Below are 121,412 nucleotides of genomic sequence, written 5' to 3' on the forward strand. Positions count from 1 at the left end.
CAAACAGTTTCCCTTTGCTAGCACTATGCTATAAACATTATATTGTAAAATGATTTTGCCATTTACTGCATTTGCCAAAATCCAAGACGATGTCCCAATTAGATTTTATACATTTGTTAGAATTTCCCATATCTAAAATCTAATTTTTAGCGGGTTGCCCTAAATTCATCCATTCCTCCCCCACCCTCTCGTGACTGCAGTGGGAAAGCAGTGGCAAGGGGGCAAGCAGTGGGGAAGGCAGTGAGGAAGCAGATGTTGGTTAGGTAAGCAGTGTAGGAGCAGGTGGCCTGACCCCTGTCCCTTCCTTCCCCTGCCCCCCTCCCATCCTCTGTCTCTCCCCAACTTGCTGCCCAGCCTGTCCCCTCTCCTATTACTGTTCCTCACTGATCTGGGTGCAGGGGGAGCTCCGCCGGTATGTGCAGATAAAGGAAAATTAGATTTAGGAGCTATGCATTTATTTTCTGTTTTGCATGTCTGCTGCTCATACAGGGATTCTGAAACACATTTCCCAAACAGTGCTGGAATGATACAGTTTGCATTGATGACCTCTACCACACAAAGTAAACTATTTCCCAAGCATCAGCTATCTATGGAGCTAACTCAGGAAGAACATGAAAGCAAATGTCATAGCTTCAACAGGAACGTCCCTTGGGGACCTTCTTTGTTAGGTAATTCAACTCATATCCTAATAGGGAAAAACATAAGAAAAAAATGGAGATGGCAGCAGTTTTAATGCTTGAAAATTACAAATCTTGTATCAGAGAAAAACAGTAGCAGATATCCATTTCTCCTTTCTATCAGTATGGACAGTGCAGGTACTTCTCCTAGCACTCAGTCTCCAAAAATCAATACACGTTTGTAGAACTTCAGAAAATAAAATCCTAACCCAGGGAAAATAAACTGTCACACTGACAATCTGTAGTTTCTCACAACTACACTTTCAAAATTGAACTTATTTGTGAACTGGTCACTATACCCATTTTCTGCCAACAAAATAATAGCCACAGAGAGGTTAAAAACATTTACATATTAATGATTCTTTTCTTTCATCCCATTATATCATAGCTAGAGTAAATACTAATTTTATTTTCATACGTAATTCTAATCTTAATCAGCAGCCCCACCAACTGGCTGGTTACGGCTAGGACCTCTAAAGAGTAGCTATTCTTGATCTTTCCTTTAAATATACTTATTTTCAAGCTTTTTTGTATTTATCTTCAAATTTCCCTTGTATGTTAAGAAAAGAGACATCACTTTCTAAGAGCAGGCTTTCTTTAAGGTGTGTGAACCATTTATAAATCTTCACTGTGGGTGAGTGACTATATGGGCATGATATTTTCTGCTTTAGCAGTTCCTGCCCCTCCTCATACTCCACGCCACGGTCAGAAAGGGCAGTGCACACTCCCTGCCCTACAGTTCTCTCTCACAAACAGATACTCATATCACGTAACTCCAAGGAACAGGAAGAGGACAGCAGCTTGTGAAAGACAGCAGACCTCAAAGACCTCCAGTTACTGATGCAGCTTTTTTTTTAAACTACAATTATTTCTGCACACATTTTTACTGCAAGTGACCCCAAAGCTGTGTCTGCATACCTGGAGGCAGGTCTTGGGCTTCCGAAGTCACCCAGTGATTGAAAAACGACCTTACCAAAGCACAGCATCTGCCCTTGAGTCTTCTGCACTTGCATAGTGGTTGCTGGCATAGTCTGAATTGAGCTCTGGCCAGCCATTTTGCTCATCAGCTAAGGAGACATTGGGCATCTCCACACATCACCATATGGCGACATTCCTTTCGGAAGTACTAAAGCACGGCAGTATGGGTGGTTACTGTGCCGTGTGCATGGCGCATGGTTAGATTTTGCCACTACATTGCTGTAGTGGTGCACTATACTGGGGGAGCACACCACTATGGCAATGTATTTGGTGATCACATGTAAATCCATATGATTGCTACGTCACCATAGCACATCACTACATCACCATAGGTGATGTGCAGATGTGCCCACTGAGAAGGGAAAGCAAGGAAGCTGCCTGGGCTCTGGTGGAGTGACTACAGAAAGTGGCTCCATGTTGGCAGTCTCATAATGCAGTGTGATGATCTGGTATCATAGTTTCATAGTTCGTAGGATCAGAAGCGACCTGAGCAAATCATTAAGTCTGACCCTCTGCCATGGCAGGAAAGAATGCTGGGGTCAAACGACCCCGGCTAGGTGATTATCTAGCCTCCTTTTGAAGACTCCCAGGGTAGGGGGAAGCAACACTTCCCTTGGAAGTTGGTTCCAGCTCCTAGCCACCCTGACTGTGAAGTAGCGCCTCCCGATATCTAGCCTGAATCTACTCTCAGTCAACTTATGGCCGTTATTCCTTGTTACTCCCAGCAGTGCTTGGGGGAACAAGGACTCTCTCATTGCCTACTGGTCAGCCTTGGCCAGTTTCTGGATGGCCACCAGATCCCCTCTCAGCCTTCTCTAGTGGAGGCTGAACAGGTTAAAGTCCCATAGCCTCTCCTTGTAGGCCCTGCCCTGCTGCCTCCTGACCATGTGAGCGGCCCGCCTCTGGACCCTCTCGATGCTGTCCACATACCTCCTGAAGTGCGGCGCCCAGAACTGGATGCAGTACTCCAACTGCGGCCTGACCAGTGTCGCATAGAGGGGGAGGATCACCTCCTTGGACCTGCTTGTGATGCATCTGTGGATGAATGACAAGGTACGGTTAGCCTTCCTGTGTCCCCACATTGGCGGCCCATGTTCATCCTGGAATTAATGATTCCAAGATCCTTTTCTGCCTCTGTGCTGATGAGAAGGGAGTTCCCCAGCCTGTAGGTATGCTGCAGGTACTTCCTCCCCAAGTGCAGTGCCTTGCACTTGTCAGTATTGAATCCCATCCTATTTGTCTCTAGTGGGTTATGGAATAGAGAAAATCCCACACAACTTACTGATTCGTTTGATGCACTGGTTGGGGAAATTTTTAGCTACTTGCACGATTTCACAATGATTACACTCTTAATTCATACAACACAATTTTATTTTAAAATTCTTTGCTACTCATATAACACTGTTTAGCCTTAAGAAATACCACAAACATTAAGAACACAATAACTACATATATTAGAAACAATGCTCCAAATGCACTTCTTTCCCAAACAATTACAATTACAACTAAAAGTTAAATTTGAATCAATACTATTATTTTCATAATATACTTACAATCCTAGAATCCCGAGAAGCCAAACACCTAAATACGGTTTCATTCCTCAGTAGTACAATTTAATGAGTGGGCTCACCTCAGCAGTACAGTTCAATGGGCTGGCCTAAATACTGATAGGACTAAGTCCCCTTCCTTCAGTCCCTTTCGGGCGCTCCGCGGCTTCAGCGTGAACTAAGAGATTCGTGTTCATGGAGAGGGTGGTTCAGGTGATCAGTCTGATCCGGCCTACACTTGCGATTCTTCCTTTGTTGTTCTGCAAGTGAGGTTACCTCCAAATTGGGACAGTAGGTTACCGTTCTTATTGAGTGAGTTGCCGTCTTGGGCCCCTCCTACCCAAACCTGTCACTACTCCCAAATTTGGGCTCAGATCTTACTCAACAGATTTTTGCTGGGTTGTTTCTTTGTTGATCATTTAATTACTTTGGGGAATTTCCATATCACTGAACTAACTTTTATTTCCAATCTTGTCAAAGGCCCTAGGGTTTGATCTCTTGGAATGTGGGATTTTTGCTTAAGGGTCATTTTTATGTTAACTTTGTTAAAGGCCTCTAAAGATAAAATTCAAGAGTTAAGACTTTGAGCAAAGTCAAGACCTTCCGCACGTAGACCAAAACAATGGCCTAGATAAAAAGATGAATCTTGTCTTCTTCCTAAAATGGCTAATGGGCAACTATTACAAACATTCAAACTATTTCATTCAATATGACACTATTCTCATCCGCCCACCCTTGTAACCTATCCAGGTCTAGTTGTAGCCTGTCCCTCCCTTCTAGCATGCCAACTTCTCCTCACATCTTAGTGTCATCCGCAAATTTGAACAAGGAGCTTTTCACTCCCTTGTCCCAGTTGCCGATGAAGATGTTGAACACTGTGGGCCCGAGGACCGAGCCCTGGTGGACCCCACTGCCCACATCCCTCCAGGTCGAAAATGACCCATCCACCACCACTCTCTGGGTGCGGCCCTCCAGCCAATTTGTGACCCATCTTACTGTGTAGGCGTCGACACCACTGTTGCCTAATTTTTTAATGAGGTGAGAGACAGTGTTGAAGGCCTTCCTAAAGTCCAGAAAGACTACGTGCACTGTGACACCTGTGTCCAAGGATTTTGTGACCTGCACCGTTAGATCCCCCGGCTAAGGAGAAACAGTAGTTGCAGAGACTTTCTGGAAAAACTTAGTACTGAGCAACTGTAGCTACCATGGAGCTGAGGATGGCATCCCAAGTAAAGGATAACAAAAAATTGTTTTTTTAGATATGTAGGGAGCAAAAGGAAGGCCCAGGGTGGAATAGGACCCCTACTAAATGGGCAGAAGCAATTGGTGACGGACAGGGGGGACAAGGCTGAACTCCTCAATGAGTTCTTTGCCTCAGTGTTCCTAAGTGAGGGGCAGGACAAGTCTCTCACTGGGATTGTAGAGAGGTAGCAGCAAGGCACCAGACTACCAAGCGTAGACCCTGAGATGGTGCAGGGTCACTTGGAGGAACTGGATGCCTTTAAGTCGGCAGGCCTGGATGAGCTCCATCCGAGGGTACTCAAGGCACTGGCTGACGTCATTGCGCAACCACTGGCGGTAATATTTGAGCAGTCATGGCACACGGGCCAGGTCCTGGAGGACTGGAAAAGGGCCAATGTGGTCCCCATTTTCAAGAAGGGGAGGAAGGAGGACCCAGGCAACTATAGACCAGTCAGTCTCACCTCCATCCTAGGCAAAGTCTTTGAAAAAATTATCAAGGCTCACATTTGCGAGAGCCCAGCAGGACAAATTATGCTGAGGGGAAACCAGCACGGGTTTGTAGCAGGTAGATCATGTCTGACTAATCTAGTCTCTTTTTATGACCAGGTTACAAAACGCCTGGATGCAGGAGTAGGGGTTGATGTTGTATACTTAGACTTCAGGAAGGCCTTCGATATGGTATCCCACACCATACTGGTAAACAAGTTAAGAGGCTGTGACTTGGATGACTACACAGTCCGGTGGGTGGTGAATTGGCTAGAGGGTCGCAACCAGAGTCGTAGTGGATGTGTCGGTATCGACCTGGAAGGGTGTGGGCAGTGGGGTCCCGCAGGGCTCGGTCCTTGGACCGATACTCTTCAATATCTTCATCAGCGACTTGGAGAGTACACTTCACTCCCTCGTCCAAGTTTGCGGATGACACAAAACTGTGGGGAGAAGTGGACACGCCGGAGGGCAGGGAACAACTACAAGCAGACCTGGACAGGTTGGACATATGGGCAGAAAACAACAGAATGCAATTCAACAAGGAGAAATGCAAAATGCTGTACCTAGGGAGGAAAAATGTCCAGCACACCTACAGCCTAGGTAATGACCTGCTTGGTGACACGGAAGCGGAAAGGGATCTTGGAGTCCTAGTGGTCTCCAAGATGAACATGAGTTGGCAGTGTGACAAAGCCATCAGAAAAGCTAATGGCACTTTATCGTGCATCAGCAGATGCATGACAAACAGATACAAGGAGGTGATACTTCCCCTCTATCGGGCGCTGGTCAGACCGCGGTTGGAATACTGCGTGCGGTTTTGGGCGCCGCACTTCAAGAGAGATGTGGATAACCTGGAGAGGGTCCAGAGAAGGGCCACTCATATGGTTAAGGACTTGCAGGCCAAGCCCTATGAAGAGAGACTAAGGCAACTGGACCTCTTCAGTCTCCGCAAGAGAAGGTTGAGAGGCGACCTTGTGGCTGCTTATAAATTCATCATGGGGGCGCAGAAGGGAATTGATGAGGCTCTACTCACCAAGGCGCCCCCAGGGGTCACAAGAAATAATGGCCACAAGCTAGCAGAGAGCAGATTTAGACTAGACATTAGGAAGAACTTCTTCACAGTTAGAGTGGCCAAGGTCTGGAATGGGCTCTCAAGGGAGGTGGTGCTCTCCCCTACCCCGGGGGTCTTCAAGAGGAGGTTAGATAAGCATCTAGCTGGGGTCATCTGAACCCAGCACTCTTTGCTGCCTATGCAGGGGGTCGGACTTGATGCTCTATTGAGGTCCCTTCCGACCCTAGCATCTATGAACTGATTGTGCTCTTCTCAATGATCTCCTCATATTGAGTGCGTGCAATAACCTCAGCTGCCTAAGGTGAGGTTTGGGGAAATGGTCCAGCAAGTTCATTTGTTAGGTGAGGTGAAACTCCACCTTGGGCAGAAACACAGATTGGCCCGAAGGATATTTTCTTTCAGGGCTGTCCAGCTTCAAAGCAGCCAGAGGCCACATGCCCCACAGCTCACACCAGTAGAGGCAGGGCTATCAGGGGCCACAGGCCTCCCCTGGATGCATGCCCTGAGCATGTGTGTGTAGGTGGACACCCCCATGTTATGGCACTGCATGCACATGGGAAGATGCTCCCTGCGTGGTGCAGTACCCCTCACCTTCAGTTCCCTGTGGTCTCCCCTGTGGCATTACACCACACAGGGCAGCTGGTTCCTCTGGCACCATGGGCTGCACTGGGCTGTAATGTCCCATCTCTGGGGCAGAGGTATGCAGTAGATGCTGAGGGTAGGGCAGTAGAAGGATCCCCGAGACCCCACCTGCTGCTCCAGGTGAGGCAGCAGCAGCCAGGTTGTGGAAGCCTAGGAACTGTACGCTATACAGCTTGTGGGCCACCAGCTGGATGGACAGCCATTTTATCTGGATAGAGGGTGCACACACACCCTTTACTGAGCTAATGGATGCCAGAAAAGCTCTCTTCATGGAGCAGGGGATATCTCCTTTTCCTCGCAGTGTTTATTCTTCCAGAATACTCAATCTCTCTGGGAAACCAGAACTCTGTACCTATGAAAAATGCTTCTGAACCACAGCCCTGGCTATTCAAAAGATGGTATTAGCTGCATTTCAGAGCTACTTGCAGCATTACCAAAAATGCAGGCCCATTCAGCCTTTAGAGAGATGAGACTACAGTCTATGATCAGGACCTCTTTTGCAAGCTTAGACTCTGAATTAAGGTACAGCTGTAATTCCCTCAATGATTTTACCCTTCAAACACAAAATTAAGTACAGTTACAATTTTGTTAATTATCACCACCCAGTCAGAAAAAAAAAGAGGCAAGAGCGAAACCTACAATGTAACTTTTCATTGTCACATCCCAAAAGCACATGAACAAACCATTATTGCAATGTCTATCTAGCAACACACAACCAGCATGTTACAGGTTCTTACCTATTCCAGCTGGGAGGTTTAGGAGGGAGGTAGCACATGGATAGCAGATCTTTTTCAATTTTCCTGCTAGTCTATAACCTATATTTTATATGGCTTTATTTAATATTCTAAAGATACATTCTCTGATTGGTTTTATCCAAATGTCTGTTTTATTAAAACTTATGGACTTGAACTGATCCAGTCCTGTTATGGCCTTTTGAAAATTACAATTTTGAAGGGAAGATTTCTTCTTCCCCTCCCCACTGTCATGGAATGCTGCTTGCTACTATCCTGAGTTTTTTTCCATCTTGATCTATAGTTTGCACTGAGAAGTCTGCTTTGTTTTATAACTTACCAAAGAAACTTTAAAACTAGCCAATGCCCATGATTACATCAATCATTTCTACTAATATTCTCAATTAAAATTATAAGGTACTTAAAGGCTCTCTTATAATGCCTTCTGTTAAGTCTTTCACTGGGTGTATTGTTTTCTTTCCTTTGCTGAACAACCTAGCTATAACATCTACAAAGGTTCATTCTAAGCCACCCAGAAACAGGCTTTTGATGCCCCCTTCTTTTGCCACACTTCTGTAGCTTAGCACAGACTGCTTGAAAATAGTCAAGCCTGGTAGTAATGGTATGCCTTACCATATTCAGGTCACAAAGATGCATTATTTCAACAAGTTTCTAGCTGACTACATACAATTCAATTCTTGTAACCAAAAGGCAAACCTTTAGTTGTTTCTTTTAACAACTGTCAAAAACTCCAAAAAACCAATAGTTTACATTTGGCATAGCCTAATGTTAGTCGCCTTGATTTAATGGATTCTTATTCTTTCCCAGGCTATTGCTTGCAACTAAAATGCAAACTTAAGCACATACTATCATACTTTAGTCTTATATTAGATCCAACATCTGCACCTATTATCGTGGTGTTTCAGTTACTGACCACATCTGCAGCCTACAGCCAGGCTGTTTTATCCAATGTGCCCCTCAGACATAGGGTTAATAGGGCTTCTTTTGATTCCTTTGAGTCCTCTGTATAAGTAACCTATTCATATGGAAGTCGTATCTTGTTAGAAGGGCTTGGCAATTAGCTATTCAGAACTGAAGGCTAACCATCAATTTTGTGATCAAAGGTATGAACATGCTTGGCCTATTTTCTCTAGGAGTAGAGAGTAGCTGCCTGACTGTCTGCCACAGCTGCCACCAGGAAGAAGGATACTGAATGGGTATAAAGTGCTCAGTCTACTACAGGGGACTCAATATTTTCTGCCTACTCCCTCCAGAAGCAAAACAAGAGGGAGAAGTCTTCCCAGCCAACTTGGGTGAGTCCATCAGTGCCTTGTTGATAGGCAAGTTTTCTGCATTATAACTAGAATGGTGCAGTACATCAATCAGGACCAGCAGACTCACTGTTTTCACCGAGATCTGAAAGGCCTGGACCAAATGAACCAGTCAGATGCTGAAAACCCAGGAAACTGTCCATTTGATAAGATTGAGCGGTGAAGACTGCATTAGGCTAGGAGGATTGTGGACTACTTTCCTTGGAAAGTGCCCAATATGGAACCAAGTTTAACAGAATTACTTGGATAGAAGGGAAACAACTGACCTGGAAGAATCTGTGAAGTGGAAATTGAGGAAGAGGAGGCCAGACAGCTCAAGCTGTCCCCCTCTCAGGACCTAACTTGAAAGTCAGCTTGACTGTGGACAAAATCCAGTATTGGCAGACCTGCAATTAATAGGATTAACATAGGTCCTACTATCAATTAGCTATTTCCCCCCTCTTTCCTCAGGAATATTGAAAAGAACTATATTTCAAAGGGGGTAAATTAAATGAGATACTCTGTAAGTACTGTATCCCGATAAAGGACAGCCAATAGGAATTCCACGGCAAGTCAGGGGAGCAGTACATATTTTGGCATATGTAGGCTCAGTGGTTCTATGTTTTTTTAAAGAATGGTAATAGCTGGATTTTAGTATCCTAGTTAGATATACCTTCAAAAGAGTATTTTCAACACTTTTTAAAATAAAGGTTTAAAATATGCTTGTAAAGGAAGCTACAACAGCAAAACTGAGATTTAGAATGTCAGAACTTTCATTTCTACCACAAGTTAAAAAACAAAACAAAGAAGTCAAACCTGGAGATCTTGCTTCTTTTTCTGTAGCAAAAATTGTTACTAGCTATAAAATATATTTAGTATACTAATCAAATGTAGGTAAAAGGCTAGAAATGACAAGTTACAGAAATAAATCGCTCTTAAAAAGCCCACTCCCTTCTGTGGAAGTAGCATACCTTCAAAAATTTTTCATAAGGTGTGCCAGATCAAGGAAGATTCAACAAGCACATCTGTTGAATATATCTTACGTCAGATGTGATCAAGATCACTGGCATCTAAGTATTTGGATAGTTGCATAACATATTACTGTATTATGACATTTTCTCTGAAAATAGAAATTAATGGTGTAACAGTGTCCCACTCCAGGGGTGGCTATGATGCCCCTGGAGCCCCCTCCACACCTGTCAACCTGACTCTCTTCAGGCAATCTCCCCTTCTCCACATCTTGATGACTGCCCCAAGGCTTCCCAAGCCTGGTCTCACACTACTGAACACAGATGTCCATGCTAATCGCTGTAAAGGCTAATTATGTGGGCTCTGTCTTCCCCAATACCCACACACATTCCTTGCAGATGTCACACACGCTAGCTGCCCCTGCAGGCTACAGGCTCCTGGATCTGTTTGTCCTTACATCAGGCCCTCTCTGAGCTACAGGCACTCTGGCCCTCTTGGTCTCCTGGCCTTCAGTCCTTCTCTTTAGACCCTGGCTCTGTTCCTAGGTCAGTCGAGACCCATGGGCTCTCCAGCCCTGCAAGTCTCTAGCTGTGGCCCTCTTGGCCTTTCCTGAGCCCTGGCCCAGCTCCTAGGCCAGCAAGACCTATGGGCACCCTGGCCCTATCTGCTCCCCAGGCCCTCCTCACTCTCTCTGGCCTTTTAGCCTCCTGGGCCATCTCTCCCTGGTCCGGCTGAGATCTCCCCATCTATCCTTAGTCCCTTCCACAAACTACCAGAGCTGTTCACCCTACTCATGCTATTCCAGTTCAGATGTTAACTAGAAACCCTGCTACCCAGCTCTGCTCTCTGTAGCTCTCCAGGCTAGACTGCCTAACCAGTTTAGACCTTGGGCTTATATGCTTCAAGTCCAGCCCCCTTCTGATCAGGTGACTGTCTAATTGGCCCCTGCTACACCTGCAAGCTGCTTCTCATGCTGCCTGCCTTCTCTTAAAGTAGCAGGAGCACCACGAATCCTGCTACAAATGGTATTAAAAATCCCTTTATACTGTCTTGAGAATACAATATCGAATGTTGGAGATCATGGCAATAGTGTTTATGGAAGGAAAACAGTATAGTCATAAATGGGACTCCAGTGTGTGTCAATTGTATGCCAGGGGTTGCATATTTTTGGTAGTGTTTTCATTCCAAACTCTAGTGCCAAGTGTTCAGAATATGCTATTAGTTGTAACTATGTCAGCTTAGCAATACACGGTCTTGTGACCTCATGTAAAACAATATTATAGGAACTGTGGAAAGGTATTTAAGACAAAAATTTTGCATAAAGTGTAATTTGCCTCATGTATGATGTTCTAATTGTTTTTGAACCTAAGTCTGAGCCTTTCAGATAGAGGAAGGGGACTGTCTACCCACACATCGCAGTTACTGATTTTGCTTTGCTGCAGAGGACAGGAGCCAAGCCTTGTAAAAGTTTGTACGGGACCCTGGAAACTGTTATCTTCAGTTACAAGCTCAGGTTTTAGAGACGTTTCTGTTGATAAATTATTGTCAGTTATTTTTAAATTGGTTTCTTCTTTTAACCATTCAGTTGTAAGATCTGAGTCTCTGTCACTGTTTTCACTGCTGGCAGAAGCACTCTCTTGCTTATCCCTTGCATTTTCCTTCAGATTAACTGGCTTCCGTTGTCTTCTCCATTTTTTAGAGATTTGTTTTTTAACTTTTGTGTTCCCATCGTCACTGTCCTCACTCAAAGAGGATTCCACCTGGCACACACTCTTTTTAACAGCTTTCCGAGATGCTTGCGTACAAAGCTTGCTAACCTGAGAGTAATTTGTGGGCTTTGTTTGTGTAAAAGAGATCTTCAGTGTTTTGCTCTCAAAGTGTGAAGTTTTATTTTCATGGCTTTTCATATCCATAGACTTCAAACTGCTTAGATTGGGATATTTTTGCACTAAATTTTCAGGAGTTCTGTACCATTCCTGATAATTTTGTGATAGGGATCCCCCATGCTGTTTTTCTGAAAACACAATTTGAGTTTCCTGTGATGTATTGTTTAACTGATCTGAAGGAGAACTAGAATCACTCTCAGAAAACAAGGTCTCTTTCATTTGTTGCAAAGGTTTAAATTGTACTATGTTCTGAGAAAATGAAGTGTTTGATTGAACAGAAGTCTTCAGAAGTATTCGCTCTCTTAAAGGCAGTGGTTGAAGATGTCTTACCAGATCAGTACAATTTGAAACCAAACAATCTGTGCTTCTGCAAGGATCTTGGTCAGGTTGTAGAGAATCAGAATATTTTGAGGTGTTTTCAACTATTTTATTCTGTAATGAATGTAAGTGGCTTATGCCATTATTAGATGCACCAATCTCAGTCATTGAGCAGGTACCATCAACATAGACTGGTGAAGTGCTGAAAGATGTTCCTTCCCAATCAATGCCACTTAATTGTAGATCAGCTATTACAGAGGAAACACAAGATGATGGTGACAATAATATAAGAGAATCATCTAAAACACTCTGATGTAGACAGCTGGATGTAGAAGTTGGAGAAAGCATAGATGCTGGTTTTGATATCTGAACGTTTGTAATGGAAGGCTTTGTAGCTAACAATAGGTCTTCAGATCTGGAGGTATTTTTCTGTTGTAAATAACTATCAGAAAGCATTTTACTATCCAACTTGAAATCCTGTTTAGAAGATTGCAAATTCATCTGAGACACAAGATCAATAATTTCACCATCCACAGTTGAGAGTCCTTTCTCCTTTAGTTTATGTTTCTTACCTGCAAAAACAAAAACCATACATGAAAACAGGCACTTTTTGTAATTAAACAGGGCCCAGCAGTAACTGACCTTGTTCAGAATTTGGTGGGCACATATACACACGTGCTCTACTGAGGAATTGACTAATTAGCTCTGCAGTAAAGTGTCACTGTCTACATGTAAACCAGTATTAAGGTGTAGTAAATTAATTAACTGTGCTGTAAGATAGTACTGTTATTAAGTGCAATGAAACTCACGCATAAACAGTGACGGGCTGGCTAGAGCACAAGGGTGTTAAAATGTGGAGGTTAACTGCTGCCTAACCACACAGCTCTGCAGATTCTCCACCCTTGTGCCCAGCCAGCCCCTCTGCCACCTGACACCACTGCCCCTGAGCCTGCTGCCAGATCAGGGCTACTCTGCCTTGGATCAAAGTGCTGCTGTCCCAGGCACATGTGCCCAGGAGCAATCGACTCCGGCATGAACTGCTCCAGAGTTTATTGCATTACATTAATTTCACATGTAGATGCATACAGTTTTAAGTAATAATGATAAGAAGCATGGTAAAGGAAAGAGAGGGAACCCTGCTGGGATATAAATCCTCCAGTAATTATAAAGCATAAACAACTACTGAAGTGGCCCTAAAATTCTCTCCCTCATTTATGTTATGATAGACATTGTTATGCTTTCAAAAACATACTTTTCTGTTTCTTTTCCAGGACTTCTAATTTTTCCATTTTATAATGAGCAACAACATCAGCATAAGCAGCCTGAAACAAAGATTCTTCCTCTACTGTAACCACAAAGGACTCCATGGGCTGATCATCCTCAGTAACATAATACTCTAAAAAAAATAAGCAAAGGAACATTAGTGAATAAAAGTAATCATAAATTTCAAATGATGCTGGGGGAAACTAAGGGACCAAAGCAAACAACAACCCCCCACAATCAACCAACCAAAAATATCCAATTCCCCTGTACCTACTGCTATAATTTCCAAATAATTTTAAAAGAAAGATCAAATCTCAAGCCAGAATCTCTGCTCTTTGTACCAAAAGACAGGCACAGAGGCATTAAAAAAAAACTTTCTTCAATTGGCCAACTGAAGACTCTTCCAGGATGGGGAAGATTCCTCAGCAGAGTTATCAAAATGTAGGAGACAGGCTGGAACCAGGAATAGGAAAAAATTGCAGTCCAATACACTATGATGATGTTAGGCCAATGTAATAGAATTAGAAACACTTTGCTCTGTTACTGACATGCATCAATGTCTGCTCTCACGCACCAGAAACTGAGCCCTTGGGCAGGTTGAGGAGGAGGGAAGGTTCTTTGAGATGGTTTTTATTTTAAGTTTGAGAAGTATGTGTTCTCCAATGTGTAAAACAGGCCAACCCTGTGCACTGTGAGCTGCACATCTTTTTTAAAGGAGATTTTTGTCCATTGATTTAATTGCATTATAAAATAACTTAATTTGTACAAGAGGGCACCAACCTGGTTTTTGCCATTCAATTTCAAAACAAGGAATCCCATTTTTAATACGGGTTCTGGCTATCCTGTCAAATAAAAAAAAAAGGGATACGGTATCAGCTTCATTGCATGGATTTAATTTAAGCAAAAATAAAATGAAGTCCACTGTAAAAATTTTGATTTTGTAATGCATACAAATTAGAGTGGAAAAAAATACAAATCCTTGCAACAGTCAATTTTGTACAGATTCCAAAAAAGCAAAATACTTATTTTTAAAACAAGAGGAAAGGATTTTTGGTAGTATCTTTTATTGGACCAACTTTCAGGCATCAAGTGCCCTTCCTTCAGCTATGAAAGAGGCAGAGGCAGGGTGAGCTAAATATCAGAGAAAAGCTTCCATGGAAATGCATGCAGATGGTTTTAAAGACTATTTTTCTTTACTGGTTTTCATGGATAAAACTTAAGTTTTTGATTCTGAACATTTAAACAAATTGTAAATTGGAAAATGAAGCACTCTCCCTACCATAAAAAAGCAGTCCTGCAAAACTTTTTATACTATTCCGCCTGGTCTCTCAACCTCACCATGGAAGAACAAGCCTCAAAGGCATAAAAAGGGTGTTATTCTTTCATTTTAATTCACTCCTTTGCCTCCTTTGGAGAGTTTTAAGGAAAAAAGATGCATAAGGTAGTGATATTCGAACAAAATGAGAAATATTGTCTTTAATTCTATTTGAGCTGTTCAGTTTAGACATTGTAACATGTGGCAGGGCCGATTGTGATTCTGCCTGTGACTGCATTATTAAATAAGAGTAATCAAAAACATTTAGAGCTTAGAAGGTGTTTTTTAATTGTTTGCATAAATTAAAAAAACAAAAACACAAACAGAGGACACCACTTCCATAGCAAGACAATCTGTTATTTTTAGCCATTACTTGAAAAAAACTAGTAAGTTGGACCAGAAAACCCAGGACTTAGATTTTAGTATGCTGGGTCTGATTCCACAAATACTCTTTCCTTTATATAAATAAAGGAAAGAATAAGACTAAGTATAAGGATAAAAAAGGACATTTTCCCTTATCCTCTTCCTTATGTATATAAGGAAAAGAGTATCCTGTTCCATGAAAATGAATGGAAACTTTGCCATGGACCTCACTGAACATAGAACCCAACTCAAAATGCTAGGGATGCACTGATAAAGATTTTTTTGGCCAATACTGATGGCTGATTATTAACCAGACATATCAGCCAATGCCGATCCGATTGCTGATATGCAGCCTGGGGAGCAGAGTCTAGCCAGTAAGTCGGGGGGGAACGACAGATCAAGGACCACGCAATGAGGGAGGGAGGGAGGGAGGGAGGGAGGGAGGGACAGACAGATGGAGTGAGGAAGTGGGGCAGGGGCAAGCACTGCCCAGCTGGGGCAGGGCGCAGGATGGAGCTGCAGGCAGCTTGTCCAGAGAGCATGGAGGTGGCGGGGTGGGGAGGGGGGCAGCTCCTCATGCTGGGCACCCTCTAGAGGCGGCACAGGGGGCATGCGCCCCTCGGATTTGTGTGCAGGGCGAGAGCTGGATGCCTGCTGCACCCTCTTCCTGGTGGGAGGGCCTGGGCCGGGGCTGCGCTCAGGGCAGGTGGTGGCAGCAGCACTGGGAGGGACGGTTACAGGTGGGATTGCAGCCATCCCAAAATTCGCTGTAGCCACCCTGTAGGCCCCCTCCCAGAGCTCAGCTCCAGCCCAGGAAGAGGCTGGTGCATCCCTAACCCATTCTCACCCCATGCACAAATCTGGGGGGCACATGCCCCCCACGCCTCCCCCAGGGATGTGCACAGCAGCGGAAGCTGTCCCTCCCCACCCCCCCGGCAAGCTATCTGCGGCTCCATCCTGGGCCGGGCCCTGGCTGAGCAGTGCCTACTCTTGCCCCATCTTCACCATGGAGGCCTCGATCTGCCCCCCACCCCCACAGACTTACTGGCCAGGCACTGCTTTCCATGCTGCTGGGCTGTACTCCTGGCTACGTGCATGCTGCAGCTGCACACGTGCATGTGGCATTTATCTGTGACATTATTGCCCGCATCAGCCAAAATAGCCAATTGCCAATAATTTCAATTTTCCTTTTATCGGTGCAGATACCATATGGGCCAATGTATGTGAACCTCTACAAAATGCTAAATCTCGAATGTAGTCTCACCAAAATAGATGGGGCTATTGTAGAGGAACGGTGCAAAAAAGGTCAGGACCTTTTAACTAGCACTGAAGGGAATGTACACATGTTCCTGTGGAGCAGTAGTTAGATATTCAGCTCTTGATTTAAACTCTTTCCTTTATCTAGGAGGTAATATATGGTTGAGAGCAGGGGTGAAAAAGATCTATTAATTTTCATTAATAATAGAATAGGGAGAGAGAGAAAAAAAAAGAGTGAATTCAAGAAGCTTACCGTATTGCTTGCAGCTGATTTAAATCTGTTTGTCCAGACTTTCTTTTGACCATATCATAGTGTGTCAACAGTGCTAACAGTTTCTTACAAGCATAATGTCTGGTCCATTCCATCTTTTCAAAAGCAAATGTCTATTAAATGTAAAAATATACTTTTAGTATGCTTTAATTTTTATTCATTGCTATTGGTCTTCTCTGCATACAACTGTCAAAAAGCGACTTACTAAATACCATATCTTACATTTTATACATCAGTATAACTTCCATCTTATGGTAAGATACTAATGACCTGCCATTGCAAAAAAAAAAAAAAAAGATAGATACAACAATGATAGAACAATGGACATCTATCTTGGGGCAGATTTAGCAGACCCATCAATTGTGAACTACAGGAGCAGCTGTGAGATGGCAGCAGCTGGATTGAAAGACTACTAAACATTTTCTCATCAGATTCAGGTCAATGCCATTAGGGAGCTTGAGAACTGCATATTATTCTTCCCTACTTCTCACGCATATGTTTGTGTCATACCATGCTGTTTCTGAAGTACTTCATCAGCTATATACCAGTCTCATAAACAATGTCATTAGTCTCAGAATGTGGATCATCAAAACAAATTATTGCCTGCCTGGAGAAGGTACACCCTAAACTTCTTCCTCAGGACGTGATCTTATCTCCACACCAAAACAGAATCCATGTGACCTGAGTTTTTAAGGAAGCAGAACCTACATAGTCACATCATTGCTCTGGGTGATTTTGGTAATTAGAATTCTACATCAGGCTGGAGAAGATCAAGATCTGCTTGAGGCAGAAAGGGCTAATCTATTCAGAGATTAGCATCCTACATTTTTCTACAAAAATGATTCCTTTCAAGTGTGTTAGCCAGAGTTTTCAAAGAAATACACTTTAAAGTAACCTTTTTCCAGCTAATAATGTTGCCTTTTGTTTCACTAGAAACGAGTTAACATGTCCTTGAGTTAGATTAATGTATAGATGAGGAGTAATTAGTAGGCTGTGAGTATTCAGGCTAGCTCAACAGTTCAAAGGTATGGATTTAAGAATCAGAGAAGTGACACAACATCAAGAATCATAGGGCATGAACAGACATAACACTTGAGCCATTCCAATCTCACTAACTAAAAGGCTGTTCACAGTTTTCCTAGGTCAGAGGTGTCCACATGTACACTGCTAAGCATCTGAAATAGGTTGGTCACCCTTTAGGTACTGCAGTGTCATCAAACCACCACTCGGGGCTGCGACTGTGCAATATTCTGCTTGCCCTTCTAACTAACATTGAGTTCAATGAAGACCTATTTTTGCCCCCTACAAAATCTGTCATGGTACCCTGGCTGGGAATGCCTAGGTGTATGCATTTTACAGGGGGCTGAGTGAGAAAAGAGGGGGAGGCATCAATTGATTTCAATTCCTGGAAACTGACCAGTGTTGTATTCAGTACATCCCAGACTGATTTGGGGGTGGAAGTGTTGCTTCAACCCTTGCTTCTGTGTGCCTGGGGGAAGGATGTTTACCACTTTTAAAGATATGGTTCTGAATCCTGTTTCTGTGTGCCTGGGGACTCTGGTGGCTTTCCCAAAGACTCTGCCACCACCAAAGTTGACCAGCTCTTTAAAAGCAGCAAAGAGTTGTCCCTAAGCCCTCAGCACCTAGAAGTAAGGGTCCAGGAAAACCTTCAACCTGACTACTCCTACATGCCACCCCAAATAAGCTTGGGATATGTAGAACGTTGGTCAATTGCCACCAACAGAAGGAAACTGACCAGCTTTTTAAAAGTGATAGAGAGGGACACTGTGGTCAAGTGCAGGAAATAGAGGCGGAAGCACCAGAGATCTGGCTGTGTACCAGAGCAGTCAGCTTCCATGCAGGGTTTGGGATGCCTGGAGGACCATTCAGACACCAGACACAGAAAGTGTGATCCCCGTGTGTAATACTGAATCTGTTCACAGAATACTGGTTCAAAATAATACTGGATTATTCAGGTCTACTTTTGAAACCGTTCAGAAGATTTGAACCATTCTCAACTGGCTTGTACATTTGGACACCTAAGTTTTAAACTGCATTTAACTGTTCTGTTGTGTCTGTCCACACCCATACAGGTTTATTGAAAGTCAAGTGGTTTCTAGCATCTTAACACCCATTGCAATGGATTAACACATTAACGTTACAACACTTTCCCCCTGGTGGCAGCTTTATCCCTGCAATGCCTGAAAGGTAAGGGTTTTCAGTAGAATAGTTAACAGCATACAAGGTGGACGCCTCTGACCCAGGGCAATTGTACCACACTACTGCAGTTGCCATCAAATCCTTATCTTTTTTTCCTGAGAAGTCTCATGTCTTCTGCCTGTTATCCCTACTTTTTCTTTACTTGCATATTTTTTCTATTACTTTATGACTTCCAGCAAAATTCTCATTCCTCCCCATCATGTTCTTGTTCCATGAATCTTTCTGCCTCCATTCCTATTTAGCAGAATGCTACATGCTGCTCAGTACTAAGATCTTACAAATTGCCCATGTGGGATGCTATCAAATTAGGGCATATAAGCAAATTCTACCTTTGATTCCTAACAACATTAGCTTAATAATACTGACATATTAAAAATCAAATTACTTTATTTAAACTTTTTATTGCGATTAGAAATTCTGAACCTGAAAATGAAATGTGTCTAGACAGTTTTATTTTTACTTACAGTCAATTTCACTTAGGGCAGTTCCTGAATGTTGTCAGAGGGGAGTGGCGAGCGCTGACCAAGGGTCGTGACCACCCACAGCCACTCCCAGCAGTGTCGGCCAGCAGGGATTGCAGACCACTTGCAGACACGTGGCAAGCAGCACCTGCCCGCACGCTTTTTTGTAGGGGGGGGCACTGCCACACTCAGGGAGTGTGCATGCACCCATGTGCACCTCCTATGCGTCGCCTGTGCATGCACATGGTGCCCCCTGCGTCCCATTCCCCCTAGCCTCTTGCAGGCTGGAACTCTCCCAGCCTGCAAGGGGAAACCTGCTGTTTCCAATGTTTTTCCACAGTGAATGGAAAACCTGGGTCCCTTCATGATACCAGGAATCTGGGACAAATGCTGTTCCGGAGTCATGTAGCCCAGGACCGGAACTTGATGTTCCCATTTCAAGGCCTCATCCCAAGGGGGGCCAGGGCCTGTGGGCCACCCACATACTCAGTTCCTATGATCTCATGTATATTTAAGGTTGTAACCAGCTTCCTTTATTCTTACTTTCAATAAAAGCTAATTAAAATCTATATTGTCAAGTGTGTTGCTTACTACTAAATTAAAAATAAGAGTGTTAAATTTTCAGTATTTTGTTCTGTACCTGAAAAGTTAATAAATTCGGCCTTTGCCACTCCATTATCTTACTCAATTTATTCTTGTTGACAAGAAATTCTTGGATAACCTTGAAAGAAAGCAAAAGAAAAAGAGGGTATTTTAAAGAAAATCAGAGGAAATTTCAATTTAGTGCTTCAAAATGAACATTTAGCAGGCTTATTAGTTACCTCATAAAATGGAAAGTCTTCACAACTTCTCGCTTTTCTACAAGTGAAATATATGCATTAGAAACAGGACAGAAAAGGGCATGATGCAGGACTTACATGCTTACCCTGCACCTGAAAACAATATGGATTAACTGTTTTTTTAAGATATTCCTACTTTTTGATATTGTCCTCCACCATGTTTGCCTTCTTCTCTTGCTCTGAATGATGCCATTCACAGGGGCAGCAGAACTCAACATCATGGGGTTCGCAGTACATAACGCTTCCACAGAGTTTACATCCACTGCGCTCATGTTCCTTATGTGATCCTAATAATAATGAAGAGTGAAATAAAGCATGTTTCAGAAACTGAATGTGTGTGGATATATAGACACAAGCACATTAGTTATATTTAAAAATACACTGACCTGGATGACGACACACAGAACAATGAGTCACCTTTTTAACAGCTAAAGATGGAGTATCATCACACTGAAACTGCTCTTTCCACTGATTAAACCTAAAATAAAGATATTCTAAATGTGCAAGTGTTATACTGTACAGAACATGTACACAAAAATTACATATTCAATGTCCCTGCCCTTCTCCTCACCCAGAAACAAAATTATCACAACATGTATTCATTCACTTTTAGAAGTAAACAGTTTTCCATTACAGTTTGCTTGCTATAAAATGTTCTTTTTGGTATCGTGTCAGGTTACTGGCATTTCTAGCTTGACACACATTAAGACAATATTCATACAAGAAAATATTAATATCCAAGGTCTTGATAAAAAAGGACTTTCTGATATTTTTCATATGTTGGATCCCACACACATTTACAACTTTTTGCAGGATCAGTGACTAGGAAGTAATACAGTTTTAAGCAATTAAAAAAATTACATGGCAGAATGCATCATTTGTACACATACATTTATTCATATTACATTTTTGATACTTTTTTTTGGAAACTAAAGTGTGGGTAAGAGTGTCAAACTCGAAATGTATGATAACTCCTACATTCCAATAAAATTAAAATATTTCAAGATATAAGGTAAACTTCACCTTTGCAGTAAACTTTGACCTTGTAAAGTCTCAAGTAACTTTAATGCCTGCTCTTTTCCAACTCCTGGAACTCCCTTTTAGAGAGAGGAAAACATGACATGTTTTAAAATTTAAAGAAATGTAAAATATTGTTATGCATTAGATTTAATTATATAACAATGCAACTTTAAATGCTGATGACCCTGCCCCACCCCCAACCCCATCTGATCTGATTCACACTTTCTCAGTCCTTATCCAATGCCCCACCACGAAGTAGGTGAACCAAATGAAGCTGAATTTATACAAGACAAAAGTGATGGCTGTTTGGCAAACCTCATGACTTGTTGGGGGACAGGGACATATATCACGGATGGGGTTTAGCCTTTCCTTTTCACTCAGGATCACAGCCTTGGGGTTCTCCTGGATCCTCTTGCTGCTCCTGAATCTTCAGGTCATAGTGATGGCCAGAAACATCACCTGGTTAAAGGCTGCAACCCTTTCCTTCAGTCAGATTTTGCCAGTCAGATTTTGCCACCTTTGTCCACACTTTCATAACCTCAAGGCTAGGCTACTGCAATGCACTCTATGTGGGAATGGTGCTGATGACCTTTCACACGCTATATCTGGTGCAGAATGCGATGGCCTGCTTTCAGACAGGGATAGGTGACAGGAGACAATTACTCCAGTGCTCCAGAGTCGGCACCGGCTCCTGATAGCTTTCTATGCCCTATTCAAGGTGCTGGCTTTGACCTATAAGGTTTGAATGATCTAGGACCTATGTACTTAAGGGACTGTCTTCTACCTTATGTCCCACTTTAATCCATGAGGTCAGCTGAGAACAACCTCCTACAAGTATCATCAGTGCAACAAGATCACTTGGCAAAATATATGGTAGGTCATTCTCAAACCTCCTCCCCCTTGTTGTCAGAGCCTGAGCATCTTCTAGGAGCACTGCAGGGCCTTTTTATTTGGATAAGCATTTAGGAAGCAAAGTTAAGTTCTTTGGGAAGTTTCTATTGTACCATATATATCTTATTTAATATTTTATCTAATTTATAAAAATTATTTTGTCTTCTATTGTAAGCCATCCTGAACCTTCTGTTGGGAAGGGTAGCATATTAAGCCACCAAAGGCAACAATTTCAATGACTGATAGTGTAAAATGAGGGGACACAATCAATTTTAATTTTTTCAATGTCTTTTACAGTTAGCTGAAAGCACATTCATACACCATTGTTGTGACAGTTTACAGGAATGTTCCCCCCTGCCAATAGCAAGAGTGTCACTAGTAAAACTAGCAGAAAAACAAATAGAAACTAATGAGGAAGCAGTCAGATATTTACACAGACAGTAGAGAGAAAAAGCAAATAAGATTCTGGAGAACCACCAAAAGCTTCCAAACATCATCTTGAGAACAAAACCAACCTTCCTTCCTATTTTCCGTTGTTTTGATGGCACACTTGTCTTAAAAGGGTGAATTGGGTTTCTTAGTTTCAGATTATTCATACAGACAGTGTTCCTTTAAAAACCCCTATATCTGGCAGTAGTCACTGTCCTAAGTATCAGTATAAGTATTTAACACTTTTCAGAGATGTACTGCCTATTGCTCCCCTCTATTTTAAGAATGTGTCTCTGCATTGCTCCTGAGTACACTCTCAACATCAGGATTTCAGCAGCTTAAAAGGAGAGACAAAAATTTAAAATAATTCAAGTGCATGGGAGTGGCAGAGACTTAATTTTAATGTGGTAAACTGAATTACAAATTAATCCAGTTCCAGGAAGACTTAACTACTTCATAGTGAAGTGATTGACAAAGTATGCAGAAATGCATAAAGAAAGCCGAGCTGAAGTTAAAGCTTTTGCTATATTGAGACAAGTAAATATTTTCAGTTCGCTTAACTTCCTTTGCAGCTGACAGACAATACATGTATTTTAGCAACACAAAGAAACACGAGAATGTACACTACACACAAATCCAGTGCACCAATTAGGCTTTTCCATAGCTCTTCACAGTGAAACAACTGACTCTCTATTTTCCATATAAAGACATGTTTTTTAAGACAATCCCATTATAACTGGGTCTTGGCCAAACTGCATTTAGAACTATGCCATCAACTATAGAGATGCGCTGATACACTGGTCCATATCGGATTGGCACCAATAAAAGGACAAATAACATTACTGGCAATCGGCTTTGTTTGGCTGATGTGGCCAATGTCACCCAGAAATGCCGCATGCATGTGCGCAGCCACAGCATGCACACGGCCAGGAGTGCAGCCCAGCAGCTTGGAGAGCAGCATCCAGCTGATAAGTTTGTGGAGGGAAGGGGCATGGGGGAGAGCAGATGAAGGCCCCCACGGTGAGGGAGGGAGAGGGCGTGGGGCTAGGACTGGGGCATATGATGCACAGTGGGGGCAGGACGTGGGACAGAACTGCAACTTGTCCAGGGAGTGGGTCCCTCTGCTGTATGCATCCTGGGGAAGGTATGGGGGGCATGTGACCCTCAGATCTTTCAACAGGGCAAGGGTGGGTTGCTGCTGCAGGCTCAGGGCCAGGGCAGTGTCAGCCTCTTGCTGGCAGAGGGCTGGGCTAGAAAGAGCTATAGGGGGGAGCTACCCCCCAAAAAAATCACCCTAGCCCCCTTCCCAGTGCAACCACTACCCTCTCCACCCCCCACCAGCCCTGAGTGCAGACCAGGCCCAGCACCCCCACTGGAAACAGGCTGAAAGAGCCTCCAGCCCTGAAAGCACCAAAATAATCCACCTTTGCCACATGCACAGATCAAGCAGGGATATGCCCCCATGCCTCCCCCAGCCAGGGTGCACACAGCAGCAGGAGCCATCCCCCTTTTCTTCCCGCCCCACCCTTGGATGGAGCCATGGCTCCATCCTGCACCCTGCTCTGGCTGTGCAGCGCCTGCCTCTGCCCCAGCCCCACTTCCTCCCTCCCTCACCAGGGGGGTCTTGATCTGCCCCTCCCCACCCCTTTCCTTCCCCACACCCCTTTCCCCCCAACAGACTTACCAGCTGGACACTGCTCTCTAAGTTACCAGACTGCATATCAGCAAACGGACTGGTACTGGCTTATATGGCTGGTTAATAATCAGCCATCGGTATTGGCCCAGAAAATCTTTATTGGTGCACCCCTAATCAAGAACTATGGTCAGAAACACGTATTACAGATTTCTCCAAAAAGTGTGGATGAGGAACTTCTCATATCAATTGTGCCTGCCAAAACCATATAACAGTATTCCAAAATTTTAAACAAGCTTGGTACTAGCATGATTTCAGACATAGCATGGACTAACAATGTGATCTAATATATTAAGCATGAGCTTTGAAGATTTAATATGCTTTGGAGAACATATGCCAGCTCTCCTACATCCGCCTCTGAGGCACCAGGCTTTTGTCATGTAGGCAGGGAGGCAGATCCCCCGCCCTGAGGAATTCAACACCAGCCTCTCACGCTGGCAGAGACAGATTTCTGGAGAGGGACACAAACAGTAGCATTTCTGCCACAGGGGGTACGTGCCCTGTTGGTTTGTGTGCAGGGAGGGGATGGACACGGGCTGCCCACTATGGACTTGTGCTTCCCTCCCGGCTGCCTTTCCCCCAGTGCCTCTGCAGCACAGTGAGCGGGACCCAGCATGTCAGGGTACAGCGGGGCAGGGTGGGGAAGCTCCTTGTTGCTGGGAGTCCCATATCACCCTGGTGAAACACCCCTTGCCCTTCCAGCAGTAGTGGGGGTGGCAGCAGAGTTGTGCCCCCTGCTGCTGCTAGGCAGGCAAGGGGTGCCTCACCACAGCAGCATGGGGCTCCCAGCAGTGGCAATGAGTTTCCTCACCTGGCCACGCTCTGCCCTGCTGTGCCGGGTCCTGCCCACTGGGCCCTGGAGGTCTTGAGGGGATGGCAGCAGGGGGGGAGCCCGAGCCAGCATCCGCTCCCAACCCCACCATGGGCTCCGCTCCAGCTCTGCCGCCCTTGTGGGAGGGGGAGCCAGACTTCGTACTCTGCTCCACTGCACCAGCTGCTGCATCTCACTGTCGGTTGCCAGGGCTCAGGCACTGCTGCAGGGGGTAGGGGGTGTGGATCCAGGTCCCTGGCCCTGTAGCCCTGGAAGTTGGGGTCCCCCCACCGGCAGGGCTGTGGGTGGGGAATTAGGGGCACCAACAGGGGTGGGGGGCAAGAGACACCAGCAGAGATAGAGGGATATGGTTTGGGACTGAGAGGCCTGGACCTCTGTCCTGGGGAGCAAAGGGGGCAGGGGGATTTTCCATGATAAAAGACACAAAAACAAATATCAAAATTCATAGATACTTAGAATTTATTTTATTATAGTGATCAAGGCACTAGTAGGCTTCCAAATTCCTTTAAAATTGTAAATACATCATAACCTCATAAATCCAGCATGCTCAGGACTGAGAACCTGCCAGAAATTCAAAAATCCAGAATTTTCAAAACTGGAACGGTGGCTGGTCATGGAGCAGTGGGGAAGGGGTAGCAGCAGCTGGTCCTAGAGCAGCACCTGCACACAGAGCAGCGGTGTGGGGTGGTGGATGGTGGCAGTAGCCTTATGCAAGCTTCCCCCTGTGTCCAGGAGGCACTGGGGGGGGGGGGGGGGGGTGGCGACTGGTCCCGGAGTAGCAGCCACATATGGAGCAGGGTGGTGGATGGCGGTGGCCACCACTGTGTGCAAGCTTCCTCTACCGTGTCCACAGGGGGAAGCTTGAACGTGTTAGCTGCTGCTACCAGCCACCACTCTGGTCCCAGAGCAGCACCACAACAAATCGCCACTACTCTCCGATGTAGTGTATTTTTAAAAAGGGCCGGATTTTCAAGAATTCCGGATTTATGAGGTTATACTGTATATCTATAAAACGTGGTGTTCAATTGATATTTGCATACGCATACACACACACACACACACACACACACACACACACACACACATATATTTCATTTTAATTGCGGATTTTATTTTTTTAAATGAGAGAATTTACAATTTTTAAACAAAGAAAACCATGATCCCTGGTAATCATTCATGCTCAAGTCTTTCTTACTATACCATCCAGAAAAATAAGCCACTGGCTTATGGTGAACAGCAATTGATCTGCAGCTTCCTTACCTTGGGAAGATAATCACAACCAAGAAGAACTGCTAGTCCAATAAGAGACTCCCTGTCATAACCTAGCTTCTTCTTAATAGAGGACATCGTGTAACAGTCAACATAGGGGTCCTATAAAAAGGAAAAAGATGATAGCTGGTTTTCTAGTAATCTCTGTAGTTCTGTTTATCCTGGTTCATTGGTATGTTGCTGGCATGGGTTAGTTCTGTCCTATCTTAAACTATGTGTCCATAATCCTTTCTCTTCCTGCAATCCAGCACTTTATTCACTATGCATCTTCCAACTTCTGTAACATATGGGACAGGGGTGGCCCTATACACAATAGATTCCTAAAAAAATAGACAACCATAATTCATCCCCAGAACTGCTCCATCTTCTGCCATGAATAAGGCAGTGGCTCAGTAGAAGCAGCATTCAATTGTTTAACAGGAGATTATATCATAAAGTATGTAGTCAAGGTGGCAAATCAAGGTTGCACAGGGAGTCCTAATCCTGAAGTTGGGGTTGTCAACAATGGGCCACAGTGTTCAACTGTTGCCAGAAGAGCCCAAACCATTTTTGTCACTAATACAAAAAGCATGACTGATGCTAATACTATCTACTACTAGGGACTGGACACATCATTCAAGGACTGCTGCTTTTAGAATCCACACTGACCTGACATATCAGGGTTACGGCTGACAGAACTCTTTGAAGCTCAAAGTACAGAGAATCAAAACATAATACGGGGGGGAAAAAAAAAATCAGGGATAATATGTACCAAAGGTTTTCAACTTTTTGCCCAATAACCTATTTTTCAAGACACCTGAATAGACAGACAACTGCAAGAAACATCCCTTTCAATACCTTGAGTGGCTAAGTTTGAAAATAGGGTTCTTAATAAGTCATTTGTATGGAAAGAAAACTAATGGGTAAAAAATGAACAGAGACACATTGTCCTACATGAGTTCTTTTTTTAAAAGGTATGAAGTGCTCCTAGCTGTCCTCTGTTCCGTTAATTCTTTTAACCATTTATGTGTTTTCTTAGCTCAAAACTGAGACTTCTTATACCAAGAAACAGTTGAAATGCCAAAATTTTCTCCATTTGCTTGATACACTAAACAAACTAAAAGAACTCTCTGCGTATACTAAAGAAATAATGGATTCAGGAATTGTATTTTACCTTTCCCACCAGTCATAAAAACCTATATTTCTAGTGTATGTAGGTTTCAATTTGAGATCTTAAATTTATAGTTTGTATAGTTCATATATTTGATTCTCCAGGGTAGTCAGATCATTGCTTATTATTTAGACACAGAAGATGTTGTCCCATCAGTATTCAATCTGAGGAGCAAGTCATCATCAACTGTAAATTTGTTTATATTAAAGTGTCATATGCAAATGAGTAAGCCCTAGTATTTAAACAATAAGACTGATGTTCTCATATGCCTTTATTCTGTCTCAAACAACAAGAAGTGATACATTTTTTGCTATTCAATTCAGCTATTTTCCTTGTACATCCAGCACTTGGACACTAATGAATCAAGTTAGGCAGGTTATTTTAAGCAAATCCAAATACTGGAGGATAAAAGAATGATACCTAATTCATTGCTCAAGATCTTCATGGCATTTCCCATTTATTTAATCAGAGAATGAGTGTTTGAGGAAGCTTGAAGGAAAAAAAAAATTTAAACATTTTACCTTAGCATTCATAGTAAAGTTGCGATAAACTGTTTGAGCTCCATACAAGAAAACATCACCATCGTTAGTGATGCAGCCGTCAACATATCCATTTGCATTCAGGTAAGCACACATGGCCTCTGCTTCACCAGCTGCTTGAACCCAAGGAACTCCTAAACACTCCAACATTTCAAGGCACTAAATCAAAACAAAAACGTCAAGATAGAGACACTAATCTTTCAATTATCCCATTTGCTCTAAATGCTCATCCAATTGAGTATGGTTGTGTATACCTGCAATGGCCATTATTATATAATGCTATTAGCCTAAGAGAGATTTTAAGATGATTAACATGATGAACATAAATGTGATTTTTGCCTGGAAATCTTATATTTAAAATGACAGCACAGCAAAATTAGAATCACCAGTACTGAATGGTAACTGGTCATTTCTGCTAGAAAACTGCATAAACCAAATGGACTTTCAGAATACCTTTGAAGATGGGAGGCTGAGGAATTGGCATCCATTACTGTTAAGACTAGGCCAGAACTGACACAGAAGTGGGGAGTGAAAGAGGCATAAAAGAGGCAGGATAGCTTCTTAAACTTCCATTGTGCATCATGTTTTAATGAAGTAACTCATGGTTCCACATCCCCTCCCACTCAGTCGTGTAGGCCATGTCCAGATGTGGGTAGATGTTTGGTTCCCCGAAGACAACTAGTGGCAACGCACCTTGTGCTGCTGCTAGTTTGTAGTATGAATTATTGCATATTAGTTGATTTTATATATATTAGTTTAAAAGTTTAGGTTATGCTTAAATAATAGTATTGAATCGATAAACCTCTATGATTATATTAGCTTTATTTTTGTCTTTTATGAACTAAAGCTCAATTTTGTGCTTGTTCCCTGCTTGACATGAGTAAATGAGTATGCCCTGTGTACATGAGAGTCTGTGTGAGAGGGTGAATGGTGCAAGAATGGGAATTTTTGCATGAAAGCAAAAGAAGAAAATTTAACTGTTTGTGTAAGCAACAAGGCACCAATGCATGAGTTACCAGACAGCAAACTAATTAATGGATGGCTGAAGAACTTGTCTGTGATCAGGTGCAAAAGGAAACAGTGAGAAGAAGGAATTCTGCATATCCTGCCATTTGAGCTACACAATGCCTCAAGGTTGAGATACCAACTCTGAGATACCAACTTTACTGGAATGACCTCAGTAACCAGGTCTGGATGAGATAACCAGAAGATGGATAAGAAACAACCTCTCATTAAAAACTGAGCATGGAAAAAACTCAATGCTGAACAAAGACTTGAAATCCCTATAAAAAGTGAGATGCAGCCAAAGACATGTTGGGGAATCAGCTCTCTGCAACCTCCTGGAGCACAGGCATGTCTTGTTCACCCTCACTCCCATCACCCTCAATGAGCCTGGGCTGGCCACCCAATGCTAACACTGAGCAACATCTGCTGGTAACTATAACATCTTACTGGAGTGGTTTTGTCTTCATGTTGGTCTAGGTCTGTTTGTCTGTATACTTGTGTGCGTCTGTATGACTGGTGTGTCCAAGCTTATGCATCTGCTTCATGTAATCAATAAATACAACATTTTGCCTTCATAAGGTCTCGCTCTTGATTTGATTAATTGGTAATTTAAAGTAATAAGTTATCCCCAGGAAACGTCTGTGCCACCTGCACTCTGGTACATAGCAAGTTACCCTGGGTGGGGTAGGGGAGGCTGGGGCCTCCAGCAGCCTTATCTGAGGGCCTCCTAGGACTGTAGCAGTGGCAATCTTGCTGCATAGAGCCAACCAGCAGTGAAGCATGGCTCTGGCTGGCCAGGTTCCAGCTTTGGGCGGTGCACACTGCCGCTGTGTGTGCTGCCCCACTTCTTTTTTCCAGATGTCAAAAAAACCTGGAGCAGTGTGGAGAACAACTGAATGTGAAGTATGTGGCACCGCAGATGTCTCTGTGGTGCCACATACTGCACGGCCACGCTCATGTGGACATGGCCATAATATCTTTGGTAAATACACAGCATTGCTTAAGCAAGAAAAGGATTGAAGGAGTCAAAGTAATGATGTGAGAAAGTTGAATGCATGTGCTACAGTGCAGGTCTAGCCAGTAGGCAGCCCCCATACTGTAGCACCCTTGTGCCCCACCCAGCCCTGGTCACCATCTACACATGTGTTTCAGCTCATGCAATTACTCTGCTGTAGGATAGTACTTGTCCTGGACAGTACTATTCTACAGCAGAGTTAATCAATTTACTGCACCCCAATACAGGCACACATGCAAATGGTAACACTTACTGCACAGCTAATTAGTCAGCTCCATAGTAAAGCCCATGTGAAGATGCACCAGAATAGACCAAAATGATTACAGATGAGAAAAGGAACGAAAGTAAATATATCATTAGTCAAAGAATAATAATAATGAAATATCTTTGTATACACCCCTTGATATGGAGTGACAAAACAACTACCAATGTAATCTTATTCTTATCAACCTAGTTAAAATGTATTGCCCCTCCCCCTCAAATGCTGTTAATATGACTATCTTAACTTCTCCCCAGCTGGGAAATAAACTAACACTCAGGTTACAAAGGTGACATAACTCGTGTTAGGATATGTAAAAATAATCCTTGACTGCCATCATTGTACTCAGCACTGTGCAGTACACACAAAATACTATATTCCCTGGAATTTTACATGGACCAACACAAGCAGTTCATTAGACTTAACAGATAAAATGGCAAAGCCTAATACCCAGTCTCAGAGTGGTATAGATTTTCTCCCCTCAGTGTATTATAGAAATACCTCCACAAAGATTTTCAGTGTGTTCAATTTTGTTTAAATACTTTCCCATAATTTATCTAGTTGAGGTTTCTTTCCCTCCATGCCATTCTGTTAATACTATGAATATCAAAATACTCCTAATTACTCACTTCTTTTAAGAATGATTTAAAATAGGATCTCCCTGCTTTTGCTGCTCCAGATTTCTTAGGAGGTCCATAACGCAGTTCATTCCTCTTACTCATTGTGTCTGCTTTCAGTTTTGGGGCATCCCCCTCCATGACAAACACCAGTTTGATTCTCATTTTAGTTAAGGAAGACACTCGAAAAAATAGGTTCCTGTAATAATTGGAAAAACAAAACATTTTTACTAAAAAGTTTAGCTATAAATTAAGCCATAACAACTGAATTGTAAATTCCAAATGGAAACTTTTTGCTAGTCAGTGCTTCAAAATAAAACAAAACTTTAAACTATAAAACAAAATGCAAAAACGTATGTATGAACTGGTTATACTTATAAGATACCATAACCTGCATCTCTTCCCACACAGTCTCATAACTGCCATTTGGAAAACATACACAGACACACATCCCTTCCCCTTCTTTTGTTGCAAAACAACCCAGAAAGACCACAAAGGTAAAAATGCTTTTGACATTATAGATTCCTACTTGAAAACTCTATTTGGTGAATTATGAGTAGGTACTTGTACAACGAAGGGTATGTAGCATCTTGAAAATGGTTTAATGCAAGGGAGGGCAATTATTTTGGGCAGAGGGCCACTTATTGAGTTTTGGCAAGCCATCAAGGGCCACATGACAGGCAGCCTAGGGCACATAAATATTTTCTAAATTTTTTAGGGGCCCTGCAGGCCAGACAGAATGGCCTGGTGGGCTGCATCTGGTCCCGGGCTGCATTTTGCCAACCCCTAGTTTAACGGCATCCCATGGCACCCTGGTTAAGAATCACTGCTGTAACAGTAATATTGATATTGTAATTTATTTAGCAGACTTTCAAAAGCAGATTTGAAAATTAATTCTACTGTTAGAATGGCTTGGAAAGATGACCAATTTAAAAATATTTATTATTTATTGTTGATAAGAGATGACCAATGACATCTCAGGCTGCTGAAGCAAAAAGGTTGAATATGACCAGTGCCCATGAAGTTTCCCTAAAATGACTTAGTAATATACTTCAAACCGAACTTCATGAAAGCACTTCGGTAGTGGGAAAAGATCTATTCAGTCCTTGATCTTACTACTGAGAGCATATATGTCAGAATACTGCAAATATAAAAAAAAAAAATGATAGGAACACACATCTGCTAGAAAACAAAGACATTTCTATTAATTACTAGCTAATTGCTCATCAAGAATGATGGATTTTGGGGAGTGTTTACATGACCCCTACCCCCCATTCACCCTTCGGGGCTGGCCATGTAAAGACTCCCTCTGCCACTGCCACCGCCACCTCCAGCACAGGGGCTCCCTACCACCGTCCACCTCCACCTCGCAGTGGGGCTTCCTCTACGTCTCCTCTCTGCTTCCCTCTCTCCTCCCTACTGGCTGTTGTCAGGGCTGGGTGGCAGGGGGGTGCCCCCTACTCCTCTCCCTTCTCTGCCACCTGGGTCCGCGTAGTCCCCTCCCTCCCCACTGCCTCCCCCTCCCTGCCGGGTGTTGTCGTGGCCCCCTCAGGCAGGGAGACGTGGGGAAGTCTTGAGGCTTGGGCAGCTGAGGCACGTTCACTGCCACCACAAACTTCCCTGGCAGCAGCTCAAACTTGGGGCCATGCAGCTAAACACTGCCCGCCCTCTCGGTGGCACGTGCACAGTTGACCAAAAGTGTTACAGACAGACAGACAGACAAAGCCCTTTTATACACAGAGAATTTTCAGTAGCCATTAGAAAGTAATGATTTAGTTATTACCAAGCCAGTAACTAAAACAATTTAATGCAAGGGTATTTTTAATTAATTTCTGCTCAACTGAAAATGATGAGCCATTTTGGGTGTTGAATATGGGACATTTTAGGGACTGGTTAACAAAAAATGCTGAACACCCACAACTACAGCTGAAGTCAGCTGGAACCAGGAGTGCTCAAAAGCTCTAAAAGTTATCTACAATTTAAATGGGTATTTAAGATCTGAGAACTGGTAAGTCTCCAATCATTCTTGAAAGCTCAAGTCTAGCTGTCTGCTACTGCATTTGTCTTCTTTTTAATCCTGTTTGCAGAAGTCAGTGCTTTGATAGTATTACAACTTTAATTAGTTCATTCTTTGAGAAGCATCAGACTAAAAATCAACTAAAAAATACACATATTCATCAAGGTACTCCATAATGCCTCATACAGAATAATGTAAAAATGGTCTACGTAACAGTTCTTGTGAGAGGACTTTGTCTTAACTTGGGGGGGGGGGGGGGGAGAGTTCATGCTAACACATGAAATCATGCATCAGGAATGAAATCATGCATAGAGGTTAAAACACTATATTCAAAGATACTGTACCTAAGATGAGGCTTTGTGACTACACCAATCATCTTTTTAACAGTCTGTGCCTCACATACCCACAGACTTAAATCAACAGCAATGGTTTTCCCCTTGAGACTGCTCAGGTTGATGGGCTGTTTCACTGGGTCAAGGATCTGCCACAGGTTAGTCACTCCCATTCTTTAATTCTTCGTTTGCAGTGTAAAGGTGTCAGCTGTAAAGATTGATCAAAGCAAAATGTTCACAGCTTGTGACATGAAAAGGGCTATTTTTGGAAAGGAAAAAGTCAATGATTTATTTCATTAAAATTTTACTTTTATAGCCAAGCACACAGACAATTAAGCCAACTAATATTTAGCAATTTCAGCTTATAAGTCCTCCATTTAATGGATGGGGTTCTTTGGAGGATGAACTTTTACTACAAACAGTTTATGGTACTTCCTGAAAAACTGTTTTCACTTTCATCTCGACGTACCAGGCTTTAACTGATTCTTTGTTGGCTTCCATTTCTACATCCCAATGCAATCTGTTGCTGTTTCCATAAGAGGTGGCATACATCTTTTTGCTTACTTCTTTACAATTAAATGTAAAAATGATTTTTTCAAACAAATACAACTACTTCATGATTTATGAATTTGAATTTATTTTAAGAGCTCAGGTGAAATACATCTTTGCTCAGAGAACTTATACAATGACTGAACCAGCTGCTTTGTCACATTAAAAGAAAAGGTTGGCTGTGGCCACTGAATCTTGCGCTAAATTTGAGCAAAAAATCAGGATCCATATATTATAATGTAAGAAAGCTCCAGACATCTGAATGCAGATGAGCAACTGTGCCATCTAATGGACTCTTAAGGTTAAAGCACTGTCATCAGAGAGGTATTTCTCTACGGGTGTTTGTACACGTGCTCTGGGAATGGGGGGAGAGGTAGGCGCTTTAATTAGAGCCACTTTAATTAAAGCGTCTGGAGCATCTTGTGTATCAGCATCCCTGCGCTTCAAAATGGCAGCAGGGGGCACTTTATTTAAAAGTGCAGGGATTTATTGAAGTGCAGGGATGCTGATACATGAGACGCAGAGGCTGGCTGGAGCATGGTAATTATCATGCTCCAGCAGACTCAGTTAATCAAGTCTTCTTCAACACACTGTAATTACAGTGCCTTGGAGCAGCCCCCAGGCTCGTGTGTAGGCACCCTAAGATTCTTCAATACAACCTAAGAGTATATGTCTGAACCTCCGCATAACTGGCATTTAGCTAACAGACAAATCACTCCCACTGCAAGAATTAAAAGCTCTTCTTACTGTAGATGTTGTACCTGATATTAACTCTCAGTGGTTATATTTATGAACTCATCCAAAGGCCCGTGTCTCTTGAATTTGCTCCCTGTCAACAGTACAACACAACTTAACGGTTCAGAGCAAGTGTAATGCCAATCTTTTCAACCTCAGATGTTAAAAGCAAAGAGCACTGAGACCTTAAAAAAAAGGACTTAAACACTTATATGTGCCTGATCCCCAGAGCTGAAACCAAAATCCAGAATTACATACCTAGAAAACAGATACAGTGCATGGGAATAGTTCGATACCTTAGAAGGATGATCCAAAAAACCTGTATGCTGAGCAGGGATCTGCCTAGGACAATAGCAAATACCAAGCACAGGAATAGGGTTTCCAAATTCTGCTACTCTCCAGAGTTTTGGGACCTGAATCAGGAGTGCAGGTGAGGCACAGCTGTTCATTTGGAATCCAGAGCCTGGACTCCTCTGTGGTGGGTGGGTGCATGCAAGTATTCTTTCAAACAGTTGCACAGGAGTCATTCTTGACTTTATTGAGGCTTCTGAAATAGCCCCACGTACCAGTCTCATCAGCAAATGGAAGAAATGTGGGTCTGACAGAGATACCATTAGCTGGATACACAATAGGCTGAATTACAGCAAGCAGAGTCAATATATATGGGTCAATATCAGACTAGCAGCTGGTCGCAAGTGGAGTTCCACAGCGGTCTCTTCTGGGCCCAATGCCATTTAATATTTTTATTATGAGTAGCGGTGTACCGATAAAGATTTTTTGGGCTAATACCATTGGCTGATTATTAACAAGCCATATCGACCGATACTGATCCCATTGCCGATACGCAGCCCGGCAGCTTGGAGAGCAGCATCCGGCAGTAAGTCTGTTGGGGGGGGGGGGTCAGAGGGAAGGAAGTGGCGTGGGGGTCAGATCAAGGCCCCCACAGTGACGGAGGGAGTGGGGCTGGGGCAGGTGCTGACAAGCCAGAGCAGAGCACAGGACACAGGCATGAGGAGCTCTTCAGGAGGGCAAGGGGGGAGGGGAGGGGCAGCTCCCACCACTGTGCACACCCCCAGGGGAGGTACGGGGGGGGCATGTACCCCCCAGATCTGTGCGAGGGGTAAGGATGGGTTGCCATTGTGAACTGGGGCCAGGGGTGGTACCAAGCTCTTCCCAGCGTGGGGGTTGGACTGGGGTTGTGCTCAGGGCAAGTGGCAGCAGTGCTGTGGGGGAGGTTTTGGGGGGGCTATGGCAAATTTTAGGGTGGCTGCAGCCCCCCCACCCCGTAGCCCCTCCTCCGAATACTGCTGTTGCCACACGCCCCAAGCGCAACCACAGTCTAACCCCCATGCTGGGAAGAGCCCAGCGCCACCCCTGGCCCCAGCCCAGAGCAGCAGCTCGCCCTTGTCCCATGTACAGATCCAAGGGGCACACACCCCCAGTGCCTCCTTTGGGGGTGTGCGCAGCAGTGGGAGTTCCCCCCTGAATGAGCTGCTTGCAGCTCTGTACCACTCTCTGCCCCGCCACAACTGTACAGCACCTGCCCTTGCCCTAGCCCCACTCCCTCCCTCACCACGGAAGCCTCAATCTGCCTCCACCATGCCCCTTCCCTCCTTAACACTTACCAGCTAGATGCTGCTCTCCAAGCTGCAGGGCTGACCGTGTGCATGCTGCGGTTGCACGCATGCACGTGACATTTATCAGCAGCATTATAGGCCACATTAGCCAAAAAAAAGCTGATTATGTCAAATTTCCCTTTTTATTGGTGCTGGTATGCTATGAACCGATGCATCAGTGCAACTCTAATTATGGGGGAACAGAGAGAGTACTGATGAACTAGCAAAAGGTACAAAACTGTTCAATTACTTTAGAGGCCAGGATTAAAATTCAAAAGAACTTGGATAAAATGAAGAACTGAATTACAGAAAACAAATGAAATTCAATGAAGACAGATGCTACTCATAGGTAAGAAAAATCAAATGGAGGTTTAGAATAAGCAGATAACACTTTTGGGACTAGCAGTGCTAAGAAGGGGAGGTTTATGGTGGACCACAAACTCAAGATGAGTTACCAATGCAATATGGTCTTAAAAAAGAACTGGCTTGCATTAACAGAAGCATGGTATTCAAGACTTTACTTAGCATATGTTAAAACCCAACTGGACTAGTGTCTATTTTGGAGATATTTAAATAAGGAGGTACAGAAACTAGAGAAGATCCAGAGATGAAGAACAAAGGTGAAGAGGGGACTAGAAAGCAAACCATACGAAGAGAGACTGAAGAAGATAGGTATGTTTAGTTTGGAGAAAAGGAGACAACACAGGGGGTGTCAAGTATAAGGCCTTTAGGTTGGATCTGGTTTACGGAGGTCGGTAATCTGGTCCATGGGGTTTTTCAAGGGCTGGACTCCTTACCTCTGAAGGCCAGATTCAACCCATAGGACTCATCTTCATAGCTGCTGAAACCTCTGCAGTGGCAATCCCCACTATTTTAGAGCAGCTTTAAAACTCAGAGAATTAAAGCTGCTTGTCTCTTCCCCACTTTACTCACTAAATAAAATCAGAGATTTTACTCACCCCTTTGAAAAAAAATCAGGCAGACGGCAAGGCAGGGTGGAACCATATAGACCAGTAGTCACCAATCAATAGATCACAATCAACTGGTCAATCGTGATGCCTTCGACAGACTATTTCAGTCTCAGTCCATCATCTCATTTTTTTCCTAAAGTTAGGCATAAATAAAGCTGTGTCCATGATCGCATCAGACTAGACCCTTTCAAAGCAATCATATTGCTAGCTAGTCATGAGTTGACACCCTCAAGGGACCAGGAGGAAGAACTGCACACACCCAGAGCCCAGCAGAAGCCTGCTGCACACAGCCAGGAACATAGCACTGTGTGCAGAGCAGCACCTAGCAGATAAGTGTGTTGGAGGGGAAGACGGGGTCAGATCAAGGCCCCTATAGTGAGGGAAGTAGGAGGGCATAGGCAGGGGTGAATGGGCCCTGGGGCGGGTGATGGGATGGTCAGAGCCCAGGAGGCTCATCCAGGGGTAAGGAGGGGGGCTTCCCACCATTGTGTGCACCCCAGGGGAGGCACGTGTCACACGTGCCTCCCAGATCCATGTGTGAGGTAAAGGCAGGCTGCCACTGCATGCTGCACCATGGTGCCGCTGGCCTGGGAGCCTCATGCAACTCCACGTGCCTGATGCATGCTGGCAGCAGGCACATGGCATCCCGTGTGGCTCTGGAGGGAGCTGTAGTGCCGTGCAGAGTGCAGGAGCAGCCTGCTGCTCCCCGGGGGTTTTCTTCCCTCAGGCCAGCTTGCCCCATCTCTGCAACAGGTCTGGCACATAGGTGGCCTAGTCCTTTCCAGGGATGTGGGGGCGGGGGGGGGGGGAGGGGGACTCCCCCCGCTAGGTGAACCCTGGGGCAGGCATGGGGAACACGTGCCCTCAGATCTGCGCTTGGGGCAGAGGCCGACTGCACGCTGGGCTGTGCACCATGGGGTGCTGCCTCCAGTCCTGCACGGAGACTCCATGTGCCTCCCACCGCCAGGCAGGCAGAGGCACTCGGCCAGTGCACAGAAGGCAAATTTTCTTTGAGGTAGGTCCTGGGTTGCATTTTAATTAAAAAAGTGATCTTGAGCTTAAAAAGGTTGGAGACCACTGATATAGATTATTTTGTTTAGATTTAAAAGGTGCCCCTGCTTTGCCTTCTGCTCAGTTTCAATTAAGCACTGGGGCTGTGCAAAACTTCGGGATGGACAGAAGATGGAACTTTCAAGTCAAAAAGGGAAAATGTGATGAGGTTTGGAGGTTGCTGAGCAGCGTTTTTTCCATTTTAACCAAAAAGTTTTTAAATCGATAAGTCACTTATTTGATCTGCCCCCCTAATCTGCATTATAGCATTCAAACAAGTTGCCTGGTCTTCAGAAGTGCAGAGTACACACCATTTCCTTAAAGTCAAGGCTTCTCATTTAACTGCAGCTGCAGTTCACAAGTACCTTTGAAAAAATCAACCAGAAGGCAAGGCTGAGTGGAACTTGTTTAGAGTTAAAAGGTGCCACCTTGCCTCTCCCTTCTGTTCAGTCTCACACTAAGACAGCTAGCTACCCCTCTACTTTTGAAAAATCAGGTGATTTCATTTGGCTCTCATCTTTAAATTTGCAAGTATTGCAATATGCACCTAAAATTGCAAGTATTGTCCAGTCTGGCTATTGAAAGATTTTTGCCTTAGTTTAGTTCGTTGCTGGATATTGATGCTTTTGCTGTTGATTGAAGCATTCTACTAGTAGCTTTTGAAGCCCCAAAACTTATATTTTCCTGATGTGCTTCAGAATAGAAACAATATAATTTTTTTAACAGATAAATTTGACAAGGAAAAGACTACAATGCAACTAAATTAAAATAATGCATTTGGCAAGCTGAGCCTTTTGAGAAAAGAAACTTAAGGACCATAAGAGATAATCATCTTAGCAAATCAGATGTCCTTTTAAATGCTTATGAACTCCAGAAGCTAATTAACTGATTGGTATGGAATTGATCACTCACTTCCCAGATGTCCAAGGGGTACAAACGTGGCTAATGCATCTCAGAAGTATGGCAATATATAGGAGTTTCAAGCTCCTGAAATTTTTATGCTAGAAAAAGCATGTCAGGAAATTATGAGAGTCTAGCTGAGTACATAACTGGAAAGACCCTTTATGTTAGGGTATAAACCTTTCTTTATATAACCAGCAATCCCAAATAAGGATCAGAAAGAAGGAAAAAGGTGATGTTAGGATACAGCTTGCGCTTCAGGAAAATCGAATACTGTGAACAGCACTGGCATGAAAATGTCAATAAGGAGCAAAGAGATTCTACCACGTTTATGAAAAGAGCAGTCAATCTCTAAGTGAGTGACACCCATGGTTTTAGCCTCAATGGGATATAGCAATTTAGATCAGAGATATTTTCTTACTGCATAGAAGTATTCTTTTTCTGCTACCTATTACAATTTCTAATCTATGTCCTTACAAGACAAAATAAAAGCCTTGAAGGTTTTACAAAGGAGGAATATTAAAACTGTGCACCAGTTAATTAGAATTTTCAACATTTTGGGTGTTGAATGACAACACTTCACAGAAGTTCACTACCCTTTTGATGTTACCATTTGGTGCCTGTAAATCAGTTCACATTCCCCATATAGCTTCCTATAAAGTTTGTGTTAATTGGTTTATTAATATCACGATGGAATGGTACATGACACTTAACAGTGCATGGAGGACATATGCATAAAAAATACTCAACACTGTAAAAATATGCAAAAGGAGCTGCATTGGCCAAAAATAAATAAATAAATAAATAAATAAAAAAGATGAGAGAAATAAGGGTTTCTGGATAATATCTTTTATTTGATCAGCAGAATAGTTGGGAGAAAACGTTAGACAAGCTTTCAGGCACAGAGTACTCTTCCTCAGGTCTGGGAAAGGAGTAGATAAAACAATAACTTTTGTTTAAATCCAATATGCCACTTAAAGTGGAAGAGGGCTGTAAACATGTAGTAAAGAGAGCAAGTAAACTGTAATGAACCATAAAACCATTGCCTATGTTTAAGTTCAGGGTTATTTGTGCCCAGTAATGTTGTGAATTTTTATGGCCAGACCTATCTTCTGGAGGTATTTTATAGGTTTCCTCTGAGTATAAGGACTGAGAAGTGATAAACAGAAAAGATGTTGTATGAATTATGATTGGGTGCTTATCATTTTTCTGTGACAGTTCACTCTGGATTTAATATTTAACAACATACTGGATTTAAGCAAGTGGCCTAAATGTTTTACCTGCTATTTAGCTCAGCTATAACTAAGCAACTTTTTCAAACCTGAGGAATAGCACTGCAGGCCAGAAAGCTTCTCTCTCATTTTTTTCATCTACACAGTTGGTCAAATAAAGTATATTACCAAAAAACCCCTTTGTTCCTCACATATTTCCTGGACCAGAGGTGCTCAACCTCTGGCCTGTGGGACAAAAGTGGCCTGCAGAGCCATGAGATCTGGCCTGCGGGACTCTACATGGGTCAGAAAATCTGGTGGCAGGGGAGCAGTGGCAAGTAATACTGCTACCCACCCCCTTACCACGAAATTCCCATGTCCTATGGGGCCGAATTGCATCCCCTTTCCTCACCCATGAACATCTGGGTGAGGGTGGGCCACTCCTTAAGCCACTGCTCTCTCTCCTCCATCTCCCGTGGCCCAAGCAGGAAAAAGGTTCAGCACCACTGCCCTAGACCAGTGGTTTTCAACCGTTTTTGTACCAGGACCCATCTGTAAACATCGATGGCCAGTCCCAACCCATTAAATAGAAAACAGCCCCCTGGCCCTGCTGGTGCCTCTCACTCCCAACCCAGTGCCCTCTGGCTCCAGCCCCTCAGTGTGTGTGGAGCAGAAGGTGGGTATGTGGGGTAGGGAAGGCCCTTGAGAGGGCACATGCCTCCCAGATTTGTTTGCCCACAGTGGGCAAGAGGCTGCAGCCTGGAAGGACTGGCACAGGCAGGAGCTACCTCCATGGCATAATAGGTGGGACCCAGCGTGGGAGGGCAGAGCAGGGTTGAGACTTGTTGTCGCTGCTGCCACTGCAAGCAGTAGGACCCCTGTGCCAGCTACGTGCAGAATAACCCATGGGGTGAGAGAGGCCATGCAGCCCTCACCTCCCCCTGCTGCCAGCTGCTCATGCACTGGCTCTATCCTGCCACCATAGCCTGACTGCTGCCACTGCTTTGCTCAGGCTGCCCACATTGCCTGCCATCCCAACTCTCCTCTGAGGTAGAAGCATGACCTGAGGGGAATGGCAATGGCAGCCAGGCTATGGTGGCGGGGTACACATATGACCAGTTGGCAATGGAAGAAGGAGGTGAGGGCAGCACACCCCCTCCTCCACCCATCCATTACTCCTCATGCTGCTGGTGGCACAGCTGGTGCAGGGGGCCCAGGGACAGCAGCAATGAGTCTTGCTTTCCTGGTTTGCTGGGTCCTGCCCGCTCAGCTGTGGAGGTGACTCCTACCCAGTCCAGTCTGGCCAGGCTCCAGCCCCATGCCTGCTGTGGGCACACAAGTCTGGGGGGAGCACGTTCCCCCCCATACCTGCCCAACATGTCACCTGTCCCCAACCCCCCCCCCCATGCATTGTCTATGCCCCCACCCCACAGACTTGCCTGCAAGGAGCTGCTCTGCAGTGCCTAGCAGTCATGTGCATGTGTGCCCCCACAAATGCATGTAACAGCCCCCCCTCTTCCCACCCCCACCAACGCTAAGCAGCCCCTTGCAGGCTGGAACTCTGCCAGCCTGCAAGGGGAAACCTACCATTTCCCACTTTTTTTCCTTTAAAGGAGAATCCATTTTTAAAGTTTGTTTGTGACCCTTTCATGTATTCTTGCATCCCACTTTTGGGCTGTGACCCATGGGTTGAGAAACACTGCCCTAGACTATCATAGCTACAACAACACTTCAATCCTACTAAGAATGCAAAAGACGATTAAAAACATGAGAAAAAAACACAAGTGTTTTCCCTTAATGTCACTGCAAAATATTCATGTGCGATTTGGGAAGAAACTTTTTCGCGCCCCCTTCAAATTATACTGGTGCTTGAGTAGAGATTCATATAACCTACCAATCTCTTAAAATGATGTAAACCTTGATCCTGCTCCTTGCAATGAGATCCACCTAAAGATTTTGGAGCACAAAGGCCTTATTCATCCCAGATCTTCCACCCAACCTTCCTTATCCCAGAGAAGATATAAAAACTTCACAGCAGCTACCTAGACCTTATTTGCGCACACACCTCCAGTCCCCTAAGAGATTTGGTGCTCTAACAGCAAACAAAGAACGCACACATACAGGCTCCCAACATCTCACCTTAGGTTCTCAATCTGTCTTCTGCTGAAGTTAGCTATATTTTAAAGCAGTGGTGTTCAACCTTTTGGCTCTGGGGCCCGATGAGGGACACAGGGCTGTTCTGTGGGGTGAATCAAATCATGCATCCCAGGACCAAGCCCTAGAGCCCCACACTGCCCTTCCCAGGTCCTGCCTGCCAGGATTGGGCCCCAGGCCACTCTGCAAGCCCAGTCTAGCATACAGGGCCATAGCCTGTGGGGAGATCCATGGGCTGAAAGATACAGTGCAGGGGGGCCAGATCTGGCCTGTGAGCTGGGGGTTGAGCACCTCATTTTATAGTAGAGACAGAAGAGTCTGGTGTGGTGCTCTCAAAATAGAGATTTTACACTCTTACTCTACAGAATCTTCCTTTCATTGGTTTCCACGCATTAAGTACAAACAGCTTCTGAAAGGAAAGGGGCAGTGAGATTTAAAGCCAGGAGGTAAGGATACGCATCAGAGCAGGACACAACCAGCTGGCTCCAGGCAAGTTTATCTACGAAGCCTTGAGATGCAACTAGTCTGAAGTTAAGTAGAAGGCAGGGTAGATTTGCACCTCATCCTTCTTATACTGTGCTTTCTGTGTGTCCTTTCACAGCATCTGAAAAAATGAGCTTCAGGTCATGAAAGCTTGAGCTGTGTGTAAGTGTACACACACACACACGTGTAGATCCAGCAGGGCTGCACTGCTGCACTTGCATCCCTCCTGCTCCATGCAAAGTTTAAAACCAAATGCCAGGCAGACAGCAGCATTTCTAATCAGGCAGTGCTGAAGGAGTCACCAGACTTCATGGCTCCTTATAATCAGGGATCCTGGTATTCTCGGATAAAAAAAATGGCAAATTTTCTTATTAACGCCCCCCCCGGCCCCAATTCTGATAAAAAATATCCAAAATCTGTGATTAAAATGAAACTCCTTTCTCTATGTATAGGTATCAATTGAACACAATGTTTTACTGATATATTTACAATTTAGAAGCAATTTGGAAGCCTACCAATGCCTCAATCACTATAATAAAATAAATTTTAAGTACCTATACATTTTTGTATTTGAATTTGGGTTTTCTTTCATGGAAAAATCAGAGCTCCCCTTGCCCGCTTCTCTCACCAGGACACAGGTCCAGGCTCCTCACTCCACCCCCACAGCCCCCTGGACCTGCCAGTACCCCTCACTCCCCCCGCTCCCCCCTCCGGCTCTGTTGGTGCCCCTCACTCCCCGCCACAGCTTCCTGGCCCTGCTGGTGCCCCTCACTCCTCCGTGTTGCTCCCCTGGCATAACCCCACGTTGCTGCCTCCGCTACCACTGGGCGGGCATGTGGCACTTCACCAGGGCAACATGGGGCTCACAGTGGCAAGGAGCTTCCCTGCCCAATACTGCTCTGCCCTGACATGCTGGGTCCTACCTGCTGGGCTGTGGAGGCCCCAGGTGTGGGCAAGCAGAGCGAGGAGCTTGAGCCTGCAGCAGGCAGCCCACCCCTGCCCCATGCACAGATCTGAGGGGCACAGGACCCCATGGCCCCCCGGAAGCATGTGTAGCAGCAGGGAACCAGCCCCACTTTCACCCCCCGGATGAACTACCCCCAGCCCCGTTGTGTTCCCATTCTAGCCCCAGGCCTCAAGCACCACCCAGCTGGGCAGCAGACTCAGCCCCATCCTTGCCCAACTCCCTCCCTTCCTCCCTATATGGGCCTCAATCCCCCCCCTCCCCCCCGACTTATCTGCAAGAGCTGCTCTTCAGGCTGCCTGGCACAACATGCATATATGGTGCCCACGCTGCCTGATCACCCTCCTCCCGCTCCCCTCAGCCTCCTGCTGGCTGGAACCCTGCCAACCTGCAAAGAGCTCTTTGCAAAAGTGCAAAATCTGCAGGTTTCTTTGTTAAAATGAGAAATCTGCATTTTTCTCAGGTAAAGGGGGAATCCATGTTGTTCTGTTTTCCCATGGGAAATGGAAAAACCAGATCCCTGCTTATAACCTACCCGATCCCTTCTAAACCCTTTGTTCCATCTGTCAATGACCCTCTCTTCTTTTTCATGGTCTCAATGTCCCACCAATCGAGCTGTCTGTTGTTCTGTAATTCTGGAGTCTGTTAGCTGCTCCTGGTAATGAAGCTCCTATTCCACAGCCCTGCAAATTGTTTTGAACTAATTCCAATAAAGTGAGGATAGCTTTTTCTCTTCAGTACAGTGCTACGATCCTAGCACAGGGGTGTCCAACCTTTTCGCCTTGCAAGCTACACAGCCAGTAGCATGTCTCTCTGTAGGCTGGATCAGGCCATGGGGGGGGTGGTACAGCCTGACCCTGATCCGTTTGTTGTGGCCAGAGGTAGAGAGCAGCCCCAATTTGGATGCGGGTGGTGGGGGGGGAAGAGAAGGACAGAGTAGCCCAAATCCAGACATAAAAGTGGAGGGGAGTGGCCCAGCCCCAATCCAGAGGCATGCAGGTAGGGGGAGGGGTGTGGGGGGCAAAGCAACTCCAACCCAGACATGTGAACTGGGGAGCAGACTGGCCCCGATCCAGATGTGCAAGCAGGGGACAAGGCAGAGTAGCCTGATCTAGATACAGAGGGAGCATGGGCGGGAGGGGGACACAAATGTAGCCCTGATCCAGACACATGGGGGTGGGGGGGAGATGGGAGCATTTTGGCTCTGATCTGGCCATGTGGGGGGTAGGTCTGGGCCCTGATCCTGCCACGCAGGCAATGGCCTGTTCAGTGAGGCTGGATCCAGCCATCTGGACCTTCCATCACTTCCTAGTGCCAAGTTCCCTGACCTGTGAAGGACCCCCGCAGGCTGGATGTCCTGGCTCCACCGGCCAGACTAGGGCAGAGGTTGAGCACCCCAGGCCAAGCCCACTCAGAAAGCTTCAAGTTCCTTTTTTTAACTGGGGAAAAACAGGTGCCGCTTCCTATGGGCTGCCCTAGCTCCGCCTGCCACACCCCCCTGGCCAAATCCTAGATTTTCCCGCATACACTCATGTGCACATGTACCGGTGCTGCCAGCTCTTAAATATGAAATGACCATATTGGAAGCTCAAAATCATCGTATTTGCTGACCTTCAACTTAAAAAACACGCAAATACAGGCAGTCCTCCACTTAAGAAGTTTTGAGTTGCAACAAACGACACTTACAATGTTTATAAACCGACACCCCGTTTCGACTTTACAAAGCTTGATCCGACGCGACACCAGCGAACAAGTTCACTGCGTTGCTCATCTCCCTGGAGAATGCCTGCCCAAACCTCCTTGGACACTTCCTTTAAGAAAGCAGACGAGACTCCAGGAAAACCTGCAGCCGAGACTCCTGAGAAGACTTCAGCCAAGAGCCCTTCAAAATGTCCAGCAAAATCACCTCAAAAAAATCCTTCCGAATCAATATGATTGCTACTTACAATAGAAATACATTAATGTAGCTGTGTTACTCATCTGTAATTGACCGAGTACAAAATTCTGGGTTATTTTAGGTGAAAAGAGGGCATCCGCCCTTGGTTCAGGGCATGAACGGAGGATGGGGGGGGGACATGGAGACCGCCAGGGAGCCACTGAGAACTGGGTGGGCCAAGCCAAGCCCTGCTTCTTCACGTGGAGGCAGCCGCGCTAGGTAGGACAGGCGGCTCGGGCTGGGCTTTGCACAGGCTGCCGCACAAACCATTGTGCATCGTGAGCCCACATGGCTGACTGCACGGACGAAAATCTGGCCCGAGCGCCCCGAGACCGGGACCGCCGCCCCCGCCCCGCGCGCTCACCTCGGCGGGATCCGGCAGCGACACAAGCCCGCACGCTGCGGGGAGCCGAGCTCAGCGTTCAAATGTGGCGCCTCACTCTACCCGTCGCAGCCGCGCAGGCGCAGAGGAGAAGGCGCTGCTCGCCACCCTCTTCCTTCCCCTGCCCCCTGGATCGACTTCCGGGTTCTGCTGCCCGGGCGGGACCGTTCGAACCGCAACGGGCGGCGGCGGCGGCGCGCGGTCTCGGCCGGGAGGTAAGTGCGGCTCGGGGCGGCTGCTGCGGGGCCGTGCGGGGGAGGGCGCGGGACAGCCGGGCCGTGCCCCAGCCGCGCCGCGACACCGGAGTGTCCTGCCAGGCAGGAGCTGGCGTGGAGGCACTCACCAGACCTACAATGGAGAGCGCAAATCGCGCCGTAAATACCGCCGTGGCGCGGCTGCGCTGCGCGGTCCCCCGCAACTGGGCCCGAGTCTTGCTTTTTTGCGGGGGGGCGTTGTGCTTAAAGTCTAGGCTTGGGGGAAGTGAAAAACTCAGCTCTTTTTTTTATCGATATTTATCTTTAAATAAGATAGTCATTCTATATTTAGCTATTTCTGTTCCTTAATTTGAGACATGATTGAATATTTATATTTAGATCAGTGGCTCTCAAACTTTTTTGTTTTTTTTTCCCCACTTGAAAATTGGTGAGGGTCTTGGCAGACCGCTCGCTACACGTTTTTTGCTGTTTGACAAATCAAAGTGCACCGCTCGTGTTTTAATGTTGGGGGGGTCTTACCTTACACAGACTGTCTTGGTTGTTTTGCCACGTTTCTGCAGGCTGCGGGAATGAAGCTCGCGGCACGGCGGTGGTTCGCGGACCATGGCTTGGGAACTTATGGTGTAGATTAGAGACTTTAAGAGCAACGCCAAAAATCACGAGAACTGGCAACGCCACAACTGGTACGTGCCTGCTGGCCGCGGCGCACAGCCCTGATCCGTGCAGGTCGTTACAATAAATATCGTTCTGGACCCAGGCCGTTGTTTTTCTGGGATGTAGAGTTAGACTGATTCAGGGAGGCAGCAGCTTCAGTAGGTGGCAGCCCTGAAGAAATGTCTCCCAATGTTTGTGGTTTGAACGAAGGGCATTTGTGCTCAAAAAGTTGCTAAAAATCTTCTGTCCAACTATTTAATTAGTATAATAAAAGATATTGCATCTGCCCAAACTGCCTTGCTAGCCCTGAAGGGTGCTTTGTGCCCATATGCTTTCTGTCTCTGCCATCTATGTAGCTGGTCCAATAACTTAATTAAAAAAAAAAATAACAAAAAACCCATTGCCTCTAGTGGGTCTAGATCTTTTATTCCCATGTTGTTTCCAACTAAACAGCACTTAGCTTGAAACAGTAATTCTTGTTCTTGGTCTATGCAAGCATGGCCTTTCATTTTGTACCTGTGAATTTTACCTAATTTCTGTTACTCTGGTCCTCATGTTCAGTGTAGTATGAACATGAGAGGCCAAATCTGATAGCCATAAAAATGTTTAATGGGCACAGGGCACTGACAGACACAAGGCAGGGGAAATACTCTAATTGGAAGCAGCAGCATGTTACACTTTGACCTGCAGTGCCTCTATAGATTGGGCACTTCAGTGAGGCTTTATGGTACTTTCAGCTGCTTGAATCAGCGTTATTTACTAGATGAGAGCACCCTCCCCCCCCACCCCCCCCCCCAAAAAAAAAAAATATCACCAAAGCACCCAGTCTCTACAAACATTGGGAAAGCCAGGTGCACCTAACACACTGCCTCTTCAGGGCATGTGCTGGGCTTGGCCCAGGAGTGCACCAAGTTTAGAGTGAAGTGCTCATTTTTTTTTTTTTTTTCCTTTCCATGTCTCAAGAGTCAGAATGATTCAAAGGACTGTGCTTTAGTTTTAAGACCTTAATTTTACTGATGTGTTACAAGAAATTAAGAAGGATAAGCTTCATGTTGTGTGTGTAAAGAAAACATCAACAAAGTATTTGTAATCATTTTATTTTATTGTGCTTTGTGTTGCAATAACAGGATTAAGTAATAAAAACAAGAGGCTTTTCACGCTACAAAAACTTCCTAAGCGAAGAGCTAGTAATATATACGTTCTAGTGTCAGATATGCTTGGTAATTACAAGTCTGACCTTAAAACACTCATTGAGATTCCTGTATCCTAAGTGAGAGCAAATTAAGTTCAATAGTTACTTGAAAGAATCATAGAAAAGCAGGGCTAGAAGGGACCTTTGGAGGTCATCTAGTCCAACTCCTTGCCCAAGAGAGGAACATCCCTTACAAGTGCTCATCTAACCTATTCCTCAAACTACACAGTCAAATTTATTGCACAGTTACAAGGCATCTTGCCCCAAAACATGAAAAAGCACCCTTACCTGCCACAGGTAAAGTAGGGGGAGCAAGAGCAGTCAGTATCCTGCCACTAAAACATTTTGAAAAATGCACTTGAGAGATCCATGGAAGAGGGCCATGCCCCTGCTATAGAGGAAGGCAACCCTTCAGTCATCCATACCAGTCTGACCCTGGTCAAACTTCCTTATCCCAAGTGGGGCAATCAGTCTTACCCTGCAGGGAGAGGCAAGAACCAAGAACACTCCAATGAGGAACTTCTGGGTTTTAGTTCCAGCAGGATTTATCTGAAATACTTTTGAGTGAAATTTTCCTTCTAGTTATCTAAATTTATGGGCTTTTTTTTTTTTTTTTTTTAAATCTGTACCCATGCTGTATCAATTTTGAGCATGTCAGCTTTTTGGTCATTCTGTAATTATCTAACATTATTTAAGATGCCTGAGAGAGAACATTTCCCCACTTAGTATCACAAGAGGTTTTTTCACAGCTTATTATCATTCATATTTTTTAACTGATAGTCACAAGTTTATTATTATTGTCCGATATTTTTTAAATCAGCTGATTTAAAAAAAAAACAAAACTTGAGTTTTTATTACTATTTTCCAGTACGTATGGCTAAGAGAAGAGAGGAGATCATTTCAAAAACTAGAGACCACAAAAGGCCAAGACAAGAAAACACAGATGAGTCTGGTCATGAGCCTGATGAAGTAACACGTTCACATTTGCAGTCTGGCAGCAGTTCCTGTTCAGAGTTGGTGAGCTGTAAACTTCAGTGTTTCCTTAAAAGGAAAGAAAGAAAGGAGGCTTTTAACAAAAAGAAAAAAAAAAAAGTTTTTTTATTTAGCTAGGCATTTCTGGTGAAAAATAAAACAAGTGTATATGGAGGCTGCTGAAACAGCAATATGGAAATGAAGGTCTTCTACAGGAGCAATTATTTATAGCTACCTTTTTGAAGAATATTCTCCTGGAACAGTTTTTCAGGGAGCTTTTAGTCATAATAATGATAAATTTTAATCATTCTCTATGTTCTAAATGGCCTGCTTTCAAGTCAATTTTGAATTTTTTTTAATACATTTTTTAAATATTGTAAACACAAACATGGATACCATTCTTTGTTTAAAGCTTGGCAAAGATTTCATGCATTCAAAACCATGTGCCAGCTACATAAATTGGTCCAATAAAAGATAATCACCCTAATAATAGTTGCTTCTTGCATAATTTTTGGACCATCCTGGCTACAATATCACTGGTATGCTACCATACATTTTACGGTCAGCCACTCATCGGTTGCTGCTAAAGAAGCCAAGTACAGTCAGTGCAATTAAGGAAGTAAGTATTTGGGTAATAATCCAAAACTAAATCGGGTAACTTATGTTGTGGCTTAGTGGTGCAAAGAATGGGGCAAGATATTGGAAAGAAAAATGACCAACTGGAAAGGCATGCTTCTAACTATTCAAGTGGCAGCATTAAAATAGTTGCATACATTATTGATGCAAGTAGAAATTCTGAATATAATGAAGAAGGTTCTCATTTTTATCATTTACTACATTTGGGTTGTATATTACATTGTTACAACAGGGAGCCAAAGGCCCATGCTAATAAAAAAAAAAAAGAAAAGAAAAGAAAAAGACACAAGCAGATAGCCTGGTTGTGTAGCTAGGCAGGCAGATGAGATGGGGCTAGGTGCACAGCAATAAGCAGGATGAATAGGGCAGATTCCCAGGCAGCCAAAGGAGCCCCACTACTTGCAGCCTTTATAAGCTGCAGGAGCAAGAGGCAGGCTGCCCATTGGATGCAAAGAGAAACCCCTGTGCCTGACTAGGGAGTCATCTGATCCAAGGGGGCCAGTCAGTCAAGCCTAGTGCATTGCAGAGAACAGAGCTTCCAGGAGAGGGGCTGCAGGGGTTACCCTGGCAGGGACCTAGATACCATGAGAGTAGAGAAGTAAGAGCTTAAGGGTAGGAGGGCTGGCCAAATGTTTTTCCCCTCAGTAGAGGAGGCTTTATTTCGAAGTATTGCTTGCCTTTTTGTTCTAGTTAGAACTAGAGGATCAGGTATGACTGGCGGGGTTGGAAAGGAGGCCATAGGGGTGCCTGAAGGGCATGTAAGGTTTTTTGCTCCATTGTGGGCAGGGATGCAATTTGGTGACAGGTTGAGAGGGCCAGAGCCTGAGCCCACCAGGGGCAAGAGGTACTATGAGGCCAAGGGGCCCTGTGACTGGGGGGGGGGGGGGGGGGGGGGGGGCGGTCTTCTCTGGGGACATTTCAAAAATGTCAACCCGCCCACCTGTGTAGGGCAGTCCACCCACATGACTCACATGCCATGCCTTTGTGATAATATGTTAACAAGGTGGGAAGCTGCCCACTTTAATGCCCAATGCCAAGGGCATAATACACAGCTCCAGCTTCTACACCATGCCTCGCAGATGGCATCCAGATTATTCCCAACTCCCCCAGCCCCATTGCTAGGCCATATTCAGACCCAACTTGGCTTCAGGCATCTGGAGACTTACCTGGGCCATGTGCCTCCTTCATTGGGGCCTCAACTCATGCACTGTCAATAGGGCCTCTCACAATTTCCTTGCTGGGGTAAGTACTCTGCCCCCTTACTGGGGCTTGCTCTATCAAACTACTGGGGCTGGCCTATGCACAGTCCTTCAGGCCCTTCTCGCAGACCCTGGTCTTCAGGCCTGCCTGCATGGACCTTACTCTACACCATCTATGTGCAGTCCTTCAGGCCCATTTATGGACCCTACTCTATACAGCCTACTGCTAGACTATTCCCTCACATATCCCCCTACTGGGACCACTACACTGCCCCCTCACTGGGGCTTCTGGGCCTTATGCCCCTTGGGCCTCAGGAGTCTGTCAACCTACCTGGGCCCCCACCTCAGCCTATGGCCCACTCAGGCATCTATCAACATGCCTGGACCCTGCCTGCGCCTGCTACAGGGTTACCCACCAGGCCATGGGGGCTGAGGGTATACAGCACCCCATACTCACCTTTCAGTAGGCAGGCATCTGTAGTGGTATGTCCTGGGGACCACCCTGCCCAGGCAGCCCCACCACACCATCCATCCGTAACAGAGTGTAGTTTTAGGTCATTCTCCAGGACCAGGAACCTCCTCCATCCCCATAGTTCCTGCCCTTGACCACCAGGTATTATGGGAGCAGCAGCTCCAACTGAATGATGTTGTCTCTATAGCTCCCTAAATGTAAGTAACAACTCACCCTTGGGGGCCTGGGTTTATATTGAGGCTGCTCAGTCCCATACTCCAATCCAGGAGCCCTCCTGTGGACATGTGACCACCTCATTAGGCTGCATTGCACCTGCCAGCTGCTGCACAGCCTCCTTATGCCTCTTAAAGTGGCAGGCACCAAAGGTGCCTGGCCACAGCCCCAGAGCCCAGGAAGTGCAAGGCCAAGGTCCAGCTCAGTGGACCAAAGCTGAGGGGGCCCAGCCAGAGAAAAGGGGCCAGAGCTGGGAAGGCTGAAGCCCCAACAAAGGTTTTGAGGCCTGAGGAGGCCAAACATTGTGGTGGGGCTGGGCAGCTCCTCTCACATGTTATCAGATCCCATCTGTGAGGTATGGCTATGGAGTCAGATGGAGGTTGTGAACAACCCTGAAGGCGCCTGGTGTCCTAGGGTACTAATAGGGTTGGAAGGGCCACATTGGATTATCTGAGGGTAAATTTGCAGTGGACTGGACCCAGAGCGGGTCCTTGGGGCAGCCTCCCAACTCTTTTAAACAACATCAAGGCATGGAACGAAAAATAATAGGGAAAGGTACCCGGAGGCACCCTGAGCAGGAGCTGTGTGTCTACCAGGTGGCACCACAGCGCCTCTGGGCACAGGTCCTGTCACAATAGTATAACTTGCTTATACTGATAGCTGTAACAGTGCTTTCCAAACATTTCCTCAGCATGGCCCCTCCCAACCCACAGTCCCCCACCCCTCCCAGGTGCCCCTCACTCCTGACCTACAGCCTCCTGGCCCTGTCAGTGCCCCTTACTTCCCACCCACAGCCCCCTGGCTCTGCCGGTGCCCCACACTCCTGACCCATAGCACCTCCCCCCAGCCCTGATAGTGCCCCTTGCTCCTGAGCCACAGCCCCCTAGACCCGCCAGTGCCCCTCCCAACCCACAGCCCCCAACTCCTACATGGCTTGTGTTTTCCCTACCCCCTATAAACAGCACAGCTGGAGTGGTGCCATGGGGGACAGGGGAGAGGCGCAGATGTGAACTGCCTGCTGTGGGCTTGGAGCGCCCCTCCATGGTTCAGTGGGCAGGATGTGGTGCAAGAGGGTAGGAAGGCTCTGCTGCTGCTGGGAGCCCTACTGGGCAGGCAGGGGACACCTCGCCATGGTGGCATGGCTGGCATGGGGCTCCCAATGGCAGCACTGACCCTACCCATCCCGCTCTGCTGTGGAGGCCCCGGGAGGAGGCAGCAGGGTGGGGAGCCCCAAACCGGCAGTGGGCAGCCTGTATCCACCCTCACCTGCACACAGTTCTGAGGGGCACATGCCTGTCCCATGACTCCCTCCCTGGGAGTGTGCCATTTTTTATCATTGTGACCCTGACTTGGAGAACAGCTGCAAGATTGGGAATTGCAGAACTAAAAATTTTCATAGCATTCAATGAACTTTAATATCAGGTACTCTGTTAAATGTTCTGTTTTGTTTACAGATACTTTGATTTTATTTACATACTATCCAGTTGTTATCATGTTACTTCTTTACTTGTCTTTCTTTAAAGTTCACTTTCGATATGTTTTTCCTGATTTTTGTTTTTTTACTATTATTCATATGTGCAATTTTATCATATCTCTGTAGACTTCAGGGGAGGTTGGAATAATTGAAAGTATCCAACTAAAGAACTTTATGTGCCATTCGATGCTAGGACCCTTTCCATTTGGACCTAATGTCACTTTTGTGGTTGGAAACAATGGAAGTAAGTATTAGATTTCTCCTTTGTCAGAAACACTGTTAACTTGTAAGTATTAAGAGACTAGCGTCTAGTTCCATAAGAGACCTGGGCATTGTGATGCTGAGCAGAATCGAAGATTCTGGAATGAGAGCAAGAAAGCAAGGCTGTCTAGGCAACTGAGCAGATCTCACCTGGGAAGGATTGTCTTGGGATTTTGCCCCTGCCCAGGGACTGTTTACATGTGCAATATTTTGTTTTAACAGTTCTTGTGACAGGGCCTGGAACCCAGAGCCTTCTATGAGTGATGAATGCATAACTGTAAGACTAGAATCTTACTTTCCCTTTCAGATCCTATGAATCTTGAATAATTAAGAGAATTCAATTTGGGTCTCCTCCCTCTTGGTGCTAGGATAGAATTTACTACCCCTTAGAGTGGACCAAGGTGGTTATATGTATTGACCATGGCACCCCTGTCTGACTGAAAGATCAAACAAAGCTTTATTGATCCCTCTCTCTCTCTCTCTCTCTCTCTCCCCCTCTCTCTTTGAGCTTTATTGATCTCACACACACACTCTCTCTCTCTCTCTCTCTCTCTCTGAGCAGCAATGCCATGTGTTAAATTGAGTCTCAGCATGCTGCAACAAACTTGGGTGGATGTAAGAAGAGTCCTCGATCAGCCAGCTGTGCTGGGTTGAAGGTCTCAGGTCACCATATGTGTTGGTCATGTGATGTTCTGCAGATGCAGTTGAAATGCAGACAACTTGCTGTTTTTCATTGTCTTTCATTGTCACTGTTGCTAGGTGGTTGCCACCTTATTTTATCTTCTTGAGCACTATTTGCAGCTGGACTATATTCTGCACTGATTCAGACACCACAAACCTGTTTGCCCTTTATTTCCAAAGATAGATTCCTTGTTTTACTGGGTCTTCCTGATCTGATTTCCTTACTCTCTGTTGTTGTTTTGCTAAGTCGCCAGTCCATGTGCAAAACTGAACATCAGCTATTTGTAGCGATGCGCAGCAGTCCATATCGTATCGGCACCAGTAAGAGGAAAATTTACATAATCAGCAATTTTCTTTATATCAATGCCAATCCGATATCGGACCAATGTATCAGTGCACCTCTACTCTACACTGGTTGAGTGCTCCAACCATTAGGACTTGTATATGAGCAACACCACTTTCTTCTTCTTAGGTTATGTTTTTGAATGAAGGTGATAGTTGTATTTCTCTCTTAAGTTTATAGACAAGCTTTGATGAAGCCCTTCAGTGGACATAGGCAGAATGTCACTGAGTCAATGTCACCTCCTGTGGTAGGTTAGTAAGTCTCGATGACCAGGTTATTCCAAGCCTTTGATCGGGTGACCTGGCTCATTCCCTCCTCCAGGGGAGGCTTTTCCTGTCCACACTTAGTCTCGCCTGCCATGACTTTGATGGAGAAATTACAGGAGGGATGTTCTGTCTGAGAACAGCCACCCCCAAACGGGGAAGAGTACCAGGAAATACCACCAGTCCTGTTCAACACTGCACCAACTGGCTGGCCTTAAGTGCCAGGTAATTTGGGAGCTCCTCTGACTCCTACACTCCTGCCTCATACCTCCAGTCTTATAATTACTCAGAGTCTTCTCTGCACCCAGCCTCATAGCTGAAGGCACCAGATTTGGCTCTCAATATACCCAAGAGTCCGTTCCTTATAGGAGTAATGAAAGGTGAGCAACTCGGCTGCTCCTCAGCCATCTGGTGTTCAGCTTGTTCTGTCGCCTGTTCACCACTGCACCTCAGTTCCCGCAGCTTCTTAGGGCTTCCTGACAGCTCTTTGCGTTGCCTCTGCCACACAACTGGGCCTTGAGTTCCCTGCTGGGAGAATGACTGGCTCTTGATTAACCAGCTCACTGCTCAACAGTAGAGCCAGTATGGGGCTCTGGTCCCGCCTCCCACCAGAAAGCCTGCTCGTGCTGGCGCATGCCTCCAGAATCAGTCTCTGGCCCCATGAATCATCCCTGTGCAGTCGGGGTTGATTAAGAATCTCGCCCTGGCTCTCCCGGCTTTGTGCTGGTTTTGGTGTCCAGGTATGTCTTGGGCACTCAAAGAGCTGGGACAGGGGTGTGAGCAGGGCATTTCTTCCCTTTGCCTTTCTAGCTCTGCCACATAGAAGAATTCCTGGTTTGTGGATCGTGATTGGAAATAATTCCTAAGACGTGCTGAGTCAAGATTGCCATGCTCTGGTCATGTGTAGAAACAGAAAGTAGGCACTTTACTGACAAACAATTTGGTTTCCATCTAAGACTGTTGGCACCTAGTTGGGGTTTGCAGTTTTGGACTTGAACACCTAAAGTTCTCCAGAGTCCCTTTCTGAATCTAGCACTTAGTCCTCTTAAAAAACTTCAATTTCAACTTGCCCACCCTCACCACCAAACATTGTTTGTCAAAACGTCTGCTGTTTTAGAGGATTTGAAAACAATACGGTTGCATTTCTGGGTGTAAAGAGGATGGTGATAGACTGTTCTCTCTGGAAGCAAGAGACAGGACAAGGAGAAACCTTCTTAAATTGCAGGAAGGGAAATTTAGGTTGGATGTTAGGAAGAAATTTCTCACTATGACAGTAGGTAAACATTGGATCAAAGAGATTCATCTTTGAAAGATTTTAAGAGCAGGTTGGACAAACACCTGAGCATGGGTTAGACAGGGAGGATCCTATCTTGACCAGGGGACTGGACCTCCTGAGGTCCCTTTTAGCCCTATATTTTCAGAAATTTTTTATTACTTTATTTAGAATGGAGGCATACTTTGGAAAAATGAATTGTTATTGTGATATTTGTTTTACTCTAATTTGTAAACAGTGACTTGTTATATATAGTGGTATCACAAAAAGGCTCAAATGTTAATTTTTTAAAGTACAAGCAAAGCTTTTTTCTGGGTATTTAAGAATTGTCTTAAGTAGGTGTCAGCAACAGTTTTGCATATCACTGCTGTGGGCTGTGTAGCTCTGCACCTGCTCCGTGCCATGTGAAGCTGCTTGCACTTCCCTTGCTGCACGTGCCCTCTCTACAATGAGGGTAAGCACAGGCATGAAAGAGCAGCAGGGAGGCCTCCTGGGAAAGTAACATGTGACTCAACACAGCTGGCCTCCCAATTCTCCTTGCTGCCCCTAGCAAGGTCAGACCTTCCCAAACTGGGTCCAGTCTGGGCATGATAAGTTGTCAACACCTTGTCTTAAGTAACGTACCATAAAATGACTGGAACTGAAACCACATTTTTACAGAAGTTTGTAAAATATGTCAAACTCCTCCTCCTTAATGTGCATGTTATTTGTATTTGTTTTCTGGTTGGCACTTGATTTTTCCATCTTAAGTGCAACATTTTGCTCTTGTTCATGCTAAATTACATTTGATTCATTTTTCCATTTATCAAGAACATTCTAAATCAGTTTGCTTCTCCAAAATGTTTGTATTCAGCTTGCTGTCACCTGCATATTTACTTAATGTTCACTCAGTTCCATGTTCCGAGCCATTAATAAAAATCTTAGACAGCACAGGACCCAAAAGGAGGCTTGCTTTCTACTACTTGCCAGTTATATGTTGTACAATCAGTGTTTACTCTTTGGACACAACGCTTCAACCAGTTAGGCTTCCACCTTGCAGTATTTTCATTTAGAGCAGTGGTGGGCAAAATATGGTCAATAGCAGACTCCATTTCTCGGCAGCCCCTGTGGTAGCAGCTCCTGGCTGCCACTGCTGGACCTATCTGTGCTGCCCAGGCACTCCAGCCCATCCACCCTGCACCCCTTGCTGGGGGTAGGTCCTATGTGGGCAGGGTACATGACTGGGCAGCTGGAATGGGACTATGGCTGGGAGTGAGATTATCAAGCCCCGCTCCCTGTCTCATTCTTTCCACCCATATTGGAAAAACAGACTCCTGATACACCTGTCCTACCAGTCACCCCCAGTACTTGTCAAAGCCCCCCCACCCATTTTCCCAAAGTGCACCAGGAGGAGGCAACCCCTCACCCACTCTCCCAGATAGTCACCCTCCCTTTCTTATGCTGAGGGGAGCGCCAGGTGACGTGGGTACATTGTGACCTGGTCCCTGGCATGCCCTGGATCAAACCTGATGTGTAGGCACTGGTATGAGTTGTAGGGGTCTCTCAAAATTATGGAAGTCTCTAAGGCAGGAACGGGCAATTATTTGGGCCTGGGGGCCACATAGAGTGTTTTGATGAGTTGTTGCTGGCCAGGTTAGCATCCACCCCCTACCCCTCTACAACAATGCACCTAAACTCCCTACGTGGGGTGGGATGGTGGGTGGGCAGGGATCAGTGTTCAGGAGTGGGACAGGCAGGCGAGGCTGCAATCACAGGGCCAGGGCAGAGCTGTGACCTGATTGCCTTCTATGATGAGATGACTGGCTCTGTGGATGCAGGGAAAGCAGTGGATGTGACGTACCTTGGCTTGAGCAAAGCTTTTGATATAGTCTCCAAAAATATTCTCACAAGCAAGCTAGGGAAGTATTAGTTGGATCAATGGACTGTCAGGTGGATAGAGAACTGGTTGGATCATCAGCCACAAACATCAACCTATTGATTACTACCCTTTGTGGCTGATGATCTAGCCAGTTTTCTATCCACCTGACAGTCCAGAGAACACACCATAGTCTAAGGGCAGGCAATTATTTTTGCCCATGGGCCACATAGGCAGTTCTGGGGTCAGTTCTGGGTCAACAAGCCAGTCACCAAGCTGGTCAGCACCCCTTTCCTCCGCTCTCCCCCCTGCAACAGCCCAGAGCCCACACACCACCGCCAACAGCCCAAACACCAGTTCCAGTTCAAAGGAGTGTCCTGCAAAGGGTTCACTATATACGTCCACCGACACATCCATATTCACCATATACCACATTGACAGAGCCAGTCACCTGGTCATAGAAGGCAATCAGGTTCGTCAGGCGTGACTTGCCCCTGATAAATCCCTGCTGACTGTTCCTAAACACCCCCCCTTTCTCCAAGTGCTTAGAAATGGGTTCCTTAAGGACCTGCTCCATGATTTTTGCAGGGACTGAGATGAGGCTCACCAGTCTGTAGTTCTCCAGATTCTTTTTCTTCCCTTTCTTAAAGATGGCCACTATATTTTCCCTTTTCCAATTATCTGGGACCTCTCCCAATCACCATCCCCAGCAACTCATCCCTGTTTCTGAGCAGCAGATCAAGAAGGGCATAACCCCTAGTTCGCCTGTCCAACACTTGCACCAGGAAGTTTTCCGAAACACTCTCCAAAAACTTCCTGGATTGCCTGTGCACTGCTGCATTGCACTCCCAGCAGATGTCAGGGTGATGAGAACCAGGACCTGTGATCAGGTAACTTCTGCCACCTGTTTGAAGAAAGGCTTCTCCACCACTTCTTCGTGGTTTGGTGGTTTAAAGATGATTGTTTTAGGTGGCTAGGCGGGGGGAGGGGGAATCAATTTTCCAGTCTTTTTTTCCTAATTTGGATAAACCCCGATTTGATGTTGCAGGGTCAAAATTGAGAATTTTCCACATAATTTTAATTTAAATATGTCAAGCTCAGTTTTTTATTTTATTCTATTTTTTAGTAAGAGAAAAAAAGATTATTAAGAGAATATTGGAAAGGTTGGTATAGTAGTTTAATGAAGTTTATTCTTAAACAGTAATTTCAGTTTTGCCAGTCTAGTTTAAATATGTAAGGTTTGGGTTGAAATGTAACTTGTATTTTTAATCTAGTTAAATTACAGTATTGATTTATAAAATATTTATGTGCTTCCTTTCACAGGTGGGAAGAGTGCTGTATTAACAGCTCTTATTGTTGGCCTTGGTGGGAAAGCTACCACAACTAACAGGGGATCCTCCCTGAAAGCATTTGTGAAAGATGGAGAGTCGTAAGTGAAATGTTTTGTTCATGTGTTAGGGGAGGATCATGTGGATGGACAACACCATAAATTGGGGCCATTTACGTATAACACGCTGTATCAAAGTTTGGGTTCCAGGGGCTTATATGTCTAATACATTTAGATTTCTACTTAGTGCAAACAGTTCTTTCAATGCATTTTAGTTTTGAACTATGTATAAAGCGTTGTTTATAGTTGTGAGCTTCTCTGGAAAAAACAGAAATACCACTGTAGTGACTGAATCTAACTAAATATCATGGGCCAAATTTTGTGGTCTAAACAAGATTTGAAAATCTATTGTTGGAAAATCTATTTTATTATTTTGCTGCATGTCTCTAAAATTAACAGTGAATTAACTTACACTTTTTGTTTGAAGTTCTGCAGATATTTCAATAACATTACGAAACCAAGGCAGAGAAGCCTTTAAACCAGAAGTTTATGGTGACTCTATTATTGTGAATCAGCATATTAGCACAGAAGGAAGTCGTAGTTATAAAATGAAAAGCAAATCAGGTTTGGTGATACTTTATTTCACATTACATATTTAAAGCTTTAAACATATTTCATCCCTTTTATTGTTTTTAAGTTTGGAAAGAGTCAGGGTGACAAAGTCATGGATCTGGAACATGGGAATCCTTTTGGGCTGGATCCAGATGCGGTGGAGGTAATTGGCAGCATCGGGAAATACTGGGGATTAATACAACAGTTGTTGTCCCCCAACTCTCCCTTCTGCCACCTTGCTGACAAATGTCCCCAGTGAGGCTTCATGCTCTGGTTTTTGGTGACAGGCCTGCTAGCCCTGGCTTCCCTGCGAGCCCCAGGCTCTGTGGGCTGAATCCAGCCTGGCCACCTTATGTTGGACACCCCTGCCTTAAATCAGTGAAAATTCAGTGACTAAAGAGAATGTGTTCATTTAAGACGACTCTGAATGTGGGAAATGCTTGATCAACTAAATAAATTAACAATAATATGCTGTTTCTGTACCTAAGAACTATATTTTCTTATATAATTGCCACACTTTTTCCCTGAAATTTTGTCATTAAAAACTTAAGGTGAGGCAATTATATGGACTCTAGAACAAGGCTGAGGAAATATCAGTGCTAAATTAATGTTGTAACTCTGTGTTTGAATGCTCATCCCTTTTTTCCCCAGCTTGCACAATCTTTCAGACTAGGCAAAATGTAGAGGGGAACTAACGTACAATGTAGAAGGCATTTCACATGTAGGTGTATTCTTTTCTTCAACAACTCATATCTCATAAAAGTAATAGTTTTAAAATTTGTTATTTCCGACAGTTGGGTGTAGGCATTTCACATATAATTCATTTTTTAAGCTTTTGAAGGGATATTCAGGAGTGCAAGTATTATGCAAGTAAATACAGTATTTAGTAGTAAAGTGTATTGTCTTTCAGGCTATACATGTATGTGTAAAGAATTTGCAAGAAATAGTATTCTCAAAATATTTGTCATATTTCTACATAAAATTAGAAATGGCGGGCACGCCTACCCATGCCCCACAGCACCATTGTTACTGCTTCGTTTTGGAAGTATTAAATGATGGTGTAGTAACAGCCCATAGTGCACTGTCCACATGGCGCACGTTTATTTTTATCCGTTAAAATGTCACTGTAGCAACACACTATACTGAGGGGCATGTCGCTACAGCAGTGGTCTCCAACCTTTTTATGGTGAAGATCACTTTTTGATACCCCAGGATCTACTGCCTCCCTCTAGTCCCCCTGACAAGTCACCTGGATTCTGACCCCACTCACCCAGCCCAACCTGGGTGGCAGGGGACATGGCTTAGCCCAGCCACATGTGTCCTGCCACTCCCAGTCATGGAGCCTCTGACAGACTGAGATCAACTGGTTAGTGACCAGTGTGCTACAGTGACATAGCCGCAGCATCACGGTTTTCACCTGCCCACACTACATCACCGTAGCATCATGTGTAGACACGCCCAGTGAGTTGTGTAGTAAGCTTGGACACTTTTATACTTATTACCATTTTGGACATGAGCTGTGGAATTTTTCAGGGTGGGGGGGTTAACATTTTTTTGCTTTCAGGGACCTTGATTTCTTCTAAGAAAGAAGAACTTGTAGCAGTATTGGATCATTTTAATATACAGGTAAGTGCTGAAAAGGCTGAGTTTTATATAATTTAGGGTTTGTAAATATGTATGGTTTCTCTTTATAGTTTAATGAAAAAGCAGGCCCAACTTTGATAAACAGTGGCAGTTCACACCACTCCCATTAATTCTTTTACACTTATAATTGCTACACTTTACATCAGGAAGATTATCTTCACAGACCTAATGGCTAAAATGCATTTTAAAAGAAACAAGACAAGTTGTATTCTTCAGAATATTTCTGTCATGGAGGCTGCAGACATAAGCACACCGCCTGTGAGCTAGGAGCTGGGAGTCGTATATCCTCTTCTAAGAATTCCCAGCTTGGCTTTGGACTTTTGTAGTTTGTTTGTTTGGGTCTTTTCTTTCTAAACTTGAAGCTTATGTTTTTCAGCCTCAAATAGATCTCTATATCATCAACTTGGTTAGTTTATATACCATATTTACTTGAATACCACGCACATCCTTTCCTCACAAAATAGCCTTCCAAAATTGGGGTGTATATCTTAAGTGGGAAAGTTAATTTCCTGCCCAGAATTGCAGCAATGGCATTTCTGTTGAAGCAATACTGAGGAAATCAATTGGTATTATTGACTTATTATAACCTACTTGATTCTTGCTAATAGCTCTTCACTCAACAGGTGTTAACAACCCACTTTCCTTTTTAATGGTTTTCAAGTTCCATTAATCAGCCAATCCTTTTTTTAGTAATTGCACCAAAGAATTTATAGTTTAGATACTCCTGGTATGTCTTCTGTTTCACAGCCCTGCAGACTGTTTTTATCTCTTTTTAAAATCCTGGATCTGCCCATGGAATCCAGTCTTCAGCAGCAGTTAGTGCTCAATTTTTAACTAGGCAGCCAAGAGCTGCTGACAGTTCATTTCTGAAGGAATTAAAAATGTACCTCTTACCTAAGCAGAAAAAGGAGGGTAAGTGAGCTGAATATTAGACTCTCACCCTGTCGTATGTGGCCATAACTCTGGAAATCTTTTTTCTTCATTCTGTGCATCTTGGATTCTCTGCATTCTATGCATTCTTCTTCCCGAAGGGCATATGTCTTCTTTGGGGACAGATGGTATGTGAGAAAATATGGTATGTGCAGATGCGATTATATTAGATTTTTCTTTTGTATGACAAAAACGGTGTGCCAGTCATATTTCACATTGGACATAGCTAAGCCAGGATCAAGATGGGTTGTCGAATGCATTGAAGTTTCCAGGGCAATGGAAGATAGGACATATTCTGTATGTGGTTTGTGGTCTGTGAGGGGGTGCCACATTTATGAGTGGCACTTGATGTCAGGCCTGTTTGATGCATGTTATGGAGCAGGGGTGAGCAAAATGTGGCCCGCAGGCTGCATGCAGCCCACCAGGCCATTCATTCCAGCTCGTGGGACCCCTGAAAAATGTAGAAAATTAATATTTATCTGCCCCTGGCTGCCTGTCATGCGGCCCTTGATAGCTTGCCAAAACTCAGTAAGCGGTCCTCTATCTAAAATAATTACCCGCTTCTGTAATATGGAGGAAGCGGCCATAGCCGGTTCAGAGTCTGTTAAGGTGTACCCAAGAGAGTTTGTCCAAATCGAAGCTGAACGGTTACGTAGAAGATAACTTGTTAAAATAATTGTCGAGTCTTGTATCTCAGTTTTTTTGTGTGCAATTGATTGAGACACAGTGAAAAAAAATTGTTTACTTCTATTTGCTGATCTAGTTAAAGTAAAATTACTCTCTAAATAAACAAGTAACTTCCTAGCAGCCAATTGTTTCTCTGAAAACACCCGTGTAAGGTGCCCTTGCTTGTCACAGTGTTTATTTTCTTAGGGCATTTTTACATGCGTTTCCGATATGGGGCCGAGCACTTTTAATTAGTGAGCTCCACGAATTAAAAGTGCATGGCACTATGTCAGGAGCATATGTATCAGCTGCACAGTGCACCTCAGCACTGAGGAAATGGAGTCAGTGGACTTTGAATTAAAGCACATCAAATGTTTTTTAGTTCAAAGCATACCGCCACCATTTTCTGAGCATGGAGGCATGCTGCACCACTGATACATGTGATGCATGAGGCTGTCAGAGTGCGTCAATTTACGTGCTCCAGCAGACTTAATTAATTGGGTCTGCTCCAACCAGCGTGTTGGAGCAGGCTCTTCGCATGTGTGTAAGTGTCCTTGGTGTTCAGGGGACAGGAAGACTGGGTTGTTTCAGCTTAGTTTGTGGCCTATGCCTTCAGATCATGGCTGAGTCCCTTTGATAGAAGAAAGTGGAGGAAAAATGGGAATTTTATTTTCCATTTCTGTGACTGTGCTAACTTTCAGAAATACTCAATATTTATTTATAGTAATTTCAAACTAAAAACATTCTGTTGTTACAGGTAGATAACCCTATATGTATTTTAACCCAAGAGATGAGTAAGCAGTTCTTGCAAACTAAAAATGAAGGTGACAAATACAAGGTAATCAGAATCACGTTCATTTAATAAAATCTAATTACTGGTAAATAATTTTCTTTAACACTGGGTATAAATAGACATTGTCGAATGAAGCAGATCTGCTGTGGTTGGATGTGTCCTGCCACAGCTGTTCCACTTCACTGGGCAAGACGCATCACCCATTATCCCACATCGGGCAGGGGCTCAGTCCTGAGCGACAGTGAATGCCATGTTCCTTGCTTACAGTGCCTTCGAGATTCTGTCTTTGTAAATGGGGAAAACTGGGGTTTCCTACTTGCAGAGGCATGTCCCGAGCAGTCTTTGGGGCAGATCTACATAAGTGGAGAACTCTGGATTTCTCCATTTAGAGACATGCCTTGGAGATTCCCACAGGCACATTTTTGCAGAACCCCAGCTTTCTCTACATACAGAGATGCCCTGGAGATTCCCTGGGACATGTCTCTAAGCACAGAACCCCAGCTTTCCCCAACTAGACACACCCTGGAGATCGCCATGGACATGTCTCTAAGTGGAAAACCCCAGCTTTCCCTGCTTTGAGATGCACTTCAGAGATTCTCCAAGGTGTGTCTTGTCTGTACGTGGAGAACTCCATCTTTCCCCAGTTGCAGACATGCCGCAGATTGCCCCAGGCTCATCACTGTAAGAAGGGAAAGCAGGACAGATATTCCTGGGGCTTGAAGGATCTGATCCTGCACAGGAATTACTGGGGTGCATAGGATTGAGTCCTTTAAGCCATGGCAGTACTTGTCAGGGGCAGCTGGAGAACACAAGCAGCTCCACATTAACCATGGTTTTGTGCCATAAACCTAAGATGTCTGCTGCAATAAAGTGGCAGAAACTATTATCACCTTTGTCGCATACACAAATGTTGTGTTTTTGTGGCACAACAAGGGTATGGATATCTGTTTGACTAGCCTTTGTGCCGCCATAAAAAAATTAAGGTGGCAGAAAGGAGCCATCTGTTTTCACCCTTTGAAACAAAAGTTAGGTCCTTAAAGGTCATCCTACAAAAGAAAAAAGAGGGACACGCGCACGCATGTGCTTGTGAGTGCGTATGTATATATGCGCACACACACATTCAAGTATAATATATATGTGTGTTTGTGTATAATCTGTGTGATTGTGTGCTATATTTGTTTTCTGGATAAAGTGGAAAATATTTACATTTAGAGTTTTCAAAACAGATTTACAAGTAGTATTTTAAGAGAGCATTTTGGAAGTTGTTACATTCAGATAACTGAGATTTATTATCTTCAAAGTGCACAAGAACTGTTCTTGTGTTGGAGAAGGTGAAATTTTATATGGATAGAAGGGTAACTCATTATTGTTTGGGAAACTGATACATTTTTGTTATTCTTGCTACTGGGTATTTTGTTTTTGATCAAGCTGATTGTATCCATTAGAATGTTTTTGAAAGACTCCAGGCTTCCCAGAGCATGAGGTAGATGCTTTTTGAGTTAATTTTGGAAATATCCAAACTTTTAAAATTCATTTTACACAGTCTGCCAAAACAGAAATTTATCTTTCTCTCCTTCAATTTAGTTCTTTATGAAGGCAACCCACCTACAGCAGATGAAAGATGATTATTTTTACATCTTGAAAACCAAAGAAAATACAACTCTCCAGATAGGACAAGGAGCAGAGGTATTTACCATATACAGGGACGGTTTCCTACATTTAAGAGCAGCTTGGGAGAGCCTATAAAAATAAATGGATACTGTAAGCTATAAATGATTTTTCTGTATCAATGAAAATGATTCTTTTCCTCTCAAGCTTTTGAAAAAAAAATCCTTTCTAAAACTAAATATTGTGTTACAGCCTCTTGTGCTCCATAAAATTTTAATCCTTTACTTTTTATTAGCTTCTTCAAGTGCTTAAGCAGCAGTATTTGGAAAAAAAGGAACGATACAAGAGTATTGATTTTGTGAATGAAATGCAAAACAATCTAGAAAAGTTGAAACATAAGATGGCATGGGCACAGGTAACTTTTGTTATGATATCTGCTTCCCGAATGTATTTATTTTCAAGTTTGCTTAATTTTTCAAGGTTTTCAAGTTACCTGGAACAGTATGATATACACTTCCATGTTTTAGGTCAGTGAAGCAGAAAAAGCATTACAGCCAATCAAAGATGGTATTAGCATTGAAGAAGGACGTCATGACAGGTGTGTCCAGAAGCTAAACGAATGGCAGGTAGATATGTTTGTCTTTTAAACCCCGTGTTGATTATACTTATCTTTTGTTTTAGTGGATCAGTGAAATGTATTGAACCTGTCATTCTCCTTGGGTAATTAGATTATCAAACATCTGTATTTTTACGGTATAGCTTAAGTGTAAAAACACTAATGCCTTTTTTCGCTGTTCATTAGGAGTCCGAACCATGGTCAAGTTAATGATCTTCACACTGTTTTTCCAGTGTGTTTCAATACTGTTCAGTGGAGACTAGCTCTTAAGAGGGGAAGGTCATTAATTTTCTGTCATTGCAGAGTCAGAGGGATTTTTTTTCCCTTTATGCTGTACAAAAATTTGTGAGCTGTGATGGTCAGGTAATATGGAATCAACTGTTGATAGGGTGACCTATGTTTCATGTTTACTGGGACAGTCCACTTTTAAATTCTTGCCCTGGTTGTCCTGTTAGTTTTTTCAAGTGAATGTTTTTATCCCATTTTTCAGAAAGCTTCCCACTGAAAGAGTGTTCATTTGAAGAAACTGATGAGATGCCCAGGCCAGGTATCTCTAAAAGTCATGTGCCCCATCCTAAGGGAGTCAGAGAGGACTCGTTTTGCACAATCCAACAAACAGCTTTTGGATAACAATCACATTTAGTTCTGAACAAATTTGTTCTCTATTTTGCTTTAAAGGTCAAAGTAAGTGAAGCAGAGAAAAAGTATGAGGTCATCAGAGATAAATTAGAAAAGATAAGTGAAGAAACACAGGCATTAAAGCCTCAGTGTATTTCTTTGAAAGAAGATGTGGAAGCAAAAAGAAAAGCACACAACGAAGCTGAGGTTGGTTGAAAAAAATTTCCAGAGCCTTTAATGATAGCCCCAATTCTGAAATCTACCTAGAAATCTACCCATGGGCCATATCTAGCCTACCAATTGATGCTGTCCAGCCCACGATGCCAGCAGAGGCTGGAGCCAAAGCCACTGTCCCCGCACGGACCAGATAGAATCAATTTGTTGGGCCATGGATGGCAGCTCTGTCTCTGGCGTTTACTGCCATGGCAGGGAATGCTGGGTGAAACAGCCCTGACTGCGTGGCAGCCTGATAGATGGAGTACGACTCTGTGGTGTTGGGTGGGCAGGCGAGGCTGCTTCCACACCGTGTTCCCCGCTGCCCCAGCAGAAGCTACTGCCTCACTTGGCTGCCAAGAAAGAGGGGCAGGCAAGGGGGTGAACTGAGTCACCCACCCTAGTCCCCCTCAGATTGGGTCTGCACAGTGCATGTGGGGTGCCAAGATGCAGAGGAATTTTACCCCACCACCACACAGTCTAGCTCTGCGGGGCTACAGACACCAAACTCCCACTCCTGACAGTCCGGCTCTCAACCCTGTTCCTGCCTGCTGATGTCAGCCAAGTTGGGTAGCGTGGCGGTGGGGCACAGGGAGGAGCCAAGATAAAATGCTACAGCCCCAGGTGAGCTTATGTTCCTGCTGCTGCTCTGGCGCCAGCCTTAGCTTGGCTGCAGGGAGCTTGTGTGTGAGAGAGTGGGTGTGAGTGAGCATGTGTACGTACATGAGGCCCTCGGATCACCAAAACTCATTAAATGGCCCTCCAACCCAAATAATTCTTCACCCCTGAGCTAGGTGGACTCCTGCATCTTGTGCAGAGGTTTACTGAAATAAAAGTCAATTAGTGCAAAATTTCCTGCCTGAAAACTACTAAACATTTATTAGGGTCACATTAATATAATTAGATAATTAGAAAAAGAACTGATTTGAAACTAAAGTACTAATCTTCTTTTGAAATATTGTGAGAGAACATTCATCAGAGGTAGCTGACCTGTCAAAATACTGCAGGTATAAATTTTGTTTTGTGAAGACCACACAAGCCAACAGAAATAAGAATGAATAAACTACATGTCTCATTTTCTTTATAGGCACTTTATAATCGCTCAAGAAGTGAATTAAAGCACTTGGAGAAAAATGATGTACAATTACGCAAACGGATTGAAGAACTGAAAAATAGGTAAATGTTATAATTAATATGATTAATATAATTATATTAATATAATTAATTACAATAAAATATTAATATAATTAATATATAGGGATGTATAATTATAATGTAAGATGTATCATGGAGTGAATGAGCTTTTCTGATTTGGATGAGAAAATTGCCTCTAGCGCAAGAATTTAGCCATTTGAGCAATGTCAGGTTGAGTGAGTAATTCCCAGGCTCTATCACTTTAAAGACATCTGGCAAAACTACTTCTTTCTGTAATTGAAGGACTGTTTGTTTATTGAGTGAGTGATTGATGATTGATTGGACAAAAACAAAAGCTGCTTTTTAAGAAAATTTATTTTCTGAAATGCTATTGTTCTAACTGAACATTGCTAAATTATGCCAATGGATTGAGAAGCAAGGAGTGTGTTTAGGACACACAAACACAATGAAAAATCTTAGTCAGTTTCTGTGGTAAAAAAGATAAGTGTCTGCTTCTCTTTTTTGGGGGATTTGCTGAATACAGAAAATATTATTAACTGGAGCAACCTTTTATGTAGAATGTATTTATGTAGTTTTACAACACTACATCTGCTCATTCAATCATCAACTTGCTTTTTTCTTTTGTCTGTATTTTAGTGATGTTTAATTTTGTTTGGGGTAATTTGTTATAATCAATGTGTGTGTCACTTTCACTTGGATCTTCCATACAGGTAGAATGTATCACAGTCTAGCCAATTTTCTGTTCAATAATGTTGTTGTCTAGACTACGTGTGTTTGGTAGGTTGACTTCTCATAAGAGGCAGGAGATTAGTTCCATAGCCTGACCTCCTACTGCATCTTGAAAGTATGTAGTTATCCCAGTATCTGGCTACTCATGACATCACAATATAGAGTCTCACTCCCTCTCAGGGAGACTCAGGAGAGTGGCATGCAGACTAGCAGTGGTTTATTTTGGTTTTGCTCAAATTTCTATACAGTTTCTGTTGATTTACTCAAACAGAATGTTTCTTGGAGTAAGCTATGAACAGATATGGCATATGGATTGAATTTCTTTGTTTTACTCAGATGTTGGTGACTTGACTGAATCGGTTTTCATATGGTCTTGGAAAGTGTTAATTAGGTGTTAACTGGAAAGTGTTAATCTGAAAAAACTGCAGTTTTTTTGTAGGAAGGATTTTTTATCTCTTGACTTTACCATCTTGGAATGTTCCTTGCCACCAGGCTTCTCCTTGTTTTATCATCTTCACTGACAAGATTGCTTAACTTTTATTTAAGTACTTAATGTATCTATTACAGGAAACATTTGGTTACATCCGCTGCAGCAAATAACAGTTTTAAATCAAAGCTATAATACAGTATTTTTATATTATCTATTTTAAGGCCATCTTGTAAACTCTTTTGTTCTAATTAGATTAGATTAGATTAGATTAACACTGGTTAGCTGGATATGTCAATTGCTTTTTTCACTTTGGTGACCAGACTAGTTATAATGCCTATAAAGATTTACGTTGCTGTCACTCAGAAAAAGACCTTGGGGCCTTCTGCTTTAGCCACACTTCTGCAGCTTGCTTTTAGCCCCTTGGAAATAATTAAGGCTGTGTGCACCCTGAGCATATGGAGGGCATATGCTCCCCTCCAGATTTGTGCACAGGGCGGGGGTGGGCTCCCTGCTGCTTGCATGGGCTAGGGGCTATGCTGGCGAGGGTGGGGTGGGTGGCCGTGGCTCTGGGAGGGGTGGCTGCGGGGTACATTGGCTGTAGCCCACCCCATAGCCACCCTTCCTGCCACCTGCCCTGGCCCTGAGCCCACAGCAGGCAGTCCACCCTCACCCCACATACAAATCCAGGGGGGCACAGTCCCCTCATGCTTCCCCCAGGGGTGCACGCAGTGGCAGGGAGCTACCCACCCCTCCACACCACCTCCTCACCTTGCTGCGCCCCCTGGACAAACTGTCCCACAGCCTGCCCCTGGCTGAATAGTGCCTGCCCCTACCCCGATCCACTCCCTCCCTCAGCATGGAGGCTCGATCTGCCCCCTTCACCCTCCTTCCTCCCACAGACTTACTGGCAAGAGGCTGCTCTCCAAGCTGCCAGGCTGCATATTGACTATTGGATCAGTATTGGCCAATATGGCTGGTTAATAATTGGCCATTGATATTGGCCAAAAAAATATTTATTGGTGCACCCCTATTTTTGTTGCTTAGTAAAGCTTGCACAAAGATAATACATGCCTCAGAGAATTATACAATGTTTTTAAGTTCTGTCATTCTCTGTCATTTGTACTTCATGTTTTAAAAATACTGAATTGTAATCTATACGGTTAGTGCTGAGCAGATTTCGGAACTTGAAAAGTTGGAAAAACAGAGAAAAATCACCCACTTGAAAGAACAGTTAAAGATGTTGTGTGATCAAGAAAGCATGGTTAGTCAACAGCTGGATCTGATTCAGCAGGCTATATTTAAGTACAAGGAAGAACATGCCAGACTAAAGTAAGTTTTCATTTAAACATGACTGTCTAACTTTATTGCAAATGACGTTTGATCGTTTATGTTCCCTGTATTTTCCTAGCATTCCCTGGAGCATTAAATTTCAATTTGCACTGTAGTTTTACATTTCCCAATATACATTAATTTAGTGTAAGATTATATATTTTCTGTAAGATTATCTTGGGGATCTCTCTACACCTAATTAAAAACTACAATTATAATCTGATTTTAGGCACTATGATTAATTCTCCACCAAAAAATAGATACATTTGTACAATGGTAACTGTTAATTTAGAAATGAATTTTCCTTTTCTAAGCATCTAGTAAGACAATTTGTGGTAATATATTCTGTGACATGTAGGAGCTGACATATGGGGATAACAACAGAATGGATTTGATTTAAATCACTGGTCAGGAAGCCTTGATTTAATCATTGTTTTCTAGAAAAAGTGCATTCTTGTTGTTTGATATAACCTTAATACATACTATTCACAACTCAGAAATAGCTGTAGGTTTCATTTTTAGAAGGTACAGTAAAAGCCATTTAAGTGGGATTTTAGTAATCGGCACACTCTATTAACTGGAATTTCCAGCCAGCCAGCTAGATGCACAAGAAGCTACTGCTGTTAAAAGCTGGATTATTTTAATATTATAAAAGCCTTAGTCTGTCTGTCTGTCTGTCTGTCTGTCCATAAAGCTTTATTCACACTATGATTGGCTGTCTCAGCACAGCCAGCCCCCACCCCTGTGGAGGAAGCAGCGGCACGAGGAGGTGAGGGAATAGGGCCAGGTGAGGGGAGACCAGCCCCAGACCCAAACCACTGGGGGGAATGAGGTCAGGGGGTGGAACATGGTCGAGCCTGAATGTGGTGGGCTGAAGCTGGATGAGGGGAATGGGGGCATGGGGCTGGGTGCTGGGCTCTGCCCTGCTGGCCCCCCGGGGAGGATTTACTGTAGTTGGTATTATGGAAGGATGATTACTGGATGCCCATGTCATAGCTAACTCCTCTTCTTCAGCAATAGCAGCCAGATTTTATATAAAAATGGATTTCTAAAACAAACTGGCAGGTAGACCTAGTGATGGGCAATGGTGGTGGTGTTCCTGTAGTGTAGGTAGAGATTTAACAATTGATGCTGCTTGCTGCTGGTGTATTACTTAAAGGTGCAGCAGTACATTGCTCGATATAGTATTGGCACCAATAAAAGAAAAATTGACATTATGGTTCATTAATAATCGGCCATCAGTATCATCCCAAAAATCTTTATTGGTGCACCCTTAGCATTACTTATGCAGACTGTCATTAGTTTTGAGCAACTTAACATTCCTAGTATTTCTGCTGCTGCTTTTAGGACAGTTTGTTTCTGGGAGGCACTATTTACCACAATTACCACCAGATGCAATTACTGTGGCATCATTTGAATTCTACTAATATGCTAACACTTGTCTTTGTAGATGGTACATGGCCATACCCATGTGATAAATGACCAAGCCATGTGTCACTGCAGGGTCCTTCAGGAGGGCCGTGATCTCCTTGTGGCCCCCTCACCATGCCAAGTCGGCCCAAGGGCACCCTCTATTCTCACCCACCACGTCTTTGCTGTTTAGTATATGTTGGGAGGCTGCCTTATGACTCCCTGGGCACGGATAGCTGGGACCTCTGTCCCCGTGCGTTCCTGGACCCCCTGGGGGTCTCCCGGTATGATGGGTGCTCCCCAGGCACCCTAGCCTTATGGGCTACGTGTGGCTCCTACCAACCTCTAATACCACGCCCCAAGCCTCGCTGATGGGAAATACAGTGGTATGTCTCTTTATAAATACATATATTGCCCGTCTCTCGGGCCTCCTCTGCTATGCTGCCCTCTCTTGGACTCCCCGAGCCCACTCGGGGCCTCCTTGTAACGTTGCCCCTCTCTGGGGCCTTCGCACTAGCACCCCCTGCCTGGGGCCCGCTACACCCATGCTGGGCTTCTCGGTAATGCCCCCTGACTCTCAGGCCCACCACACTGCTCTTCCCTTCTCTTGGGGCACACCGCGCTGCTACCCCCTCTCACCGGGGCAACCGCAGCACTCTACCCTGCTCCGGGGTTTGCCGCAGCACTAGCCGTTCTTCAGAGGCTCACCACACCCTCACTGGGCCCCCTAATAATATTGCCCCCTCTCTAGGGCTTGCTGCACCCGTCCTGAGCTTCCTAATAACACCGCCCCCTCTCTGGGGCTCGTCGTGCCCCTACTGGGCTTCCTAGTAATATTGCCCCCTCTCTGGGGCTCGTCGTGCCCGCACTGGGGCATCTCAAAGCTGCCCCTCTCTGGGGCTGGGGTCTGCGTACCCTGCACACAACCCGGGGTCTACGTTCCCCGCCTGCAACCCACTGGTTGCACTCTGCACTGCAAGCTGCGCCTTCACTGGCGCTGCGCCTTCACCGGCACCGGGGTTCCCATACCACTGGGGTTCCCCCTTAAAGTACTGCACCCTCACTGGCACTAGGGTCCCACCCCCTGTGGGTCCTTATGAGGTTCAGCCGCTCCTCTCTGAGCTTAACTGACCCCATGACTCTGCCCTGCAACTCTCAGGGCCTAGTGCGCCCTCACTGGCGCCAGGGTCCTCACTTTACCATGAGCCCCCCTATGAGGCCTCCTCCAACCCCTACAGCCTTGCCCAAACCACCAGTTTAATATCAAAGCCTAAACATAAACTCAAGCCTCCTGGCTATAACTCACACATAAGGCACTGGGCCATAACAACATGAGCCTCCTGGCTATAACCCAATATCATTGCTCCAGCCTCTGGAGCTCTCACAAGCTATACTTGCTGTTAGGCTTGTCCTCCACCCTAACTGCAGGAACTCCTACCCCTCTGACTGCTGGCAGGGAACTGCTAACCTGGCCTCAGCCCTGGGCTTTATAGGGGCCAGGCCCTGCCTCCTACCGGCAGCTGGCTCTCCTTAGTTGCCCTGGCAACCCACAGCTGTGCTCCTTATGTTCTGCCAGGGCTCGCTCTCTCTCCCTAGCAGTTTCTACTCCCTAGGAGCAGGCACTGAGGTGCCCTGAGACACCATGTTTATAGGTCTCTTCATTTTATTTGTAGAGCAGTTTATGTTAAATATTCTAGCTTGCACTTTGCTTTCTAAATCTGCCTTAATGTTACTCTCTCTACTTTCTACATATTTATACCTAACAGTTAAAATTTAACACATTTTTAATATAACTTCAAAAAGTATACGGTTGTTTTGTTGGAAATCTTTCTTCCTACTGGCATTGTGGTTACCCCTGTTTGTACTGTGCTACTTCTCTTTGTATACCACTATTGTATAAATCAGCATGCGACACAAAAATGAGGATGGTCCTTGGTGGTCTCCCACTGTCTCTTACATTTCCTGAAGCTTAAAAGTCACTTTCCAATTGAAATTAATTTTACCTTGACATTGTCAGATCTTCATTACTGTAACTTTTGAGAGATGAGATTTTCTCAAAAGTTGTTTTCTTAATTAAAGACAAGATAAGCTATTACATGATTGCTCAGCAGTCACTTTTCTTCTCAGGACAGAAGAAGATGAAATGAGACAAGCAGTGGATGCCAAGCAGAGACAGCTGAGGGAGCTGCGAGAGAGTAAAACAAATCAGTTGAAGAGATTTGGGCAACACATGCCAGTCTTCCTCGAAGCAATTGAAGAAGCCTACAGACAAGGGCGTTTTAAACATAAACCTGTTGGACCTGTAGGTAAGGACCACTTTAAAAAGCTTGCCACCGGGGTCCCTGTGCTCACCTTCTGACATGAACTGGAGACTTTATTGAACAATATTTGTTAATAAGGTGTACAATGCTCTTTGGTTCTGCATTTTCTACTCCTAAGGTAGGAATACCTAGCCCATTAATTGTCCCTTTGTTACACTTTATCGAAGCAGTCATTGAACCAGTATCTACCAGTCCTGCTAGTTTAACATATATGTTTTTGGATACTAATAGTTATGAACCTGGACTTGGTATCAGTAAGTTTTCTAATCTGATGTGATTTCATTGTTTCATATTCCTAGGTGCTTTCATTCGTCTCAAAGATGCTGAACTTGCTCTGGCTGTTGAATCTTGTTTAAAGAATCTGCTTCTGGCATTTTGTTGTGATAATCATAACGATGAGAGAACACTTTTAACCTTGATGTCAAGATATTATGCATCTGGGATTCGGCCACAAATAATTGTAAATAGATTTCGGAATGAAATTTATGATGTTACACAGAGGTGAGCTTTAAGTATGGTATTTAACTGTTGGTTCTGCACCCTAATCCACTTGATCTTACAGCAGTATGCAGTGCATCTTCTAAGATAAGATCACTGGATTTTTATAACTAGCCGTGCATGTACAATTTGTGTCTTTTTTCACTTTTTTGTAGGGCAGTCTATCATTCAGAATTCCCATCAGTCCTTACAGCTTTGGAAATAGATAATGCAATGGTTGCCAATTGTTTGATTGACATGCGGAAGATAGAAACAGTCCTACTAATTAAAGTAAGACTAAACTCCAACATTGGGTTTGGTTCAAGTTTAAAATGGATATTGTCTGTAAAGAAACAATTACAAAAGATGGTTAAAAATAATAAAAAGAGGGATCAAGCAACTTTTTGTGTTGTTGTTTGCAGCACTAGATCAGGGTGGCAAAATCATTTGTTCTCCTGGGCCACATCTGGACTACAGATTTACCTCTGGTAGCAGAGTGACTGGCAGTAGCAGTATTAACTGTGTGAATGCCTGGGCCATTGTGTTAGCTTGGAGAAGCATGGGAATTAGCACAAACATCTCTCACCCTTCTGCACTGAAAAAAATCCCCAAAGAGGATCTGTCCCCAGAATCTGGCAGCAGACCCTGCCCTTCTCACCCTGCTTCCAAATTCCTGGCCTCTGCAGGAGCCCTGGGGTTGGATGACATGGCACTGTGAGTTGGATCCAGCCTGCAGAGCAATGATATCACTGCATACTGCTAAAAAATGCAGATATTGAAGTTGGTGCATCTGTGAAAATTAGTTTGAAATAAAGTCTGCCATACCAGTAAATGGGCACATCTACATGTGATATTAATTTGAAGTAGGTTTTTACTGTGCAGTAAGGCTTCAGGGGGAGCAGCCCAGTACGGGGCTGGTCCTGCCCTACTCTGCTCTGCTGCAGCAGCTAAGAGGAACTCCAGGCTCCACCTGCCCTCGTAGCCCAGGGGGGTGACAAGAGGCACAGGGTGGTCCCAGTGGGCACAGGGCCAAGATAGCTCTGTCAGCTGCAGCGGCAGCTGTCTCTTGGCCCCATACATATTGAGAGGGGACCTAATGTGTATGGAATCAAGAGAGAGCTGCCCGTGCAGTGGGAAGAGCTCTCCTGGCCCCAAGCATTTCTGGACACAGCTGCCAGAAGTCCCCCTGCTGGGCAGAGGTGTTTGCTGGGGTCTGTCCAGGGTGTGGGGTAGCTGTGGGCGAGTTCCTTGCCAGGTGGGGGGTCACTGGGCTCACCAGCAGCTGCCCTGCTTGGCACGGAGCTGCCTGCTCCAAGGGGGAGGGCAGAGGGGGTGCTGGGAATCCAGCCCTCCTTGTCCCCTGGAGCAGCCAGCTCCTCCCAGCACAGAGCCAGCTGCCCTAGGGGACAAGCAAGGGCTAGATTCCCAGCCCCCACTTGCTCCCCAGAGCAGTCAGCTCCATGTCAGGGGTAGCTGGCTGTTCTGAAAAGCGAGCAGAGGCTGGGAATACTACCTGTATTTATATATCGGACTTGATGATCTACCAAAGTCCCTTCTGACCCTAACATCTATGATTTACTGCAAAGTAAATGTGAGCACGTGTAGATGGTGACTAATAGACTAATCTACTGTGCAATAGATCATCTCGTGTAGAGGATTTACTGCACAGTTTACTTCTTTGATATTGTCTGCCTTTAAAATCAATATCAACATAAAGTAATGAATTCATAGGGCTGGAAAGGACCTCACCTGTCATCTGGTCCAGCCCCCTGCATTCACGCAGGATGTACTGTTCCTAGACTATCTCAGGGAAATTGTAGTACCTCCTTCATTAACAGTCAGCTTCTCTGACCTCTTCTTGAAAACTGTTAATAAAGGAGATACAACAACTTTCCTGGGAGCTCTATTCCAATGCTTTACTGTTCTAGCAGTAAAAAAAAAAAAGTTTTTTGCTGAAATATAATCTAAATATGCTTTGAATTATAGAATCATAGACAGTTAGGGCTGGAAGGGACCTCAGGAGGTCATCTAGTCCAACCCCTTGCTCAAAGCAGGACCAGCCCCAACTAGATTATCTCTGGCAAAGCTTTGTCTAGCCGGGTTTTGAAAATCCCCAAGGATGGAGCTTCCACCACTTCTCTGGGTAACCTGTTCCAATGTTTTACTACCCTCCTAGTGAGAACATTCTTCCTAATATCTAACCTAAACTTCCCTTGCTGCAACTTGAGACTGTTGCTCCTTGTTCTGTCATCTGCCACCACTGAAAACAGTCCAGCTGCATCCTCTTTTGAACCCCTCTTCAGGTAGTTGAAGATTGCTATTAAGGCTCCTCTGAGTCTCCTCTTCTCTAAACTAAATCAGCCCAGTTTCCCCAGTCTTTACTCAAAAGTCATGTGCCTCAGACCCCTCACCATTTTTGGCATCCTCTGCTGGACTCTCTCCAATTTGTCCACATCCTTTGTGTAGTGGGGGGCCCAAAGCGGAGCACAGTACTCAAGTTGTAGCCTCACCAGTGCTGAATAGAGAGGAATAATCAGTTCACTTGACCAACTAGCAACACACCTACCAATGCAGCCCAGTATGCTGTTAGCCTTCTTGGCAACAAGGGCACACTACTGGCTCATATTCAGCTTATAGTCCACTATAACCCGCGGGTCCTTTTCTGCAGAGCTGTTGCCCAGCCAGTTAGCCCCTAGCCATGTACTGGTGCGTGGGAGGTTTCCATCCTAAGTGCAGGACTTTTCACTTGTCTTTGTTGAACCTCATGAGATTCCTTTTGGCCCAGTCCTCTAATTTGTCTAGGTCACTCTGAATCCTAGCCCTACCCTCAAGCTGTGGGGAGTAGTAGATACACTGGAGGGTAGGATGCATCTACACTCCCCCCAGCTTTGTTGCTATTTAAAACCATTACTTTGTGAGTATGCTAAATGTGTTGTGTTTTTCAGAATAACCGTGTAGCTCGTCAAGTAATGCAGAGCAATAAACCTCCAAAAAATTGTAAAGAAGCTTTCACTGCTGAAGGTGATCAGGTGTTTGAGAGACGATATTATTCTTCTGACAACTCCAGGCCTAAGTACCTAAGTAAAGATGTGGAAGCAGAAATAAGGTAATGTCATGTATTGGTGAAGTATAAAAGTATAGGATTGTCAGGGTGATGTTTGTTTTCTATTTACTGTTTGGCTTTCAGCTCCTCTGTGAAGGGATTCAGGGTTCTATAGCAAAAATAATCTTAAAAAAAACCCAACAACTTCCATACTGGAAAGCAGGGACTCTTCCATTGACCTTTTCTTTTCCTATCAAGTGAACTCTTTTTTTTTTTCTCTTGTGGAAAATGCTTTTCCCTTTTTTTTAGACTTATTAAAATACATATTTTTTCCAAAAATATTTTTGTAATCGATTCAGATAGCTGAGTTTCTTTTAGATGGGTTTTGAGCTTGTGGCATGTGTGGTTAATATGAAGCACAATTAGCATTACTAAATAGTTTTATGTTGGGATTTGGGCTGTAGTACAGATAAAGTAAATAGATATATATGTATATCTTTTGAAACTTAAATACGTGCATCATTTTTCTTGGTCAGAATTAAAAAAAACCCCTACAAAACCTGACATTTTGGCTCATGTTTAACCTGTCCATTTTCAACAACATTGAAACCTAGCATCAGGGATCTTTTTAAAATTGTAGTCAGCAGACATGCTGATCACATTTCTAATGATGAAAAGTTATATATAAGTATTTTTCCAATATATGTAGAAGTAAAGCATTTTGCAGTTAAGTGAATTAACATCTCACTAAAAGTGCTATACTGAAAGATTTAGTGATTGAAATCCTTTGTAAAAAGAACAGTATGAGAAAGCATTAGGACAAGTTTTTTATACTACTCAATGATTTTTAGCTTTGATTGGAGGCACTTGTCCAGCTGACCTTCAGATATATTAGCATTTTTAGAAGTAATATCTTTTTTTTAGTTCAGGTATTTAGCCTTGCTGCCAAGTTTATCAACAAGGTTCTAAGTAGTGGTTTATATAACATGATTGCTGTATCAGCTAGAAACTGAAGAGAGACTATCAAATAATTTTGTGACAAATTATATATTTATATTTTTTGTTTAAGTCATGTGGCAAAAGAAATTGAGACCCAAAAGGCACGGCTGTCAGTGTTTCAGCAACATTTATGTTCCATTGACAATGAGAAAAGAAAAAAGGAAGATGAACTTAATCATCGTCGTCACCACCAGAAAGATTTGCAGGTAGAATAATAGATAATAAATAGATAAATAATAAATACTGATAATAGATAAATAATAGATGCTGCTTAAATTGAAAAATTAATCTAATTAGTTGGAATATGACACTTATCTGCTTGAACTTGTTCAAATCTGAACATGCTATGAAGTCTGTGCCTAGCGATTTTTACAGACCAAAATGAATTCACCTAAATTCCACTTGAATCAAGTTTTGGTACTTACCCAAATTATCTGGATCGGTTTCATAGCATCTTGTTATAGATGAATGTGTACTGAGTTTTGAATTGCTAGCAGTGTTTTATTGCTGCATAGAGTGGAATTAAGCTATTGGAAAGAAAATAAACTTTTACATTCTTGTCTAATGGCCACGAACTTCTGTAAGGCCGATTTAGACTGGACATAAGGAAAAACTTTTTTACATTCTGTGTGTCCAGGGTCTGGAACAGACTCCCCCCAGACATGGTGCAAGCACCTACTCTGGACTCATTCAGAAAACATTTGGATGCTTATCTTGCTGGGATCATTTGACCCCAACAGACTTCCTTCCTATGGCAAGGGGCTAGACTCAATGATCTCGCAAGGTCCTTTCCAGCCCCTAATGTCTATAAAATCTGTTTATTTTAGGAAACATGTCACTGGAGCTCAGTTTATTAAAATGTTCGTTACTTTTAGGATCAGGTTTCCATATAACATGATTCCACACAGTAATAACAAGAAGAAAATAGAATGTCTTTTTGTCTTTAGTTTTGTTTTTTAATCTTCTTTCTTTTGAGTGTTTTTCTAAAACAAGAAATAAAAGTTTATTTCTATTTCAGAGCCGAAGAGGAAGAATAACAGTAGACATAAGAGATCTTGAGAATGTAGAAGAATACCAGTCAGTGGACATCTCTACACTAGTAAGAAATATTCTTTCTTATATGGAAATTCTGTGTTTTTTTTATTGCTGTTAATTGTTGGAATTTGACCATAGAAGATGTTTAACTAAATTTCCTTTATTATACCCAAAGACTAGTATCAGTTTCATGATTACTTTAAGTGTAGGTTCTAAAACACTGTAAGAGTAACTAACCCTATATGACAATATTACTGCATTTACTAATGACTACACCTATACAATACCATAGTTATAGTTAGATACCTTTGTTTAGAATACGTACAGCTAGACTAGCCAGGGAGAATTCTAGTGGGCTGTCCTAGGCTGGCTGGCTCCAGCAGGTTCATTTCACACTGGCAGAGACTCCCTCTCTCTTGGTCTGTTTTTATCCCCCTAGATTTCTCATTACATCATCTTCTCTTGAGTTACCTGCTTTTCAGAAATGAATCTGCTCAAGCCTGAAGCTTTCATACTTACCGATCTTTTTTTTTTTTTCTTCCTTAAAACACTTTTCTTGTTTGTTCTTAGTTCATTTTTGGTGAGTTTTCCTAAACATACTGGAGTCAGCTGGTTGTTCTTGCAGTTATCTACCACTTTTCCTCCTATATTAATATATAGAAGCTCCTTTCCTTTGCTTTATTTTTAGCACCTTCAACCCCAACATTAGCACTTTAATTATCTCTCTCTCTCTTTCACCAAGGCTTGCAGGAAGTTTGATCCTTGCTGATATGGAAGACTATAATCAAACATATCACCATATATAACACATTTAATTTATCATTACATGAATAAGTTTAAGAGTGTGAGGAAAGCCAAGTACTCTGAAGAGCATCAGCTAGGATATACGTGATGGAAAGTTTGAGAAACTTTCAAATTGATGTTACCTTCTCTGTTTTTCTGAACTGAATTTCGTAATCTATGTGTTTGTAGTTCTTGGTCAGAAGGGCTACTAGCTCATCCAGTTTTCCTGATATATCACAAGCCATTGCATTCTACCATGTTCCGATGAATGGAGTTCAGTACATCTGCTTTCTTGGGAATTGTTGATCATCCTCACTGTTTAAAAAATGCCATATTTGAACTTTTATAGGCACTTTCCTGTGGATCATCTTCTTTATTTTTTTTCTCGCTGTGGCTGTCTCGTATGTAAAAGTGCCCTTATATTCACTCCACCCAATTTCCAGCAGTTTCTTCTGTGAGGGTACTATGCAGTGAATTCAAATCACCTCATGTCTTTTTGGTCAACTAAAGAGGTTGCACTATACCAGATCTTTTGCTGTAAAACATTTTCTCTGGGTTGTTGAATGATTTTTATGGCTGCTTTTTGTACTCTTTTATTTTTTTTAATCATATTTTTCTGAATCCAAGATGATTTTGAATTTAAGATCTTCCTCCTCCTTCTCTTCCAGTGATTAGCTCATATACATGGATTTGTTGTAATTTTCCATGCATAGAATCTAATTATTATGTCATCTTAAATTCATCCCCCCTACCCCCCCACACTGCTGCAGAGGGAAAGCAGAAACAGGGAGACAAGTAGTATGGAAAGCAGCAGTGGGGAGACAGGCAGTCTGCCCCTACCACTTCTCCCTACCATTTACACCCCCCCACCAGTGCCTGCATCTCTCTGTGCCTGCTCCCTGCTTTCTATCCAGCCTGCCACTTCTATGGTACCTCCTCCCATGGCCATTTCCTCAATCCACCACTTGTTGCCCACGCTACTTATCCTTTGCAGTGGCTTTGACTCTGGCTCCAGTCTGGGGCACAGAACACGTGTCCCTGTGCGTGGCATGGTCATCCAATGCTCACCCCCACACCATGTGATCTCACCTGTGTTCCTTATACCACACAGTTTTCCCCATGCTCACCCCCACTCTTTATTGCACAGTTTTCCCCATGCTGACTTCCTGCTTTCTCCCCTACACCATGCAGTCTCCCCTGTGCTCATTCCTCACACAGCACAGACTCCCTTGCGCTCCCTTCCCACGCTGCTCGAATTCCCGAGTCAGAGCCAGAGTTGGAGCTGCAGCAGCTGCTTGCTCTGGACCATACTTGAATCCAGACCGAGGTTTCTTTTCCCCCCATGTTTAATGGGGCGAGGGGGAAGACACATCTTGGATTTGAGTAAATATGGTATTATAATCTACATCCTTTATTATAGTTGATACCACAGCTGCTGACAGTAGTCCTGTTGTAATCACACTAGTAAGATGTACAGAATTAAAATTATGTCTTTAAGCTGGTTAATAGATGAAATTTCTAGATTTCAGAAGATTTTTTTCCAATTCTGCATGCAAAGCCAAGACATTGCAAAATAAGCATTTAATCTTCCTCATATGAAAAAACATACAGTCTTGCTTGTTTCCAAATATAGAACAAAAATATTTATTAACGTTGTTAACATCTGTGCCTAGTAATGTGTCTTTACTACTGCTAGGACTTAATTGTGTTCTAAGTATTTTTAAACATTTAAATAAATATATTTTAAAAAATCTCCTGTCATTATTTCTGCTATGCAGAGTTTTTCCCCTGATATCTTTAGTTGCCCATACCCATTTTCTACACGTCTGAACTGCTAACATGTATTGATCACTCTTCTTTTTATGTTTGATATATGCTGTGGGTGAATTTTTTATATTTAATCAGTGGCTTTACTTTTTTGTTGAACCAGCACAGACAGAAATACAAAAGTGTGTTTCCCTTTTAAAACTCTTTATCCTCTAACAGGAAGATGAAGCCCAAGAAAACAAGAATAAGCTGGAATCTGTTAAACAGGATGTGGAACAACGAAAGGCAGAAATGGACAAATTGAAAATCATTCTAAGAGCTGCTGAACGTAAATTTGAAGAAATTAAAGAAAAAATTAACCAAGTAGATTTGATAGCTGGGCCGATCAAGGTAGAAACCACACAACCCCCCACAATTTTTAAAAGTATACATCTATTTCATCTGACTTATATATTCAAATGGCATTGGGTAGTTTTCCAGAGACTGCCAATATAAAGCTATAAATAAAAGAAATCTTCAACAGTTAACAAATCCAGTGGGTTTGTTACTGGTTTGTATGTTTAAATGCATATCAGTTGCATACCCTAACACAGTGATACACAGTGTGCCGTGGCACTTTGGGGTGTTGTGACATCCTTTGAAGGGTGCCATACAAAATTAGCACTGCTAGGTGTGTAAACATATACACAATATTCGCAGATTAAACCTAGGGATTTCAAATAGAAATCAAAAACATTTCTGACCTGTTGCAGTTTTTTGGAGTTCTCTGAGGCATGATTGTTTTATTATTTTTCCATAGACAAAAAAAAAGTGAAGGCTAAGAGCTGGCATTTTCTGAGAGGTGCCTGGAGTCTAGCAAAGGATCGCTTGAGACTAAAAGGGTTTAGAACCACTGATGTAATACATTTATAAGCAGAAAACCCATGAGGAAGGGAATGATAGTGATCTCTGGTCTCTTTTTAAAAAAGACATTGTACTCAATTGTTTTTAATAGTCTGTGAAGCTGAGTTAACAGGGATAGTTTAGCAAGACATGGCTTGCTTATTCAAAGCTACATCAAACTGTTAGAAATCTCACTAGGTCTTAGGATAGTGGACAGAGTCATTACAGATAAAATTTGGTCTTGACAAAACGTATTCTGAAAAGAATAATTAGAATATTAGGAATTTAAAGTTACTCATATGCATTTCTGGGTTCTAAGTGGACTTGAACAACTGAGGAAAACTTGACAAAAGTGTTGCTCAATTAGGTTGTGACAATCTCAGAAAATAAAAAAATATGTTGAGATATGTAAAGTATAGGCTAGAAAATAATACTGAAAATATTATGCTACTATATAAATCTGCAGAATGCCCCTCAAGGGGCAGATGCAAAGTGGGCTTGAAGACAGAAGTGGAAGAAAGAAAGAGATATTGATGGATGTGTAAAAGGAAATATCAAAAATTGACTCTAGAAAAGAAGCCCCCAAAAATTAACATTATAGTGATTTTGAGAAAATAAAATATGTACTGCAACTTATCTTTTTTGATAATGCAAGAACAAGGTAATGTTCAAGAATGTGAAAGGCAGTACATCGTTACATTCATAAAAGAATATACTTTTTCATATCACAAAATTACCCAGTGACTGACTGCCATCTGTCAATACAAGAAGTTGGGTAAAGTTCCAAAAAGAATTAGACATGCACACGAAGATTTGTTATTATACAGATCTATATATATATATAAAAACATATTCTGTACATCATAAACCAACTATTAATTACTAGCGATGAAGGAGAAACTTTCCCATAATATCTTATTTCAGGGTTTCTTTCTCCTTCTAAATTATCTAATACTTATCACTGTCTGAGATGAGGTACCAGACCAGACTATATACTCTTGTCTGGTACCACTAGTATGGCAGTTAAAATGTTCATTGTGTATTATAGATGAAAACTGAGTGCTTGAAACTACTTTCCATAAAGTATTTCAGAAGTTCTTATTGAAAAATACATCTCTTGGCACCTAGAAAAATATTTTATGTTTCAAAGTTTTGAAAGTGGATGCTGTAACTCTTATGGTCATATGGAATTCCTGATGGTGTATCAGTGTGTAGATGGAGAACAATGTGAATCATTCTCTTATTACACTTACGTTACCAGGATTGAGCATATGCTGTTTCACCATTTGCTGTTTCTGTCTCGGGGTTGCATTATTGTTGTTGCTGTTGTCATTGTTGTTATAATAATAAATGCAAACATTTGATAAACGTTTAAGTGGAGCAATAATATTATGTCAATAAACATGAGGAAGTAGTTCATAAACTTACCAAACCAGTTTACATTTGACATTTTAATTTATTTCAAACAGGATGAAATAAACCAAGCAGATTCAGAAGTGGAAAACTGTAAACACTATCAGCAGCATTATGAAAAGAAACAGAAAGAGCACTTGGCATCCATAAAAAAGCTCAAAGAACTACTAGCTGCTAAAGAAAAAGAATTGGAGGTATTACATTTTTTGATGCAACTTTATAGACAGTTGAATTTGGATATTCACATTCCATTTATTACTTGTCTACACAACCTCTTCCCCTCTAAAGCATAAAGACGATGCTACTGTGCAATCTTAGTTCTCTCATAGGTATTGCTAGGTCAGCTAATAGTGACTTGCAATGGATAAGGTTTAGCTTATCTTTGATATATTTCCTAATGTAGCATCATTTTGATTTTAACTCTGCCAGATAACTTAGGGCTATGCAATATGTAATGAGTGCAGAAGGTCATTTAAGCTCTAATAGCCTTAAGTCACCATTTTAAGGTGCATTAAGGGTGCACATGAGTAGACATGTGCCCTTAATGCGCTTTAAATCGGGCTAATGTGCATTAAATGCACACATATAGACGTGCCCATAGACACAAAAAATTAACCAATTCCTGTTTCTGGGGCCCTATTTTCCATTATTGCTGTTCACAGGAGAAAATGTTGCAAAGCAACTAAAAACACTGAGTTACATTTTATAGCATTTCAAACATCTCTTTAGGGAAAGACTGCACAGGCCATGGAAATTTGTCCTGAGCGGATAGAAGTGAACAGAAACATTAAGAGTCTTGACACAGAAATGAAACGCTTAAGGGAAAGGATAAATTCAGAAAGAGATCATCATGGAAACAGAGAAGAAATAATAAAGTAAGCAATGGTAGTAGTTTAACATCTGCATTTTTGGGGTCAGGGGAGCAGAACAGTTGCTTTATGGTACCAGCATATCAATTCAATTGTGATTTTAATTTTAAAATATGTAGTTGTCATGATCTCAAATATTTGTCTATTGTCTGCTTCAATGTTTCTTTAGCATCCAAAATCATATGTTAACTGCTCCACAAAAAGCAAGATAAGGTCCCGATCACAAACAGCTCACGGTATGTAATGTCAAATGTGAGCAACTTTCCTTTGAATAGCATTAATTAAAAGTAAGATCCATAACACTTATGTGGGTCTGATGTGCTTGCGCTCACTGGTTTTGGGATTTTTGATACTCCTGCCTTAGTAAAAGTACAGGTTCAAGTGTCAGTCCTATTCAGCATGGAAGCAGCGCTCTTCAATGTGCAGCTTCACTGCTTTGACTGTATAAGTCTTCGCCTTGCTGGTGAGTCTCTCAGAAAGCTCCAGAAGTATCAGTGGCAGAAGCATTTTGGCCAAACTCAGACATCATCACACAGATCATTTGGCCCCAAACAGGAGATTTGACAGGATGCATGAGAGATGGAAGAATCATGTTGCCTTTCACTGGAAACAGACATCGTCTGACATGTCTCATTTGCCCCACTATAACATTTTTTATGGCCATGCAAATGCAGAGCAAATAGATGTCAGTATCCTTTGTTGTGCCACTTGAAAGGAAAATCAATGGTGCAACAAAAGATGGTAATAGACTCCGCTGCTTTATTGGAGCAGCCGTCCGTTACCGCTGTGGTACTTTCCCCGCTCAGTCAGATCCATGCCTCGGTCCGGCTGGGCGGGAAGAACTCTATCCTTGTTCAGGCAAACCCACTCCCTGGGTCACAAGTCTGGTGGACCAGGGGAAGTGGGGAAAAGTCATGCATTCCCCACTCAGCCAGACCTGTACCACAGGTCTGGCTGAGCAGAGAAAGCCGGGAGATCCCATCACCCCTTGTCCTGCATCATCAAAAGCTGCTGTATGTATTGTCCAGTGAAGTAGATCAGTTGTGCCATGACAAATGTGCCAGCTGTTCCGCTTAATTAGATGACTTGTGTTTCTAGCCTGTGTTCTCTTCCATAACCACTTGGCCTTTTCTGTTCTGCCTGGACCCAGTTAACCTCAGACTAGTAGATTCTAGATGTGGTAGAGAATAGTAGGGCTGTGCAAAGCTTTGGATCATGATTCGGATTCGGAGATGATTCGGACGATTTGGAGGCCGAATCTACAAATCCGAATTGAATCGCTAGAAGCTTTAGGCTTTCTGAATTGATTCAGAGCTTCCAAATCAATTCAGAAAAGATTTGGAAAAGATTTGGCAATTCAGAGATTCAGCCATAGGGTATAATGGGAAATCGCAGCACAGGTAAAAGTGCAGAGGTGTAGTTCCCCAGAAACTCCTGCACCTCTCTCTCTGAAAGCTGGCAGGTTTCATGGCCTCAGCAGGGGCTACCATCCCTGCAGTTTTCACCCCACTGTGCCTTAATGGTTTCATTAGAGGCACATCTTGTCAGACCAACCTGGTGGCCTTCTATGACCAGGTAACAAAATCCTTAGATGCAGGGGTAGCAGTGGACGTAGTCTTTCTGGACTTTAGGAAGGCCTTCGACGCTGTCTCTGACCCCATTCTCATTAAAAAACTAGGGGACTGTGGCGTCGACACCTACACAGTCAAATGGGTCGCTAACTGGCTGGAGGGCCGCACCCAGACAGTGGGGGTAGACGGGTCATATTCGACCTGGAGGGATGTGGGCAGTGGGGTTCCGCAGGGCTCACGCCTGCACTGTTCAACATCTTCATCAGCAACTTGGACAAGGGGGTAAAAAGCACCCTGTTCAAATTTGCAGACAACACTAAGATGTGGGAGGAAGTGGGCACGCTAGAAGGGAGGAATAGGCTGCAATTGGACCAAGACAGGTTACAGGGGTAGGCGGATGAGAACAGGATGGGTTTCAACACTGACACGTGCAAGGTACTGCACCGGGGGGGGGGGAGAACCAGCAGCACACCTACAGGCTGGGGAACTCCCTTCTCATCAGCGCAGAAGCAGAAAAGGATCTTGGAGTCATTATTGATGCCAAAATGAACATGGGCCGACAGTGTGGGGATGCGGTCAGGAAGGCCAACCATACCTTGTCATGCATCCACAGATGCATCTCAAGCAGGTCCAAGGAGGTGATCCTCCCCCTCTATGCGGCACTGGTCAGGCCACAGTTAAAGTACTGTGTCCAGTTCTGGGCGCCGCACTTCAGGAGGGATGTGGACAACATGGAGAGGGTCCAGAGGAGGGCCACTTGTATGATCAGGGGTCAGCAGGGCAGGCCCTATGAGGAGAGGCTGAGGGATCTGAACCTGTTCAGCCTCCACAAGAGAAGGCTGAGGGTGGATCTAGTGGCCTTTACAAACTTGTCAGCGGGGACCAGTAGGCATTGGGGGAGTCCCTGTTCCCCCGAGCGCTACCAGGAGCGACTAGAAATAACGGTCACAAACTGGCAGAGGGTAGATACAGGCTAGACATCAGGAGGCGCTACTTCGCTGTCAGGATGGCTAGGATCTGGAACCAACTTCCAAGAGAAGTGGTGCTGGCTCCTACCCTGGGGGTCTTTAAGAGGAGGCTAGATGAACACCTTTCTAAGGTTGTTTGACCCCCGTACTCTTTCCTGCCATGGCAGGGGATCAGATTTGATGATCTGCTCAGGTCCCTTCCAACCCTACCAACTATGAAACTATGAAACACACACATGGTGTCACCTATGTCATGTGTTTTGCTTGTCAGCAGTTTGAGGTGCAGTTTCCCAGAAACCCCTGCACCTATCTCCTTGAAACCTGGCAGGCTTTGTGGCCTCAGCAAGAGCTACGGCTCCTGCAGTTTTCACCCCACTATGACTTAACACACACACATGATACAAGTTTTGCTGGTTAGCAGCTTGAGTTGCAGTTTCCCAGAAACCTTGAAACTTGGCAGGCGTCTTGCTCTCAGCAGAGGCTAGCATCCCTGCAAGTGTCATCCAAATCAGCCAAAAAACATCAAAGTTATAGATTTATTAGTAAATGTTCAGGATTGTGAATCCAAAAAAGCTGATAAAGCCGGTAGGGAAATACATAGCACCCAAGCGAGGGACTAACAACAGAAGGATGGGGGTAAGGAGGGGAACGCAACTAGGTTACAGGAGATACAATGTTAGCCAACTAAGCCCGGGGGGGGAGGGAGGAGGGGTAAGGGGTGGGAGAGGGTTCGCGACACTGAGAGAGAAAGAGGATAGATACACACAAACCCGTTACAATGGTCCGCAATGGTGGAAGAAGTGGTCTGAAGAAAAAGTGTCTCAGTTCATATAGAGTCTTGATTCCCTGTTATACTCTATGGCTGAATCTCCAAATCAGCTCCGAATCTTCCAGAGTGATTTGGCCGAATCAAATCAGGAAAATGATTTAGATCTCCGAATCGAATCTCTGGCATCCGAGTCGGCCAAATCTGAGTCGAATAGTTCTGTATTCGCACAGGCCTAGTGAATAGGTATTCAATCCAGTTTGTGTTATTACACCCCCTGACTCCCTGTCCTTGTCCCCTATCGCATACGCCTCTCATGAGAGACTGCTGTGGGAGGTGGCTTGCTCTTCCCTATTGTTGAGTTCTATAAAGATTGTTCTTCCAAGTGTCAGGAGAAGAGGGGTTTACAGTGGCTATTTTGTGATTCCAAAGAATAAGAGATAGTGACCAATCCTGCGTCTAAGAAACCATAATATATTTGTCTTCAGGTTCAGGTTCAGATGGTCTCTCTGTCGCTACATCAAGGGAACTTGCTTGCATCTCATGACTTAGAATACACTTACTGCCATATCACCATAAGATGCCCACATGCAAAGCACTGTATTTTGCAGTGGGTCAAGATAATTACCAGTACAAGGTCTTACCCTTTCATATCTCTGGTCCCAAGAATTTTCACCAAAGGTCCTTGATACCAAGGTCACTGTCCAGAGGCAAGGCATTGTATTATACCCCCACCTCAGTGACTGGCTCCTTACAGGGACCACATTCAAACAGGAATTGGAGAATCTCTGGAAGTCACTAAACTTATTCCAGTCTTTGGGTCTGACAAATCAGCCTTCAAAAAATCAAGCATGACCAGTCAGACTCCAAAACCTTGAGTTAAATAGGGACTACCCTTGATTCAGTGGTAGTGAGTGATACCTTTTCTCCTGTGGGCTTTTCTTGTGCAGGACAGCACTCAATTGCTAAGGCAGCTTATCCCATTGGTTGAGAGGTAGCTGATGAAAACCCAAATGAGGCCTTTTCTATCCATTTTGGACACACAGCTTTTTGTACCTTGTAATGCTGCATGTCAGCTATAATCACAGTACCTCACCCAGTGCTCTCTCCCTAACACAGTGAAAATACCCAACCCATACATGCAGGGGAAAGTTGTTCTGGTACAAAGTAAAGGACATTAGCTTGATCAGGTCCTCCAGATAAACTGTTTGAGAATTTTGTCACCTCAGTTAAATGTATCTAGCAGTAATGTTAGCCTTTCATTTGCCAGTTGGTAGAAGAGATGCATCCTTTCATCCAACAACCCTTAGTTTCTTTAAGGGTTTGTCCAAGATTTCCTTATGCGAGGGCCCTGTTCCACAATGAGGTGTGAATCTGGTCTTTGCATCATTGATGAGATCACTGTTTGGGCCTGTGGCAATATTTTCCCTCTTACATATCTGTCCATGAAGACTGCCATCTAAGTGGCAATCGAGTCATCAAGAAAGATGGATGAAATACAGGTGTGTATACCCACAGCCTCAAGCCAAGGCTTCAGAGAGTTCTCTCATTGCAAAGTTAGTCTTGGCTTACCACTTTTGCAGAACAAAATCATTTAGGAAGTTTTTCTGCCTATTTGCCTTGATAACTGAGGGGTCTAACAGCATAGCAGTATCAGTTTAGAGGTGGCCTAACTAGATACTGGGCTGTGTAAAACAATTCTTTGAGACCACCCAGGTGGAAATACTATATGTAAAAAAGGGACCCATTCTACTAGAGTTTAGGATACTTCCCTAGCCTTCCTTCCCAGTGTTTCCAGGACAGATGCTGCATTTGGTAGAGTGGTCCTTCAGTTACTGTCTACCTAGAGGACTTTGAAACTCACCTCCAGCTATGTGGGTGATTTTGTAGCAGTGCCTGCAAAAAATGTCTATGTGGATAATTAGTAAAGACATTGTTTAGAGAAGTGCATGCTTCATGTGAGTGTATAGCCTTTCTTAGTCCCAAGGCTATTTATTCCCTTAAACCAAGTATACTGTAATTGTTTGTTTTTTAGAAACAGTACCTTTCTTTTTGAGTGAGTTTCCACATGCACATTCTACTGTGAATGCACCTGCAACTCATTCTCATGAATTTAAACTTTTTGCTCTAGTAGTGTTCATAAATTACACTTACAAGCAGTGCTACATGCTGAGGGCATAAAGGGCATCTCAGTTTCTCTCAGTTGTCGTTGCGTGAGATAAAGCTTCTGCTGTATAATTCAGACCTCATTTGGCCTACAGCTGCTTTGAGAACTCAACTGTTCTCCATTTTTCTCTCCTTTTCTGTTTTTGGATTTTTTTTCAAGTGTTGTTTTCTTTTCACCATCTTTATTTTATTTTGGTTTCATCCTTTTACATTAAGACCCAAGACTTCCCTGACTCCAGTCAAGTGAGGTTTCCCAGATTCCAGTTGCTACTCTTGTCAAGTGATGTTTCATTTTTCCCTTCATTTGGACCAGGATGCTGCTACTTTGACTCTGAATATGACTTTTTCCCCAAGTTGCCTGGATTTCCTTCCTGTGACAGATCTGTGCCTGTGGCTTCCAACTCAGTGGTCTCAGGGACCCTTCCTTAGTGTTGCAGTGTACCCATTCAGGACCTGGACCGCTCAATCAGGGTGACCCAGGAGAGATAAGCCAGACCATCCAGGATCCTGTTTTGTTGTCTTGCAGGATTGCTTATACAGCCTTTGTATCTTACCTCCTTAGAATAAGGGTGTTCTTCAAATCCAGGGTAAAGTGGGACTCCAGATAATTGATCTCATTGGCCTCAGCCTGGCTTAGACGGTTTGTTTGCACACTGTATTTGAGTTACACACAGTTTGGTAGCCTCTCCCTCAGCTTAGTAAAGTTATACTCAATTATTTTAGCTTATTTTGATCCTCATGCAGATGGTCAGTCTGTCATTGCCTCTCCAGTAGTGTCAGTACTGAAGCTTCTCAAGTACCTGATTTTAGGTGTTCCCTCTGGTGAAAGATCAAACGCTTCAGGAAACAGAGTCCTGAAAGCTCTGATGTACTGTTTAAACCCATGAAAATTTGCTTGCTATTCCACCTATAAATACAACCTTTTTGGTGTCTGTCACCTCACCAACAAGGGTGAAGAGCCAAACACAGTAGTAATGACAAATCAGATCCTCTTACAAACAGACCCAAGTACCTGCCCTAAGGTTGTCAGCAAATTTCAGTTTAGTCAATATGTTCACCTGTCTCTTCTCCAAAACCTCACTCTTCAAAAATTGAGGCATCTTGATATATGATCTTTATAATGATAACCTTGTATATCAGCACAGAATTAAGTCTTTGCAAAAATCCCCTCAGCTATTTGTTTATGTAGCCAAAAGCTATAAAAGCACAGGAATTTCAGGCCTGTGATTGTCTTACTGGATCAGAAATGGTGTCAGATTTTTTTGAGTGGCTGCTACAATGCACTCAGCAGCAGTCAGATTTCACTCCATCAGAACCCATGTGATGTCACTGACTTCCCTGCAAGGTGTCTCTATTCGTGATGTCTACAGTGGTTCTGCGTAGAATTTAGTGTGGAACATTATGCCATTGCACATGCCTTTAGAGCAGGTACTCCGTTTAGCAAAGCCTTCTTCTAGCTGCTGTTCACTTAAATGAAGTGGGCATTGCTTTGGAGTCACCCATAGTCGAATACGCGCTTAAAGGAGAAACATATGTCTCTACCCAGCAATTATATCTATGTGCAACAGGGGTGGGTGGGCCTGTTCGGGGTCCATCTACTGGTGGCCCCACCCGCCTGTTATGGGCTAACTGCCCGCCTTCTCTCCTGCCATGCCTTGTTGTTAATTAATTGTTGTTAATTAAGTGAGAGGCTGCCCATTGTATGCCCCGATGCCAGGGGGTGCTATCTGTGGCTCTGTTCCTCCCCTACACTGCAGCCCAAGCCTCGCAGATAGTATTTGTAAATTTCTCTTTATGTTGGGGTGTCAGTCGCTGTGGGCCTATCCCTTCTCTCTCTAGCTAGGCCTGTCAGTCAATAAACCCACTAATCAGGGTTTGACTCCCAGGCTCTAGCTCTCAAAAAAAAACTCACTTGGGCTCCTGCACCCTCTGTGGCGCTGGGGTCTGCTCACCCCCAAATACTGCACCCTCTCTGGCACTAGAGTCAGCTCACCCCCGAATACTGTGCACTCTCTGGCGCTGGGGTCTCCACACTGCAGTGGGCCCCCAATGAGGCCTCCTCCTTCTCCAAATAGCCTCACCCAGACCACTGGTCTTAACATTCAACACAAAACATAGGCTTCTAAGGCCATATAATGGAAACATGATAGTACAGAAACAAGAGAGGCAACATGCCTGCTTACTTTAGGTGATCATGAGGCTCACAGCATGGCGTAGTCTTCCAACAGAGACTGTGGCCGCGGCACCATGTTCATTGGGAGTGCCCCTCCCTGCCGCCTCTCTGGCCTTCTCCACTTGCCATTTGTAGGATCCCAGCCTTCCTCTTGCTGTCACCTGGCTGGCTGGCAGGGCTTGAGCCTTAACCCCTACTTGACCGGCCGGCCATGACTGGAAGGTTCTGGATTTAAAGGGACCACCCTGTCTCTTAGTGTAACAGGGAACCCTAGCGCTGTTACTATGTCAAAGGATACCAATATATATATTTGTTAGATGTGAATGATTCTGTACATGCAATTGTACAGGAAATTGTTACAGTTGGTTTTATGTAATCTTCGGGTGATTTAGTTGATGTGTCACAATACAGATGTAATGGTTCATACAGAGGTAACAGTTACATGACAGCAACTACTGTGCACTCCTGAGAAGCAGCTCCCCTTCTCCTTTGAAAGGATTTAAAAGGTGTGTTTTTTCATATCCAAAGAGAAATTACTTGTCATTACAGCAACCGGAGTTTTTCAAGGTGGGCTATTCATATGAGTATTCTGCCTCCCACTGTCATTTCCATCTTCCTCAGAGCCTTTGCCACTCTGGTATTCAGTAGTAGAGGGCAAACTGAGGAGAGGGAAGTGCACACTAGTGTCTGGGCCCTTGGCATGGAGTATGAAAAAAAGCAGGACGCAGGGAGCTTGTAAACATATTGCCAAGGCAAAAATCTCTTGAGGCCGAGACGTTGAGGTCCATGCATACCTGCAGTGGAATGTGCACAGGGACAACATATCTTGGTCAGTTTCTGATAACTAATTTCCTTTACCTTCTGCTGAAATGATCTTAGTTTTACATGAAAGGTTTAATAAATTGTAAGCATGTTTCTTCATTGAAAAGGAATTCTGATTTATTTGGTTTTTAAATTAAACATTTAATTTTTTCTTGGGCTTAATTTTACACTTATTCTGTTGGTAAAACAGGCAGTTTTATGAAGCTAAGGAAAAATACAAGGATTCAGAGAGTAAAGTGAAGAATTTGAAGAAATTTATTACATTGCTTGAAGAAATAATGTCACACAGATGCCACATGTACAAGAAGTTCAGAAAGTGAGTGATGCTAGTGGTTCAAGTACCTCATGTAAAATTATATACACGGGCAAATTAAACATTTATCATACATTGTTAGATCATAGAAATTTAGGCATTTCCCAGGACCTTTCACAGTAAATCTTTGTATATATCTTTACTTTTTTATTTGCTCTCCTCTGAAACAATAAAACAAAATTCAAGTTGTGGAAGGTCCACAGAAGATTTCAATTTTTAGCTGCAAGTAGACATCAGTTAATTCCTCCACTAAATTCTGTGTACAGAATGTTATCAGAGGGCTTAGCTTAGATCATCAATTGTCAAGCAGGGTGCTCTGAGATCTTGTTAAGAGTGCCATGCAAGGTTAGCACTGTTAGGTGTAAAATCAGTTAAGCATGATTTACATGATAAACCCAGAAAGTTAAAAAATTAATCCAAAATATTCTGACCTGGTAAGTGTTTCTGAGCTCTTTGCAACAGAAGAATTGCCCTATTATTTTGCTCTAGTCAAGAAATGAGTGAAAGCTGACATTGTTTAAGGTACCTTGATATTATAAGGAGTATCTGGAGTCTAAAAAGGTTAAGAATCACTGGCTTGGATGCTAGTCACCTTAATTTCTGAAGAATTTAGAAATAAAAATTTACTCTGAAGTATGTCTGAGATTAGAATATGGCTTGATGATTATTTTATTGGCTGCCTTCTAGCAATCCTCTTTCAGACACTTGCAGGTTTAATTGACTGGGAGGTCTAAGTGATGTTTCATACACATGTATCTTCTGTATGAAAAACTGGATTCTTGACTGGGACTTCAAAAACCATGTCTTCACCTTAGGTGCTATTGGGCACGTCTCCATGGGACACTACTGCATAGTTATTACTATGCATTTTTTTAGGACTTGTATTGGCAAGTACTAAATAAATGAGCAGTAATCCAATAATACTGCACAGTAGCGTATTAGCACTGTACGTCGTGTGATGCACTACTGCACAGTATTTTTCGGCTACTGCTCAGTCAGCATGAAATGGGGAGAGCAGTATTAGCTGTCTTTTTAGTTCCTTCTTACTGCCTGTAATAATAAGGCAGTCTCTGCATTGTTTTCTTCATTGAGAGTGATCATATCTAAAGCACTAATTATTGAACATAATCTAAAAGAGGAAATCTTCAGTACTGATCACTCCCTTTCAGAGTGGGCGCTGAAAATATATAGGTTCTTCCCTTAGAGGAAAGATACTCATCTCTCAGCTTTCCCCTCCTTGGTTAGTGTAATGAAACTTGGGCCTTTTCTGAGTGATAGAGTGGGAGAAGACGGGTGAGTTATAGTAAGTGTTCCTCACAGTATGCTCCCTAATATTTTAGACTAATAGACTAACATGGCTAACCACTCCTACATGTAAAAGATGCATAACTCCATTTCAGAGCAAGTGAATGTTCCTGAGAAGAACAAAACCTTGACAGAGTAAGCAGTACAGTTTGAAAGCTGTTTATCTTTGTGCAACTATTCAACCATCTTAGGCGCTCCAGGGTTTCATGTAAGCAACTGCTTTTTCATAATCTGAAAAGCTCCTCTTCTGAACCAATGGAATCAATCAAAAAGAATAGGGTCTGTGACAAAGTAATGAGTTCTATTGGAAAGGAGTTTAGAAGCAAGTATTCCTTTTTGTAAAAGCAGCCATTAGTGTAGATAGGATTAACTTTCCTAATTAGGGTTAAAAAATAGTTTTGTGTATTCATTTCTCATATGTTGGGTTGTTGTGGCAGCTGTGTGAGTTAAAGTTGTGGCTATAATATAGCCAACACAAGGAGCACTAAAGCAAGCAAATGCAAATTAATGGCTCTGTGTATTTCATGTTACTCTGTGCACACATGCACACTTCACCACTAAACTCTCTCACAAAGACAAAGCACAATACCTATAACAGCAGAAATACCCTAGTCACTCCTTCTCCAGACATGAGTGAATGGATTCTCCCCTCCCCCTATACCTCCAGAATTATGCAGAACGGATAGTAGTGATAAGATTGGGGGAGAAGTCAGGTCTTTTGTCTAGTTGTGATGAACTCATAGATGTTTTAACTGTAGCTTACTGTAGTTGAAAGCCTTTAAATTGTGATGTATTTTAGTAATTGAATGAATGTGTCTAGGAAGGGAAAGGAGAAGGTATGTAGGGTTAGATTTCCTAATTTTGTCCTTTGCTTACATAGGATCATAGCAAAGTAGGGATGGGAGAGACCTCAGAGGTCTAGCCCCCTGCTTAAGGCAGGATCATCCCTGACTTAAACCATCCCAGCCAAGTTTCCAAGCATGGAGATTCCACAACTTGTTAGGTAGCATGTTGTAATACCTGACCACTCTCATACACCTGTTTGTCAGGCATATGATGTGATTCTGTCATATATAACACCATTCTATCTTGTATGTAAAATTATATTGGATGATTATAATTGTACTGCATTTTTGTGTATGTATTATTTCTTAAATACTTAATGGGTATTTATTGGCTAAAAATCCATGATGTTCTTATCTTTTCCCTGTCTTTTAAAAAAACATTAACCTAATTTTTATTTGCATAATTTAAATGAAAAGGTCCCTTACTTTGCGATGCAAGTACAACTTTTGTGACTTCCTAAAGAATCGAGATTACTCTGGAAAATTAAATATTGACCACAAAAATGAAACACTTTCAATAATAGTAAGTTTTTGTTTCTTCTTCATAAATAGTTACCCAAAATTAAATTTAACAATATTTAATTTGTTTTGGAAATTTAACTTAAAAAAAAATTTCTGCTTAGTTACCTCTTATATACTTTAGTTCTTTTCCTTTATAAATACAGTTTTGCATAAAACGGGGTTTTTTTTAGATTATTTTACTGCTCTTGGTTTCCATTTCATAGCCAAGATCATATAATATTATTGTTTGACATCAGGTATGGCAAGTTAAATGTCAGAGGATTAGAACTTAAGGTATAAGAAAAAATGGGGTGAAATGTTATAAGAATAAAAAAAGGCAGGAGGTATAAAAAAGGCCTATTATAAGAATAACTATATTTAAATGTAAATTTAAAGGGTAAAGTACAAAAATGTAGTAAATATATAATCTTTCTTTCCCTATTTGTATTCTAATTTTTAATAACTAGGAAAATTAAGAGTAGCTATTGCACATTTGGCACATTAGTGGAACGTCCTAGAAATACTGGGCTCGCATTTACAATGACTAGCTTGTCAGTGGATGGTACCCCACCTTTTCGTAGCTAGTTTCTTACATGAATCAGTTACAGTTTGTCAGATTTTTTAGGTGAAGATCAAATGATAAACATTTACTTATAAATTTGATTGGTATATTTGTTTGTTTACTCATTGAATCAAAATGTTTTCCTCTGGACTGTAGATTATATAATAACATACAAAAGTTACTACTTGTCCTATATTTTAAAACAGTTCTGAATTATCTTTCTGTTACTAGAGTACATAAACTCAGAACATAGTGTTGGCTTCTGTCATGGACTCACTTTGGTCTTATTGATGCATTTTATTGAGTGATTCTAATTCTTGCTGGGAAAACAAAATCCTAAATTTGTCCTGAAAGCTAAGAAAAAAAGATATATAAAATACTTTGTTTTTAAAAAGTTAACAGAAATCACATTAGGTTTACCCATGTATTTTTGAAGATATATAATAAAAGCAGACTTCTTGTACTATTTAAGAACTTTAGAATACAATTAAAAGGAAAAGGTGGTGTCATAATCCCATGAGCAAAGGGCTGTTTTCTTCATTTAATTTATTATTGCAGAGGAACTGTTCTTTGTTAAAACACCATTGATAAAGCAGTTCTCTGTTACACTTGGATCATTTGGATTTGCTAGTAACATAACTACATTAGTTCAGGAACTTAGTAATTATTAAAAACAGAAATTGAGCAGGAAGTTACATGGGAAGTTACTGGTTTAAGTTAAATCTGTTCCATGATTTCTTTAGCAGTGGATAATTCATGTCTAATGACTTTAAAAATATCTTCCAAAATTGAATACAATTTAATAATTTTAGTTTCATTGTGACAAATGCACTTTGAAATTTATAAACTCCTTCGAAAGCATTGAGGTTGTGGTTTACAATATAGTATGTATTTTTTTTTATTATTAAGTGTTAATTTTTATAACATTAAAGTATATTTTTATTTACCAGTTAAATGAATGGCTTAATTCCAGGTCCAGCCTGGAGAGGGAGACATGGCTGCTTTGCATGACACGAGATCTCTATCAGGAGGTGAACGTTCCTTCTCAACAGTTTGTTTGATTCTTTCAATGTGGGCCATTACTGAATCTCCTTTCAGATGTTTGGATGAATTTGATGTCTACATGGTAGGTAGTGGGGCGGGGTCAAGCAATTTGACCCCTGCCCCTTGCCTTCCCAACGCCTTGTCCCCTTCTACCTATCCTCTCTCACCCAACTTCCTCCCCTGCCTGCCCTCTGAATGTCTTCTGTCTGTCCCCCTTCTCCCTCCTATAATTTCTGCCGTCCTGCCACTTATCTTTGCCTCACTCCAGCAGACTCCATCTTGTACTGGAATCTAAAATGAGGGTCTACCCTGCATGTTAAATGGGGGGGGAAAAGACCTTATTTTGGATTCAAGTATATACAGTAAATAAGAAAAATAAAATCTATTTCCTGTTTAAATAATACCAAATTATGTGCAACTGGATCAGACCAATACTCCATCTACCTAGTCTCCTGTGTTTGATAATGGCAATAGTAGATGCTTTTGAGGGAAAGCATATGAAAAGGGTGTATCTAGAGTGTCCTACCCCTCTGCCATCCACCATAATTGGTTTTGGGATGTCAGAGGCTACATTTCTGCCCATTTAATAGCTATTAATGGATCTATCATTCATGAATTTGTCTAGTCCCTTTTTGAACCTAGCTAAACCAGGGGTGCTTAACCTCTGGCCAGTGAACCAAATGTGACCCACGGAGACTTTGAATGCAGCCCACAGGGCTCCCCACAAGTCAGAAAATTTGGCAACAGAGGAGCACTAGTAGTATTGCCACCCTTCCCTGCTGTCAAAATCTTAAGTCCTGCAGGGCGGGTAAGAACCAGGCCACAGCTCTATTCACGCATGTCCAGATTGGGGTTGGGCCATGCCTTCTTCCCTCCATGTGGCTGAGTTGGGGGCAGGCTGCACCTCCTTCTCATTGCGGGGCCAGACGATGCCTTCTTCCCTGGGGCAGCTGGTTCAGAGCCAGCTCATGTTCTCTGTCCCACCCACATGGGGCTGGGCCACATCCCCTTCCTCCCCACCCAGCCAGGTTGGGCACAGGGCACGTCCCCTTCCTCTCATGGGGTTGGGCCATGTCCCCTTCTCCCACAAGGCTGGACTAAGCCAAGCCTGCTCCCTATCCTACAGAGCCTTGTTGGGGCCGAAACCAACCCCCTTTCTGCCCTGTGTGGCTGGATCAGGGCTGGGCCAAGCCAAGTTCCCTTGTGTGACTGGATCAGACGCAAGCTATACCTAGGTGGCTACAGCTGCTCTGTGAGGAACCCTGCCAGGAAGCTGCGTGCACTGGCTGGGGGTGGTGCTGTTTGGTGGGCGCAGGGCAGATGCCAGCAGGAGCATGGCACAGGCAGGCCCAGGTGGGAGCAGGCAGGGCTCAGCCCCATGCAGAGTGGCATGGGGGAGGAGGGGAACGGAGTGGACTGCACTGCACTGCCCAGACAAGGTCTGCTGCACATGCCCCCTCAGTGTACAAGAGTAAGACTTTGTTTGAAGCTATTCTGTAGTTGCCTTTGTATATAGTACTCAAAACAGCAATCAGGACAAAAGTTATTTTTTGAAATAAAATTAAAATATGATAATAGGTATTTGGTTTTTAGTATATGATTTGCTTTTTATCTATAATTTGTTAAAATGATATTTTCTGAAAGATTTTGTGTGCGCAGCCCTGGACTGCTCACCAGAACTTAAGAGGCCCTCTAGCCAAAATAATTGCCCACCCCTGCCTTCATTCCAAACCCAAGCCACCATTGTAACTGAAATCAAAACACCTCAGCTTTCTGGTGGGCACCCAAACCCTCACTGGGCTTAGTGTAAAATAAAGGCCACTTGCCTGCATAACAAGTCTCTCTGCCCAAGGTAGTCCCCCTTGTTCCCAGGCCTGCATAGCTGCTTCCTTCTAGTTCCACTGTAGATTCAGGAGCCCTGCTGCATGAAGCTCCTTCCTCCATGAGTCTCAGGCTGTCCTCCTTGACCAGCTTCAGCCCAGGGCTTATATAGCTGGAGCCTAAGCCCTCTTCCAGTCATGTGATGCCCCTGTCAGCTGACCTGGCTACAGGGCTGTTCTTTAACTCCCACTCTGCTGACTGCCTATGCTACAAAAATCCTGCCCGTCAAGGGGCCATGCTGCTTTTCATTAAGAGGGCCAGGGTTCCCCGTCACAGTGCCCCTTAGTTCTAGTATTCTGCGTGGTGACTGACTAGGAATAACTGGCAGTGAGCCTTAGGAGATGGAAGAAAAAACCTATAGAAGGTATCTGGAACTCTTGTCCATATCTAAACTTAATTTAGAAAATAATTCGTTATCAAAGGATCCTGCCATGGGAATCATATTGTCCATTTTATAGCATATGTTAAACTTGTTAGTAGAAATTCAGGTACCATTCTTCATGTTACTCATGCCCATAATCAGTGGTTTCTCCACCCAGGTTTCTGTTACAAATTATGAGGAATGGGTAGTTCTAGAAACTTGCCTGATATATCATTTGAGCTCTTCAGATATAGATGCCACATCCCTAACATCTGTTTTCACCATAAAATTCAGTTGTTCTTTGGTCATAATTCTTAAGCTAAAAAGCCTTTCGTTGGACCTGGATCTCAGGAAAAGAGAGTATGATTGTAGTTTTTCTTAAGAAGTTAATGATAGACCAAGAGAGCTCATCATTCACAAATGAGAGAAATGTAAGTCACAGATTGGAAATCCTGAGGTATATTTTTCAAAGTAATATAAATCTGACATGGATTACTTTCTGTGCAACAGGGCTGTCACAGGGCACTAAGGTGCCCTGTTCCTAGGAAAGAGCCCTAGCAGGATATAAGGAGCCCAGCTGTGGGTTGCCAGTTGCCAGGGCAACCAGGAGGTCAGCTGACTGAAAGGGGCAGGGCCTGGCTCCTATATAACTCATAAGCAGGAGGCCAGGGGCAGTTCCTTGCCAGCAGCTGGAGAGAAAGGAGCTCCTTGAGTAAAGATATGAGAATGGCCAGGCCAGGGATGTTTGAGCAATGTGGTTTCAGCTGTAAGCTATAAGTTAAGTTATAGCCTAGGGGCTTGTGTTTTGCTTTGTTGTTGTATCACCGGTGGTTTGGGTGAGGCTATTAAGGGTTGGGGGAGGCCTCATAGGGGACCCACAGCAGTGTGGGGACCCCAGTGCCAGTAAGGGCGCTGTGTATGGGGTGCATAGACCTGAGCCCCAGAGAGGGGTGGTTGAGAAGCCCTAGTGTGGGTGTGGCAAGCCCCAGAGAGGGGGCATTACAGAGAAGCCCCAGTGAGGGCATGGTGAGCCCTGGAGAAGGGGACAGCAGTGTGGTGAGCCCTGGAGAAGGGAGTAGCATTGCGGTGGACCTCAGGAGAGGGGCGGCATTCCGGAGAAGGCCCAGTGTCTCCACGGAGAGCCCCAGGAGAGGGGCGGCATTCCTGAGAGGGCCCAGAGTGGCCACGGAGAGCTCCAGGAGAGGGGCGGCATTCCTGAGAAGGCCCAGTGTGGGCACGGAGAGCCCCAGGAGGGGGGCAGCAGTACTAAGAAGGCCCGAAGAGGGGGCAGCAGTACTGAAGAGCCCCAGAGAAGGGGGCAGTGTTACCAAAAAGGGGCAGCATTGTGGAGAAGGCCCTGGAGAGAAGGGCAGCGTTATTGAGAAGACCCCAGAGAGGGTGGCGCTGCAGAGGAGCCCTGAGAGAGGGCAGCGCTACAGAGAGGGCCCTGAGGGAGAGTGAGTGTAGACCTGACAGAACAACGTCTATTCCACCTACGAGGCTTGGGGTGTGGTATTGGGGTGGTAGGAGCCACGCATAGCCCATAAGGCTAGGGTGCCCGGGAAGCACCCATAGTAGAGCAGACCCCATAAGGGGTCCGGGAAACCATGGGGTCTGAATCTTCACTGAGAAGTGACCAAGAGGGCGTAAGGCAGCCTCCCAAACTTACTTAAACATCAAAGACGTGGTGGGTGAGAATCAGAGGGTGCCCTTGGGCCGACTTGGCACGGAGGAAGGGGGCCTTAAGGAGATCACAGCCCTCCGGTAGGGCCCCGCCGTGGCAAGGGCATTTCAAATACACTAATGACTTTGAAAATGGATAATAGTCCCTTTTAGTTTTCTGGGGTGGTTTTTTTTTTTTTTAATATCCCTTCTCAGTTCAGTGTATGTATGCAATAATGAACTTATATTTAAATTACCTGCCTGCCCCATGCCTTGAGGCAGACCCAGGCAAATATTTTTCCATATTAAAGTTACAACTGTTGAGCTGACTGTCAGAAAGGTCTGACAGCATATAAACAAGGAAGACAACTTTATATTACTAATATATATGTGTCGCTGTCGGGCCTCAAACACCCGGTCACGTGTGGCTTTGCTTCATATGATGGGTGATGTTTGTCTCGCACGCTCTCGTTGCTGACTGAGTAGTTGTTCACTCACGAGGTGGTTTGCCCATATCTTTCCTGCCACGACTTTGAATGTTCTCAGTGGGGGCTGCCTCCTCGGGGTCTCTCGGTCGGGTGTAGTCTGTCCGACAGTCACTTACGGGGCTCTGCCACCCCTGCACCCCGTCCTTACTTCGCCTTGCCAGTTGGATGGGCCAAGTCCCTCCTCTGTGGTGTGGCCGAGGGTATCAGGCTAATCCCTTGTCCTGGATTCCTTCTTTTATACCTGACTGAAGAACCTGCGCTTGGTCAATACCTATCTTGGCCTCATGGATTGTATCACAATGTGGATCCCTAAGGTTCCTGCCCCAAAACACTCGGTTACCTGGGCCCTTCCTCTTTTCTCAACCCCTTCGCTTGGGGGGGAAAAATAAAAGAAAAACAAAATCACACTGTTAAGCCCTGGGGCCCCAAGCTCTTTCCCTTTGTGTACTTGGTTTGGCTAATCCCATCCTTTCTCACTTTCAACCCCTTCACGCAGGGAAACAAAATCAAAACCAGTAACAAAGTTCTCAAGTGCCTTGCTTGGCATCAAGTCAGGGCTCTAGGTAGTCCCCTGTGTACAGATCCAGGGTCCTCGCTCCCTTGGGGTCCACCTCAGGTATGACCCCTGTGTGCCATACACCTGTAGTCTTCTCTCTCTGGACCGGCTTAAGCTGGGTATCTCAGGCCCTCCCCACACGTGGCTGTTTGCCTTCTGGATTCAGGGCAAACACCCTGTTCTTCCGTGGTCCTCCTCGTTGCTTCTCTCGAAGCTCTCCCCACAGGGTTGCTGCTTCCTCCTTCCCATCGTTCCCATGGCTCCCACCTGATAGATTGTAGATCCTCGTGGGCTCATTCCTCCCTTCTTTACGGTGGCTGTCTCCGCTGCCTGCAGAGACTGTTTTTAATTTGTGTAGCTGCCGGCGTGCTCCCTGTCGCCGCCGGCACACTCCTCCTCAGGAGCCTCCTCTGGCTCCTTATCCGAGGCTTCATGCCTCCTAGGGATCTCCGGGCGTGCGTTTTGTGCCCACATGCTTCTCCAGCTCTCTCCTCCTTTCCGCTCACTGCTGGTTGCCATCTTTATCTTTGCCGGCCGGCGATTATTGATGACGTCACCAGCTGGTCTCAATTGAATAAAGACGCGGCTGATGAGCCGCGCAGGTTCCTCTTCTTGCTACCGCTCCTGCTGCGGGTGGTTTTTTTTCTCATTTCATTTCTTTGGTTTGTTGTGCCCCCTTTTTGCTCTTTCCTTTGACAGTGTGTTTGAAGGAGTCAAAGCTCTGCTGAATTTTGGCTGCATTCTCCATAGTAGAGTACATAAAGTTTCAAGTGTAAGATGCATATTGAAGGAGGCTCAAGGTTTTGTCAAAGTCCTTAAGTCAGTACCTTCCTATTGAATTATGCAGAGGCTGTGCCTTTCCTTCATTGGAACTGTTCTAGTTGCAGAGAATGATGGTTTTTAACCAAACAATTTCAGATGATAGATTTACTCTATTTAAAGAAGTCCACTGGAAAACTGGGAAGATAAATTTTATATGACTGAGTGCTCAGGACAGTAGTGGATGATTATAACTGTACTGCGTTGTATGTAGAGCCTTTAGTTACATAACTATATTCTGTTTCCCAAGTATAACATGATATACACATTTTCCTATGATTCTAAGGTCTACCTGTATGATTGACAAAATGATGAAAGAATTTTCAAGACCCTCTTTTTTCTTCATTATAGGTGTTATGTGCCAGTGACTTTCAGGGACTCTTCAGAATGTTGTATTGCACAGTAGTAGAAAATGCTATGTATGTAAGGTGGTAGAAAAAGACAAAATATGTGATTATGTAATTGGAGGATTTTCATGGTACACATATGGTAAAAGATAGAGTTAAGAATGAATACATTGTCTTTATGAGTAGGATTTCAGTGCTTTACTTAACATTTAACAGAATTATACTTGTCTAGTTAAATTCATTTTACATTTCAGACTCTTGGTAGCACTGCCCTGTTAAGATATTACCAAATTCATTTTTCTCATGTCATTAACCTAATTTGTGGTAATGTACAACACTAAAATATTATAAATTAAGAACAGTTACTGACAAATACTTTGTTTTTAGGACATGGTTAATAGACGAATTTCAATGGACATGATGCTGAAGGTGGCAGATTCTCAGCATTATCGACAGTTCATTTTTCTTACTCCACAAAACATGAGGTAATCATTTTTCCTTCTTTGCTAAAAAGTGCACAAAAAATGCAAGTGTAAGAAAGAATAGACCATTTTTTACATTTTGTACTTGTAGAGCATCAGCAATAACCGCATTCTGAAATAGCCAGTAAAATAATCCTATAAAGTGTTATCAGTTCCCCCTTCCTTACTAACCTTACTTTTCAACAGTCCTAGCTTTACTACTTAGTGACTACACTATGCAAGCTTACATTTCAAGTGTTACTTAAAATAAATTGGAAGTAGTCTTTCTTGTATTCTTTAGAATCATCTGTCTGAAGAATTAATTTTTCAAACTTTTCAAAAACGATTGTTTTATGTTCTTTTAGTCCCTTATTTTTGTAGAGCAACCATTCCCTATTATTTAGGTAGACTGGGCTTTCCCTGTTACGTTACGGCCACCCCAGGGATGGCCGTGATGTCCCTAGGGCCCTGTGACTGTGCTGGCTCCGCCTTATGGGTGCCTACTAATCTCGCCTGCCACATCTTGCTGATATAAAAGCTGAACCGGGAGGCTGCCCTCGGGTTGCTGCTGACAGACTCCTCTAAACCCTGTGGGTTGTTGAACCCCTTACTGGGTCCCACACTCAAGAGGTGCCTTGTGGTATGCCCCCAAGTCTTATGGGCTAGATGCATGGCTCCAAAACTGGCTCTTTACCATGCCCCATGCCTCACAGATGGTATTTAGGCCTTGTCTCTTGTGATGAGGCCTCAGTCTAGTTTGGCTTCTTGCTGTCACTGGACCTTTAGCTTCAGTAACTGCGCCCTCTGGTGCTGGGGTCTCCTCACCCCATGTTGCTACACCCTCTGACACTGGGGTCTCCGCTGCCCTGTCACTGCGCCCTCTGGTGCTGGGCTCTCGATAACTCTGTTGCTGTGCCCTCTGGCGCTGGGCACTCTGCAGCCTGTCTCTGTAAGCCCTGTCTCAGCATCCTTTGGCACTGAGTTCTCTTCAAGCCCTGTCTCAGCGCCTTACTGGTGCTAGGCTCTCTGCAAGCCGTGTCTTGGTGCTCTCTGGTGCTGGGGTCTCCACACTGTAGTGTGCCCCAATGAGGTGTCTTCCTCCCCAATAGTCTCAGCCCAGTTCACTGGCATAAATAACAACAGAAAACAAAAGCCCCTGGCCTACAACATAACAATAACCTATGGTCCACCCTCTCTCCCTTTTAAGAAGGCAAGCTTCTCTCTCAATCTAATGTGCCTCCTCCCCACCAGCACTTATGAGCTCCTATAGCCCTTTAATCCTACCAGCGTCAGGACAGGCAGTCAAGCATCACCATGTAGCTCTCTCTATGAGAGCTCCTTCCCCCTTGGCTGCTACCAGAGAACTAACTGCCTCCAGCCCCAGCCCTGGGGCTTACCTGTGCCCAGGGCCCTGCCTTATAGATTCATAAATGTTAGGGTCAGAAGGGACCTCAATAGATCATTGAGTCCGACCCCCTGCCTAGGCAGGAAAGGGTGCGGGGTTCAGATGACCCCAGCTAGATGCCTATCTAACCTCCTCTTGAAGACCCCCAGGGTAGGGGAGAGCACCACCTCCCTTGGGAGCCCATTCCAGACCTTGGCCACTCTAACTGTGAAGAAGTTCTTCCTAATGTCCAATCTAAATATGCTCTCTGCTAGCTTGTGCCCATTATTTCTTGTGACCCCCGGGGGCGCCTTGGTGAATAAATACTCACCAATTCCCTTCTGTGCCCCCATTCTGAACTTATAGGCAGCCACAAGGTTGCCTCTCAACCTTCTCTTGCGGAAGCTGAAAAGGTCCAGTTTTTCTAGTCTCTCCTCGTAGGGCTTGGTCTGCACGCCCTTAACCATACGAGTGGCCCTTCTCTGGACCCTCTCCAGGTTATCCGCATCCCTCTTGAAGTGCAGCGCCCAGAATTGCACGCAGTACTTCAAATGCAGTCTGACCAGTGCCCGATAGAGGGGAAGTATCACCTCCTTGGACCTATTCGTCATGCATATGCTGATGCACGATAAAGTGCCATTGGCTTTTCTGATGGCTTCATCACACTGCCGACTCATGTTCATCTTGGAGTCCACTAGGACTCCAAGATCCCTTTCCACTTCCGTGCCACCCAGCAGGTCATTCCCTAGGCTGTAGGTGTGCTGGACATTTTTCCTCCCTAAGTGCAGCACTTTGCATTTCTCCTTGTTGAACTGCATTCTGTTGTTTTCTGCCCACTTGTCCAACTTGTCCAGGTCTGCCTGCAGCTGTTCCCTGCCCTCCGGCGTGTCCACTTCTCCCCTTAGCTTTGTGTCATCTGCAAACTTGGACAGAGTACACTTCACTCCCTCGTCCAAGTCACTGATAAAGATGTTAAAGAGTATCGGTCCAAGGACCGAGCCCTGCGGGACCCCACTGCCCACACCCTTCCAGGTCGAAACCGACCCATCTACCACGACTCTCTGGGTGCGACCCTCTAGCCAATTCGCCACCCACCAGACTGGGTAGCCATCCAAGTCACAGCCTCCTAACTTGTTCATCAGTATGGTGTGGGATACCATATCGAAGGCCTTCCTGAAGTCTAAGTACACGACATCCACCCCTCCTCCTGTGTCCAGGTGTTTCATAACCTGATCATAAAAAGAGACTAGATTGGTCAGGCATGATCTGCCTGCCATGAACCCGTGCTGGTTTCCCCTCAGCATAATTTGTCCTGCCGGGCTCTCGCAAATGTGAGCCTTGATAATTTTTTCAAAGACTTTGCCAAGGATGGAGGTGAGACTGACTAGCCTATAGTTGCCCGGGTCCTCCTTCCTCCCCTTCTTGAAAATGGGGACCACATTGGCCCTTTTCCAGTCCTCCGGGACTTGGCCTGTGCGCCACGAGCTTTCAAATATTCCCGCCAGTGGCTCTGCACTGATGTCGGCCAGTGCCTTCAGCACCCTCCGATGGAGCTCATCCGGGCCTCCCGACTTAAAGGCATCCAGTTCTTCCAAGTGACTCTGCACCATCTCAGGGTCTACGCATGGAAGTCTGGCGCCTTGCTGCTGCCTCTCTACAACCCCAGTGAGAGACTTGTCGTGCCCCTCGCTTAGGAACACTGAGGCAAAGAACTCGTTGAGGAGTTCAGCCTTGTCCCCCCTATCCGTCACCAATTGTTTCTGCCCATTTAGCAGGGGTCCTATTCCTCCCTGGGCCTTCCTTTTACTCCCAATATATCTAAAAAACAATTTCTTGTTGTCCTTAACTTGGTATGCCATCCTCAGCTCCATGGTAGCTTTGGCCCGTCTAACTGCGTCCCTAGAAGCACGAGCAGAGGAGGTATATTTGTCTTTGGTGATCTCCTTCTTTGGTGATTTGCCTTCTTCTGGTGAGCTGACCGGGGACAGTTGCAGGCTAATTCCCTTCTTAGCCTGCTGCCACAGCAACCTGCACCTGTGGGGTTTCTGCCTGGCTCCTAGGGCCCTCTCTCTAGGCAGTTTCTGTCTTTAAAGGAGCTTAGTGCCCTGTGATACCCTACTACTTTTGACATTCTGACATGATTACCATTGATCTATAATTCATAGATTCATAGATTGTAAGGCAGGAGGGGACCTTGGAAGATTATTGGGCCCAGCCCCCTGCACCAAGCAGGAAAGACAACTGGGGTTAGGTGACCCCAGCAAGGTGCCTGTCCGGTCTCCTCTTGAAGACTTCCAGGGTAAGCGATTGTATTACCTCTGGAGGGAGCTTATTTTACAGTCTGGACATCCTATAGTTGTGAAGTAGTTTTTCCTAATGTTGAGCCTGAAACGGTCTTCTAGGGGTTTGTGACCATTACTCCTAGTTTTCCCCAAGGGTGCCCTGGTTGACAGTTGTTCACCAAGCCCTTGATGTATACTTGTGATGTAGCAGTAAGCTGTTCCAAGTCCCCTCTCAGCCTTCTCTTTTTCAGGCTGAAGAATCCCAGATCCCTCAGCCTTTCCTCATATGGCTTGCTCTGTAAGATTGATCATATGGGTGGCCCTTCTCTGGACTCTCTCAAGCTTTTCCATGTTCTTGTTAAAGTGAGGCACCCAGAACTGGGTGCAGTACTCCAGCTGTGGTCTCACCAGTGCCCAGTAGTGTGGGAGAATCACTTCTTCAGTTTTGCTGGAGATGCATTGATTGATTCATGCCAGGGTATTGTTAGCCCTGCTGGCTACAGCGTTGCGCTGCTGGCTCGTATTCATACTGTGGTCAATTATTACGCCCAGGTCCCTTTCATTCGTAGTGCTGGTCAGGTTGGTGTTGCCAAGCCCGTGTGTGTGTAGGGGATTGTTTGTCTCCAGGTGGAGCATTTACATTTTTCAGTGTTTAACTTCATCTGGTTCCAGTCCGCCCAACTTGCTAGCCTGTCTAGGCCCACCTGTATCTGCAGCCTATATTCAAGTGTGACCATGCTTCCTCATAACTTGGTGTCACCCACGAACCTGGCCAGTGAGCCCTTTACCCCCACATCCAAATCATTGATGAAGATGTTGAATAGCACTGACCCCTGCAGGACACCACTGGCCACTTCACACCAAGATGACACATCCATTCATTAGAACTCTCTGGGTCCTGCCCCACAGCCAGTTTCATACCCACCTGACTATCTCACAGTTAAGCCCACAGTCTTCTCATTTTCTCGCGAGGGTGTTGTGGGATACCAGATCAAAAGCTTTCTTGAAGTCAAGGTCAACCTCTTCTCTCTTATCTAGGTGATGAATCACCTGATTATTAAAGGAGATGAGGTTGGTAAAACAAGACCTTTCCACAATGAAACCATGCTGGCTGTCATTCAGAATCCTACCTTCTGCAAGCCTGTAGCACATAGACTCCTTAATGAAGTTTTCCAGGATTTTCCCTGGAATAGAAGTTAGGCTATAATTACCTGGGTCCTCCCTCCTCCCCTTCATGAAGATGGTCACAACATTGGCCCTCTTCCAGTCCTTGAAGACCTCTCCTGAGCAGTGTTCCCTCTAAGCTGCGTGGCCGTGCAGGTGTGCCTGGCAGCGCAGCCACGCACACCATGCAGCTTAGAGGGAACGCTGCCCTGGAGCACCATGAGTTTTGGAAGAGCTTTGCCGGGGGTTCCACAGTAACTTCAGTCATCTCCTTTGGCACTCAGATGAAGTTCATCTGGACCTGCTGACTTATATATGTCCAATTTCTTTAATTGATCACATACTAGTTCTATGGCAATAGTAGGAAGGTGGTCATTTGAACCCTGCTCATTTTGTACCCTAGCTGGCATGATTTTCCCCTTGGCCCGGTGGAAGACTGAAGCAAAGTAGTCATTCAGGAGTTCAGTTTTCTCCTGAGTGCTGGTGACTAGCTGTCCTGAGTTTTTGAGCAAAGGCCACACACTTCCATTTGTTTTCCTCCCGTTTCCTACGTATGTAAAAAAAAAACAAACAAACAAAAAAACAAAAAAAACCCAACTTCTTGTTGTCTGTGATTCCCAGTGCTAATTTTAGTTCAGAGTTCCTTTGTGCTTCAAAGAGTTTGTCCTTCAGGAACGACCATCCTTCATACACTCCTTTTACCTTTTGGTCCCTGGCCCCTCAGCACATTCCCTGCTAGTGACCTGAGCTTGTTGAATTTTGCACTTTTTAAGTCCAAAACTTCAAGCCTGCCATCTGATTTGTCTGCCTTGCTAGTGTTCCACCATTATTTATATTCTGATTGCTGGGATTTGTCAGTTGCACACAAAATCCTTGTCCTTTTAGTCCTGAACTGGTGCAACTCAACTGCTGTACTTCTCCATCTTTGTGGTCAGCTTTCTTCTCAATATTTATGGGTAGGGATGATCATCAATTTCCTCTTTGGAGGGACAGATAAGGATGCTTCCTGTCCCCCAGTTTGTGTCCACACGAGGCTAGGTTACAATCTGTCCCTGAAGTCGAGGGTAACATACTTGCATCTATGGAAAAATTATCTAGGAAAACACTACCATATTTTCTCACATAATACCTGAAAATAAAGCGCACACTTTTTTTTTGGAAAAAATATCTTCATTGGCATTATCTCCATACTGGTAGGTGCACGTGCAGGTTGGAACAGATGGTGGGGGAGCGGCCTGAGGCAGCGCAACCCTGGCTTCTCCCCGCTGCTGACACAGAGCTGATGACTGGGCTCTGAAGCCTGGCGCAGCTGTTTGTAGCCAGCCCGGGCTCTGACCAGCTGCAGCAAGCAGACTGCAAACAGCTGCGCCGGGCTCCACAGCTCTGGCATCAGCTCCATGCTGGCAGCAACTGCACATGTACCTCAGAGTGGACAGCAGGAGGGCTGTGCTAACTCAGGCCCTAACCCCACCATCCGCTCCAAGGCGCACATGCACCCGCCAGTATGGAGCTGATGCTAGAACCCCGAGCAGCTGTTTGTAGACTCCTGGCTACAGCCAGCCCAAGCTCTGGTAGCTGCTTTCAACCACAGAACCCAGTCTGCTTGCAACAGGGCTTGCAGCTGAGCCCGCCTGACTCCCACTGGCTCTGAGCCCAGCCCCAGCCCAGCTCCACACCGGAATGAGGCTGGTGCTGCCCCTTGCCAGGAGCACTGCACATTTTGTGGGCTTAGCTGTGCAGGGTGGGTGGCTGGGCAGGCTCCAGGCCGGGGTCTTGGCCAACTGCACTGCGGCATGGGGGCTGGCTCCCTGGGGAAGCACAGGGGCTCTGGTGGGACCAGGGCATTGTTGGGTTGAACTTTGTCCAGTGGCCCAGGAGCCCAGCTCTGTGCGCCTGCACATCTGGTTCTGTGTAGTTGTCTGCCTCTGTCTGGTTCTGTGTGTACACACATGTCTGGTTCTGGATGTGTGTGTGCATGTGTCTGTTCTGGGTGTGTTCTGGTTCTCTGTGTTTGTGCATGTGGTTCTCTGTGTGCGTGTCTGGTTCTCTCTCATTGCAACATGCTCAACAAAAAAGGAATACACAACAACAAAGGCAACATTTATGATTATTAAATATATTAATATGCAGTGCAACCTGCCATGTACCATCCCCCACCCTCATTTTGTTTTTCTGGCATGCTGGCACTTCAGCACCTTCCAAGGTAGAAATTATGGGGGGTTTTCGGCACACTGGCCACAAAAGGTTGCCTAACCCTGCCTTGGTGTTAGGGCATAAAAGGGGCAGCCTCCCACCTAGAAACAGCTTGGTAGTTGCACCAAAGGTGTGGCGTGCAAGTGAGGTGGGTGGGCTGATGCTGTGGTCAGCTTTGAGACAGCTCCCTGTCATACTGCTGAATTTTAAGTTGGAACAAATGTTGTATTTTTCTGAATAATTTATGAAACTGTATTTATATTGTGAGATTTTGCTATTCGATTGCATTGTTCTAGATATGAGATTTTCACATGTTAAGATACTTAATATGACTTCATTTTGGTAAGAGATGTGCTTATTTTCAATTTTAATCAGAAACGCTAATATAATAGAAAACAACACAACAGAAGTATAATTAAGATACCTTGTAGAACAGTCTTGGTCCGTAACTTAGAGCCATTTTTGCATATATGTATTTGCAAACCTTTACTAGTAATTAAAACACGGTAAGTAGAGTTATGCACATGCAGATACTTGCACCCTTGTTGTCTAAGGTAACTTAAAAGGTATTTGAACATAAATTGCTTCACTTTCAAGTTTGTCCTTCAGCTTAAAATGCTATTTGAATAATTTATACACATATAAGCTCAGGGATGGAGCTAGCAGGTTCACTCTCCCTGGAGATTGCCAAGGGAAGCAACCCAGCCTTACAGTTGCCCAGAGACATTTAATTGCCTGCTTTGCTGTCTATAAGGACTAAGGCTCCAAAAGCATACAAGGTAAGTAGGGCTAGGAGACAGCAATCTACTTGTTACATTTACAGAGCTGAAATAAATATGGTATTCATGATGACATAAAATACAAAGTAATAAAACTAAGTTAAGGCCAAGGTTGAAGTCTCAATCTGCAGTGTGTGAGGACTGTATTCCATGTTATTGGTTTATGTGATCGAATTAAAAATGCAGTTAGAAGCTTAATGTAACAGAAGGGCTAACTGACAGAAATATTAAGACTTGTCTATGAGAAAACATAATTTAAAATTGCATACGTGTTGTTTCTAGCGCTTTACCTACAAGTCGTCTTATTAGAATCCTCCAACTGCAGGACCCTGAAAGAAGCCAAAACCTGAGTTACCAAAATGGACATCAAGAAGAAAACTGAAATAAAAGCACTATGGTACCTTAATTTTCTACGGTTTTGTGATATTTTATACTATATGTCTATAATAATATTTACTTATTATTGTTAAGAGGAAAATATAATTGGATGATACATCTAACAAAGGAAGATGTTCCTTTTAGATTTCCTGCAAAAGTACATGATTGTACAAACCTAAAATGTAAATACAGCACAATTTTTTAAAAATTGTTTCTGTTCATTAGAAAAACTGAAACATTAATTTCTACTGCCTTTTTAATTGTCAACTAAAAAAATTGTGTTTAATTAAATACAAAAAATATTTTAAGAATATTTTAAGAAACTCTAAGAATTGATTTGGCTAGTAATGTGCTAAATACACAAAGTTAAAATGTGAAAATCAGCCTACAGGTAATCTTAACGTTTTCATTTACACTGTTTTAGAGGTTTTTAAGGGCTTTATACTAAAAACTCCATCTTTGAAGCCTGTTAGCTTTGCTGTTCTGTGCATCAAATATAATATTATCATGATATTAGCCAGTATTTCTGATTTATTTAGCAGTGTTGATACCTGCAATATATTGCCTTGGAAACACATTGTCTTAAGGACTGAACAAGTGATAAATGAGAAGTTGAACAAAAATGCAGAGCTCTTTTAAAAACTGTCTTTTCCCTGGCACTATTGAATGTTGAAGGTGTATTAATAAGTTTAATTGAGTCATATTTTGATGGTGTAACTATCGGAAAAAAGACATTATTGACTAATAACTGGAATTATTCAAAATATGTTGTCCATATACATGTACACCCATGTATAGATGGGCTTAGCCCCTGAGCCTTTGACCATACAGCTTTTCTTACCTTACCAGTATCCACACACACTGCTTCAGCTCCTCTTCTCATACTACCCCTACACATAAGGGATAAAGGGCAAAACATTCATCCCTGCTTCTCAGTTTCCTCTAACTTCAGAGAAGCTGACTCTCAGAAAGAGAAAAGAAGGAAGGTGGAATTCAGAAGTGTGTGTAGACAACCATGAATGACTTGTGCCTCCTGAGACGGGGGTGCACAATTTGTGGTCGGCGGTAGGGCGGTGAGCAGCAACCACCTGCAGAAGCCAGTGGCAGGGGTGGCGGGGTGATTGGTGACTACCCACAAAAGAGGGCGGTCAATCTCAGAGGGGACACACGCCCTCCCTATGAGTCACCTATGTGGACAACACATCTTGAAGAATTACCGGTAAATAACTTCCTTTCCTCTTTTAAGCTGTCCACACATGTTAGGGTAGCTTGTCACATTTATGCTTTAAGTTGTGCCTGCTTGGGTGGTGAATTATAGTATTGTTTGAATTTTTCTTTTATATTTAGCCTTATTTAACCATTGCTTAAGGTTTTGTGTAGGCTCATTATTTTTTTTTAACCTTTTTCTATCAGCTTGCCTTGAGCTGTTTTCACAGACAGCTTATATCCTTGAGCTCACTTACACACTTATTGTTTCTTTCCTTTTTTATCACTGTGAGAATTCTTCTAATATAACATAGCAATAGCCTTGTTACCAGCTCAAATTAATTGAACTCGGCACTAACTGACTGAATTGGAGGGATGAAATAATTGTCCAGTCACTTCAGAGGGATGAAATGATTATCCTATGGACCTCACTCTCAGTCTATGTTAATGATGGGTGATAAGAGGAGACCAACAGACAATGCCCAAATCAAGATACCAGTAAAGGATCAAATTAGGTGTGCATGTGATGGATCTGTTGAAAAAGGGAATATGCTGACAGGATAAGATATGGACAGTATGCTGACCACAGGGAACCAATCAATGGTACCCGGAAACAAAGAGTTATCAGAGGAGTGAAGTTGAAAAAAAGCAAAAAGCGGGGCAACAAGAAAATGAAGTGTCTGTTGTCATACATCCAGGAAACATCTCTCTGCATTGTGCCAGTCACTGACACACCCTGTACTTTCAGATTATATGACTGGCCATCAGACCCTGAAGTGAAGTTAACCATCTGGAAATTGGATGCGTGTTTTCCTCTCTCTATATATATTTATATATATATAAAAACTGCTAAGATAAAACATTGGTTGTATCAATAAAGTTAGACTTTGGTTAAGTTCAGCTGATACTTCATGTTCATTTTCTGGGTTAATTTTGCTTAAACAATCCCGCAGAACCATCTGGAGGGCAGTGGTGGTAACACATGTTGTCATATGTGGATGACTTGAAAGCGGTCTCCATAACATTTAGAGATGAGACTTGGGGTCTCCTCAGGCAAAGATCAACTGGAGTACCACTCTATTGAGTGGACGCAGGTGTCGTGGTAGATGTAGCCTTTCTGGACTTCAGGCAGACAGACCCTTGACACTGTATCCCACCCCATTCTCATTAAAAAGCTAGGTGGACTGTGGTACTGATGCCTACACAGTCACATGGATAGCAAATTGGCTGAGGGGCCGCACTCAGAGAATGGTGGTGGATGGGTCATATTCGACCTGGAGGGATGTGAGCAGTGGAGTCCCCCAGGGCTTGGTCCGTGGGCCTGCGCTGTTCAATTTCTTTATTAGTGACTTGGACAAGAGGGTGAAAAGCACCTTGTTTAAATTTGCAGACAACACCAAGGGAGGGACAAGATATAGCTGGACCTAGACAGGTTACAGGGGTGGGCAAATGAGAATAGGATGGGATTCAATACTGAAAAGTGCAGGGTGCTACACTTCAGCAGTAAGAACCAGCAGCATACCTATAAGCTGGGGAACTCTCGTCTCGAAAGCACAGTGGCAGAAAGAAATCTTGGAGTCATTATTGATTCCAAGATAAACATGGGCCGCCAATGTGAGGACAGAGTCAGTAGGGCTAACCGCACCTTGTACATCCACAGATGCATCACAAGCAGGGCCAAGGAAGTGATCCTCCCCCTCTATGTGATACTGGTCAGGCTGCACTTAGAGTGCTGCCTCCAGTTCTGGGTGCCGCATTTCAGGAGGGATGTGGACAACATTGAGAGGGTCCAAAGGAGGGCCACTCGCATGATCCAGGGACAGCAGGGCAGACCCTACAATGAGAGGCTGCAGGACCGTAACCTGTTCAACCTTCATAAGAGAAGGCTGAGATGTGACCTGGTGGCCATCTATAAACTTACTAAGGGGGACTCGCGGGGAATGGGAGAGACCTTGTTCCCCCAAGCACCTCCCGGAGTAACAAGGATTAACGGCCATAAGTTGTTAGAGAGTAGGTTCAGACTAGACATTAGAAGGCACTACTTCATAGTCAGGGCAGCTCAGGTCTGGAACCAACTTCCAAGGGAAGTAGTACTGGCTCCTACGTTGGGGGTCTGTGACATCTGTAGGTATTATAGGGCTTGCTAGTACTGCCCTGTGCTCATCTGTCTACGGGTGGTGACAGGGTAGACCTTGGCTCTGGATCACCAGGTCTGCCAGAAAGTGGATCTTACATTTTTCTTTCCTGCCACGACTTTGATGACCTTTATATTCCTGGGAGGCAATGCCCATGGTGATCCTGCCTGGTCTTGATCCCTGTGTCTTCTGTGGGGCTCCAAACCTCCCCTTTACCCCAACCTAACCTCTCCAGATGGTGTTTTACAACGTTCTTTCACAGCCAGGTTGCAGTGCTGCCTGTTGTAACCTTTTCTGCACCCCAGGGTGTCCTAGTGCCTTTTTTGGGTACTCCCTTCCAGGGGCCGGTCTTGGCCTGTGCTCAAAAAAAATTAAAAAAAAATAGCAGAAACAATCACACGAAAAAAAAACAAACCCTGGCTGCTTCTCAGCCTTCTTGTTGGGCTCCGGCAATGTCCCCAAAACAAATCCCTTAGTCTATTCTTTGCTGTGTGAGCCTGCCCTGCACCGCTATGAACTTTCACAGTCTTTTGGGGTCTCTCCCCCTGTGGAAGAAGGCTCTACCTGTGACTGTAGATTTTTTCCCTTTGGACCCTCCTCCGGATCCTCTGCTGGAAAAACTCCAGTCCGGAAATTCACTCTGGCCTTGTGAACTCCCTTGCTCTGGATCCTCAGCTGCGGCTCTGCTCCAGAGATTCCCACTAGCCACTTGTTTGCAGGCCTCCGCCTGCCTCAGGGTTACTCCCATAGCGTTCTTCAGGCATGCTCTGCAGTTTCTGCCTGCCAAGATGCTCAGCCACTCCTCTCTCTCTGCGGCAGGAAACTGACCCTGCTCTGCCTCCCTCCAGGGCCAGAAATACCTTTGAGCAGCCTCCCTTCGCCAGTCCTGAGTGAGATGCTGCTCCGGAAATTGGGTGGGTATTTTCCTTCCTTTCCAGGCTGCAGCTGCAGCCCTGCCGGCCCTCTAGGCTGTACGTTCTGTCTTACTCCTTCACAGGGTCTTTAAGAGGAGGCTTGACGATTACCTAAATGGGCTCAAATGACCCCAGCTTCATAGAATCATAGAAGTAGGGTCAGAAGGGACCTTGTAGATCTTCAGGTCCAACCCCCTGCCTGGGCAGGAAGAAAACTGGGCTCAACCCCAGCCAGGTAGGCATCAAGCCGCTTATTAAAGATCCCCAGGGTAGGAGCCAGCACCACTTCCCTTGGAAGTCGGTTCCAGATCCTAGCTGCCCTAACTGTGAAGTAGTTCCTACAGAAGTCTAATCTAAACTTACTCTCCAACAACTTGTGGCTGTTATTCCTTGTTATTCTGGAGGGCAAACAAGTTTTCTCCTGCCCAGGGCAGGGGGTTGGACTAGAAGATCTGCAAGGTCCCTTCCAACCCTACATCTATGAATCTATTAGAAGTGGTGTCAGCAATTGTTAGTTCTTACAGGTAGTCTAAAATATTTGGGATTTATGACAATGGGAAAATCCTTTTTGGCATCATAAGGAAGAACTCAACCATTTTGCAAATTAGATGCCCCTTGTGGAAGCTTTCCTGCTATGGACTAACCCAGGTGTGTCAACCATACACCTGCTCTTTCCAGCCGACCAGGCTACCAGCAAGCCGTTGAAAGGTAAGAGGCAGGGAGTGACCTGCTATAGAATTTGAGGCCCCTTGTCCTGGTAGTCATGACCACTGGCAGTGAGTTTGACTCAGGCTCCAAAGAAGAGCCACCTGTATAATAGGAGTCTTAAAAGGCAAGCCATATGAGGAAAGGCTGAGGGATCTGGGAATCTTCAGCCTGAGAAAAAGAAGGCTGGAGGGGACCTGGTAGCAGCTTACTGCTATACTAGGGGAGTACATCAAGGGCTTGGTAAGCAACTGTTCACCAGTACACCCAAGGGGAAAACCAGGCGTAATGGCCATAAACTCCTGGAAGACTGTTTCAGGCTCAACATTAGGAAAACATTCTTCACAGTCAGGGTGTCCAGACTGTGGAATAAGCTCCCTCCAGAGGTGATGCAATAACCTAAACTGGAAATCTTCAAGAGGAGACTAGACAGTCACCTTACTGGGGTCACCTGACCCCCAGTTATCTTTCCTGCTTGGTGCAGGGGGCTGGACCTGATTATCTTCCAAGGTCCCTTCTGGTCTTACAATCTATGGATCTATGAATCGCTGCTGCCCCTGAACCCCTTCCCTTACCCAGACCTATTACCACTGCTGAACCTTTCCTGCCACTGGACCTGCCACCGCCATGGTGGCAGCCACCCCTGTGCCCAAGGCTGGAATCAGCCTATGAGGAGCCCAGCAATGTGGATCTGGCCCAGGGCCCAGGTGAGTTTGATAGCAATGGGATTATACCAGTGATTTTCAACCTTTTTTCATGTGCAGACCTGTGACGGGCCATCTCGAGGCCAGTCCAGTCGTTGGCCTGCCCACTGTCTAAGGCAGTCGGCCCACCTGACTCACCTGCCATGCCCTTGTTGGAACTAAAAAGTTATTCATAGGTGGGAGGCTGCCCATTTAATGCCCCAATGCCAAGGACATAATACACGGCTCCAAACCATCCCTATATTGTGTCCCATGCCTTACAGGTGGCATCCAAAATCACTTCCAAGTCCCCCAGCCCCTTAGCTGGGCTGCACTCAGCCTGTGGCCCAAATTTGGCCTCAGGTGTCCTCAGCCACGCCTTGGCCACATGCCCTGTCACTGGTCTCCTGAGCCTTAGTACTCATTGGGCCTCAGGTCCCGCTAAGTGAATCTTGGCTTTGTCTCAGGCTCCACCCAGTGGAGCTGGGCCCTGTGCTTTTCTGTTTGTTTCCCTCTTTCCCCTCCACAGGGTACCCACAGAGCAGTTGGGGCTGAGGCTTTCCAGCACTCCATCCTCACCTTTCACTGGGGAAACACTGGGGAGGTACATTTCCAGGAGACTGCCCCACCACAGGCAGCCCCACCACACCATCCAACCCCAGTAAGGTGTTGTATCAGGTCATGCCCCAGGGCCAGGAACCTCCTCCATTCTCACAGTTCCTACCCTGACCTCCATGTGTTCTGGGACTTACAGGCTGAGTGATGTTGCTCTTTGGGCTTCCTAGGTGTAACTACCAGCTCTGCTCCTAGGGTCTGGGCTTAGAGTGAGGCTGCTCAGCCCGCTAATCCGGCAACCCCCTTTCTGCACCTGCCGGCTACTCAAAGCCTGCCTGAAACCTCTTAAAAGTGGCAGGAACAACCTGTGCTATGCCACAGGACCCCTAAAACATTTCCAATGTAGGTGCAGATCCCTTTGGAAATTTGAATGGAGGTGCATACCTCTTTGAACTGTAAGTGTGCGTATTCACATACTCTTACATAGTAATCTTTTGTGGGCGCCTTAGTCTGCAGATCGCCAGGGGTCTGTGGGCCACAGGTTGAAAACCATTGGGTTAATCATTCCTTGTGGAAGTGGAACAGATGAACTCTGGCTGAACCATATGACATTCAAGTGGCCAGTTGGAATGAGTGCTGGTTTGGGTGGCTTATTCTGCCACTAACCTCAGAGAACAACTCAGGAAAGAGGGACAGGAGAACACAATCCTAAATTAAAAAACAGGAGGTCCTGAAAACAAGTACCTACCTAGCTTTGCTGATGCAAAGTACCCATGTCGCAAGTTCGCTTTTTTCTGGGCATCAGTTGTGAGTTGCCCCATCTGGTTTAGCAGAGGTCCAATGTTGTTCTTGCTTTTCCTCCGGCTCCCCACATATCTAAAAAAGGACCTTTTATTGTCCTTGATATTTGTAGCTACCTGGAGTTCCATCACAGCCTTGGTTTTCCTGGTTTGCTCTCTGCAGGTCCGGACCAGAAGCTTAGGGATGTTAGGGAGTTAGAAGCTTAATGTAATAGAAGGACTAACTGGCAGAAGTATTAAGACTTGTTTATGAGGAAACATCATTTCAAATTGTGTGCGTGTTATTTCTATCACTGTGCCTACAAGTGGTCTTATTAGAATCCTCCAACTGCAGGACCCTGAAAGAGGCCAAAACCTGATTTACCAAAACAGACATCAAGAAAAAGACTGAAATAAAAGCACTTTGGTACCGTAATTTTCCATGTGTTTTGATATATTATACTATATATATAATTATGTCTATAATAATATTTACTTATTATTGTCTTGTCCCCTACAGTCGCACAGAATATTTCGTCTCCACCCCCTATTTAACCAGCATTCAGATACTTGAAGACTTATCAAATGCCCCTTTTGTCTTCTCTTCCTTACATTAAAGGCAACAGGGGGCCATCCCTGGGGCCAGTCACAGTATCGGCCCACCCACCTGTCTAGGGTAGTCCACCCACCTAACTTTCCCGCCACACCTTTGTTGTAACAAAATAGTTAGTTGTGTGTAAGGTGGAAGGCTGCCCATTTTATGTCCTGATGCCATGGATGCAATACACGGCTCTGCCCTCCCTTTTACCATGTCCCATGCCTCACAGATAGCATCCAAATCACTCCCAAATTCCCTGGCAGCAGTGTAGCAGCAGCTGACCTCCCTAGACAGCAGGGGTCCCCCTCTGAGCCCCACCATAGAACCATCCTTTCCTGGGCTGACCTGGTGCCAGTTCTAATCCGGGGCTTGCCTAGCCCCATGTGTAGACCCACAAGCTATCATCCCCTTCCTAGGGTGAGCCATGTTCTTCTCTAGGCCCATAGCTTTCTCCCTGGGGCTTGGGATCCCACTGGGTCCCTAGGAACCTTCTCTTTCCCCATAGTTCTTACCCAAGACCTCCAGACATATCTCAGAGAAGCAGACTACTCAGGGCCTGTTCTTCTGCAGTTGTATGGCCCTACTCCAATCAGGTGGCCTCCTGATGGCCATGTGACCTTCCTGATTGGCACTGCAGCCACTTGCAGGCTCCCCTGCTGCCTGCTCAAGCCCTTACCAAAGGTGCCCTGCCACACTAAACAATCCTAGTTCTTTCAGCCTTTCCTCAAGTTATGTTTCTGAGGCCTCTATCAATTTTGTCCCTCTCCACTTTTTGAAGTGGGGCCCACCAAATCTAGTCATGGTGTTCCAG

At 44.2% G+C, this 121,412-nt stretch overlaps 2 protein-coding genes across 6 annotated transcripts; one reads left to right on the top strand and one right to left on the bottom strand.

Moving 5' to 3' along the window:
• Window positions 1-3,008: 3,008 nt before the first annotated feature.
• GEN1 (GEN1 Holliday junction 5' flap endonuclease) lies at window positions 3,009-45,945 on the bottom strand. 3 transcript variants are annotated; one of them, XM_006276289.4, is made up of 16 exons: window positions 45,846-45,945; window positions 45,232-45,356; window positions 36,772-36,916; window positions 32,925-33,120; window positions 30,576-30,762; window positions 27,650-27,826; window positions 25,970-26,080; window positions 20,868-20,941; window positions 20,231-20,322; window positions 19,981-20,131; window positions 19,827-19,863; window positions 19,646-19,726; window positions 16,307-16,437; window positions 13,899-13,960; window positions 13,108-13,251; window positions 3,009-12,427 (listed from the first exon to the last, which is right to left on the bottom strand). In XM_006276289.4, the coding sequence occupies exons 4-16, from the start codon at window positions 33,083-33,085 to the stop codon at window positions 11,001-11,003; spliced, it is 2,835 nt and encodes a 944-aa protein (XP_006276351.3). In that variant the 5' UTR covers window positions 33,086-33,120; window positions 36,772-36,916; window positions 45,232-45,356; window positions 45,846-45,945; the 3' UTR covers window positions 3,009-11,000. The 3 variants fall into 3 exon arrangements, with proteins under 3 accessions (XP_006276351.3, XP_059585449.1, XP_059585445.1); XM_059729466.1 differs by lacking the exon at window positions 36,772-36,916; XM_059729462.1 differs by lacking the exons at window positions 36,772-36,916; window positions 45,232-45,356.
• A 42-nt stretch (window positions 45,946-45,987) lies between these two features.
• LOC102575103 (structural maintenance of chromosomes protein 6) lies at window positions 45,988-115,132 on the top strand. Of its 3 annotated transcripts, XM_019481711.2 has the most exons (28): window positions 45,989-46,078; window positions 46,639-46,761; window positions 48,793-48,941; window positions 53,017-53,134; window positions 58,890-58,995; window positions 59,381-59,517; window positions 61,070-61,131; window positions 63,503-63,583; window positions 65,123-65,224; window positions 65,442-65,561; window positions 65,674-65,772; window positions 66,441-66,587; window positions 67,681-67,769; window positions 70,072-70,236; window positions 73,774-73,952; window positions 74,267-74,468; window positions 74,621-74,735; window positions 77,390-77,550; window positions 78,557-78,692; window positions 79,505-79,585; window positions 82,291-82,461; window positions 84,423-84,560; window positions 85,096-85,241; window positions 93,892-94,017; window positions 96,582-96,687; window positions 98,201-98,353; window positions 104,773-104,870; window positions 112,931-115,132. In XM_019481711.2, exons 3-28 carry the CDS (start codon window positions 48,798-48,800, stop codon window positions 113,028-113,030), a joined length of 3,282 nt encoding a protein of 1,093 aa, XP_019337256.1. In that variant the 5' UTR covers window positions 45,989-46,078; window positions 46,639-46,761; window positions 48,793-48,797; the 3' UTR covers window positions 113,031-115,132. The 3 variants fall into 3 exon arrangements, 2 of the variants coding, with proteins under 2 accessions (XP_019337261.1, XP_019337256.1); XM_019481716.2 differs by lacking the exon at window positions 112,931-115,132 and having other exon boundaries at window positions 45,988-46,078; window positions 98,201-98,258; window positions 104,773-104,864; XR_002088483.2 differs by lacking the exons at window positions 98,201-98,353; window positions 104,773-104,870; window positions 112,931-115,132 and adding an exon at window positions 95,415-95,527 and having other exon boundaries at window positions 45,988-46,078; window positions 96,582-96,671.
• Window positions 115,133-121,412: the final 6,280 nt, after the last annotated feature.

Source organism: Alligator mississippiensis, chromosome 1, assembly GCF_030867095.1.
Source record: "Alligator mississippiensis isolate rAllMis1 chromosome 1, rAllMis1, whole genome shotgun sequence".
Taxonomy (NCBI): Eukaryota; Metazoa; Chordata; order Crocodylia; family Alligatoridae; genus Alligator; species Alligator mississippiensis.

Coding starts and splice junctions, on each gene's coding strand:
- GEN1 (XM_059729462.1), bottom strand. CDS start 33,085: ATGGGAGTGACTAACCTGTGGCAGATCCTTGACCCAGTGAAACAGCCC. Junction 20,323..20,867: donor GGTCAAAGTTTACTGCAAAG/GTGAAGTTTACC, acceptor TCTTTATTTTAG/GTTTAATCAGTGGAAAGAGC. Junction 19,864..19,980: donor GTGGAGGACAATATCAAAAA/GTAGGAATATCT, acceptor TTTCACTTGTAG/AAAAGCGAGAAGTTGTGAAG.
- LOC102575103 (XM_019481711.2), top strand. CDS start 48,798: ATGGCTAAGAGAAGAGAGGAGATCATTTCAAAAACTAGAGACCACAAA. Junction 63,584..65,122: donor ATGAAGGTGACAAATACAAG/GTAATCAGAATC, acceptor CCTTCAATTTAG/TTCTTTATGAAGGCAACCCA. Junction 94,018..96,581: donor ATGTACAAGAAGTTCAGAAA/GTGAGTGATGCT, acceptor TTAAATGAAAAG/GTCCCTTACTTTGCGATGCA.